At 45.8% G+C, this 111,175-nt stretch overlaps 4 protein-coding genes and 1 long non-coding RNA gene across 17 annotated transcripts; 3 read left to right on the forward strand and 2 right to left on the reverse strand.

The window, feature by feature from the left end:
* Nucleotides 1–6,370: 6,370 nt before the first annotated feature.
* Nucleotides 6,371–38,649, forward strand: ATP1A4 (ATPase Na+/K+ transporting subunit alpha 4). Its single transcript, XM_005903876.2, has 22 exons — nt 6,371–6,520; nt 6,704–6,763; nt 8,625–8,828; nt 9,566–9,679; nt 12,115–12,249; nt 12,510–12,627; nt 14,112–14,380; nt 16,127–16,325; nt 16,579–16,688; nt 16,869–17,003; nt 21,234–21,423; nt 21,564–21,736; nt 27,193–27,329; nt 27,713–27,863; nt 28,147–28,315; nt 29,921–30,075; nt 30,230–30,353; nt 31,579–31,724; nt 35,251–35,381; nt 35,475–35,576; nt 38,142–38,233; nt 38,517–38,649. The coding sequence occupies exons 1-22, from the start codon at nt 6,371–6,373 to the stop codon at nt 38,543–38,545; spliced, it is 3,093 nt and encodes a 1,030-aa protein (XP_005903938.2). The 3' UTR covers nt 38,546–38,649.
* Nucleotides 15,008–55,008, reverse strand: LOC138986385 (uncharacterized). 9 transcript variants are annotated; one of them, XR_011463225.1, is made up of 8 exons: nt 54,856–55,004; nt 54,168–54,323; nt 53,889–53,992; nt 21,327–21,447; nt 17,076–17,148; nt 16,810–16,932; nt 16,274–16,486; nt 15,008–15,804 (listed from the first exon to the last, which is right to left on the reverse strand). It is a non-coding gene; the product is annotated as an uncharacterized lncRNA (long non-coding RNA). The 9 variants fall into 9 exon arrangements; XR_011463223.1 differs by lacking the exon at nt 16,274–16,486; XR_011463226.1 differs by lacking the exons at nt 16,274–16,486; nt 54,168–54,323.
* Nucleotides 42,302–51,895, forward strand: CASQ1 (calsequestrin 1). The gene is made up of 11 exons (XM_005903877.3): nt 42,302–42,752; nt 44,991–45,075; nt 45,824–45,924; nt 46,131–46,242; nt 46,584–46,657; nt 47,008–47,138; nt 48,468–48,513; nt 48,883–48,937; nt 49,158–49,258; nt 50,060–50,134; nt 51,321–51,895. The coding sequence occupies exons 1-11, from the start codon at nt 42,474–42,476 to the stop codon at nt 51,447–51,449; spliced, it is 1,188 nt and encodes a 395-aa protein (XP_005903939.1). The 5' UTR covers nt 42,302–42,473; the 3' UTR covers nt 51,450–51,895.
* A 124-nt stretch (nt 55,009–55,132) lies between the features above and the next one.
* Nucleotides 55,133–65,674, forward strand: PEA15 (proliferation and apoptosis adaptor protein 15). Its single transcript, XM_070365973.1, has 4 exons — nt 55,133–55,286; nt 61,793–61,966; nt 63,318–63,473; nt 63,620–65,674. Exons 2-4 carry the CDS (start codon nt 61,795–61,797, stop codon nt 63,682–63,684), a joined length of 393 nt encoding a protein of 130 aa, XP_070222074.1. The 5' UTR covers nt 55,133–55,286; nt 61,793–61,794; the 3' UTR covers nt 63,685–65,674.
* A 348-nt stretch (nt 65,675–66,022) lies between these two features.
* DCAF8 (DDB1 and CUL4 associated factor 8) lies at nt 66,023–105,377 on the reverse strand. Of its 5 annotated transcripts, none has more exons than XM_014480851.2 (15): nt 105,073–105,242; nt 104,660–104,816; nt 104,093–104,165; nt 91,625–91,699; nt 88,557–89,212; nt 87,452–87,592; nt 86,312–86,406; nt 82,560–82,670; nt 75,447–75,519; nt 74,899–74,956; nt 74,280–74,387; nt 72,783–72,913; nt 69,162–69,281; nt 68,639–68,755; nt 66,023–68,006 (listed from the first exon to the last, which is right to left on the reverse strand). In XM_014480851.2, the coding sequence occupies exons 4-15, from the start codon at nt 91,671–91,673 to the stop codon at nt 67,890–67,892; spliced, it is 1,776 nt and encodes a 591-aa protein (XP_014336337.1). In that variant the 5' UTR covers nt 91,674–91,699; nt 104,093–104,165; nt 104,660–104,816; nt 105,073–105,242; the 3' UTR covers nt 66,023–67,889. The 5 variants fall into 5 exon arrangements, with proteins under 5 accessions (XP_014336337.1, XP_070222045.1, XP_070222039.1 ...); XM_070365944.1 differs by having other exon boundaries at nt 104,651–104,816; XM_070365938.1 differs by lacking the exons at nt 104,660–104,816; nt 105,073–105,242 and adding an exon at nt 105,249–105,377.
* Between the last annotated feature and the right edge of the window lie 5,798 nt (nt 105,378–111,175).

Genomic DNA, 111,175 nt, shown 5'->3' on the forward strand with positions numbered 1-111,175 from the left:
TGACATGTATTGGGCAATTAATAAATATTGGTTGGATGATGAAAAAAATCCTCTTAATCCAGTGAAATGGAAACTATTGTTTAATTTTCAGATGAGAAAATTAGGGCTTGGAAAGGCAAAATTATGTACTCTGTCTCAAAAATGGTAAGCATCTGAATCAGGATTCAAACCCGAGACCAGTCCCTTAACCAGCATGCCATACTCATTGGCAACAGTGTGAACAGAAAACCCATGGGCATGGAGGCAGCCTGATGAGCGCAATGGTTTAATGAACTGGGGAAGCTGCAAAGGGAGCCAGGAATGCGTGGACAGTGAACATTTGACCAGTAGAGGCTGGGCAGATCCAAGTGATTAGAACCCAAGAAGGGGAGAGGGCATGACCTTAATGATGGGTAGGGGGTTAAGAGTCAACCATCTTAGAGGCTGTTACTGAGAAGATGAGAGACTCTTACTATGGGATGTAGTGTAAAAATTAAGGTCAACCTCTGACCCAGGCAGACAGATTTTCCATGCCTTTTCCTTTTTCCCTACAGAAGAGTAAATATCAAGATTCGTCAGAGACAGACAACAAGCTAAATACTCATAACGCTAAGAATGCAACACGACATAGGGCAAATGATTAGATCATTTGGTGCTGGTTTCGTGGAATATCCTTTCTAGATTTTGAACGCGGCCCCTCCCCCACACCTCTGGGGCACTTCATTAGGTGAAGCCATGGGTCAGCTGTGTCTCTGATCCCTGATCCCACATTTATTTTAGGGATTAAAGAATGGAGGAAGTAGGAAATAAGGGGCACTCAAAACATTTTCCTGGATCTTTGGCCCCGGGTAACATTAAAAACAACTGAATGCTGTACCGTCCATGGGGCCTGTGTCTGTAAGCTTTCAGCCATCAGCCTGCTCAGAGCACTGAGGAGCAGATAAAATTGCCAACAATTAGAACTCAAAGAACACTCTTATATTATTTCAACTGTACTGCTGCTGCTGCTGCTAAGTCGCTTCAGTCACGTCCGACTCTGTGCGACCCCATAGACGGCAGCCCACCAGGCTTCCCTGTCCCTGGGATTCTCCAGGCAAGACCACTGGAGTGGGTTGCCATTTCCTTCTCCAATGCATGAAAGTGAAAAGTGAAAGTGAAGTCGCTCAGTCGTGTCCGACTCTTTGCGACCACATGGACTGCAGCCCACCAGGCTCCTCGGTCCATGGGATTTTTCAGGCAAGAGTACTGGAGTAGGGTGCCATTGCCTTAAGACAGAAAAACTTTTATATTGCTCAGCCTATTTTATGAAACAAATACAGTTTTGATAGAATTTAATAAAATAAACAAATATATATATTTGTTAATGTATCATCAAATAGTAGACCATTTGACTATCATCAAATAGTAGAATTCAAGGACAGTATATTGTACAGAAACTAACCACTAACATTCACTAGAAAAATGATTAAATAATTATTTCAAAAGATGTTAGAAGGTTATCAGTGAAATTTAATGTTTATTCCTGATTAAGATGTTTGAGGAAAAAGCATTAAGGAAAATATAATTATGTTCAGAGAAGCAGGGAAGGATGTATGAGTCTAGAAAACTATAATAATAACAATTATAACAAAAGCAATAGCAGCAACATTTGAAATCTTGGATAAGAAGTTTGTATTTATATGGTCTAAATAAAGGGACAAGCTGGAAGAAATAAAAACATAGTTTTTTGATAATGAATATGGTTAAATACCTAAAAGTATCCAAGGAAGTCAACCAAAAGAAAGCTATAGCAACAACAAAAAAGTCCTATAAGCAATGACTTCAAAATTATAGGTACAAGACATTGGTTTTTTAAAAATAAAATTTATCTCTGTGTATTAGAAAATACAGTAAAAGAGCTCTCTATTTACAACAGAACCAAAACAAATTACATTCAAGACTTAGCGTTTGTGACATAAGGTACTTATTAAAGAAAATTTAAAAACACAATGAGAATAATTTTTAAAAAACCATAAATGCATGGAAGGCTAAACTTGACTGTTGTTTGGGAAGACGGAATATAGTAAAGGTAAAAATAAGTTGCTATAAAGAGCCAATATCATACCAATTAAAAGCCTCACTGTCTTTTTATAAAACATGACATGTGGGTTGTGACATTCAGCTGCAAGAGTCATCAGGTAAGAATATCAGAGGGTTTTTTTAATAAGTAATTTTTAATAAGTAATTATGAAGCAAATGTTCAAGCTGGTTTTAGAAAAGGCAGAGGAACCAGAGATCAAATTGCCAACATCCGCTGGATCATGGAAAAAGCAAGAGAGTTCCAGAAAAACATCTATTTCTGCTGTATTGACTATGCCAAAGCCTTTGACTGCGTGGATCACAATAAACTGTGGGAAATTCTTCAAGAGATGTGAATACCAGACCACCTGACCTGCCTCTTGAGAAACCTATACGCAGGTCAGGAAGCAACAGTTAGAACTGGACATGGAACAACAGACTGGTTCCAAAGGAAAAGGAGTTCGTCAAGGCTGGATATTGTCACCCTGCTTATTTAACTTATACGCAGAGTACATCATGAGAAACGCTGGACTGGAGGAAGCACAAGCTGGAACCAAGATTTCTGGGAGAAATATTAATAACCTCAGATATGCAGATGACACCACCCTTATGACAGAAAGTGAAGAGGAACTAAAAAGCCTCTTGATGAAAGTGAAAGAGGAGAGCGAAAAAGTTGGCTTAAAGCTCAACATTCAGAAAATGAAGATCATGGCATCTGGTCCCATCACTTCATGGGAAATATATGGGGAAACAGTGGAAACAGTGTCAGACTTTATTTTGGGGGGCTCCAAAATCACTGCAGATGGTGATTGCAGCCATGAATTAAAAGACACTTACTCCTTGGAAGGAAAGTTATGACCAACCTAGATAGCATATTGAAAAGCAGAGACATTATTTTGCCAACAAAGGTCCATCTAGTCAAGGCTATGGTTTTTCCTGTGGTCATGTATGGATGTGAGAGTTGGACTGTGAAGAAACCTGAGCACCAAAGGTGCGTTTGAACTGTGGTGTTGGGGAAGACTCTTGAGAGTCCCTTGGACTGCAAGGAGATCCAACCAGTCCATTCTAAAGGAGATCAGCCCTGGGTGTTCTTTGGAAGGAATGATGCTAAAGCTGAAACTCCAGTACTCTGGCCACCTCATGAGAAGAGTTGACTAATTGGAAGACTCTGATGCTGGGAGGGATTGGGGGAAGGAGGAGAAGGGGATGACAGAGGATGAGATGGCTGGATGGCATCACCGACTCCATGGACATGAGTTTGAGTGGACTCCCGGAGATGGTGATGGACAGGGAGGCGTGGCGTGCTGCAATTCATGGGGTCGCAAAGAATCAGACACGACTGAGCGATTGAACTGAACTGAACTGATGAAGCAAATGAGTAGATAACTGTAATGCTCCATATCAACTCTAACAGGTTTTAAAACATAACAGACAAAAATGATGGGTATCGAACCTTATAATATTCAGATAAAACCTGAAAATTCATTGTCATCAACTTATTTTTAGGAACTGTCTGGGGATGAACCACTCTGTGCTATTCTAGGGGCTTGGTACAGAGCCTAAATAAGCCCAGAAAGTCCTCACTGTCATGGAGAAACAGAAAACTTAACAAGTCAATGGATACGCGGCAGGATAATTTCAGGGGTTAAGAAGTGCCGTGAAGCCCACAAGTGATGGATTGAGGACTGCTTGTGAGAGCTGCTATTTTGGATTTGGCAATTAGAAAAGGCCTCTCAGAAGAGGTAGACTTTTGAGCTAAGATCTGTGGGACAGAATGGGGTTTTCAAAAATAAATTCACTTGATTTTATTGTCAATAAAGTTGCCTTGAGGGACCTCCTATGTGCAAAGCTGGGCTAAGTGCTATTGTTACATGGATGATGCCTAGATTAACTTAGCGGTTTTAACTTTAATTCTAACCTTGCTCTTTGGGATTTTATGATCTACATTAAACACAGAGACTGGGAGAAAATATTTGTAATGTATATGATAAGAGGTTGGAATCCCTTGGACCACATCAATAAGGAAAAGAACAATGGAATATTGGGCAAATAATGACAATTTAGAAAAAGGAAAATGAAGTCCAGAAAGCCAATAAATATAAGAAAAAGCACTACCTAGAAAATAAAGAAATGGAAATTAAAACTGTAAGATATCAAAGTCTGCCAGTTATGATAGAAAAAATGAAAATGGTCAGGGTCATCCAGTGTAATCAAAGTGTGGGAAGTGGACATTTCTGTATCTTGTTGGTGGAATATGGGTAAGACAAGCCCTTTTGAAGAGCAATCTGGAAGAAATTTTTTAAGATTTTAAACGAGAGTATCTTATGATTCAGAACAGGAATCAGTTCTATGTAAACTGAAGCTCAAAGGCCTAAATGTACTATACATAAGGATGCTGCTGCAGCAATGTTTTTAATAGTTAAAAAATTAAAAGGGAAATATCCTATAAATCAATTAGTAGTGGGAGTGAGTGAATAGACCACCATCAATACAGAATATGGTATGCCTTGTGGCCATTAAATAAAATCTTTACATAAATGAAAGGGGAGTTGAATGAGCCTGTAAAAAGTGAGAATCCACCTCCTTATAGATACTATTGGTATAAATGTAGAAAAAAGACTGGAAGGACGCACCGCACACTGCCAACAGCGGTGACATCAGCGGTGGGGAGTCTAAGTTTAGGGAGAGGGAAGGGGGACTCTCAGTTCCTATTTTGTATGCTTTTAGAAGAGAAGGAAAATTTCAGCCAATCTATTAAAGAAACAAACTATTACTTGTCCCAGCTGGGAAGGGAAATTTTCTATTTCTGAAAACTAAAGGAATGTTACATCAGCCCCTAGGTGGATGTTTTCTGATCCAGTCATATTTTTGAAAAGCATGCCAAAACAAAACACAGTTAAATAAATATCCCACCTTAGAAAGGAAAAATGTATATGACATGCATAACTGAAAAATGTATAAATAATATAAACATATTAGCCACTTCAGATGGTTTTTTGGAAGGAGGCACAACATAATTTTCCATGTAAAATATATATAAAGTTAATACAACCAAACAGCATACCAAGATGTCAATGAAGGTGAATAAAAGAGATAAATATGTCATGAGGAAATACAGGGTATTCACATGGAAAGGGTATTTTCGGTCTCACTGAGAAGAGCTGTACATTAAGCGACAGATAAGACTCATAACATTTAATTCAAGCTATATGTTGATCACAGGGCTTCCCTGGTGGCTCAGCAGGTAAAGAATCTGCCTGCAATGCAGAAGACCAGGGTTTGATCCCTGGGTTGGGACAATCCCCTGGAGAAGGAAATGGCAACCCACTCCAGTATTCTTGCCTGGAGAATCTCTTGGACAGAGGAGCCTGGTAGGCTACAGTCCATGGGGTCGCAAAGAGTCAGACACGAGTAGGTGACTTTCACTTCATTTGTTGAGCACATACTATGTATATCAGATATGCTTTACATGAAGCATGCCACTTTAATCCTTACTCTTGCCAGCTTACAATGTAGATGGCATCCCCCTCTAATGATGAGGAAAGAGAGGCACAAAGGGGTTAGGTGACTTAACCAAAGCCATACTCCTCTGGTAAGCAGAGGAGACAGGATTCAAAGCCAGAACTGATTCAAAAGTCCAAAGTCTGACCTAACCTGCTACCTGATCTCCTAGAACCAAAAGCTCAAAGTCAATGTCGGTGGGAAGTGCGCTTCTGCAAAAGCACACTCACATACGGATTGCCTACTTTATTTTTTGAGTCAGCTATCTGGGGTACCCCTGGGTCCTGGAAGCTGGCAGGACCAGGCTGGGACCTTGCTCTAGTCTTGCCTTCAGGCTACAATTGTCTCTGTGGCAGATCCTGCTCCAATTGTTGCCAAACCCAGAGACTAAGACTTGTGTATTCTGGGTTAGAACTTTGCAGAGGCCTTTGTGACCACAGGCCTGGGCGTTGCCTTGGAGCCACCGGGGCTATGACTGGGGGGCTTCCAGCATACCCTGAAGCCCACTGCACTTCCTACCTGCTCAGGGTCCTGTAGCATCTTCAGCACTGAGGCACATAACACCCTCCACGCTTCATTCCCTTGGCTCCCTCGCCTTACCCCTTCTCCTTCCTGTGACTTAGGCCCAGGCTCCTCTCACCCCGCCACGCCTCCCCCTTCCCCATCCAGGGCTTCCTCACCGCTGCCCTCCCTGCCGGCCTCCCTTGGCCCCCTTCCATGAGCCGGTCTTCCACTCTCCCCAGTCTCCTCCTTCCTCTGACCCCTCACACTCCTCACTCTCTTTGCTTTCTTCCCACCAGTTGATCTGGGGCAGCCATATCCAGGGAAAACCATGGGGCTTGGAGGGAAAAAAGGGGCCGTGACACCTCATGAGCGGAATCCAAACCCAGGACCTACAAACAGTCCTAAGATGAGTAAAAAAAAAATGAAGAGGAAAAAAAAGAAGAAAGATATAGAGGAGCTGAAGAAGGAAGTAGTCATGGTGAGAAGAGCTGAAGAGGGTGCTGGCAAACTGCCCTCCAAAGTCTCTCTCAACCCTCAGCCTTCTAATATCTCACCCTGAGAATTCATCACGCAGGCCAGAGCCTCCCCTCTTCCCCATAAACGTTTCCCCTGGAAATGATGTGTCACTGCCTGACCCTCAGTGGCTCTACTGTCTCCTCAGGATGATCACAAATTAACCTTGGATGAGCTGAGCGCCAAGTACTCTGTGGACCTGACCAGGGTGAGTGGAGGAGTTCCCCGAGGGAGGCAGAGGCTCTCCATCCCCGACCCTGAGGCTCCCAGGACAAAGGCAGAGCTGGAAATCTAGCCGCTGACTTGAAGGTCAATGTTCTGACCCTTAACCTGCACCTAGCCAAGGACACACATTCCGAAAAAGACGATAATGGTAACTACTCCAAAGAGAGCTCAGGATTAGAGCAAAGAATAGGATGGACTAGGGCAGCACGTCTCAACCTTTGTCCCGGGGACCCATTCACACTCTTACAGATTATCAAGGACTCCAAGGAGCTTTGGCTTATGTGGGTTACATCTAGCAGGCTTCCCCAGTGGCTCAGCCGTAAAGAATACACCTGCAGTGCAGGTATCGCAGGAGACATGGGTTGGATCCCTGGGTCAAGAAGATCCCCTGAAGGGAGGGCATAGCAACCCAGTATTCTTTCCAGGAGAATCCCATGAACAGAGGAGCCTGGTAGGCTGCGGTCCATGGGGTGGCAAAGAGCTGGACACGACTGAGCAACCAAGCACAGCACACATCTATCATCTATATTTATCATATTAGAAATTAAAATTAAGATGATTAAAAAGTATTTCTTAATTCATTTGTAAGAGTAAAGCTATTACCTATTAGTACAAATGTTTTTATGTCAACTGCTTTTCAAAGCAAAAACATTAGTGGTATTTTACATTTTTGCAAATCTAACATCTAGCTTTTTAGGAGAAGACTGCTGGATTCTCACATAGTTTCAGCATTAACTCTGTTGTAGTATCATGTGCCCTGTAGCCTTGGGAAAATGCTACTATATACTCAAGAGAATGAGAGTGAAAAGACAAAAAACAATTTAGTGTTATGAAAATTGCTTGAGAATTCCTTCATGGTCCAGTGGTTAGGACTCTACTTGTGGCCAAAAGAAAAAAAAATTGTTTGGCTTTGTGGATCCCCTCTGCCCAGAAAGCATCTCAGGACCCTGTAGGTCCCCAGGCCACACTTTGAGAACTGCTGGTTTAACAGCAAAACTGTATATTACCGCTGTTGTCGCTTCACTGCTGCTGCTTCTACTCTAACCACTAATACAATGATCACAAATAAACAAAAGCCCTGGAAATGTACGTTCCTCTGAGCTCTAGAATCTCTTCATTGGAGGGTCTTAGGGTGACCATCTGGTAACCAGAGATGAGCGTGGGAGACGGGTCCTGTTTTTATTTAAATTGTATTTTTCCAGGGCAGGTTGGGGAGTGGCTGATGGATATTTAAGAGAAGCTACTTTCTTCTTCTTCTTTTTATTACAATCCTCTAGCAGGTTTTTCTCTCACTGTCACTCAGAGGGAAAAGCACCCAAGCTTATGCACCAGGCTAGAGTGAGGATCTACTTTCATGTATCTAGCTGCTTGTTTGTTTTTTTCTATTTCCAAGTTAAAGAATCAAAGTGTGGATGTCTGTACGTTATAAGCATATGCTTTGTATCTCATCATTCCATTAGCCTGGCACACTGTATGATAAATCGTTTATAGGCATCTCCTCACTGGAGGTGGAGTTCCGTTAGGCCCAGCATCAGTCTTACTCACTTCAGTACTCTACCGTTGTACCCGTCCCAAGACAGGTGTTCAAAAGATTTGTGAATCAACCCATAAACTAAAAATCCTTCCTATGTAGGGAGGCTAAACAATATCCTTCTGTAATGCAAGGTTTAGAACCCCACTTAGGTAGGAAGAACTTCCAGGCTGACCTTCGGAGAACTTCACTGGTCTCTCGACTTATCCTGGGGCTATAAACGGCAGATCTGTGCTCTGAAGCCAGGTTCTCCTTTGTGACGGCTACTTTCTTCTCATGGTTCTCCCTTCCTCCCTATTTCTTCTCCACACAGGGCCATAGCCCTGAAAAGGCGCAGGAAATCCTGACTCGAGATGGACCCAATGCACTGACCCCTCCCTCTACCACTCCAGAATGGGTCAAATTCTGCAAGCAGCTATTCGGCGGCTTCTCCCTCCTGCTGTGGACTGGTGCCATTCTTTGCTTTGTGGCCTTCGGCATCCAGTTGTATTTCAATGAGGACACCACCAAAGACAACGTGAGTCTGTTCAACCACGGCTGCCCAGTCTCTGCTCAGCCCCTGCTGCTCTTCTGCTCGGCAGCCTAGCACTCCTGAAGTCTTCAGGTCCAAATCAATGTACTCCCAGGGGTTGCTAAGAGAGCTTTGGTCCTTCCTGGTTTCCCTTTTATCTAGAAAGCCTCTTTAAAAAAAAAAAAAAATCTTGAAAATGCCCTGGCAGTCCAGTGGTTAGGACTCCGCTGCACTGCAGTGCTTCCACCACAGGGGGCATGAGTTTGATCCCTGGTCAAGAAACTAAGATCCTGCCAGCCATGTGGTGTGGCCGAAAAAAGAAAAAGAAAGCATCTGACTCAGCTACCTGAGATATAGAGTTCTCTCTAGAAACTTGTTCTCCTTTGATTATCCTCCCGACTGATCATCAAAGCATGTTGCTGTCCATTCTCTTTCGCAGACTTTTAATCTCTCCCCTTCCTGTCCATCTCCCTCACGAGCCCCCTCCCGCTGTGAGTAGCCTTTCTGGAGAGGAAAAGATGGCGCTTCTCGGATCTGGAGTTTTGCTGGCTCCAAACTGTAGCTCGGGGTTGAAGCTGAAAGATCCAGGCTGTCTCAGACTCTGCTCAACCCCTGCGCTCTCCCGCTGAGTCCCATGGTTTCCTCCACCCAGAAAAATGGCTATTACTCTTGCAAACTGACTTTCTGAGGATGAAGAGGGAGGAAAGAACCTATTGACGAGCCCTTGGTTTCCCTACCCGCAGCTGTACCTGGGCATTGTACTAACTGTCGTGGTCATCATCACTGGCTGCTTCTCCTATTATCAGGAAGCCAAGAGCTCCAAGATCATGGAATCTTTTAAGAACATGGTACCTCAGGTAGGATTCATATGGAAGGATCTAGTAAGAGAATGTGTTAGAATGTAACCGAATATATGACTTTATGTCCCTTGAAGAATTGTACTCTACCATGAGTGGACTGTGTGAGGCTGATAATGAGGGTGAATTCATTTAAGTTTTGTCCTGTCTGGCCTTAAAAGTACCCTGAGAAAAACATCACCTTTGAAGTTGTCTGGTCTGAAATGCATAATCTGAATCTAATGAGCGTAATGAGAGTGTTAGTCGTTCAGTGGTTTCTGACTCTGTGAACCCACGGGCTGCAGCCGGCCAGCTCCTCTGTCCATGGAATTCCCCAGGCCAGAATACTGGAGTGGGCTGCCATTCCCTTCTCCAGGAAATCTTCCCCACACGGGGATTTAATCCAGGTCTCCTGCATTGCAGGTGGATTCTTTACTGTCTGAGCCACCAGGGAAGTCCAATGAGCATAATATGAAACCTCAAATCTATTGGGTTCTACCCCCAAAAAAGTAAGGTGGAGGCACAGGGGGTTGGGGAAGGCAGATTCTTCAAATGTCAGTGTTTTTAAAGACAGAGAACAGCTATGGAAGTGATACAGATTGCTGCTGCTGCTAAGTCGCTTCAGTCGTGTCCGACTCTATGTGACTCCATAGACGGCAGCCCACCAGGCTCCCTTGTCCCTGGGATTCTCCAGGCAAGAACACTGGAGTGGGTTGCCATTTCCTTCTCCAATGCATGAAAGTGAAAAGTGAAAGTGAAGTCGCTCAGTCGTGTCCGACTCCCAGCGACCCCATGGACTGCAGCCCACCAGGCTCCTCCATCCATGGGATTTTTCAGGCAAGAGTACTGGAGTGGGGTGCCATTGCCTTCTCCAGTGATGCAGATTAAAGGAGGCTAAATGTACATGACAGCTAAATGCAGTATCTGACCCTAGACCAAATCCTATGCTCGAGCAGAAAATAATGCCTTTAAGGATATGTTGGGTCAATAAAACTGGAATGCAGACAGCAGATGAAAGTATTGTGTCTATGTGAAATTTACTGAGTTTGGTGACCATTTTATGGTTATTTAATACCCTAATTCTTATGCTTGCATGCTTAGTCACTAAGTCATGTCTGGCTCTTTGCAACCCCATGGACTACTGTAGCCCACCAGGCTCCTCTATCCACGGAATTTTCCAGGCAAGAATACTGGAGTGGGTTTCCATTTCCTTCACCTAATTCCTGGGAAATGCACCTTGAAGTATGTATGATAAAAGATCATGACTTATGTGGGGACTTCCCTGGCAGTCAGTGGTTAAAACCTCAGCTTCCAGTGTAGGGGATGTGGTTCGATCCCTGGTCAGCGAACTAAGATCCCACATGCGTTACAGTCAAAAAACAAAATGTAAAACAGAAGCAATATTGTAACAAATTCAATAAAGACTTTAAAAATGGTCCACATCAAAAAAGATAATTTTTTTAAAAAAGATCATGATGTATGTAACTTGCCCTCAAATAGTTTGGGGGAAAAAAGAATTCACATACACACATGTAGAGACAGAGAACAAATCACAAAGCAGATAGGGTAAAATGTTAACAGATGAGTCTGGGTAAAGGTTATATAGGTGTTCTTGGTACAATTTTTATTCTTGCAACTCTTCTGAAAGTTTAGATTATTTTCAAATAAAACCTTTCTAGAGAACCTGGAAAACAGGACGGCAGAAGGACATTCCTAGGCACAGGGCTGGAAACTTGAAGAGGGACAGGCTCCAGATTATCCCAATGACATGGTCGTGTTCTAGCCTTTTAGCCCAGGATCTTCTCCCTTTGATGTCAACAGAACTTAATTCCTTCCTTGGGTAAGAGTTCAGGGGAAAATGTTTCGGTAGAATGAAGCGGGAGTTTGGAGCCTATCAGTGTCTGCTGCCTAGCAAGCCACCCTAAAAACACTGTGGCTCAAAACGACAAATATCGTACTTCTCACTGTGGCTAGGCTGTTCTTCAGATCTGGGCTGAGCTTAGCTGGTGCTGGATGGTCTTAGATGACCTCATTCACGTGTCTGGGGCCTCAGATGAGATGTCATGGACATCTGGGCCTTTCTCCTTATAAACTCTCTTCCTCCAGGAGGCTAGCTTGAGCCTGTTCAATATGGTGACAGAGGGCAAGCCCCAGTGTGCAAGCATTTTTTAAGCATCTGCTTGCATTACATTTGCTAATGTCCTATGGGCCAAAGCAAGCCATACGGTCCAACCTAAGTGTAGAAATGAAGAGATAAACCCCATTCCTACATGGGGTGTAAGTGAGAGGAGCATCAAAGGGCCCTGCAGACAGTGATGGTAAGAATCTGCAATCTACCAAAGTGATCTGTACAAAGGATGTGGTGAGTAACCGTGGGAATCAGAGCACAGGAGACCAGGAACTGGATGGGAAAGAGAAAAGAGCTTTGGAAATGACCCTACACTATCTTCCCACAGCAAGCTCTGGTCATTCGAGGTGGAGAGAAGTTTCAGATCCCTGTATATGAAGTGGTGGTAGGCGACCTGGTAGAAGTGAAGGGTGGGGATCGGATTCCCGCTGACATCCGGCTTATCTCTTCACAAGGATGTAAGGTGAGGGGGTGTGAAACGCTGCGGAAGGAGGCCGAGTGTGGTCTTCAGCACCGCGGTGACCTGGGCTCAGTTAATGAAATTATCATCTTATTCGGAACCGTGAGAAGTCACAAGAGCTAATTTGAGGTTATAGTGGTGTGCAAGTTTATGTTTCTGTCTGCGTGTCGATAATGATGATGCTGGTGGCAGAAAAAGATGTGTCATCTGTGTAAATCTTTTTTTCCATTCTCGCTTTATGACCCTCCTCTCTCCCATCCCAGGTGGACAACTCATCCTTGACAGGAGAGTCAGAGCCCCAGTCCCGCTCCACTGAGTTCACCAATGAGAACCCTCTGGAGACCCAAAATATCTGCTTCTTCTCCACCAACTGTGTGGAAGGTGAATGTCGAATCATAAGTAGCCTAGATTCAAAAGTAAAGGTTGATGGTGGTCACCTAGGGTGGTCCGGTGGTTAGGACTCCGACAGTCTGCTGCAGGGGGCACAGTTTCGATCTCTAGTTGGGGAGTTAAGATCTTGCGTGCCAAAAAAAAAAGAAGCAAAGGTTGAAACAAAGATTTCTAGAACTCTTTATCATCTAAAGGTAGTAGGGAATGTAATAGCTAGTAAATAGGCTACCTTCTTTGTCACTTGTGAGCTGTACGATCTTAAATTAAAGGTCAAAGCCATCATTTCCACATTTGAACAATGACGATACTGAAAGTCGCTGGTCCATAAATTTTTATGTGGGTTAAAGAAGATAATACATATAAAATGCTTAGCACAAGGCCTAATACATTTTAAGTGCCCTGTAATTGTAGCTATTTTTATTCTATGTAGTGAATGGACTGTGCTCTATGAGCTGAAAATAGCATAGAAGAGAAGAAAATTATTCAGCCTTGCTAATTCATTCTTCTCCTGAAGTAAGCCCTAACTTCTCCTCAGCATCCCAAGAGAGGGTACTGACTTTAGAAATCTGAACTTGCCCCAGAGCAAACAGCTAGTACGTTGAAAAGTTGAACTTTCAGGCATGAGTCTTTCTGATTAAAAAATAAGAGCTATCTCTATAATATGTTGCTTTTCTGGGTGATTCTGACTGTAACTTTAATGGTAGGAATTTCAGTCATTGTGGTAAGGTAAGAAGAATTATTGTAAGCAAAGAACTTTGTGGGGTCCTTCATTTCAAGCCGCATGCCTGAGTGTTCTACATCCTGTGTGTGAAGTTTGCCTCCTGACTTAGGGCCCAGAAGCCCCACTGTTATGGCCTGTGCCAGCCAGCAGGGGTCAGACTGGCTCCAGCCAGCAAAGCAGGGAGGGGGCTCCAGGCAGAGCGCTACTGACACCTGGGCAGCGTTCTTGCTGGTAGGGGAAGGAGGGCTGTCCTCTGAGTGCCAGGATGTCTGGCAGCACTCTGCTCTCTGGCCATTAGGTGCCAGTAGCAACCCCTCCCATCTCGGTCTTAACTCAGATGCTGCCAGATGAGTCCTGGGGAGCAAATTGAGAAGCCCTGGGTTAGAGGATGGGGGGTTTGGGAACGCTGGATTCCAGCAGAAGGGTAACCACTATTCCTGGGGCTCAGGAAACTCTTCAGCTGCCGAGGACAAAATGAGAAACATGCAGGCAACAGGAGATATTTAGATTAAGTGCAACAAAGACGAAGACCTTGACGGTGAAGGCGATTAGGCAATAAAATTGGCTATCTCTGGAGAACTGTGGAATCTGAGATTTTTCAGAGTAGGAGCCCCTCACTTGTACAAACGAAACGTAAAGAGAGCAGAATGTAATAACCGCTCAGAGACCCTTGTTTTTGACCAGTGACAGTTTTCTCTATGTAGGAACCAAATCCAACAGCCTTCCGGATTCAGACTTCCCCCTTCATCCACAGGCTCAGCCCAAGGTATCGTGATTGCCACCGGAGACTCCACCGTGATGGGCCGTATAGCCTCACTGACCTCCGGTCTGGCAGTGGGCAAGACCCCCATTGCTATTGAGCTTGAACACTTCATCCATCTGATCACAGGGGTGGCCGTCTTCCTGGGTGTCACTTTCTTTGGGCTCTCGCTTATCTTGGGCTACACCTGGCTGGAGGCTGTCATTTTCCTTATCGGCATCATTGTGGCCAACGTGCCTGAGGGACTGCTGGCCACCGTCACAGTGAGTAACCAGGGTGTTGGGTGGCTCCAAGGCAGACAAACTGCCCCCAAGGAAGTGAAGTCACTCGTATGTTCTTTTGTGGCTGAGCCTCTCAAGTGCAGAGTACTCCAATGCATACACAGATGTCAAATCATTTAGTTCCCAGGTTACGCTGACTTCCTCCACCCGTATTTTCTGGTGCCTTCTCTCTTTAATGAGAAAAGAAGTCAGTTATGATGCAGAAAGCATTAGATTATAAATCACCCAGAGTGAGTTCCAGTCCTGGGTGTACTGGCTGGTGAACCCGGCCAACTCTCTGCACCCCAGGGCCTCAATTTATTAGGATTATAGCATCTTACTGGTAAGGACTTCAGAGTTCACAGAAATTCAACCTTTCAACCAATGCCGAATATCCTGTATAAAACCTGCAGGAGATGATGATTTCTAGTAATGGGAAGCCCACCCCACTTTTATCTGACTTCATTTCATTGCTGAGTTGCTCTGCTGCTGCTGCTAAGTCGCTTCAGTCGTGTCCGACTCTGCGACCCCAGAGATGGCAGCCCGCCAGGCTCTCCCGGCCCTGAGATTCTCCAGGCAAGAACACTGGAGTGGGTTGCCATTTCCTTCTCCAGTGCATGAAGGTGAAAAGTGAAAGTGAAGTCGCTCAGTTGTGTCTGACTCCCAGCGACCCCATGGACTGCAGCCCACCAGGCTCCTCCGTCCATGGCATTTTCCAGGCAAGAGTACTGGAGTAGGGTGCCATTGCCTTCTCTGTGAGTTGCTCTAGTTAGATTTCATTATGTTGAATAGACATATGATTCTCTGTTTGATCCTAGTTTTCTTATCTGAAGGAACACAAAATAAGTCAATTCTCTCTCTTCTACAAATCTACCCTTTAAATTTTTTTGCAGTAGCCATTATGTCCCCTAAAACTCTCCAAGTGGGGGAGGTCAAAGAATCCCTTTTCCCTTAGCCCTTCTTTCTGTGACATGATCTTCAGACACCTGTTTGGAGCATGTGCTTCTTTATCAATATCCTTCTTAAAATGGAAATGAGAACAATATCCAGGGAGTGGCTGGACTAGCACAAAAACATCAGGACTCATGATGTTATGTAAATAAAAATTCCACAGTTCAAATTCTGTACATAACCACAGCCTAAGAATTTATTTGCTTTCAAAATAACCTTGCCGCATGCCTGGTTTTCACTTGAATTATGGTTAACAAACATCTTCTGTTTTAAGTGATTTCTCAAGTCCTTTTCAGCGCTGCAACAGTCCTTCTTAGTTTCATCATTCTCTCCTCTTCATTCTTTCTTTAAACTATTGGTGCAACCCTCCTCTGCCCCCAGCATCTTATCCACAGTCAAAGGTTAGTCATCAACGTGGTCCTTGCAAAGACTGGGCTTGAGAAAGAGGTGTGGCCTGAACTTGAATGGAGAAGAGGCTGTGGAAGAAAAAAGATGAAAGGATCAAGGGGGAGAGGAATATTCCAGAAGGAATAGGAGATCATTCTCTACAATACCCTGGTAAAGGAATGCACTCTTTTTTTGAAACTCTGCCATAAAGTACAAACCAAAATCATTTTCCTAATTTCCTTTACTGTGGCCACAGATGGGATTTCTAAAGACTAGGTGACAACAAAAGGGAAATAAGTACCAAAAATTAAAAGAGCAGTAAAAATGATCAGGTTTCCGAAACCACAGAGAGCTGTGAATAGCAGAGGTCTCCTCTTCATTTAAGCCCCTCTCCCCTCCTCCTGGCCTTAGGTATGCCTGACCCTGACAGCCAAGCGCATGGCTCGGAAGAACTGCCTGGTGAAGAACCTGGAGGCGGTGGAGACTCTGGGCTCCACCTCCACCATCTGCTCCGACAAGACGGGCACCCTCACCCAGAACCGCATGACCGTCGCCCACCTGTGGTTCGACAAGACCATCTACGAGGCGGACACCACTGAAGAACAGACTGGTGACTGGTGGCATTGGTGGTCAGAGAGTGGAAGGATGTGGGAGATGTGATGGGTAGCTGAGAGGGCGTGCTAAGTCCAGACACTGAGGAGAGAGCTGGAGAGTAAGAGGAGAGCCAGGAGGCCTGGAGAAGAGGCGGCGTCTCTGAGGAGTGTCTGGATGCTGAATGGGAGGCGAATAACCCCCTGCTTCAAACTCTCCTATCTCCCCCCCCCGCCCCCCCCCCACCGCTCACAATTCTGTTCTCTCCTCAGGGAATCCATTTGCCAAGGGCTCTGACACCTGGTTTATCCTGGCCCGAATCGCTGGCCTCTGCAACCGGGCTGATTTTAAGGCGAATGAGGAGAGCCTTCCCATAGCTAAGGTGTCAGGCCCAAGCGGGTAGAGGGGATTTCAGTGCCCAGCATATAAGCCTAAATCTCTCTTTCCTGGCCCCGGGTGATGCCCCCCAGCAGCCCTCCCCATTCTGCCCCTCTCCTTGTTACCGTCGGCAAACCCAGGTGCCATGCCTCCCAGGCTTATTACACCAACCCCATCCTGGCAGTGGGCAACAACAGGAGATGCTTCGGAGTCAGCGCTCCTCAAGTTCATCGAGCAATCCTACAGCTCTGTGAAGGAGATGAGAGAGAAAAGCCCCAAGGTGGCAGAGATTCCCTTTAATTCTACCAACAAGTACCAGGTACAGAACCAACCAAGGTAGGAGATAGCAGTGGGGGACGGGCTCGTCCTCTGGAGGAAGGGGGAGCTTTACCTTTGCCTTTATGTCCGAGCTGCAGAACAAGATACAGCGTGTAACCGGCACCCCAGTTAGGAGGCAGGCTCACCTGAAGGGAAAGTGCGTGCATGTTAGCGTGCAAGTTGCTTCAGTCCTGTCCGACTCTGCGCCCCTGTGGACTGTAGCCCACCAGGCTCCTCTGTGCATGGGATTCTCCAGGCAAGAATACTGGAGTGTGTTGCCAGGCCCTCCTCCAAGAGATCTTCTCAACCCTGGGATTGAACCCGAGTCTCCTGCGGCTCCTGCATTGCAGGCAGATTCTTTACCACTGAGCCACCAGGGAAGCCCAAGGGAAAGTGGTAAACAGAAAAAGGCAGACATAGATGATAAAGGAAGAGGCGTTCAGCCCTAAGCAGTCTTGAGGCTGCATCACTATGCAGAGAGCTAGTCACGAAGTACTCTCTGAAATGTCCACAGGCAGCAAGCGCTGGCTGGGTGTCTCTGTGGCAACTGTGAGATTTGCTGCTGCAGAATATGTTAGATTTGTCAGTCACTTCCTCGAGTACCTTATCTCACAAGTCATCAAATATTTCTTTTCATTCCATGCCTGCAGTTCTAGCAGCTGCCATCAGGTAGGCGGTCAGGGCTCTCCTGACTGTTTGTGAAGCTGCTTTTCCAGGGTCATTTTGTGTGTGATCCAGGGAGATGTGACCAGAGAAGGAGAAATGCTGGGGGAGGGACAGTGGTGGCCCTCACAGTAAAATTCATGAGAGGGACAGGAAACCCAGTACTTCCCTCCTATGTGGGAAACACTGGCACACTTTTAGGAGGGGTTCTGGGGAAAGGAGGGAACAACGGCATCACTGTTGGGGTGGGAGCTCTAGCAGTTAAGGGTTGATTTGCTTAGAATAGTGAAATTCTCTAAATTCATGCAATACCATAAAGGTCATTCAGGTGTGGATAACAGAAAAGAAATGAGACTCCCAAAAGTCAGTTTGGGTTTTGAGTCTTAAAAACACATAACAGGGCTCACTTCGCAACACATGTACTAAAACTAGAATAATACAGAGATTACTATAGCCCCCAGATGACAGGCAAATTCGTGAAGCAGTCCATACTTTTATACTTGAAAGTTGCTTAAAAGAATAGATCTTAAAAGTTTTCGTCACAAGAAAAACATTTTTGTAACTAAAAATAACAACAACATAATAAAAGCTGTATAGATCTTTTTAAAACAAATTACCTACACTTTCACATTGAATGTTGAACAAGTGAAAGCTTAAGAAACAGACCTGAAGTTTTTTTGTCTCAACTGGCTTTTCGTCAGTGAAATAAGATAGGTCCCCTAGGCCCAGACTGCAAACCTATTTCCATTTTTTCCTGATGCTTAGTGGCCTCACTAACCAGACAGGAATTTTGTGCTTGGCAAGGCCCAATTAAAGCCTTCAACTGGAAAGAATTAGGTACCTCTCCTTCCACAAGATTCAAAATAAAAGCAAAACATAGTTATGATATTTGTTGGGATGTCCAAAAAAATAGCAATCTTTCCCCTAGATGACTGTTAGACGCCTTTTCTGAGCTATTGAATATCAAGTTCAAACAGCAAAATCCTCCTCTACGCCAAGTGTGCTCGGCCAGTCTGCAAGCCGCCAGCTCTGGTGGGGCTTGCCTGGGGCCCCAAGAAAACCCCTCTGACTCCTTTCTTTCCCTACCCATAAACAAGCTGCTTTATCAGCTTGCTCTCTGCTCTCAGGGCAGTCAGAGGCCCTGATATGCAAGGGACATACATCTTAGCCTGTTGATCGTTCGCAAGGCCTGGTCTCTCTCCCCTCTCTGAGACTGAAATGAAAGGAAGAAGCTTCTCAGTTCTGACATTTCCAGTTTCTCCCATCTTTTGCATCTGTAATTTTCTATCAAGGTGTGATTTGTGTGTGTGTGACTAAATTACCAGCTTAAGCAGTTCTTGCTGTCATCTCCAATAATCTCCTATTGGAGATAGTCAGCAAAGGGGTTTTTTTATGCTCAGAAAATTAAGCTTTTAAATTGTTTTTTACAGCTTTCTGCTTACGTGAGTTAAGGTTTTCCCTTTTAACTGCTTAAGCATATTTTGAATAAAATAGTTTTTGGAAAGTCTCCTGAGGAGCTGTTGTAACTACATTTTACACCCAGGTTTTGCATCTGGCTTCTCCCTGGGCCAGTGCGGTCTGGCTCCCTCAGCACCGCAGGCTCAGTTCCTCCCAATGTGCTGATTTTGTTACCCGACAGGTTACGTAGCAGGAATTTCCTGTCGATCATTAGAGGAACATCAGAAATAGCTCCTTTGCTCAGATCAGATCACAGGAAAATGAAAACTGAAACTGATCTTCTCTGTCCTTCAGGCTCCCTTCATGACTATGCCCTCTGCTCCACGACTGAGCCACAGGGACCCCCAGTCCCCTCTCAGGGGACTCGACATGGTTCCAGGAGATTGGCCAGGGGGCTAGAATGGCTAACCATTGTACTTCACAGTTTTCAATATATTCTTTTTTTTGGTTTGGAGATGTGTTCTGTTTATTGGTTAAAAAAAATTTCATAAACACAAAATAATAGTACATTCAACATACAAATAAAATTTCCAAAGACGCGATTATAGAAATTTTACCAGCAACATGTGGAAATTAGTTTATTTATCATTCCCAAAAATGAACATAAGAATAGTTGAAGCTACCACCCCTCACGAGATCTGACTCAGATTCATTCCTTCTTATGGCTGAGTAATATGCCATTGTACGTATGTACACAGCTTCTTTATCCATTCATCTGTCGAGGGACATCTAGGTTGCTTCCACGTCCTGACTGTTGTGATTGTGCTGCAGTGAACACTGTGGCACATGTGCCTTTTAGAATGGTTTTCTCAGGATACATGCCCAGTAGTGGGGTTGTTGGGTCCCATGGTAGGTTTATTCCTAGTTTTTAAAGAAATCTCCATATTGTTTTGGAGAAGGCGATGGCACCCCACTCCAGTACTCTTGCCTGGAAAATCCCATGGACAGAGGAGCCTGGTAGGCTGCAGTCCATGGGGTCGCTGAGGGTCGGACACGACTGAGCGACTTCACTTTCACTTTCCACTTTCATCCATTGGAGAAGGAAATGGCAACCCACTCCAGTGTTCTTGCCTGGAGAATCCCAGGGACCGGGGAGCCTGGTGGGCTGCCGTCTATGGGGTCGCACAGAGTCGGACACGACTGAAGTGACTTAGCAAAAAAAATCAGAATGCTTGAAGAGTTTGGTAACTCAAAGTGAATAGATACCCTTATTCTTTTAGGAAAAAAATATAGTATTAATAAAAATGAAGCCACAATCATAAATATTAAAGACTATCACCAAATATGCGATGACAGAGTTAACAAAGAATTTAGAACATGGACTGGTTAAGAGAGCATGTTCTAAAGTCAGTCTACTTGGATTCTTCCCTTGATTGCTTCTACCTTCTAGCTATGTGAGTCTGGACACAGCTTAAGCTTAGTTTTGTCATCTATAAAACAAAGAACTTTATAGTGCCTACCTCACAGGGAAGTAGCTGGAGGATTAAAATGACGATTCACGTAAAGCACTTGGAACAATGCCTGGCACATAGTAACTGCTCAATAAATGCTACTATTATTACTCACCCTAATCCCATCCTTCAGGCTCAACCACTCGTGGTAAAGAACTGTCAATGCTTTTCAATATATTCTTCATTAATACTCTCTCTCTATAAAAGCCAAATGAAGTGGGCATCGCAGATCTTTGACATTTTCTCAAAGGAGCTAAGGTTTGCCGAGGTTAAGTGGACAGACCCGAGGTCATAAAGCTAAGAAAGCCTTCCTGTTGGTCCTGGAACACTGGTGTTCGACTCTAAGCTTTCTTTCCTGTTCACTCTGCTGTCTCTGCTCACTAGCTACTCAGGCAGAGAGGAAGCCAGGGGGACAAAGTGCCTGGGCTGCCCTTAGCTCCAAGTATGGCTAAGAAGATAACAGAGATTCGTGTGCAACAGGCTGTGGGGTCCTACAAAGGAGGAAGGGGCTCGACCAAAGAGCAGATATGACTGCAGGGAGAAGGGCTGTGTTGGGTCAGGGAACAAAGGAAATGGAGGTAGACACAGCTTAACTTTGCTTCTCTGACCCAACCCTCGTGCTCTCCTCCTTCCATCGAAGCTTCCTCTCCTCTCCCTAGGTGTCCATCCACCTGAGGGAAGACAGCTCCCAGGCCCACGTCCTGATGATGAAGGGGGCGCCCGAGAGGATCTTAGAATTTTGCTCTACTTACCTTCTGAAAGGGCAGGAGTACCCAATAGACGATGAAATGAAGGACGCCTTCCAAAACGCCTACTTGGATCTGGGAGGTCTGGGGGAGCGTGTGCTAGGTGAGGCAGCTGTGGGAGAAGCCTCTGCAGAGTGACGTCAAAACTGTCGTTATTTATGGGGTGAAGGATCTAGGAGGTTGGGGCAAGTGAGTAGAGACATAGTGGAATGACTACTGGTCCCCTCTTCTGTCCCTCTCCAGGGTTCTGCTTCTTGAATCTGCCTAACACTTACCCCAAGGGATTCAAGTTTAACACCGATGAAATCAACTTTCCCATAAATAACCTCTGTTTCGTGGGGCTCATCTCCATGATTGACCCTCCCCGAGCTGCCGTGCCCGATGCTGTGGGCAAGTGCCGGAGTGCTGGGATTAAGGTAAGTGCCAGAGCAATCCAGACACCCCTCACCTATCCTAACCTGGATCAACCGTAGGAAACCTTGGACAGAGTAGGTTCTTCATTTAATTGAGCTGATTTCTGCTTCCTTGAGCGTATAAGTTTTAGTCTTAAGAGAGAACTTTATACTGTGCCCTCTGTAGTTAGAATCCTGTCTTGAATTAGAATCACCAGGGGATGAACACAACAGTGTAAATCAACTATACTTCAATACAATTAAAAAATAAAATAAAACGGGATCCCCAGGGGAGCTTTAAAACTCTGATGCCTTGGCCACACTCCAGACCCCTTCAAGTTTCTGATTGGGAGCCAGGTATCTGTATTTTTCAAAAGTCTCCTAGAGATTCCAGTGTGCAAACAGGTTTGAGAACCTAAGCCCTAGGAGAGTGCTTCTCAAACTGATGTGCACTGAATAGCCTGGGGCTTTTATTGGAATGCAAATCCATTTTCAGTAAGTCCAGAAGACTCCAAGATTCTGTATTTCTGACAAGCTCCCAGGTGATGCCATTGCTGCTGGTGGCAGGCCACACTGGAAATAGTGAAGTGCTAGAAGATGTCATAAAAATGTACTGCTGAGTGGGTTGTCAAAAGGGTGAAGCCAAGTGGGCTGGGGTCCTGGGGCAGCACTTGTGAGAATGAGAGACTGAGAGCTGGGGCCCTCGATGGATCTGACTCAGGGTGAGCAGCTGCCATAACAGGTATATGTCCAGGGTAAAAGCTAGAAGCTTAAAATGAAGTGGTCCGAGAGCAAACCCAGAGATGGGAACTTCCCTCCGGTTGGAAGAGGACTTTGGACTTGATGGAATAGCAGCAGTAAAATTCCTCTAATTCTGAGATGTTCTGTATTCCACTTTCCCAGGCCAAATTCTACCACTTGTTGCTGCTTGCTTGTTTGTTTTTGTATTTTGGCTGGCATGCGGGATGGTTCCCCGACCAGGGATCCAACCCAGGGCTCTGCAGTGCAAGTACCAAATCGTAACCACTAGGCCACCAGGGAACTCCCTCCAAGGTCAAATTCTAAGACTCCTACACATCTTCATAGATTAGGTATTGTCACCTCTCTGCTCACACTTGATATTCTGGAATATTTAGGAGAGCAGGTTGCAGTTGGGGTGGGGCTGGAAGTATTTAAGGAGAACTGGATGCTCTGTGTCAGAGCTGACTTCATCTTGACCTTTAACCATTGGCAGTTTGTCCCTGAGCAGTCTGGGTCATGCTAAGTACAATGATTGGTCACTATAGTGGGAACCGAGGAATGGATAGAGGAAACTATTTTGAGTGAATTCCCTGATTACTACAGGATGTTTTGGGGTGCAACAGTTCATTATTATAACGCATCTGCACAGGGTAACCATACATCTTGATAGTCCTCCACAGATCTACAACATCATGCTATGGTAGCTAAATGGAGAAGGGGTTCATTTGCATTTTCTCAGCTTCCAGGTGGGCTGCTGGGATGAGAAGTATAGGTATTATGGAGGTAGTCTAAAGTTTACTTCATCGGGGAGTTTATGGATCTCTTTAGCAAGAAGGAGAGCTATAATTGTGTCCACAGGTGGGGAGGCCCACCCAGGAGACAAAGAAGTGACCTGAGTCAGGGTGCCTGCCGGCGCAGGACACGCTCATGGCCTGAGAGGCAGAGTGAGCTGTGATAAGTAACGGTCTGCAGGGGACTCGGGTGGGTCTGGAGCTGGCACCTGAAGCACAAAGGCTGGTGCTTCCTGGGCCCATTCTTGTTCTGGGCACAGGTTTACACTTTAATTGCTTACCTCTTCTGGACCTGAAGCTGACAGAAACTTGGCTGGCTTGGTGAGGAATTCTGCATCACTCCCTTTTTTCCCTACAGGGGAGTTTAAGATGTACACAGGAGGCCATCCTTCAAGGAGGATGAAGTGTGGTGGCTAAACAGGGGGTTGGGTTTCCCAGGTGACTCAGTGGTAAAGGAACTGCCTGCCAGGGCAGGAGACACAGGAGACTCAGGTTTGACCCCTGGGTCGAGAAGATCCTCTAGAGGAGGAAAGTGCAACCCAATCCAGTATTGTTGCCTGGAAAATCCCATGGACAGAGGAGCCCGACGGGCTACAGTCCATGGGGTTACAGGGGGCAGGACATGACTGAGCAAACACATACAGAGTGTTGTCCCAGCGGTGAGAACCTTCCAAGGTTAACTCCAAAGTGGTGTTGATGCAGAGCTGACGGATGTGATGAAGCTGTTGAAAGAGGCTGGATAACAGCTGCGTGGCAGCAAAATTTTTTTTTACAATTGACGGTGGAACTGGTGTTTCTCAGATAGTCATGCGTCCAGGCCTTAGGAATGAATGATTTTAAAAAACTAAAATAAGGGACTTCCTTGATGGTCCAATAGTTAAGACTCCACACTTCCAATGCACGGGGTGTGGGTTCTATCCCTTGGAGGAATAAGATCCCACATGCTGTGTGTGGCATGGCCAAAAAAAAAGAAAACTGAAATAAGATTATCCCATTATGGAAGGGGAGTCGGCGGGGAATGGATACATGTGTATATATGGCTGAGTCTCTTTGCTGTCCACCTGAAACTGTCACAACATTATTAACTGGCTATGTTGTTATTTAGCCGCTCAGTCCTGTCCAACTCTTTTGCAAGCCCATGGCCTGTGGCCTGCCAGGATCCTTTGTCCATGGGATTCTCCAGGCAAGAATACCGGAGTGGGTTACCATGCCCTTCTCCAGGAGATTTTCCTGACACAGGGATCAAACCCACGTCTCTTATGCATTGGCAGGCAGGTTCTTTACCACTGAGCTACCTGGGAAGCCAACTGGCTCTATTCCAATATAAAATGGAAAGTTTTTTTTTTTAAATAAAGAATACCAAATCATTAAAAATAAAATTATCCCATGGTATTTGCCACTACCTGAGGCCCTTAGCAGTATGAGGCTACTTGGCCCTGGCTATGAATCCAGCCTCCTCTAAGAACTGCAGCTGAGCAGCAAGCACCTGAAGTTAAGGTCACCAGCGCTGGAAGCTCTCTCTCAATGGGTCTGATCTGGGGGAAGAGGGCCCAAGGGAACAAGGAAGTCAGCTTGCAAGAGTACGTGGGAACACCAGAGGTACAGTCAGCATCAAGAAGTGAGACATGAAATTCCTTTAGTACTTGGCGAATTCCAGAAACTACCAAATGCCTTTTATTTTGAAGGGAGCCATTCTCTTCTGTTATGTGAATGCATCTCAGTGTTCTGTGAAATTGTGTCCTAGGAACTCACTCTTGGGGTGACTGACTTTGTTTTTATTTCTCCCGGCTGGCATGGAGGTGGTACTTCCAGAAACTGCTGTAGAACAGTAGTTCTGGTCAGGCAGGCCTAGGTACGACAACTGTCCTACATGTCATTATTAATGAGCTACTGGGAAATGTGCAGGGCACGGTAAGCCTAAAAAGCATCGCTGAGGGCTCAGTCTGAACCACACCTGGAATCTTTGGTGCAGTTCCCTCCTAGATCCACAGGCCCAGCTTTGTGAGGCCCCAGCGCCCCATAACCGAGCCAGGGCGTTGGAGACCAATGAGGGGGGAACTGCTCATAGCACACCTTGCCTGAGTCCCTGGTAATCCCGGCTCAGTTAGCACTTCATCCAGCAAGCCAGCAGTGCCAGTATGGAATGAGGAGGGCTCATGGGAAAACCCCTTCAAGGCTTATTTCCACGCTCTGGGAGTGAACAGACTGACCTTTCCAGGACCTCTGTTCTTAGTTCAGCCACAGTCAGATAGTTCCCTTCTCCCTCCCACCAAAGCCTGAGATTTATGTGCTTAGAGGGCACTTGGGAACCATGGGCAGCGGTTCCCAGGAAGCGATCCTTCCCTCATTCTGTAATTGCTTGTTGATGATTACTCTGCGCTAGGAATTATGCTAAGCTGGAAACTTAACATGAATCACAGGCATGGCCCCATGCTCTCAGAGTTCTCAGTCCAGCAGAGGAGAGAGACAGACAAGCCATCACACACAGACAACGTGAGGAGGGTTAGGAGAACAGAAGGCTAGAAGACCACACACACGGGCACCTGATCTTTGGGGAGGAAAGGGATAGATCTAGGGCTGGGCCCAGGTGCCCGGAAAAGGGCCAGAACCCAGGGGCACAAGGAGGCGGTGGGAAGAAGAGGGGTAGAGTGAGGATCAGAATGCACTTGGATCTGGATGAAATTTTGCTGGGCAGATGGATTCATCCAGACGTTCCTTTACTGCTGTTGTTCTAATGGTAGGTGCTTCTGTCTTTGAGCTTAAAAAGGCAGTATAGCACTATGGAGAATAGTACGAAGATTCCTTTAAAAACTAGGAGTAAAACCACCATATGACCCAGCAATCCTACTACTGGGCATATACCCTGAGAAAGCCATAATTCAAAAAGACACAGGTACGCCAATGTTCGTGGCGGCACCATTTACAACAGGCGGGGCATAGAAGCAACCGAGATGTCCATCAGCAAATGAATGGATAAAGAAGTTGTGGTCCATACATACAATGGAATATTACTCAGTTATTAAAAGGAGCAAATTTAAGTCAGTGCTAGTGAGGTGGATGAATCTAGAGCCTGTGATACTGAGTGAAGTAAGTCAGAAAGAGAAAAACAAATACTGCATATTAACACATACATTTGGAACCTAGAAACATGATACTGAGGAACCTGTTTGCAGAACAAGAATAGAGATGCAGACACAGAGAACAGACTTAGAGACACAACAGGGGAAGGGAAGGGTGGGACGAATTGAGAGAGTAGCTTTGAAGCAGCTACATCACCATACATAAGACTAGTGCGCAGCTGCTGTATAACACAGGAAGCTCAACCTGGCGCTGGGTGACAACCCAGAGGAGGGGGATGGGGTGGGAGGTGGGATGGAGGTTCAAGAGGGAGGGAGTATACGTACACTTATGGCTGATTTGGGTTGTTGTAAGGCAAAAACCAAGACAACATTGTAAAGCAATTATCCTCCAATTAAAAAGATTAAATAATTTTTTAAAAAAAGAGGCAGAATAGCTTCTGGAGCGATACATGAAATTCTGAATATACTGTGCTTGTTCGTGCTGAGTCACGTCAGACTCTCTACAACCCCGTGGACTGTAGCCTGCCAGGCTCCTCTGTCCATTGGCTTTTTCAGGCAGGAATACAAGAGTGGGTTGCCATTTCCTTCTCCATCTGAATATAGTAAATACACTCAAATCCCTGATTTATTCATGGGTAACCAGAGTCCAATTTGTCCTATGTTTTATGGTCTGATGGCCTTGACCCCCTCCCAAGGGTTGAAGCTAGCATAGCAAGATTTTTGACTGACAGCCCAAGTTCTTGGAAATGAGCTACTTAAACCCCTGTGGAATGACAGCAGTGATCTCTTAGCTCTTGGAGAGAGAAATGAAGGACTGGGGACCTCTCTGAAGATGACTCTGCTCTCTTTCCCTCCCCTCCCAACTCAGGTGATTATGGTAACAGGGGATCATCCCATCACAGCCAAGGCCATTGCCAAGGGTGTGGGCATCATCTCAGAGGGCTCTGAGACAGCAGAGGACATTGCTGCCCGGCTCAAGATCCCTGTCAGCAAGGTCAATCCTAGGTGAGACCCCCTAAAGAATTCAGATATACCATTTTTTCCCCTCCATCCTTAGCTTGCTCCACCAACTAAAGTTTTCGGAGGTTCTTTCTGTAGGTAGGACACGCATGGTTTACTTACTGAAAAGTAAAACATAATAGGAAAATGACCAAGCGACTATGTCAGTAGAAGGTGGGCAGAAGAAGAAGGCAGAGAAGAGGGAGGAAGAGGTGGGGGGTGGGGATACAGTGTGCCAATCTGGGGAGAGTGCATGGCTGGGGACAAGTTGAGGAGATGGGGTGAAAGGAGAGACAAGCAGGTTATAGCAAAGATGAGTTTGAGGGTACCAGGATGCCTGGTGAATTCTCAATACCTGGAACTAACCTTTAGAAATTCCTCTTCCTCAGGGACGCCCAAGCCATTGTGGTGCATGGCTCAGAACTAAAGAATATGAACTCTGAGCAGCTTGATGAGATCCTCCAAAACCACACTGAGATCGTGTTCGCTCGGACCTCACCCCAGCAGAAGCTCATCATTGTAGAGGGATGTCAGAGGCTGGTAAGGGAGACCAAGGAGGCTTGGGAAGTCACCCAGCCCCAAACCAAGCAGAGGAACATGTGGGCTGGGCTGGAGGAGGAGCCAGAGAGCATCCGATTGTGAACCCCTGAGACAGGCATCTGTTTGGGGGCTCCCTGATAGTTTCGCTATCTCAGAAGGTGCAGGAGAAGGAAGGGCCAAGAAGCTATATCAAGAAACAAGGGATGATGAAATCAAGCTGACCTTTGGGACGGGTCCTGAACCTGACACAGTAATTATTTCACTCCCTCTGTGTTTCCTCCAGGGAGCCATTGTGGCAGTGACAGGGGATGGGGTGAACGACTCCCCGGCACTGAAGAAGGCGGACATCGGCATCGCCATGGGCATCGCCGGCTCTGACGTGTCTAAGCAGGCCGCTGACATGATCCTACTGGATGACAACTTTGCTTCCATTGTCACGGGTGTGGAGGAGGGTAAGGAAGCTGGGTGCCCAGGGCAGGGACTTACTTGGCCCTCAGACTCAGGTGAGAGTTGATGCACATTATTCTCATTTCCTTTGCCCATCTTCCAACCTCCTGTACACACTGGGAAAAATCAGTGTAAGTCACAATTTTGCAAATTGGATTCAGCTGGTCCTTAGACCATCACTACGTGGAACCCTTATGTGATTGGAGGAAAGTCCAGATTGTCTAGGCAGCTCTAGTGCAGCATAGTTTGTTTGCTTCTCTCATGGAGATTCGGGAGATCCTACTTGAATCTGCTATAGGTTTCTACTGTAGGATTCTACTGTAGGTTTCAGGGTGTAGCCATACTCATAAGACTACTCTGTACTTCACAATCTCAGGAGGACTTTCAGGCAACCTGTTGTCTGAATGATGTTGACATATCAAGGTCATTTGGAGCCTGACTGAATGAGCCAAATCAGGTCCCCTCTTTCACGGAGACAATTCCCATTGGTGAAGCCCAGATTTCTGCTTCCTGGGCTCCCTGATTTCTGTCTGGAGCTATGAATTAAAACCTATTACAATCCACGTAATAATAATGGTTAACATTATACTGAAACCATGAATGATCCTCAGTATTGAGACCTTGTATAATCCTCAGTATTGTATGTCCACTCAATTCAATAAACTTTTGAGCATCAACTGTGTATCAGACACCATTCTAGATGCTGGGGATTCAACAACAGGGAGTAAAAAGACACCTCCTTGCTCTCAGGTAACTTAATTTCTAGTGAATTAAGATAGACAGAAAATCAACTGAACAGTGTAATAAAAGAAGACAAGTGCAATGGAAAAAAATAAGTAAAGCAGGGAGTGGAAGGAGGGGTGACACGTTTTTAAAAGGTTGTCAGGGAAGGATTCAAGCCATCTTGCAAGGCAGGAGGAATGAAGGTCAGAGAGGTGAGGGGTGCCCAAGATGACAAGTTAGTTATGGCAGAAAATGCAACTGGAACCCACGCCCAGGCTCTTTCCATTTCAGCCTTAATTTTTTTTTAATTGAAGTATAATTGATTTACCACATTGTGTTAGTCTCTGGTGTATAGTGAAGTGATTCATTTTTATATATAAGTAATTTTCCCCTTTGATAATCATTAGTTTTCCATGTCTGTGAGTCTGTCTGTTCTGTAAATAAGTTCATTTGTGTCATATTTTAGATTTTACATATAGGTGATGTCATATGATATTTGTCTTTGTCTGACTTACTTCACTTAGTATGATAATCTCTAGTTCCATCCATGTTGCTGCAAATCCAGCCTTAATCTTCTTAGGGCTTTTATACTGGCATTCTCAGACATCTCAAAGTATTAACCAGGCCCCAGCCTGCTTAATTTTCAGACATCAGATGATAGTAGCCATGTTGAATCCAAGAACACAGAGTATACAAATTTGACATGCTTAAATCATGGCTTTAACTAACAGTCACACAATTTAGAAACAAAACTGGGGCTGCCACGGCCCAAGACCCTTTCACGGACTGTGTGACAGTGCTTTGTAGCGGCCTCTCTGCCCAGGAGCTGGTTTGTGGGAGGTGTGACGTCTCTGTGCTGCTCACAGAAGGTTGACCATCCTTCCCAGGCCGCCTGATCTTTGACAACCTGAAGAAATCCATCGCCTACACCCTGACCAGCAACATCCCTGAGATCACCCCCTTCCTGATGTTCATCATCCTCGGCATCCCCCTGCCTCTGGGCACCATAACCATCCTCTGCATTGACCTGGGCACTGACATGGTGAGGACCCAGATGGGACCCGGCTCGTGGAACTCCTGTGAAATGGACTGAGTTGGGACGATCCAGGTCAGGCAGAGGGGCAGAGCTTGAGGGACTTCTCTGAGTCTCCTTCTGAGCTGTGTGTCCCCTGTTGCTTCCACCCTCCATCCTCCAGGTCCCTGCTATCTCCCTGGCTTATGAGTCAGCTGAGAGTGACATCATGAAGAGGGCTCCACGGAACTCAAAGACTGATAAGCTAGTGAATCACCGTCTCATTGGCATGGCCTACGGACAGATAGGTGCGGCTGCAGGAATGAGGGGTGGAAGGGAGTGGGGAGAGGCTGCCCCAGAAGGGTCATGAGGCCAGTCCTGGTTTAGAAGTTCAGGGAGCTATCTTAATTATGAACTGTGCTAGGCTCTAGCACAAAAAAAACCACTGATCTCTGATCTGCTCTTAAGGATCCAGTCGAAAGGCGCAAACACGCATGAAAGGATGGCAGGCTGTTTTCCAAGTGCCACGTATTGAGGACAGATAGGACACACTACAGGAGTACAAGGCAGGACTCGCCAGTCTTGCGGACAGAGAGGCCTTGGGGAGGAAACATGGCTTAGACTTGGGGCTGGAAGATAGGGCTCAGCTAATGAGTGGATGGTCAGACGGGGACCAGACGATACCTGGCTGTTGAAGAGTGAATACATCAAGTTGGTGGAGTGCTTATTCCTGATAAAGAAGTAGTGGGGAATGAGGCTGTGGACACAGGTAGTATTTATAGTGGGTCCAAGTCTTGAAAGACACTTCTTTGTTCTTGAGTAGCCAGGTACAACGGGTACAGGCAAGAGATATGGACAGAGGAGACAATACCAGTATTTAGAGATGGAAACACATAGAAAAGGCACAGATTTAGGAGCCATATCTATGTTTGAATCTCAGTATCACAACTGACTGCCTGTACAACCCTGGATAATGACTGAATATTTTTCGTGCTTCAGTTTTCCCACTTCTGAAACGTAAATGACAATTCAGAATTGCTGTGAGAATCACTGTGTGCAGGTACCGACAAACGGTGCCAGCTCTGTGGTCAGTAGGCACACATTAGCATCAGCCACGCTATGGTTCCCAGGCATGGGGGATGGAGGTTTTGACCAAGGGAGAGGCATGGAGCAGATGGGAGAAATGTGAGGGTAAGAGAGGACTTGATGAGTGTCCTGGTGTCAGAGGAAATGGAGAGGAGGAGTCCAGCATTCACTTGGTGGAGAGAGAGAGAATAAACCCCCTCTCAGATCCTTTCCAGTTTTATGGTTATATGACCCTGGGTTACAGCTTAGAAACCAGTGTCAGACTTTGGAGGCAAGTCCAACAGAGATGGCAGGGTCAGATCACTGATGGCATGAATCTTCAACATTACAGCTCAGACATACATCAACCCTGCTAGAAGCAAGTCCCAGGCGCCACCTCTTCCGTGGTCTGCCTTTTGAGATCCTCCTCTGAGTGAGGTTCCCCTGACCTCTAACTATCACTGACAGGGATGATCCAGGCTCTGGCAGGATTCTTCACCTACTTTGTGATCTTGGCTGAGAATGGTTTTAAGCCTCCTGATCTGCTGGGCATCCGCGTCAACTGGGAAAATCGATACATCAATGACCTGGAGGACAGCTATGGACAGCAGTGGGTGAGTGAAAGGCAAGATAGTAAATGGTGGCCATACAAGAGTGAAGAAGTAACCAGGAGAAATGGGTTTAGCAAGTTTTTGAAGACACTAGGCAGACAGAGACGATCCTCATCTCCAGTCCTACAGGAGCCTTGTAACACTTGACCTCAACCTCTGATCACATCAGCAAACATTCTTCTCTTTGTTTACAAAGACTTCATTTCTGTTAATTACTACTGTCTGTTGCCTGTTCATATCTTTCTGGGTCTTTCTGGCTTCCTTCGACCTGGAAATCTTCTCTGTCTGTTAACTTTTGGGAGGCTGATTTCCAGGTTCTATTCATCATTGCCCCAGAAATGAGTGCTGGATCCTCTTTCTCCTGTTATTTTCCTTTTCTGTGGGAGTTCAAAGAATAGGATTTTAAATCTGAAAACTTATTTTCTTTGTATATTTTCTTCCTTGTCATTCTAAACTGTTTAAACTTAGAGGATGCCTCTCTGTATTAGTCATTCCTAACACCCAAGATAAATGAGGTCTAAACTGAAGCCCTCTATCCAAAAATATGTATTTAAGAATTTTAGTAAGTATGTATTTGTGAACACTTCCATCCCAATTTCTGAGACAGTGGGAGATGTGACACCAATTTTTGCTAGAATCATAGGACCAGAGACTTCACATACAGTCTGTGGAGGACAAGATGGCCTATTCTTTAGCCTACAAATGAGGAATCTGAATCTGGCTGGAAAGGCTTAGTGACTTGTTCAAAGCCCCACAGTGAACCCGTACAAGAGCTGGACTAGAATTCTGGATTGATTCCCGCCCAGCACTTTGCCATGTCACCATGATGCCTCCAAACCAAGCTAACTGCAGGGTTCTCAAAAGTATGTTAAAATCAAGATCATTGTTGGAACGCTGGCCCGCACACACAGTTCAGTTCAGTTTAGTCACTCAGTCGTGTCCGACTCTTTGCGACCCCATGGACTGCAGCATGCCAGGCCTCCCTGTCCATCACCAACTCCGGGAGTTGCTCAAATTCATGTCCATAGAGTTGGTGATGCCATCCAACCATCTCATCCTCTGTCGTCCCCTTCTCCTCCTGCCTTCAATCTTTCCCAGCACCAATGAATCAGTTCTTCGCATCAGGTGGCCAAAGTACAGGAGTTTCAGCTTCAGCATCAGTCCTTCCAATGAATATTCAGGCCTGATCTCCTTTAGGATGGACTGGTTTGATCTCCTTACAGTCCAAGGGACTCTCAAGAGTCTTCTCCAACAGATTTCCACTACCTGAGCCTCTCGAGGCCGACAGATGTCAATGTTCCCAGCTAGCAAAGTCCAAAGATCCCAGAGTCCTCACTGCTGTGTACCTTGTCAACATCCCAATCCTCGGATCAAGCCTTGTTTGTTTTATATCTTGAAACCATCTCCCTGCTACCAAGATTAAGCTTGTCATATGTTTATTTACAATCAACTAATGATAGTTAAAATTAATTTGAATTAACATCAAATTATATCAGCAACATCTTAAGATATTGCAGAACAGATTGAGAACAACTGCCCTGCCAAATAAATGCCATAAAGGCAAGGTCTGTGCCTCTCCCACTGCTGTAATCTTCAGATTATCAAGTATAGAGCTTCTTCCCTAGGAGGTACCCTACATACTGCTAATACCACTGGCAGTAATTCATTTGGTCACCGTTCATTCATTTAGTGAATACTTGTTGAGCATCTTCTATGCACTGGAGACTGTTATGTCCCTGGGATATGGTAGTGAACAAAAATAGCCAAGAGACTGCCCTTGTGGAGGTCATATTCTAGTTAGGGGCACAGGGTGGGAAGGGAGAAAGATAATAGCTGAATAGATAACATACTGGGTCCATAGATTGTAAGCCCAAGAGGAGTTCAAAGAAGTGTTGGAATTGGGATACTAAAGTAGGGGATATTGAAAGATGAAGACGGTGAACAGAGAGAATAGAGGTGCTTGAAAACTGAAATGACAGAAAAAATGTGGCTATTGAAAAAGACATCTGGAGTTTAATCACGGGAGCAAGCAATCAGGTGGGGAAGGGAGTATACCATTGGAGTAGATGAAGATACTGTGAGACCACGGTATGGGAAGGATCATCAACATGGATATTTAAATCTCCAAAAAATGAGGACAGGCGCCGTTAGAATGACAGTGAGTCAGAAACTAAAATTTTCAAGGGATGATGGGAGTGGTTTGGTTTCGGTAGCTGGCTGCAGAGGACAGGGGTGGCATGATCTGACGCACAGAAATGTGCTGACTGGTCTCATTCTAAGTTCAGTGCTTGGCTCATCAATTTCTAGCTTTTGTTTTCTACTGTTTTGGGCTCTATGGTGGTGGTGGTAGTTTAGTTTCTAAGTCAAGTCCAACATTTGCAACCCCATGCACTATAGCCCTCTAGGTTCCTCTGTCCATAGGATTTCCAGGCAAGAATATTGGAGCAGGGTGCCATTTCCTTCTCCAGGGGATCTTCCCAACCCAGGGATTGACCCTGCATCTCTTGCACTGTAGGCAGATTCTTTATCACTGAACCACTAGGGAAGCCCTTAGGGTTCTATATTTCCCTCCAAGTACAACTTTGACCACATCCCATGAGGTTCTATCTGTAGTATCTCATTATTGTTTGGTCCTATACATTTTCAAATTTTTTATTCGAGCTACAAGTTATTTATAAGCATGCTTTTTTTAAAAAAGATTTTGTTTGATGTTGACCACTTTTTAAAGTCTTTATTGAGTTTGTTACAATATTGCTTCCCTTGTTTTTTGTTTTGGTTTTTTGGCTGTGAGGCACGTGGAATCTTAGCTCCCCAACCAGAAATTGAACCCATACCCCCATGCATTTGAAGGTGAAGTCTTAACCACTGGATAGTCAAGGAAGTCCCCCAAACATGCTGTTGTTTTTTAATGGGCTTTTCCTCCAATCTAATTTAAATGCACCTCTCCTGTGCTTGCACAGCCCTCTGTGATGTCCCTCTTATAACCAACCTACAGTGCCGACATCGCGTATTTATCTTCCCCACTGGACTCTAACTTCCTTCTGTGCAAAATGTGAATGAAAGAATGAATGAACGGATGAGTGAATGCCTCCCATCTGGGACCACTCTTCGGGTATCGCTTCCCCTCTGCATGCAGATTCCCTACAGTCCCGTCTTCCTTACCTGCTTCCTTAGACCCTGCTTTCCTCTTGAGTCCACCTTCTTTTACACCACTCTTCTTATTAACTTAGTAAATATTTATGAGCCATCCTCCCTGCCACTCACTGAACAAAGCATGGGGAGGGAGGACACAGATAAATACAACGAGGTGCTTGCCCTTGAGGGGCTCTCAGTCCAATAAGGAAAACATAAACGCAAAACACAAAGTGAAAAGCGCTATGACAGAGATATGTGAGAAGGGCTGTGGCAATCTAAAGAGGTCCCCTAATTCAGCCTTGGGGTCTGGGAAGGCAGGAGAAAGAAGCAGCCTTTGAGGCATAGCTGAATCCCTCCTGACGCTGATGGCTCCCCTCTGCCTGTCCTTCCCTAGACCTTTGAGCAGCGGAAGGTGCTGGAGTTCACGTGCCAAACGGCCTTCTTCGTCAGCATCGTGATCGTGCAGTGGGCTGACCTCATCATCTGTAAGACCCGTCGCAACTCAATCTTCCAGCAGGGCATGAAGTGAGCGCTGCCCCCCAAACCCAGCCCCGCCCCAAACTGCACCCCCTGCCTCTCCCTGATCACCTCCTTCACCCCATAAATATCTCCTCTCAGAAACAAGATCCTCATATTTGGGATCCTGGAGGAGACAATCCTGGCCGCTTTTCTGTCCTACACGCCAGGCATGGATGTAGCTCTGCGAATGTACCCACTCAAGTGAGTAAGGGGAGGGGGGGCAAGGCAAGGCTTCTCTGGGCACAGGGGAAGCATATGGGAGGAAGTGCGGTCGCGTGGGAAGTCGAGCGAGCAGGGCGGCACTCAGTGATGTAGAGAGGACCGCCTGTGCTCCCATAAACACATCTTATTTGAGGAGGGATTAGGGATGAGTGATTGCACTCACCAGACATGCAAATTTCGTGGATTCACCAGTGCTTAACAGAGTGGTTTCTTTTCTATAATAACGCATGGTATAGCTGTCCCAGGCTACATATTGCTCGGAACTGATGCAATCATAAAATAGCCTACTCTATGCAAGGCTAATTTTGCTGTACTTCTGCAAATATGTTTTCATATGTATGTATGTGAGTGGGCACACTGAAATTCTTACTATCTGGTACCTTGTTTGGTTCAAGTCCTATGTTTTCATTTTTTATATTAGTATATGCTTATGAAATTTTTTCATTTAACAGTTTTATAGAGAAAAAACCAAAACTCCCATTTCACTCCCCCTTCTCCCAACTCTGTATTGGTAGCCTCTATTAATGATTTAGTGTGTATCCTCCCAGCTGATTTTCTACGTGTTTATACATTTTGCTCACCTTTCTGTCCCTTGCAGTGTTTTACACAATGTTTTACATTCTGTAGCTGCTAAATTAATGTTTACTAAGACATTGGCACCGCCCTTAGATGCTGGCAATTCCAGATTTGAATTTCAACGGTACTATATATTATTCTATGATCTTGGACAAGTTGGTAACCTCTCTGAGCCTCAGTTTCATGGCAAAGTCTCGATAACACACATCTGGCAGACTGAGAATTACATGTAGAGATGTATATAACACATGGAGCATGGCACTTGGCCCTGGGGGGCACTTTGCTAATAGTAGCGCAGCTGATGTTGCTATTAATGTCAACATACAAATGCTAGTAAGTGTGGTTGGGCATTAACCATGCTCCCAAACACTGTGTATAAACCTTGACCATAAAACTCATCACCTAATACTGTGATTATTTTGTGTGTTTCTCTGTTTTCTCCAATCACTTGAGCTTCTTGAGATCAAAGACCATCATGTCTTCAGTTTTATTTCCCCAGGACCTAGCACACAGAGTAGACATATGATAACCGTTGTTGAATGGCTGCATGACTGTGTGTATGTAACTGTTCATATTGGTTGAAGGGTATGTGTGTGCACACATATTGAACCATGGCCTAGGCCTGCTCTGTCCAACATGGTAGCCACCATCCTTATGCAACCATTGAACTCTTGAAACATGGCTAGTGAGATTGAGAAACTGAATTTATAATTTTAGTTTACTGAAAGTTAAAAACTAAAGCACTGTCAAATATTTTTCTATTAAATACTACTTTATTGTTTTGGTTGGACTACACTTTCCACCAAATATTTAGTGTCTTACTTGAGTAAAATACTCACTGGATTTCAAGGACTGGGGATAAAAAAAGGAGGTAAAGTAACTAATTATGTTTATATTGATTATGTGTTGAAACAATAATCTTTTGGCTATTTGGGACTAAGTAAAATATTAAAATAACTTCACTTGTTTCTTTTTCATGTGGCTACTAGAAAATATAAATTTCACATGTGGCTTACAGTGTATTTCTATCAGACGGTGCTGGTCTAGGCCATCTCTCTATCATCCAAGGGACAAATGTGGTCCTGACCCAACCCCTCTCCAGAGTCAGCTCCTTGGTCTATTGAAGAGGTTCAGGAAGAAAAAGATTTCCCCACCTGTGCAATATGGAGGAGTATTTATATTCCCTGGCAAGATATCCCCTACATCTAGTCTCAGACGGACCACCCTGCTTTTGGTTGCAAGAGCTAGAGGACCCGGAAAGCAAAGGGGGGTTCTCCCACAGTGACTCCATGAAAGCCAGTATATAATCTCCATGAACAATATATGTACCTCTTACATGGCATTTATCCCACTCTGTCCTCATTGGCTTCTTAATGTTCCTGTCCTGGGCCCTCCACCCTCACTCTCCAGGCTCTGGCCTCCTCAAAAGGTAGGAATCAACCTTCCACACTGAAGCAAAGGTACACCGCTCAGAATAGCCTGGAGTTAAAACTCCCCTCGGGTCCTCCCCACCATTCTATGCAAAACAAATGCAAAACAAAGAACTCTCTCACCCGAAGAAAAAAATGGACATTAAGGTTGATTACCCCAGCTCCCAGCCGGTCCAGCCTCTGGCCGATCTCCAGAATTCCTTGCCCCAGCCATTTAAGAGATAACTACTCCAAACAACCTTGGAGAAGAACAGGCCCCCTTAAGACAGTAGATTTCCACATATATGCCTATATATACTTACTCTTCTCTTGGGTTAGTGCAGTAGCTCACTAATCTGACTGCTGCCCCTTCTCGCCTCATTAAAGGTGATCTGTTCCTGTAAAGTGCCGGTCTCATTCTTTTTCCAAACCTTGCCTTCTCTAACTCCCTTACCCTACACACACAATAAACAAAACAATTCCCAGCCATGCTCTCTGCGCCTGCCTCTCTCAGGCGCCTCTATCTCCTCCTCTGCTGACCAGCTTTTGCTCTCTTCAGGATAACCTGGTGGTTCTGTGCCACCCCCTACAGCCTCCTCATCTTTGTGTATGATGAAATAAGAAGACTCATCATTCGTCGTTATCCCGGCGGTGAGGCTCCCCCACACCTTGGCCTGAGAGGTCACTAGGCTCCTGACTGGCTGTCCCATTGCAGATGGTTCCTGCAGCCCCATGGCCCCTCTCCCCAGGTCACTGCCTGGCCTGTGCAGTGCCTGGACCCTGCCCTCTAGTCCTTGACCCCACCACGCTGCTCCTTCCAATCCTTGGGGCCCTGCCTTCCCTGCTCAGGCCTCCCACCCTGTCCTGGCTCATCTTTCTGTTTTTCTCCCCTTGATGCCTTCCCCGGTTCACTCTGGTCTCTTCTCTTCCACAGGCTGGGTGGAGAAGGAGACCTACTACTAACCTCAAGAGAGGAGGAGCTCACATGACATTGGGCTGTTCTGAGGGCCAGATGGGGGAGGTTTAGAGGCAATGAGCTTGGGAAAACATCTGAGAGAGCGTATTAGTTGGGGCAGAGAGGTGCCAAGAGGAAGAACCTTGGATAAGAGAGACAGGCGATCCTAGGGCTGGGTTGATGGCACCATGGGTAGGAGATGAGGTGGGGGTGAGGGGAAGTCCAGCCTGTGTCTTCCTGGAGCCCAGCGAGGGGCTCAGTAACCAGTCAAGAGAGTAAACATTTGCAACAGCCCTCAGCTCCAGGATGTGTCGCATCTGGTTTTCAGAGATGCTCTCTCCCTAGATCTTCATTCATGGTAGCCAGGCAGAGGGCATCTTTCAGGGGCCCAGCTGGGAAATCAGAATCAAGCATCCTTGCCCGCTGAGGGTATCCCCTCAAAGTTACTCTCCAACTCAACTGATAGCAAGGACAGGACAAGTCAAGCTGGGATCAGAGAAATGGAGGGGATGAGAGAGGAGCAGGAAGCCACACCTTACAGCGGGGCCACAGCACCCACTCAGGTCCTCAGATGACATACAGACTCGTAGAATCTTCATGCTAGAAGACACCTCATTTCATCATGAAGGACAGGAGGTCCAGAGAGGTTAAAAGATTTGGAAGGGGCCACGTGGTGAGAGGTGGAGGCTGCCACCCCACCTCCGAGGATGATCTGGTGTCCCTGACCTCAGCCCTAGTCATCAGGGCATCTCGACCCCATCCCATCCCTTGGCCGTTTTCCCTGGCCGTAGCCTTGCAGCAGAGACTGAAACAATGCTGTCTGGATGCCTGTAGCCTTTGCTTCAGGCATAGCACCCGCCCCCTCATGCTCCAGCTCAACACAGGTGATGGCCGTTCCCCAAAGCCTGGCCTCTGAGCCTGGCACTTGCTGCATCTCAGGTCACTGTGGAGTCCCCAGGAGCTTTCTCTCCTGCCCACCCTCGGCGGCAGCTCTTCCTTCCTCTTCACCCACTAGCTGGCTTTTGCTTTGTGAGCTGGTCTACTCTGCCCTGTGGATCAGTTCACTCTCAGGCTTTTTTTAGAGGAGAGTTGGCTATGCCAAAAAGCATAGAAAGAGAGAGAGAGAAATGCTGAGAAAAGCTGGGGGAAATCGTAGACTGTCACCAAAAACAAAGCACATGTGTTAAGTGACTGCACATTATGTCTGGCAGTGGACAAAGGCCTTAGTCACATCATCCATTAATCCGTACAACAAACACATTCTTACCACCCGACCGGGTTTTTTAGATGATTCTGATTCCAGAACTTGTGCCCTTAACCACGTTTCAGGCTAGTCTTACAATGAAGGCTGGGCCAAAAATCTACAAATGCGTAATGAAAAAGGAGTCTGGCGGATAAAAGGCTGTGGGCTAGCAAAGAGAAGGCCCGTCTGTAAGGGACACCAGCCGCTTTCCCCCTACACCGGGCACACCCTCCTCGGAGGTCTCTCTCCCACCTGCTCCCCTCCTCCTCCAACACAAGGTCTCCTGGGGACAGGGTTGTACCAGTCTGGGGTCCTTCCCCGCTGCTGACAGGGCTGAACCAGACCCTGGGAGACAGAGGGGCCAGGTTGTGTGCGTGTGCGTGTGCGTGTGCGTGTGCGTGTGTGTGAGCTAGGGAGAGGGGAGTGTGAAACCAGCTACTCAGGTTTCAGCAGCAGGAGCTTCGGGTGTCTGGTGGGTTAAAAATACAGAGGCCCCAACTTAGGGTCATTTGATACCAGTGGCTGAGCCTGAAGGCAGGGGCCTAGAGGGAAAGGACCGAGTAGAAAGTAGAGAGGAAAGCATCAGAAAGGAGGACAGGGAGGACAGGAGGGCTGCAGCTGCTGGAAAGGCTCTGGTGTCTCTGGAGAGCCAGGGGCGAGGAGAGGGAGCAGGACAGGATGAAGCAGCCTGGTAACTGCAGGAGAGGAGGGGAGAATGGAGCGGGCCTGGGGCACCTTTTCCTCCCATCTCACACCCGGGGGTACGAAAGGTCAGATTCAGGATGAACTGAGTCTAATGTCCCCGTGTCTCTGTCTCGATGTCCCCCACCCCCCACCCCCAGAGTGCGCACGGCAGGAGGAGTCCGGGCTGGACATCATCTGGTCGTGGACGTGTGGGTGGGTCTGCCCTTCTCTCCCGCAGTCTTTGTGCCGATGATAGAGCACATCGTTTGGCCTCTCTGACTCCAAGAGATGGGTTCTGGGGTGTCTCCAGCTCCAACATGCCCTGCTTAGCTACATCTGGCCTCTCCTGCTCCGACAGCTGCCTCTCTTGGACGCACTCCTGCCACGTTCCTGAGATATTTTCCTGGCCTTCCTTGCTTAGCTGTGTAAGGTCTGCCCCACGGGAGAGGGGAAAAATTCCTCCTCTAACATAATTTCATGGTGCAAAACACATGCTTGCTCGCCAACATCAGAGATACCTCGGGGCAGGGATGGGGGCTTCTGACTTCCATCTGGCTAGCCTCTCTTTCGCCTCCCTTGTGCCTCAGCTTAGCTGTGCATGAGTCCTGGGTGGTGGTGGGGCCATGAAAAGGGTCCCTCCTTCAAGGTACCCAGAGTTGAACTCATCCACTCTGCCCTCACCCCCAAGCTGGGATCCAGGAAGCGAGAGGCCCATCCTCCCAGCTCTGCTTTGACGCTTAGTGCACAGGATTAATCAACATCCTTGGTTCAGGGCCCCACCTCCTCATGTTTCCCCAGTGTTAATTTTTTCCCCTTATTCTTTATACCTGGTCCTTTTTGTCTTGTCAAAGATGTAGGAATGAGTAGTCGCAACTTGCTTTCCTCGGAATCATTCATCCTGGGGAAGCCTCCTTTCCACCGTGCCCTAGAAAACTAGTCCCATAGGATCAGAGTAGAGAGTACCAGCAGGAGGCCGCAGCCGAATGACTCTCTCCTTCTCATCTCAGGGCTGTGGGCAGAGAAGCCCCAGATCCGCATCTCCCAGGGTGGCTGTGGGCCAGCACTTCACGCCCCACGCCCCGTCCTTCCCCTGCATTCTCCAGTTAGGAGTGTTGAGTGAAGCAAAGGAAACTGGCTGGAGCTGAGCCAGGGCTCCGGTCCTGGACACGGCTCCATCTTTTATTAGGGGAATGATCTCATCCTTGGTCTTGGTTCTTTAAAGGGAAGTGCAGGGGGTCTCTTTCCTGCAGCCTGGATTGCATTTGTACTCCCTGCCTTCCTCCACAGGATCAAACAAACAGGCTTGACCCAGAGGAGAGCCCCAGGTTTTAGGACTTAGAGGCAATACCGCACTTGTCCCTCCTTTACGAATGTATCACCAGTCCAACCTCTGACCCGGAATACAGCCCAGTTTCCCTCTCTGAGTACCCTCGCCCTCCCTCAACTCTCCCTAATTACCCCAAGCCTTCCCTCCCCCAGCCCCAGCTTCATTTACCTCCGACTCATCTCATCTTATTTTTAGCTCCAGCTTTTTCCTTTCTTAATATGGTGATGAGCTCTTAGGCCAGTGTGGGGACAGGGGCTGAGGAGCCCTGGACATGGGGTGCGGGGGAGGGGAAGGAGGCTCTGGGAGCCTGGGTGAGAGGTGGTGGAGGTAGGAGGATCCCGGCCCTTGTGGAGTGCCCTGGCCTCAGAAGGTTATCCGTCTCCCCTGCCAATCCTGGAGACATATTTAGACGGGACCAGGTGGGGGCCGAGGGGTGCCAACCTCAGGGGCAGCTCCGGTTCCCTCCCCGCCCCCTGCTCCTATCCCTCCTCTGGCCCTTTTTCTCTTGGCTCTGTCGGCAGTTTCTCCAGGGCCGGCAGGGTCCTCTGTCCACTGCTCTGGGCCATTCCCCACCCCACCCCCACTGTGAGCCCCCAACTCAGGATTTGGGACCCAGGGGCCCCTCCCTACTCCAGCTAACCTCTTCTAGACGAGACGCTCCGACTCAGACCCCACTACCTCCATGAGCGCTGCAGACAGGATGGGGGCCAGAGCTGTGCCCGGCCTGCGGCTGGCACTGCTGCTCCTGATGGTGCTAGGGACACCCAAGTCAGGGGTGCAGGGGGAGGAAGGGCTCGACTTCCCTGAGTACGATGGTGTGGACCGTGTGGTCAATGTCAACGCAAAGAACTACAAAAATGTGTTCAAGAAGTATGAGGTGCTGGCGCTGCTCTACCACGAACCACCCGAGGATGACAAGGCCTCACAAAGACAGTTTGAGATGGATGAGCTGATCCTGGAGGTGAGTGATGGGGTCTGCAGGCTGGCAGAGCAGGCCCAGCCCCTCTCTGGACCCCTCTCTCCTACAACGCCACGTGGATCTTTGAGGGTGGGACTGGGGGGACCGGCAGTGCAGCGGGATCCTGCTTCCACTAACAGGACACAAGTGGCATATGACCTTGGCCAAAAGAGAGAGAAATTCAGGAACCCCAAAGTACCCCTGTAGCCAGGCAATGTTAGCAAAGAGGGGAGCTGCAGGGAGAATCTCTCCTCCGTGCTAGAGGAGGCTGGCAGTACTAGGTTTGGCTAGGACTGGGGTGACCTTGGGGGCACCCCAAGGCGGGTGCAAAAAAGGAAAAGAGAGTTTCTTCATGGGAAGGAGAGGAATTGCCGTGCACCCCCAAATCTACCGTCCTAGCCAGAACGTGCCTGTTCTCTATACACTTTAGGGGCTGCACTCCAGAGAGTTCCAAACGGTATAAATATAAATGTCATTGACATTTTATTTGCATGTTTTTGTTTAGTCGCTAAGTTGTGCCTGACTCTTTTGTGACCCCATGGACTGTAGCCCAGCAGCCTCCTCTGTCCATAGGATTTCCCAGGCAAGATACTGGAGTAGGTTGTCATTTCCTTCTCCAGAGGACCTTCCCGACCCAGGGATGGAACCCACATCTCCTGCTTGGCAGGCAGATTCTTTACCACTGAGCCATCTGGGAAGCCTGCATGTCACTGATTTCATAGCTAAAGGTGTAATGGAGCCCACCATGCCTCCCACTGGCCTCTCAGGCCCCTCTCTCCTCCCCCATCCCATCTGCCCCTACTGGATCAAGCTGGGCACGCCGACTGGAAAATTTTTGTGTTTGGAGGCGGCTTCACCATGCCTTCCCCAAATTGTCTTTGTGGGAAGACTCTCCTCACCCGCTAGCTGACCTCAGGCATAAAGGAGAGAGGGCCTATTGTTACAAGGAAAAAAGCCCGTGTTCATAAATGATTGGAGACTTGGTCACACAGCCCTCCAGGAGCCGGGATGTGTTGGAGGCTCCTTGTCCAAGCTGCTGCAGCCCCTCTTCTAGCTTGGCAGCACAGAGAGGCCCCAGCTTGCCCAGAGCTTGGAGTATTTCAGGGCAAGACACCAGGATTGCAGGCTCTCATTTCTGTGTGCCCCTGCCGCATGCTGGAACCTGCCATCTGATTAATGAGCTGAGTATTTTTATCCTGAGTGCTCAGCATCCCTGGCCATCCACCTGCCAACCGTCTCCCTGCCCTGTCCTCCTGAGAATCTGAGCACAGACTCAGGCACTCAGATGGGTAAAGGTGGGGGGTAAAGCTGCAAACTGTGCCCAGTGCAGAGCGCATCAGGGTCAAGAGCCTGGCAGGTCGGGGTGGGGTGGGCGGGGCACAGGGACAGGGGCCTAGGGCTGACACTCCATAGCGTAAGGACAGGCTGAAGTAGATAGTGAAAAGCCAAGTCCCACTCCATTGAGGAAAGCCGGGCCTACTTCACCTCTAGTCTCTCTCTCTGTTGGTCTCTTTGCCTCTGCGGGTAACCTCTCCCCGCTCCTCAGCAACATGAACAGACCCATTACCACCCTCTCTCTCTCCAAAATTCTCCCCACTGGGAGTCACTCAGAAGAATCCAAGGGACGCAGAACATCACCCCCACACTGAGTATGGCCTTCGTATGGAGGACAGGGCTCAGCTCTGAAGGAGGGAAGGGCCTCAGGCATTCTGAAGATCCCTCAGTATCCCTAAGGAACCCATAAGCACATGTGCAGTGCCTTCAAGTTCAACGTAATAAGCACATTGCAAATGAGCAATGGGCTTCCCAGGTAACTCAACGGTAAAGAATCCACCTGCCAAGCAGGAGACGCAGATTTGATCCCTGGGTGGGGAAGATCCTCTGGAGAAAGAAATGGCAATCCACTCCAGTATTCTTGCCTGGGAAATCCCATGGACAGAGGAGCCTGGTGGGCTACAGTTCATGGGGTCCTAGAGTCAGACATGACTTAGTGCCTAAACAACAATAAATGAGCAGTAAGTGTTCAAGGATTAAATTTGAACCAAAGAAAAAAAAAAAAAAAATGGCCAGCGGGGGGGCGGGTGGCGGGTAGAAGGGAAAGTAGAGATATCTTGGATCCCGGAACAGTGTCAAGGTCTCATAGTTCCAGAATCCCAAATGACCCAACTCAAAAGAACGAGATGGGAACTAGTGGTTATTAAGACTTTCAGGGGCTGATTTTAACCCTAACTCTCCCTTCAGTTGGCAGCCCAAGTGCTAGAAGACAAGGGTGTTGGCTTCGGGATGGTGGACTCTGAGAAGGACGCGGCTGTAGCCAAGAAGCTAGGTAAGGGTAGGAGGAGCAGGAAGCGGTAAGTGGCAAGTGAGGAAAGACTCAAATTTGCAGGGGTATGGCTGGGGGTTCCAGGCTCTCCGTTATTCCTTACAGAGAACCATGCTCAAATCTCAGAGAGAGGTGGAACTGGCCTTCTTTGTACGTACCCAAAAAACAGGGCTACGTGCTGGAGGAAGGGGGTAATCAGGGAACACGAGTGCGGCTGGAGAAGCCTCCGCAAGCTCCTCTTCCAACCCCTCCCCGACCCGCAGAGCTGCGGGCCGGATGTTACAGCACCAGACGCCAGGGGGCAGCACAGGCCGAGACCGGACTCCGGATGTGGATGGGGGAGGGGTGGTCAGTAATGAAGTCATCCGGTCAGTAATAGCAGAAGGTTAAAGGGCCCGGGCTGGGAACTAGCAACCTGAGTTCTCAGAGGCGGTAAAAGGAATATCTGTCCTTGGTTATGGCAGATAGAGAAAGGGAGACATCTTGCTAGAGTCTATGTCCCTTTGTCCTCCCCTAGCACCCTCTGGAGAGCCCCTGGGGCCAGACTAGCCACCTAGGCTAAATCCAGGGGGCTGGACCTCAGGGATGTAGGGGCTAAGAGGCAGTGGAGGTGAGCAGGGCCGGGGGCAGGGGAGGTGAAGGATGGGAGAGAGGGTCCAGTGGGATTATGGAATGGGCTGTGATCCTGGATTTGGACCCTCGGATCTGTGGGAAGGCTGGAATCATGGCCTACCTCTGGCTCCCTGCCTAGGACTGACTGAAGAGGACAGCGTTTATGTTTTCAAGGGGGATGAAGTCATTGAGTACGATGGCGAGTTTTCTGCTGACACCCTGGTGGAGTTTCTGCTTGATGTGAGGACCCCTTGGACCTAATGGCCTTGCTTAAAGACCTCATGCCCATCCGACCAACTCCAGCCTCACACACAAACACACACACAGAGGCTACAGAGAGCCCTTCCTCCCCAACAGAGAGCCCCTTTCTCCCTGATCCCTCTCCCTGTCTCTGCCACTGAGTTCAGAGATTCACTCTCATTCCTTCAATGTCCTTGCTCTTCCAGGTCCTAGAGGACCCTGTGGAATTGATTGAGGGTGAACGAGAGCTGCAGGCATTTGAGAATATTGAAGATGATAACAAACTTATTGGCTACTTCAAGAACAAAGACTCAGAGCGTGGGTAACCCTCAGACTCCACTGCCCCCCCACGCCCCACTTCATCTGCCCTCCTCCCTCTCCACCTCACCCACTGGCTCAGACCCCTGCCCCATCACCCCTCGTGCCAGGATGGGTCCAGCGACTGCTCTGATCTCCCTGCACTCTGTGTTTCCCATACAGGCACCAAGGCATTTCCCTTCCCTGCCCCCTCACCACTCTATCTACTCTCAGAAAGCTAGAGGGAGTGGGTCTCAGAATGAATCCATTTGCCAAAGAACTGGGGAGACAGAGCGGAGGCAGAGGTGGCTCCCTGGCAGCCCCTGGTGGCCCCAGAGACTGACTCTGCATTCCCTCCTCAGATTACAAAGCCTATGAGGACGCCGCGGAGGAGTTCCACCCCTACATCCCCTTCTTCGCCACCTTCGACAGCAAGGTTCTCCTCCCTGTGGCCACCCTGAGTCTCCCTCACTCCTGTCAGCTGCCCTCCAGACCCCCTCCCAGAATCGATGGGGGACCTCCTCCATCCTTACACACTGGTATTCCCCACCCCACCCCACGCCGGCTTCCTCCACTCCACAGATTTCAGAGGATCTAACCCCTCTCAGGTTCAACCGAAGCCCAGAGAAGTTAACACGTGTCCAGTGTCACAATGGCAGTGACAAGGGCCCAGGTTGTCTGACTCCCTGTTTGATACTGGCTCCCCCCCTAACACTCTCCATTAATACTGCTTCTCCCCCTGACTGCGTGTCCCCTGCTCCAATCCCCCATCCCCTTCCCCAAAAGGTGGCAAAGAAGCTGACCCTAAAGCTGAATGAAATTGATTTCTACGAGGCCTTCATGGAGGAGCCTGTGACCATCCCAGACAAGCCCAACAGCGAAGAGGAGATCGTCAACTTCGTGGAGGCACACAAGAGGTAGGGATGGGGGGAAGCCCCCGAGCAGGGCGGGCTCCTCCTCAGGAGCATGTCTGAGAGATGGGCTGGGGGAAAGGCAGCTGAGCAGGAGCCTGGTCTCCCCTGGAGACGAATACATCTGCGGGGACTAGTGCTCCCTGATGCACTGATGGTTTTGCACAGTATTTTGCACCCCAACACTTAGCCAGAGCCTTACACACAGAACGCGAACGTGAACGTGAAGTCGCTCAGTTGTGTCTGACTCTTTGCGACCCCATGGACTGTAGCCTACCAGGCTCCTCTGTCCACGGGATTTACCAGGCAATAGTACTGGAGTGGATTGCCATTTCCTTCTCCAAGGGATCTTCCCAACCCAGGGATTGAACCGGGTCTCCCGCATCGTAGGCAGATGCTTTACTGTCTGAGCCATTACACACAGAAGGTGCCCCATAAACCTGTACAGTTCACTGTGATGTAGCCTGAGACCAGTGTTGAGTGCCTGTGGTCTGCTAGGAACGCTGAAGTGCTCTCTTTCTTATTCTTTTTAATCCTTTAACAACCTCAGTTAAAGAGAGTCCACAAGGAGTGTCAGAACAGGGATCCTAAGCCAGGTCTGACCCGTGTTCTTTCCCACACATGGCCTACACCAGTGGTTCTCAACAGGGCTGGAGGGCGTGGGGAGGTAGGGGGACGATTCCGTCCTCCAGGGGATGTTTTGCAATGTCTAGAGACACTTTCGGTTGGAGAGAGTACTACTGGTGTTTAGTGAGTGGAGACCAGGGATGCTGCTTAATATCCTGCAGTGCACAGGGCAGCCCTTCCACAACAAAGAATTATCCGGCCCCAAATGTCAAATGCTGAGGCTGAGAAACCCTGCCCTACACTCACACAGAATTCTCTTCCTTCACAGTCCTCCACCACTGCGAACACCCATTCATCACTGAGAACACTACTTACCGTCACCCTCCCCCTCTAGATTACGGTTCTCTCCCTCAGGGCAGAAATATGCTGGCCTCACTCAATTCTGTCTGCACAGCACCTAGCACAGCGTTTAGAACATCTCCAGCACTCAATTTGTGAAAGAATGAATGAACATCCAGATGTCCAGTTCTTTCTCCCAAAAGTCTCTTTTCCAGTCCCCTTGCCCACCCTCTGCTCTCCCACCTGCTTTAACCATGCAATGATCTGGGCCTGGTGCCCGGAGCTTGGTCTTTTCCAGATGGCTTGGTTCTGGGCTACAAGCTGTCTGTGCCCTAGGCGTGACCCTGTGGCAGCCTCTGCTTACAGGGATCTGCTGGAGCCAAGGGTGTCCTTCTTGCCCGCTGAGTAGTGCCTTTTTCTCTCTTCTAGATCAACCCTGAGGAAGCTGAAGCCTGAGAGTATGTATGAGACTTGGGTGAGTGCCCCTGGATGGGGCCAGGCCCGGGGCGAGCATGGGAAAATTCAAGGCCTGGGAACATCTAGTCTTGCTGCTCCTCATGTCTTGCTTGTGGGAAAGACAGTGCACCAGCCAAGGTTGAGGGTTTCTGTTCTGAAGAATGTGTCAGGAGCTGGGGGACACACTTAACTTGATGACGATGACAAAAGAGGAGCCCTAAGCTCTGGGGCTGAAGGGTTTGCTAGAGGAGTATGGGTGACAAGAACATACCTGCTTCAGAAGCTAGACTGCCGCAAGACTCAGGTCCAGGGAAGATCTAGGGTCTGTTCTGGGCTCTCTAACTTCAGGGAGTATAGCTAAGGTCTTCCTCCCCACACCCCTCAACAGGAGGACGATCTGGATGGAATCCATATTGTGGCCTTTGCAGAGGAAACTGATCCTGGTGAGGAAGGAATACTGGGTTGGATTTGGGATGCGGGGGCACTGGTGAGACGGGGAGATGGGGTATTAATTAGAGAGTAGGCTTTTAACACGCAAGATGTGTTTTCTCAGAGCATAGTTTACAAGCTAGACATGTGGAGCTATGGGATGCGGGCACAGAGAGCTGGACTCCAGATTCCTCTGTGCCCCGTCACATCCTTATCACCTGTGTTCCCTCCAAGATGGCTATGAGTTCTTAGAGACACTCAAGGCCGTGGCCCAAGACAACACGGACAATCCTGATCTGAGCATCATCTGGATTGACCCTGATGACTTCCCCCTGGTAAGAATCGTCACTGGGCACTGCTGTCCTTGGCAGGGCCTTAGCCTGGAGCATGTCCTGAGGGGGTCTGTTTCAGAGTTCCTATTCCCATCTCCTAGTGGAGGACCCTAGTGCATGCTCAGGGGCACTAAGGGCATCCTCAGAAAGAGGACACAGATTGGGACGTGTGGGAACAACAGGATTCCCAGAGCAGAGGCTGAGCAGGTAGCTCAGGTGCCCAGGGGCACCTTTCTCTTTCTAGAGAAATCCAGAGTTTGGGGGAGCAGGGGCACATTAACCCTGCGTGTGGGTGTACATAATCACAGAATCAAAGCACAGAGATTCCATGTCTCAGGGCATGGCTCTGTTACCAGCAGAATCCCCAACACCTAACCTTCTTTATTGAAAAGAGAACTAGATAAACAAACACAAGTGTGAGGACCAATGGCAGTCACTGATTATAACTACCTTAGAGATGTGGGAACTGAGGGCCAGGGAGAAGTGACTTGCCCTGAGTCACAAAGTCAATCAGTAGCAGATCCAGGATCAGAGCAGGCTTCCTATCTACCAGTAGTTTTCTTCAGAAGGAAGTGGCCAGTGTCCCCAGCTGATGCTCCTGATACTCTCCTTTTGGTATATCTACTCTTTCTTCAACTGCTTAGTTCTGCCCATTCCCTTCAGGGACTGTAGCTGGACCCATCGCCCACCCACCACGGGCTCACAGTGTCCTCTGTCTCCTCCTCGTTGGCCCTCACACGCACCCTCCTGGACTCAGGTATTCCTAGCCTCCATTAAGTTTTACCATATGTGGTCTCTCCACAGCTGGTTCCATACTGGGAGAAGACATTTAACATCGACTTGTCAGCCCCGCAAATAGGAGTCGTCAATGTTACTGACGTGAGTTTCCTTCCATCATCCCTGGCTGACCTCCACCTCTGCATCCCAGCATAGCTAGTTCTCTGCTTTGCTAACTAGGAATTGAGGGCCCTTCCCAGAGGAATCAGACCTGCCCAGTCTAATGGCTGGAAAGAGGGAAAGATTCCTGCCCTGAACACACTCCTGCTTCTATCTGTTGGACTTTGGCTGCTCGTCCTTCAAAGCCCAGTTCAAATCCTCTCTTCTCCATGAAGTCTTTCCAGATCTGCCATTTGGAATCATTTTCTTCCTCCCAGAGCCCATTTGGCATTGAGAACATGACTTTAATACGGCTATTATGTATCATGTGTGTCTCTTTCAGTAGTCTTTGAGCTTTTAGAAGGCAGAAATATCCTCTTTCACATACATCAGATGCTTTAACATTTGTTGAGTTGAATAGCTCATGGTCTGCTTTCATGTAATTCTCAGTCTAAGTGGTGAAGTAGGTATTCCATTAACCACCAGGCCAGATCTGATCAACTCTATAACAGAGACACAAATAAAATGCCAGGAAAGCACAGAAATCAGTGACCTCTACCTGTGAGTCAGAGTGGGTTTACAAGGAGTAGAGTTTAAAGTGGAGTGTAAATCAATCATACCTCACTTTTTAAAAATAAAGAATAAATTATTTAAATCTAAAAAATTTAAATACACTTAAGTTCTGTGAGTGAAAATTATGAGACATTATTTCCAAACTGATGGAAAAGTTACTGCAAAAGGTCAAAAAGAAGGAAAATGAGTATCACGCCTGGGAAAAGGCAAGTCGGATTTTATGGCTTGAGAGTCCGGAGATCTCTGAGGATGATGCCAGAGAAGCAGGTTTTGGAAAGTCTGGAATGCTAGAGATTTTCTGACTTTATTCTCCAGGCCATGAAGAGTCACCAGTGGTTTTGCATCAAGGGCATGATACAGAGGTCTGTTTTGTGAAGCTCAGCACAGCAAGAGCTAGTAAGAAAGACCAAAGGGAGAAGGTCTACTTGCTGACCCAGCTGTTCTTTCTATTCCCACTGTCACTGTTCCAACCTAGACCTTCATCTGGACACTTTTCCTGCCCAGGGACAGATGCAGAGAAGGGGACAGAGGATGTACAGAGTCCAGAGAGTGGGAGGACAGGTCTAGAGACCTGAGTCAGGCTTAGTTCTGATCCCTGGTCTGTGCCATGTCCTAGGCGGACAGCGTATGGATGGAAATGGATGATGAGGAGGACCTGCCCTCTGCCGAGGAGCTGGAGGACTGGCTGGAGGACGTGCTGGAGGGTGAGATCAACACAGAGGACGACGACGAAGAAGACGACTAGTTGCCGTGGCAGCCGTCTCCTGGCCCCACCCGCTCCCCTCCTGCTCCCCTCTCCTTCCCTGAGCTCCTCCAGGGACACTAGGTCGCGTCCTCCGCCATGGGGCTTGTTGGGGTCTGTATGCTAGGTGCTGAGATTTCCCAACACACCAGCTCAGCTGTCTTCTCTCTGGCTCCTGTTCCCTGTCCCACTGCATCCCAGTATCAATTGTTTCTTCCGTCACTCCCTTAATGCTTTCTTGTGACTCCCCCCTTGCCATATCCATGGGTCCCCATCTCTTCTGTTCCCCCCACCTGAGCAACTCTTCCTTACTCTCTCAAGTCCTCTGTCCTTCTGATTGTCCTGTCCCTGGCCAGGGAGAGTACTGTGTTTGGGGCTGAACTTTAGCAATCTCTTGTTGATGTATTTGGGTCAAATGAGACCTCAATAAAGGATCTGGGGCAACATTAGCAAGTGTCTGCTGATGAGGTCTCACCCCTACGGCAGGAGGAAGGCAGCTAGAGGGTGGGGGATTTAGGTGTGGGTACCTTCTTAGGGGACTGTGATCACAAGGGGGTGGGGCTCTTCCCTGCAGACAGTCATCCCAGAGAAGGTTGGGTTATTTATCTGCTGCAAGTCAACAATGCTTTTCTGAATACGTGGTTTTCCTCCAGCACCACTGTCAGGCTCTGGGAGAACAGAGAGTGCTGGGCCTGTCCCTGCTCTCCAGCTGATTAGTCTCACTGGGAAGTCAAGACAAGCACACTAAACAATTGAAGAAAAATACAAAGCAATATATAATTAAGTGATTATGTGCCACTTGATAGCATCCTCCCTTGCAGCTCTTATTTGAACAGCAAGATTGAGCCCAAATAACACTTCCTCGGTGAGGCCTTCCCAGAGGTGGCCCTTCCTGCAGCTCCCTCCTCTGGGTTCCCACCACACTCTCTCCATCCACCTCCTTCCACCTGTATTCTAATGTCTGTCCTTCCCACCAGACTGTGAGCCCTTGAAGGAAGGAAGGACCCCAGGCTTTTTCTCTGTGTCTACAGGATTTGGTACACAAAAAGTCCTTAGTAAATGTTTGTTGAAAGAAGGAACAAATGAATAGAAAAGACTCAAAAAAGAGAGATGAGAATGGGTTTTGATGGCTTCATAAAGGAAATGAGTATTTTCTAGGTCTTAAATGAAGAGTGGAATTTACTGGGGCAAAGGAGTTGGGGAGGAGACATTTCAAGTGGTGAAAACATCAAAAGCACTGGCAGAATGTGTGTGCCATGCTAGGGGTAGAGAGGAGACCACACAGACAAGAAGAGTTCAAATGGTGGCTGTGAGGTTGGTGTGCATCCAGGGCTAGGTCGCAGAGGTGTCCTGTGAGCTAGGGAGGAAGAGCAACATGTAATCTGGCAGTGATGAGCAGGATGGATAGGGGGAAGGAAGCTGATGGAGATACCAGAGGCAGGGAGTCCAGCTCTTACCAGACTGTTACAGTAATCAAGTAGAGTTGGAAGAACGTGGGCTGGAGCAGTGGTCAAGGGAATACAGAGGAGACCTTTTATTTTGTACAACGGGGATTACCCCAGACCTGGGGGCCCACTGGCAATCCTGGCAGGAAGGACCCACATTCTCTCCAGCACAGGCCCAGGCTGGGGTAAGTGTCATGGAGTCAGGATTTGGTGTGCAGGACAAGCAACTGAACAAGCCCATAACTAACGGATGTTACAGTTTTCATAGTCTGAGTATAAAGGCATTGCTGGACAACTTAAGAGGATGTCTGAGTATGGATGAAGGAGACCTAAGGTGAGAGAAGTTTTCACCCTCCACAGACAAATCCAGGAAGTCTTCCTGGAGATGGCGGCAGAAGCATAAAGTAGAAACCACCTATTCATCCAACTTGTACCCATCTGCTACTGCTACCGCTAAGTCACTTCAGTTGTGTCCAACTCTGTGCGACTCCATAGATGGCAGCCCACCAGGCTCCCCCGTCCCTGGGATTCTCCAGGCAAGAACACTGGAGTGGGTTGCCATTTCCTTCTCCAATGCGTGAAAGTGAAAAGTGAAAGTGAAGTCGCTCAGTCGTGTCTGATCCTCAGCGACCCCATGGACTGCAGCCTACCAGGCTCCTCCATCCATGGGATTTTCCAGGCAAAGTGGGGTGCCATTGCCTTCTCCATGTACCCAGCTAATAAATGTTTAATACATGGTGCGGGCACTAGGCCGATACAAAAACACTGCAGAACCTACTCTCTAGCATAGGTCAGTGGAAAGCCCCAGACTGAATGATAGCTCCCATGTTTTAAGCATCTATCTGTGCCAGTCACTAGGGACTTACAATTTCTAAATCTCACAAGAACCCTGTGAGACAGACATCAGTGTTCCCATCTTACGCACAAGGACACTGAGGCTCTGAGGCAACCTGCCCAAGAGAGGAGCAGAGCCAGCATGAAGCCCGAGTCCCCTTACCTGGCTGCCTCTGAAAGACCTGGATCTTTCACTGACTGTAGACAAGTCATTCAGTTTTTCTGAGTCTCAGAGGTGGGTCAACAAAACAGGTTTTGGCCCTACAACTTAGAACAAAGGAGACATATGCAAAAGCAAATTAGAATATGTTACTATCACAGGGGCAGTGACAGGGCACCCTGGGGAGAGGATGCCATAGCAGAGAGAAGGGCTGTGAGGCCCGAAGCAGCCAGCCTGAGCCTCTTCTAGGGGAAGTGTAGTCTCAAGAAAGGAGGGGCTCACCTGAGGCTTCCTGAGGGGTCCCCTGCTGGAAGCCAGGTGAAGGAACCGAGGCTGGTACTGAGGTGAAGCCGGGGCATTCCCGGAGGTGACACAGACACTGATGGGGCTCAGACCTCATCAGCAGGCTCTGCCAGAGTTGAGGAGAAACCCTTCAGGCTGGAGAGGAAAACAGGCTTTTCTAACTTCTTCCTTCCCTCTTGCAGTCTGCCTGAGAATCTGAGGGAGGAAAGTCCCTAGGGTCGAGGGAAGTGAGAGCTGCCATGCTGGGCCTGGGCAGAGGGGTAAGGCAAAGAGACAGAGGGAAGCACGGCTCTGCAAGTTGTCTATATTTGCATGCTGAGCTCATTGCTGCTCTTTTTCTCCCCAGAAAATAAAATTACATCACGATGCAGGGGGGAGGGGGAAGGCTGGAGGGTGGTATATTTGGGAAAGGTGAGAGGAACACAAGGGGGAGGCCGGCATCATCCTGGAGAGAGAAGATCTGTAACTCCAGGACAGGCGAAGAAAGCCCCCACTTTGCTTCTGGACTCCACTCCTCCCCCCTCTCCCACCTTCAAGGTGGATAAATCTGAGTGGTCATTTACTACGGCTCCCCTGACCCATAAAGGGAAGAAAAAGGTTTTTTCAAACACAGAGTCAAGCAGCTAAAAGGATCCAGAGGCCAAAGGCCTTCCAAACTCTAACTTACTCTTTGCCGTCCAGGGTCCCAGCCACTGTGGTCACCGAAAGGTCTAAGGGGAGGTGTGTGTTCCTTTGGGAATAATTAAATCTGAGAATGGGGGTTCGCTGCTTAGGGGAAAAGGCAACGTCACTAGTCCAGTCCTCCCTTACTTCTGCCCCCATCCCGAGTCTTCCAGAACCCCAGCCCCCTCCTGCCTCCCCTCCCCCTCTCCCGCCCCTCCCCGCCCCCCGCCCCTCCCCGGCTCTGACATCACGGGCCGGCCGGGTGGGGTGAGGCGGCGCCGGGCTCGGGCTCAGGCTCCGCGGGCGGAAGAGGCGGCGGCGGCGGCGGCAGAAGCGGCGGCGGCGGCGGCGGGAGCCGAGGAGGAGGCTCCAGACGCTGCTCAGGAACCGGGGACGCCAGAGTGCCCGCTCCCCGAGCGCTCAGCCCCGGAGGCGGTGAGAGGGCCGCGCGGGGACGTGTCGCGGGGAGGGGAGGATCTGGGGTCTGGGCTTGGAGGGGCGTCGATCCGGGACGCCTGGGGGCAGATGCGGAGCGTGGGGGCCCCGGACGGGTTCGCTCCATGTCAGGCCCCACGGGCTCCGTCTGTTGGTGTGCTCGAGCGCTGAGTGCGTACTGGAGGCGGCGTGGCTCCGGCCGCCCGTTCCACGATGAACGGCAGTTTGGGAGTCGGACCGGGGCCTGGGGATTGGGATGCAGCCTGCTTCCCGCCCAGCCGACTCTACTGGGCCGCCAGCTCCCGCCCCTCCCTCCCCTTCTCTGGCTTCGGACTCGCCTCGGCTGGCGGTCTCCCTGCCCAGCCCTGCCTCAGTTCCGCCAGCAGCCGCCCCTACTCCGAGGGCTTAAACCCGGCAGCTGGCACCACGTGCCTTCATCCAGTCTCTGCACCTGGGAAGAGGTGGGGTTGTCGAAAGCTAGTCCAGAGGGAAGGAATCGGGAGCTGGAGGGTGTAGAGGAGTGGAGTAGCTAACGTAAAACCTATTAATTTCATATAATCCGTGTCAAAACTGTCAGGGACACACACACACCTACAAGGGACACGCCAACACACACGGTGACACACACGCATGTGACTCTTACACACATCAACTGCACACAGCAAATCACAAACAGCCAGCCCTGCACTTGGGCATCCAAGCCCCCACCTCATCCCCACTGCCTCCCATGTGCGAGTCTCCTGGAAGAATATCAGTTTAACAGGACAGCTGAAGTCCACCCTGATTTTCTGGGTATTTTCTCCCAGCCCTAGGTTTCGGATTGCCCCTCTTTAACAGTGAAAAAAAAAATGGTAGAAAATCCTGGTCGCATTCCAGGACAGGGAGACAGGATCTTGAGGGTGAGTGAGGCTGCTACTTTGAAACTGGGTGAGTAGTGAGGGTAGGGGCTGCTGGTGGCCTCTCTTGCTGGGTCCATTTGGAGCTTAGGGTGCTGGGAGTGGCTGGCTTCTGGGCTTCTGAGTGGCCAAGGGATGGAGGAGGGTGGAAGAAAGGGAGAGGGAGAAAAAGAAGAAATGAGTATGAGTCAGCCAAGGATGGAGCCCAAGTCAGAGAGAGAGAATGAGGGGAATGTGTGTGACAGGCAGACAACATCAAGAGAGGGACACAGGGACAGAGATACAGTCAGGGAACTGGGAGAGGAAGGAAGTGAGAGTCAGAGATGGTCAGAAGAGCGGGGAGAGTGCTGGGGAATGGATTACGGAGGCCCAGAAATTAGGGAGGATGAAAGCAGGGTGGTGGTGGGACCACTGGGAGTTAGGGGAAACATGCTGAATCTGTATGTTTGTTTCCCTGTGTGTCTGGCCTCCAGGCTGTCAGAGCGATTAGCTTTAATTGCTCTTCCTTTGTGGTTAAACACTCCATTGGGGAAATTGCCAGAGATGCCCTAGGCTGCTGGCTGCCCTGGTTGCCTACTTCCTCACTTCCCTGACACCTGTGCCCATCATGTGTGCATGTATTGTCATGCACGTATAGGACCAGTTACACCCTGTCGTGCCATCCCCTCACTCTCTTAACAGTGTCACCCACTGTGCAGTGGCAGACATCACTAACCTGTGTGCAAACTTATTTTCTTTATAGCAGGGACACTCACTCCTTCCTAGTATAGCTATAATAGTACAGTAGCTCTGTGTATTAAAATGAGGACACCAAGTCACAGAACCCAGGAATACTAAGGTATTCTTGGCTACCACCAGGTAGGATAGGATGAAAGCCCATTTAAAGACCAGGGACAGAGGTAATAGATGAGGAAGAGATAGAGATGGGAGAGAAATACAAGTAGAAAGAGATAGAACCAGATGATTAGAGAATAGCACAGCCCCACTCCCTCTCTCCTGCCCTGCCTGATCCAATGCCTGGTATCTCCTCTTGCTCTCATCTTGGGTCCAGGCTTTCTTCTCTTAGACTAAGGGCTAGAAGCTTCACCCCTTGTCTCTGTACTCAGGCGTAACCCATTTTGCTTCTTGCACTGAACATTGGGAGGTTGAGGTGTCCTACCTCACCCCCTCATTCCGAGGCTGGCTCTGGAGTCTTAGAATCCTCTTCTTCCTACTTTATAGATATAAATGCATCCCCTGCGCCCCACAAAAAGTTGAATAGAAGCTAAAGGGAGAAGTCAGTTGTGTATGACTGTAAAGGGATAATTAGGGATGGACTGCAGGACTGCTTGAATTTGGGGCCCAGATCAGACTTCACCTGGCACTTTCCCACCCCAGCCCTCTGCTTTGCGGTGATTACCACCCTTTCAAGCCCAGGCAGTAGGACTGACAGACACGAGTGCCTACAAGCCCCCTTCTGCCTGCTGCAGGGATCTCCAGGTCCTTGCAGCTCCCCTCAGCTTAGGCAGCTGCAGCAGATGTGAGGGAGGGAGGGGGAGCAGACCCTAATCCCAAGGCTTCTTAAATTTACTGAGGATTTGGAACCAAATGCTAGGGAGTGGGGATGATCATGAATTAACGTCCAAATGCATAGAAATTCTTGGGGTGCTGCCACCTCCTCCAAAGGACGTTTTACCCCAATTTGCCAGACTTCTCCAAGTGCCCCCAGGGCCTGCCTCTCCCTCCCCAGTGCCCATGGAGCACCCACCTGTCATGTTCCCAACCACTACCATCCTAGAAGGTCAGAATCTAACCCTTACCTCTTGCTCCTCTCCCTCAGCATCCTCAGTTGGTTTGACTTTTGTCAGGGCCCCACCTGCAGCCAGCTGAGGAGGAGAGGGAGGCAGGAAGGAAGGTGTGAGGAAGCGGTGAGCAGAGCACAGAATGATCTGGGAGGGAAGGGGACTGACTTCCTGGCAGCCTCAGCTCCGGTTCCCGGTTCCTGCCTGAGTATCCTGTCCCAAGAATGGCCTCCACCCAGGCCGCCTGGTGTTCCCTGGGCAGCCTCTGCCCTGTTCCAGAGATCAGGAGGACTTTCTGAGCTATGGGGACAGGAGAATTCTCTATAGGCCCTTTGGAATTCTGAATCTTGGGTGAGAAAAGCAACATGGAGAGTGGAGCCAAGCTTCTGCCAAGGCGCACCCATCATGGCCAGACTACCACTGAATAATGGTTGACCAGGGAGACTTGAGAACCAAGTAAGGAAACTCCCCCCACACTTCCCTACTGTTGCACCTGCTGCCACACCCAGGCCTGGGCAGATGGCTGTCTGCAGGGAGGCAGGCAACCAGGCTGCCTTGCCCAGCTCCCTCACGGGGCCTTTCCCCTATCCTTTCTGTCTCTTCTTACTCACCATTCCTCACATCCCTCCCATCCAGTGGTGTCATTGTCCTGACAACTCGGGGGGGGGACCAGAACTGAGGTTGCCATGGTAACCGCTGAGCTCAGGGCTGCAGCCTTCTCATTGTGGACTCTGTGCTCCCTGTCCCCTTCGCCGCCGCCGCAGGATTCCTCATTTGCAGCCTCAGTCTCTCCCTCTCCCAACCCCAGTTTGCTTCCTCCGTACTGTAGGCCCCCTCTTACCCTTCCTCTTTTCTCTGGATGTAAGCTTGTGATTATCTGCCTGCTTTCACATACTCTCAGCTGGTCAGACACACACACACACACACACTAGACCACATACACTCAGAACCACTCATCCAATGTTGGCACATACATACCGTTACCAGAACATCCACACACACCCACAGATAGCAGCACCACCTCCTCCCTGCGCCTGTGCCCACACTCAGAGCAGCACCCACACAGGGTTCTGGTGCACATACCTTCCCACCCCATTTCTCTTAGGGGCCTCCTCACATCCATTCCACTCTCACAGAAAGGTCCTAACCTGCCGCCCCCAGGCTTAATACACATTAATCCCTTCCCACCTACCTCCCCTGTAAATCTGCACACACACACACTCCCTCCTCCCTTCCAGGAGCTACACACACACCACACACACACACACCCCTCCCTCCCAGGAGCTACACACACACAAACTCCCTCCCCCACTATACACACTCCCTCCTCCCTCCCAGGAACTACACACACACACACAGACATACCTCTCTCCCAGGAGCTACACACACACACACACACACCCCCACCCCTCCCTCCCAGAAACCCCACCCCCCCCACACACACACCTCCCTCCCAGGAGCTACACACACACACACCCACACCCACCTACACCTCCCTCCCAGGAGCTACACACACAGACACACACACACACACCCTCCCTCCCAGGAGCTACACACCCACACCCACACCCACCTACACCTCCCAGGAGCTACACACACACACACCCCCCTCTCCCCGCACCCAGGAGCTACACACACACACACACACACACACACCTCCCTCCCAGGAGCTACACACACACAAACGCCCTCCCCCTCCCAGGAACTATACACACTCCCTCCTCCCTCCCAGGAGCTACGCACACACCCCTCCCTCCCAGGAACCGCCCCCCCCACACACACACCCCCCTCTCCCTCCCAGGAGCTATACACACACACACACACACACCTCCCTCCCAGGAGCTACACACACGCACACACTCCCTCCTCCCAGTGTATCTCTCATTTACAAACTCTTCTTCCATGTGAAAGCAGGGCACCATGATCCTAAAGTCTGTCCCATTTTTGAGCTGAGGGCTTGGTCTCAGAGTCTCCTCAGTGGGGGCAGTCTTCTTGAGGGCCTCCCGCCCACGCTGCCCTTTTCCTTTCTGCTCTTTTCATGCCCCCTTCATTCTTATCCCCGTCTCTGAACCCTGTCCCCGTCATTCCCTTGTCTCTGTACCCCTCCTCCTGTCCTTGGATTATCAGTGCCTGGGGCGGGGGCTGAGCTCCAGAGCCTGCTGCTGTGACCTAGATTTCAGGGCGGAGACGGTCCTGGTGCTGACAGTCGGAGAGCGCTGCTCCTGGCCCAGCCTGGCAGGGCCACCGCTGGGCCCTTCTGTCTGGTTGCACCTGGGTGTGCAAGTGAGCATGCATGCAAGTGCCTGCTTCTCTGGGGGTCATGCTGGCCCTGCCGCCTGGCTTATTGTGTGTTTGTGTCACGGTGCCTGCCACCAAGGGAGGCTTGTTTGTTCTGGTCCAAGCAGGGGGCTGGGAATGGGGCCTGCTGGGTCCACACCCCTTACGATATGGTGGCCATGCTTCTCCACCTCAGCTTTCCTTCACATAAACAGAAAGAAGGAAATGGGCTGTGTCAGCCAGCCCCTTTCTGCAGTATTTCTAGCCCATTCTTGGAGAGATTTGTGGGCAGTTTCGTACAAGGTCATCTCCCTCCTTGCTCCACCCCTTGGTCTAGCTACAGACTGTTTATGGCATAACTTATTTTTGTAAATGCTTTACTTTTCTAATTACAAAAGAAATACAGTTCTAGGGGGGAAAAATCCCCTTTTTAAAAACCTACCACTAGAGTTGTGTATTTTATCAAATCCAGAAAGTTCATTCTAAGGTCTGGCCTTTCTTCTGTCTGTCTTAGTCATAGTCCCTGTCTTAGTGGAAGGAGGGTCTTTGATATCCTCTCCCTTTTCACCCAAGAATCATGAAAGGGGCATGGGGTGAAGGCCTAAATGAGATCCAGCCTTCCCAGCTTTGGGGAGGTCATGTTGAAGGTAGTGCCAGCCGGATGTTGATGGAAGCATAAGTGGCAGCCCCCTTCCTGCCAGACTTTCCCAAAGCAGCATCTGAACCCCTTCCCCCTGCCACCCAGCCAGCCTGAGAACTGGGCAGGGGGCCAGAGCCAGCCGCTTGGTATTCTTGGGCGCGGGGGCTGTAGGCATAGCACAAAGGCTAGGAGAGAGGGTTGTGTGGAGGTCTGGCAGCCATCAAGGGAGAAAATGGGCTCTACAAAGGTGGGGCTGTGGCCCATTGCTTTACCCTCCCCACCCCCACCCCGATGACTGAATACAGGGCTGAGCACAGAGGGGCCAGGGGACCATTAGACCAGGCAGCTAGGCATCTATCCAAAGATGAGTCACTAGTGGGGTAGTGGGGAGTTGAACTGAGGGACCCCATTTGCTTCTGGAAAAGAATAGGAGCTAGAACATGAGCCCCCCCAAACAACCCCAGCCCCTTTTTTTTAGCTTCTTACTGCCACAGCAAGCCTTTCCCTGGTGGTAGTTTTGGAGTGTTTTGTTTTTTGACAGGGGGAGGGGTTGCAGGTGGGTGGGGCAATCTGGGTGAGAAAGTCAGGAGCAGGTTGCTATGGTAACCGCCTCCTCAGTCAGGGAGCCGTTGCCAGGGTTACTGTTACAGGGAGGAAAAGGAAGAAAAAAGATGGTGGGAGAAGGAGGTGTGATTTTTCACTCTAGACTTGAGCCTGGTCCCTAGCTTTCCAGTTACTTCCTGTCTGCTCCTATCTCCTTGGGGTCTTCCTTTTCTCCCTCCAGCCCTGGCCTCCCCAGCCTGAGTTCTGGGCACATGCCTGGCAGGGCTGAGGAAGTGGGCAGTGCCAGTGAGTGAACCAGATCCTGAAGCTCAAGTTCAGCGTCCTGTCTCCTTGTTCCCCCAACTCCAGTCATGGCCGAGTACGGGACCCTCCTCCAGGACCTGACCAACAACATTACCCTTGAAGATCTGGAGCAGCTCAAGTCAGCCTGCAAGGAGGACATCCCCAGTGAGAAGAGTGAGGAGATCACTACTGGCAGTGCCTGGTTTAGCTTCCTGGAGAGCCACAACAAGCTGGACAAAGGTGGGGGAGGGGGCCACAGGCATCTGGCCATCAGCCTCTCAGGCTCAGCTCATGCAGCAAGTAGAAATCAGACCTGCTGTACAAAGACCTCCTCTCTGACAAGGCAGGATGACAGGAATGCTCGAGGAGAGGAGACTGGCTCTAGGGCAGTGGTCTTTACATTCTTCATGGTTCCCTTGTCAGTAAAAATATTAATTCAGTAGATGTTACTCAGATCCTACTGTGCTGTGCTACTATCACATATATAATAGAACATTAAAGTAGAAGTTAAAAGCGATAAAAGTTTAAAACCACAAGTTCTGTCATTTTCTTGTCTACTTTTAGAGACCACTGCCCTGGAAAGGGCTTTGGGGAGGAACTGGTGTTTAAGATGGCCCTGAAGGGCAAGAGGGATTTCAAAGGTAGGGTCCAAAGGAAGCCCTGCTAGGCAGAGGGACACAGTATGTTTAGAAGTGGCTGGAAAGGTGAGTTGAGACTGTGCTGTGGAGGGCCTTGAGTGATGCAGCATTTGATAGGTGAGGTCAGTGACCTGAGGGCCCTTTCAGAGATGAACCTGTAGCGTGGAGTATAGGGAGGCTGAAGGAGGACATGCTGCACTCAGGAGACTACTGCAGTGGAGGCGAGGAGCCAGGCAAGAAGGCCTCGGCAGTCTCCCAGAACTGGCCAATTCACACCATCCCTCTGGTCCTGCCCGTACCTTCTTGTTCACAATTACCCTTCTCACTAGGCCCAGAAATCTCTCCCAGGTTGTCTCAGATGCCCACCCTTTCAGTCCCACTTGGGCTGCGAGGAAATTCTGAGGCATGTTGTGGTTTTGTCGCTAAGTCATGTCCTCTGTCCCTGGGATTTCCCAGGCAAGAATACTGCAAGGAGTTTGCCATTTCCTTCTCTGGGATCTTCCAAGTCCAGGGATCGAACCCGAGTCTCCTGCATTGGCAGGCGGATTCTTTACCACTGAGCCACCAACCAGCAAAGCCCCCATTCTGATGCTTACTTGGAGGAAAAGTGGAACAGGGACAGGGTGGATGATGGGTATTTGGAAGGCCAGTTCATTTTCTCTGCTCCCCTCCCCTCCCGTGTGGAACCTGGTATTTCACCTAAATCTCACATTCTAAATCTGTAATCTTGAAACTTAACTGATTAATGATCTGTCCTTCCCGGGAATAGTCAGTCCTCTGTACTGTTTTTCGCCCTGGCTTTCTGTTCCTGGCTTAGTTACCCCTCATCTTCCAGGGAGGCCTCACTCTTCTGGTGGAAGCGCTCAGTCTCCGTTCTTGAAGCCCAGTCCAGTAGTGTAGGGGAAGCTGACAGCTACAGTCTAGCTCTGACCCTGTCTCCTGCCTTCCTCTAGACAACCTCTCTTATATCGAGCACATCTTTGAGATCTCCCGCCGTCCTGACCTCCTCACTATGGTGGTTGACTACAGAACCCGTGTTCTGAAGATCTCTGAGGAAGATGAGCTGGACACCAAGCTAACCCGTATCCCCAGTGCCAAGAAGTACAAAGGTAAGAGGCCATGCCTTGAATGTGCACCTCTGCCCCCCCACGGACTACCTGTGCAATACCTGAATTTGGGGAGGACAGAGGCTCTGTTAGCCTGTCTGCTGTCTCCCATGACTTCTGTCCCTGGACATGTGCCTTTTTGCCCTCAGACATTATCCGGCAGCCCTCTGAGGAAGAGATCATCAAATTGGCTCCTCCACCGAAGAAAGCCTGAGCAAGGGGGAGGAAGAGGAGGAAGGTTGGACCTTCATCAGACTACTCTTTCCCCATCCTGCAGGGGAGGGGCAAGGGCAGCCCTCCCCCATCTACCCACTTACTAACCTGGTCCTAACCCCTTACTGTGCGCGTGTGTGTGCGTGTGCGCACGCTCTGGCTGTCTGTCTACATGTCTAGCTCATCTAGTTCCTCCTCCTTGTGAGGGGATGGGGGTCAGGGGCTGGGGGTGGTGGTGGGGCTCAGTTTCCCCACTCCAGGGGGAGTTGGGGGCTATTTCTATGCAAATAGAAATAGACACATTCTCTTACTTCCCTTTCCTCCACTCTTCCCCCACCTCCAAGTGTGGGAGCAGAAAGGACCTGTGTTTTCCTACATTGAGGAGGCAAGGCAAGAGTGAGGCATGGGAGAGTTGGGTGAATCTAATGAAAAGCAGTGAGAGGAAAGATGAAGAAGCCACCCAACCCCCACCTGGCAGGGGCAAAGAGAAGCCAGAGTTTGTGTTTGTACCCCAATGCTGGACTGGCTGAGGAGTCCTGTTTCCGACTGTTCCTCAGGTTAGAGGGCCTGGGCACCAGCAGGTCCCCTTTTGCTCCCCTTTCATAGGCCTAGGGTGGGTGTGAGCCAGGGACCTGAAGAGAGAGATCACTGGATCCTTTCCCGGCCCCCAAGTTCAAACCCCATGAGAACCCAGCACTAGATTCCAGCCCCATCCCCCACCTCTGGAGAGACAATGCTGGGAGCAGACCGACCCCCACCACTGAGCCTGAGGGGATGAAGGCAGAGAGGAGTCCTCTTTTCTACTCCTTTATTCCTACTCAGACTGTTGCACATACGAGCCTTGGGAGTTCCTAGAATAGAAATCCTTAGGTTTTAATTCCAGTCCTGTTTCCACCTACAGAGTCCCAACGTGGTTATTGCAGGCAACGTTCCCTCTCTCCGTGGTCTAGAAGCCCCTCCCCCAAGGTAGAAAGAAGGGAAGAAGCTAACTCCAGTGTTTCCGTTGCACTGATCCCCAATTCAGTCCAGGAGGGGGCTTGGTAACCCCTCTCCCTCAATATCCTGGCACCTTGGGCTTGTGAACGCCTCCTAGCCAAATCACTAGAGTACAGTGACCCCAGCCTCCTGCCTGTCCCGAGTGAGCCCTCCCCACCCTGACCGTGCTAACTGTGTGTACATATATATTCTACATATATGTATATTAAACCCGCACTGCCATGTGTACCCTTTTTCTGTGGTGTCTAGCATTAACTTATTGTCAAGGCCCGGGCGGGGGTGGAAGGAGAATGCCACAGTGAAGGGAGTGGCAGAGTCAAATTGCTATATAGTCGAAAAAGAAAACTTTTTTAAACTTTAATTTCACATGCAATCTCAAGAGACTATTTAGAGAGTTTAAGTGAGGTGGGGAGCTTTTGGGATGTTGGGAACAAAACTTCAGTGGGAGGGAAGGGCTGGCTGTTGGAGAGGGAAGAAGCCAGACTGGCTGGAGAGCACCCTCTACCAGCCCAGCCCAGCCCAGCCTGTCCCCTCTGGCCACTGCTGCGGACACCTGCCTTAAAACATACACCTCGAGTACTCCACAGTTTTGCCTTAAAGGACCTTCCCAAGTTTCCCCAGCCCTGTCTGGCTTTCTCCCTCAAGGAGAGAGAGATACTTGTAGAATTGGGAGGTGGAAAATGAGCATGAATTGTCCTTCCAAGCCAGGATACGTTATGTGAGATGGAGTCAGAGAGAGAGAGAAGGGGGGAATAAAGAGGCTCTTCAAAGCGAGGCTTCCTTTGAAGAGAGGAGAGGATGAGATGAGAGAAAGGAGACAGGGTTCATTTTCAGCGGAGTGTAGTAAATTTCTCTGTAAGGCAAAATAATCTAAAAAGACTAACCTGCCCTCCTACCCCCATACTGCTGTGAGACTGCCCCATTCTCTGCTCCTCTGTCTGCAGTGTGCACGGCCTTGTTCTAACCCTGGAATAAAGGTGATTGATTGTACTGTACCTAACTGATTTTAGAATTTCTGTGAGTGACCAAGATTTTGGAGACTTTGGATGACTGGGAAGGGAGGGAGAGCAAAATTTACCCCCAAATCCTTAACTGCAGCCTGGAACAGAGGTCAGGAAAATATCCCTAAGTAGTATCTCTCCCTTCCCTCATCTTCGAAGTATCACTGAACTGTGAGGCCTGTTCCACTTACACAGTCTCCAGCTGGAGCCCAACTGTTGGAAACATGGATATACCAAGCTGGACTTCCTAAAATTGTAAAACTAAGGTCAGGCACCATACTGAAAGGAGCAAAAATAGACCATCACAAGTGAATGGCTCACATATCACACACAGAGCAGCAGTCAGGAAAAACAAAAAAAAGCTTTACTGAGAGAAAATACACAACAAATTCCAGAGTGCATGGTTTCAGCCCACTCCATCACCCTACCAGCAATAAGAACACAGACCACTCACAGCCACCACACATTCCCTACCTCTGGAAGGAAGTGCAGCAGCTAACATCTGGTCTGAGAGCTGCTAGGAAAAGGGACAGGAGGAAGGAGTGTCTGGGAATTCCATCCTTTCACTCTTCCCTTCCTTCCTGGCCTGTTCTAGTGGAATCTGACTGTCCCAGGATGCAGAATTCCTAGCTGGGAACAAACAAATAGCAGCAAAAGCATTTAAGGGCAAGAATTCAACTGGGACTTTCCTATTTATTGACCACTGACACAACAGATGTCTGAGCCCCAGCCACCTTAATCACCCCTTAGATTAATGCCTTGTCCTTCAATCCCAAGATCCGGGAAGGTGGACAAGGTAGAAAGTCGAACCCAAGAGGTCTTTCCCTGTGCTCTTCCGTTAGGAGGGAGCTGGTGTGAAGCTGGGTAGCTTAAAGACTCAAGCAGATCAAGGTCAGAGTGAGTGTGTCTTCTGTCACACACGGTACTAGGAGAAATGGTCTGCAGTGGCAGGACCCTTCCTGAAGTCATAGTTCAGTCAAGTTTTAAAGATAAGCCAGTCTCTGGCTAGAAGAGCCATCCTAAGAACCCTTACAAGACTTAAGGAGAGGTAGGATATCTGGGGCAAAAAGCTGAAAGGAGTTTTCCTCAACCCTGAAACCATGGTGGGAAAGCATGGAAGGGCAGAATTCAGGATCCTTCCATTCCTGAGCCTCCAGGAAACCTAAAGAGTTAAGCCCCAATCTCCAATGGCCATGCACAGAGGGTAGGCTGACCCCAGGTGACACCTCCATACCATTACTTTCACTCACTCTCTCCTGGAAGTCCCTTTATTGCAGTCATAGAGAATATATAGGTATTTAAACTTTGACAATAATGTTAACGGGATACATCCAATTTTGAGTTGCTTTTTAATATATTTATAGATATAAAATTAGGCCTCTAACAGTGATAGGGACAGGGAGATTGCTGCCACCAAACAACTTTTTTTTTTAAAGTAAGAGAAGAGGTAACATCCTTCCTATGCTTCCACTTCTGCCCCTCCTCCCACCTCCCCCCAACCTCCCTCACCAGACCTACTGAGGGGATGATGGGATAAAGAAGAAAGTGAAGGATACATAATCAAGTGCAAAACACTGTGATAAGTTCAGAGAATGAATGGGGTGGAAAGGAAAGTGAAGAGTGTAGGATGGTTAGGGACTCTTATTAAAAAGACTTCCCAGAAAGACAGGATCCTGGGATGGGGTTGCTCGGGGGTGGGGGGCAGGCGGGCGGAGAAAAACAACGCAACTGTCATAGACTTTTAAAAAATAAAAGAAAATAAAGTCAAAAACCTAAACCAAAGAGAGTGTGGCATTTCTACCACCCCCAGTCTGGCCCCTCGGTACTGAACAGCCAGTTATCCCCCCACCCGCCACCCAAGAAACAAGGGAGACCAAAGAAAAGGAAACCCCATTCCCTACCCCAAACCAGTTAATAAAATAGGCTCTCCCTTCCCCCCCAAAAAGGGTTTGGGGAGAAGCCATTTCTGCTGAGTCCTATGCACCTCTCCATGGAGCCCCATTCCAGGGCTCAACTCCCACTCCTAGACACTCTCTGTAGGTTCACTCCCCTCTGGCTTGTCCTCCTGGGATGTCTTTTTTTTTTTTTAAATCTAAAGCAAAAAAGTCCAAAGTGCGTTTCTGCTGAATGTTAGGGCCTGGCACAGGAAAGGGCTGCCCAGGCAGGATTGGGTTGGCAGCCCCAGCCCACCCCTCCTGGGTATGAGGCCTCAGGATGGCATGCACTGCACCCGGTCAGGACCCTCCTCCTCGTCCGATGTGTCTGAGGAGCTGGGAGACTCATCAGAGTCGGCGTCTGTGGCCCCAACCCCAGGTTCTCGCCAGCGCTGTAGGATGGGAAAGGCTTATTAGTAATTTCCTTGGAACAAGGTCAAGCCTGTTAGGCCTTAGCTACAATTTATATGCTCTAGCCCAGGGGTCAGCAGAATTTTTCTTAAAGGGCCAGATGGTAAATATTTTAGACTCATGGGCCATATCTCTGTCACAACTATTCAACTCTGCTTTCCTGTTGTAGCATGAAAGCAGCCAGACAATACATAAATGAATGGGGGTGGCTATATTCTAACGATACTTTATTTACAAAAAGCAGGCATTTGCCCAAACTGCCAGTTTGCTAAACCCTACCCTAGGGTCTCTTCTGGCATGAGAGAAAAAAAACAGAAGACAGCTTGAGCTTTATTATTTCTTCTCAACCCCTTCCCCACCCTCATGTGTTTGCCTTTTTGAAGACACCCTGGCGCATGCATGGTGATGGAGAACACAAAGCAGACACCATCTATTTCCACTAGTGGCTTGTCCAAGGCTACATGAAGGCTCTGATGGGGGTGGGGAATAATGGATAGGAAACCCAACCAGCTTCACCTGATTCCTCCTGAAGCAATGAGGAAGTATTCACTGGAATGTTTCACCCTGTTGAGAGGGTCACTGCCCTTGGGACCCACTTCCCACTCCCGCTTACCCGGTGATGGCGCCTCTGTCTCAGGTGGTGCATGAGGAACCAGAGCATGTGGCTATCAAACAGGTCAGTGTGGTGCAAGCTATCTTCATCCCGTTCCCGCTTGTTCTTCTTAATCACCTGGAACCAAAGAGGGTGAGGGGATTGGGCGATGAATATAAACCCTAGACTTGATCAGAATAGGCTGCTGTTCCAGCCCAGTAAAATCTTCCCTTAGAAACTTATTAAGCTAGAGTGAGCTAGATAAGACTAAGAAAGGATGCTCCAGGTCCATCCATTGAGGTGGATAATTTTTCCTAAAGATGTCCCCACCCCCACTCTACCATTAACTAGAGGCACTTCAAAGCTGTGCCATGGACCCCTGGACTGGGACTATTCCTAGAGAGGCAATGACAGGAATGTGGGGAATGGTGTTAGAGCAGCGCCTTTAAAAAACTGTACAGCAAGTTATTCCCTTCTATAACAATGAAAACTCCTAACAGTATTTTGATAAGCAGAAAGAAGAAATCCTTAGTCAGTTACTTACATCCTTTAACCCTGTAAGTTCAGTGGAAGTTTCAGCTGTGGGCGCCCAGATTTTGACATCATGGTCTAGGCCACTGGTTGCCAGCACAGGCAGGTGAGGGTGGGGCTCAAGACAGTTTACCTGGTCAGGAAAAGAGGAAAACATAGGCATAGGGGTACGTGGGAATAGTCTAAAAATCACTTCTCATTTTTCACCAATAACTGTCCTTGATAAAAGTTAAGGTAGCTGCTGGGAGGACATGCCCACCCATCATGAGCCTAGGCCAAAGGTCCTGGACACAGACTGGGTATAAGATCAGGCCGATCTCTCATTTCCCATGTTTAGGTAGGGGTGGCCTCATCCCCAGACATAGCTCTAGGGGTGGGCGGGTGACTGGCCAAGCGTATGCTGCCTTCACAAAAAAGCAATGAAGTCCAGATGACCTCATTCTCTCCAGATTCCAAAGCTCCAACTCGCCCAAGCCTGGAAAAAAACATCTCAGTGGCTTTTACCAAGTGGCAAATAAATTTTTTAAAATGAAGAAAACAGCAGCAGCTGCTGAGCCCCTAGAGAAGGCTCAGAGAACAATTACATTCACTTGGCACTGTTTCCTAGAACTGGAAGAAGGCATGGGCTGGGAAGAGGCTGAGCCTGAAAACTGGTTGGGTAGAGGAGACCCACATCTGCTTGAGACCCCTGCACACCCCAGGAGACGGCACCCTGCTGCCTGCCGTGAAAGCATAACAGGCTCAGCTGCAGGACAGTAGAGTACAGCAAGGCAGTTTCCTGGGGCACCGACTGCCTCAAGCTCAGCCACCCTCCGGATATTATTCACTGAGCAGGAGGAAGGAGTTTCAGTAGCTGAGACGAAGGCCTTCTGGCTTAGGCAGCCTCCTATCCAAAGGCACCCATGCCCCCTGCTGTCTGACTTGGAAACATCAGCCTTCCTCAGCAGAGCAGGGCAGCTACCATCCCCACCAGAAGACCTGGTCCTAGTCTAGCTGCTAAAGAATTTTTGGGCTTTTAGTCAGACGAGGAATAGACAGCAAAAGTATCCAGAAGGAAGACGGTGTGGCCCCGTCCACTCCTCACCTCACCCCATCCCACCCTGTCTTGCAGCTGCCATACAGTCCAAGAAAACAACCCTCGGCAAACAGCCTCTCAGTTCACTATGGACCAACCTCTGCCTCGCCTGCACATGCAGAGTGGCTGACGGGAGGCCAAGGTCAGCATGGAAAACTGACATACAGATTTCTAGTATTTGTCTTCCATTTTATAAGTAAACAAATTCTGAGAATAGACTGACGCTAAGTCTGAGTGTAAAAGTAAAACAGAAACCACATTTCCCTGTCTCCTTTTATTCCACATATCAGCTCATTGCAAAGTTTATATCTGAGCTCCTTTAGGAAGTGTGGAAGAAGCTCCACCACCTGGAGCAGAGAAGGCACTAAATAGAAAAACTCCAATGCCAGAAATATTATCAAGATATGTGATAACTTAACACATACAAACCTGAACTCATTCATCCATCTCCAGATAAGCCCTTGCTACTCTTCTGACCTAGCTTTGCTAGACAAGTCAGTAAAATAAAAAAGCACAGGAGAGAAACTCCTTGGAACTTGAGACTTATGGACAAAGTCAGTGACAAGAGAACAAGACAGTAAGTTACATATAGTACCTGAGTTGGAGCTTGCAGAGGGAGCCGACAGAGAGCTTCTGGGCCAGAAGACCTGGTCGTTTCACCTGACCTACCTGAAGGTCAGGGCTTATCCTGTCAATAATGCCTGAGCAGAAAAAAGAGCTCTGGCCTTAGATGACTGAGTTAGGGGATGCAGAGGATGGGATAAAGGAGCAAAGTGCTTTTGGGAAACTAAGGATTGTCCTGTGACAACCCTTGGCCCTGAGTGAAAACAGTAAAAGGCCTAGATTTTGAGCCAAATACAAAATCAAGAGACTTGGGCAAGGTGGATGAGAATTTCAAAGATCCCTATCTACTTTATGATATATTCTGCATTCAGGCTGGTGCTGTGACCTCACTGCTGGGAAGTTAGCACAAGTAGTCACAAGGAGCCACGTGAGGACCGCACGGATCATTCAGCTTACACAGAGGCAAGAAAAAAGCAGGAATCTCACTGCAGGGTGCAGTCTTCATACCTCCTGTTCTAGTGCTTCACTCTTATGACCACTAAAACTCAGGCGGGGGCCCACCCATCCAAAGCAAATGCCCTCCCCATCTGAGCACCTGGATTAATCACCAAACCCTGACACTGGCTGAGCTGACAAGAGATTGGCCTGTGGAGTGATCTGGGCAAAAGACAAGTACTGGCCTGTGGGGAGGGCATTTAGCCCTGTATTTCTCTAGAACAGTATGCAAGACAATAGTTTATGAAGAAAAGATTCACTGGCTTCCTTTGACTTCCTTATGGCTACACGCCCACTACAGAATTCTCATTAAGACCACAGTGTTCTGGGTCTGCTCACTACACATGGAAGAGGGCCTATGGAAGAGCAGGAAATGAGGCAGGCAACAGTGACACATCCCTTTAAGTTCTAGACTCTTCCCTGCTTATATTCAAGCCATAAAAGCCCTGGATCTATACTGGTTCCAGGTCCCCCACATTTAGTGGAAACCAGAAAAGTCTGAAATAGCCTCGCACCACGATCAGAGACACACAAGAAGAAATGGGAACCCAACTGCAATGAACCATTCTAAATTTTAATACCGCTCTCAATAAAGCTCATCAAGGGATGGCTGGGTTCTCTTACAGCTCCTCAGCCATCCCTGACATACTGTTAACCAGACTATCCTGGGTGGTCAGGACAATGCAGCTGCCCCACCTGCCTCTTTCTTACTGTCTGCAGTCTTGAAAACCTTATAATAGAAAGCTACTGAATCCTTCCTGACTCTAAGTCTCAAAGGAGGAAAACAAAATTATCGTTAGCTAGATGTATCTTAGGAGGTGACCACCTTTCACTCCCCAACTCAAGATCCTCAGCCTTCCTTTTTTGTCTTATCTCTATGGAGGTTGTCTGTAGAACTCAAAGGACAGGCAGCTATGATATGATAATGGGTTGTATAGCAGTCCCCCACCCCAAAAGAAAGGTGGTTGGGCAGGAGGCGCATATTTTCTCTCTTCTATATATATCATGTGTGTTTGTATCAGTGTACAGACTATATCCTGATTTTCTCAACTGTCAGAAAAAAAAATTCTCCTCCTAGCTTGTATCTGCTAATCCAGGATGTCATCAAGATTACTACTAAGCTACTTACTACACTGTGTAGGATGGTGTGCCTTAACTCTACTGCTTTTGTTCTGGGAAAAGTCTACACCTAAAGATATCTCAGTCAGGCCAGAGATTCTTCCCTAAAATCCCTCTCTCTTCTTAATAAACCATGCTGTAGAGTTACAGAAGACAGGAAAAGGAAAATAATTTCATTAAAACCTCAGCATCCCCATTTCATTAAAACCTCAGCATCCCCATCCCATAGTATAAAAAGACTGTACTGTCTTTTTATTTAGCTGGCTAGACCTCTAAGACATGGTATTATGTTGTCAAAGTAAGAATTCAGCGGCCCTGCTAAAACCTACCTTAATGACTGGAGAGAGTGGGGAGTCAGCCAGCCCAGCAAACCATACTCACCACGCCTCCCTTGTCCCCCTCCATGAACTGAATGATCTGGCAGGATGATTTCTCCCAGAGGAAGATGTGCCCACAGTCACTACCGCTCACCACAAACTCACTCTTGGGGCCATAGAAATTGACGCCTTTTACTGTAATGATAAATGAGGGAATAAACCGCATGAGAGCTGGCATCAAGCCTAAATATTTACCTCACAGGAAATTTATTCACAAATCTAAATCAGCTAAGAGCCAAGAATTTCTTTCACTTTCACAAAACAAATCGAGGGATTATGCATGTAAAATAGATAGAATAAGAATCATCATACCAAGTCCCAGAGACGATTTATAGTCTCCCAAAGAGGTCCATGGAGCTGAGCAGTGTACAGTCCTCAGCAACAGCCGCTATGGAGCAGCCACCAGCCTTACTGATGCCTCACCTGTCCCAGCCTGAATGGCCCCAGACTGCCCACTCTAAAGCAGCACTGTCCTATGCCCTACAATTATCCTTGGTATCTGTGATTCACTGGTACCCTGTCTGTGCTTCCTGGGTCATTAGATGACCTAAGGCAGGTGGAAGTTTATGCTACAAAACGGCCTAAAGCACCTGAGGTGGGCTTGCTACCAAGACTGAACAATAGGACTCCACCCTCTGAAATTAATAAGAGAATCCAGGAGTCCCAACTGCTATGTCTAGTACCATATCCATCATAAAACTGGAACACTTCCTTCTGTATGCCCATGGACCGAGGTTAAATATAGCATTTCCCCTCTCTTCTCACAGTTCAAGAGAAAAAGGAAAACTAACTGCTCTCTCCCAGTCAACACTGTAACAGACATCTGTTATGAGCACTAATAACAACCAAGAGCAGTGATTTCAACTTGTCTATACAAGAATCAAACAGGTAGCTTTTTAAAACTCCTCATCAAGTTGTACCCTATACCAATTAAGTCAGAATGGATGGGTATGCGAGCCGGCTTCAGGTGACTTCATCGTATAGCAAAGTTTGGGAACCACAGACAGAACAAAAAAGGCCAATCATCACTGCAAACCTGGGTGAGGTGCTATCGCCATTCCTGCTCTTCTATCTCATTCAAAAGAATTATTTCTTCCTCTTCCTTAAAAGTACAAGCTCACCCCCCTATTTTAGGCAATTAGTCTTAGTACCACTAACTAAGGAGGGCTCTCCCAAACTCCCTAGTAAGTCTTTTAATCCTGAAGTTACCTGAAATCATAAGTTTTCATATATATATACATATATATATATTTTATATAGTCAGTCTAGTTTCCTTACACCCAGACCAAGTCTAACATCACTGTCATGGTGAGAAATGCTCCCGACCCCTCTCTCCTCTAGCACAGGAGGGCTGATGAAAACTCCAGCCCACTTAGGCCTGTCCCTTGGTGATGGGTAGCCTTCTCCTTTAGGTAATTCTTATTTGCACAACCTAAATGAGATACTGTGGTTCTTCAAATCAACAGGCTTGGGGTACAGAAACCTAGAAAGACAGCCTCACCTGTGGCATTATTTCTGTGGCCCTTATATCTCTTAATATACTGGGCCCCATCACTGTGAGAGGAGTTGAAGAGGTAAATGTCTTCATCATTGTAACTGGCCAGGAGCTCTGCCAAGAACAAGCACACAGCAGTGAAGGCAAAGGCTGAAAAAAGCTAGGACTAGGAGTTGGGGGTTGGGGTGGGGCTTCTTGCCAGTAGTGCCCCCTCCTAACACCCAGGTATAGCGCCCATCTTACTCAGTTGGAACAGCAAGCAATTCAGGTGTCTAGGGTAGACTAGGAACACGCTGCCAACTCAGGGGTAGCAGAATGCTCAGGAAGACCATACCCATTAATTCAGGAATGAGTCAAAGGCGTAAGAACCTGCTCAAGCAAGTAGCCTGGCCTTCAGGACAGGCCCTGCCAAGTATCAGCTGTGGCATTCTGCGAGTGCCTGGCATCTCCAAGGGTCATCTGCTGCATCCTCCCACTGTGTGCTCACCGTCAGCGACTACTCCCCACGGCTCCACTTGGAGCTACAGCACAGTGGTGAGCACGGGAGGGCACATGCCTCGCTGGCTCAGCAGCTCCCTAGACAGAGGGGGCATGCCAGCCTAGGAGCTGGGCCCTGCTCACGTACCTGTGCCGTCGTGGCTGTACACAAGACAGGTGATGTTTGCTTTGGACTCACTGTTCACCTGCAATAAGGAGCAGATACTGACTGATGCCCCACCCCCCCATTTATTACACCACCTTCAGGAAATAGGTTTTCCTTCAAACTCCCCTATATCTTCTCCCAGAGTCTGAGAGAGAGAGAGACAGAGAGAGGCAGAGAGACAGATAGATAGGAGTACAACTGATGAAACTTGACCAAATTAGGGGGAGAGGGCTTTCTACTGGTTGTCTTCTGTGTGCTAGCCATTTCATATGCACATTATCTTGTTAGGCTTTACCACTGTGGTACAAGGCAGTTATCTGTATCTCTTTTTGTTGGTAGGAATATTGACGCTAAAGGAGGTAGGGTGACTGCCCAAAATCACAAAACTGCTAAATGGTAGAGCCAGGATTCAAATCCAGGTGTCTTTTGACTCCAAAGTCCAAGCTCTTCCCACTATGTCAACAAGTCTGGTGGCAGGCTTGGGGTTGAGTCAGGGAAGCCTGGAGCCACTGGCCCTTCATGAATCTTACCAGGTGATGAGGGCAGAATTTCTTGAGTACTCCATTGTTTTCATTCTCATCAATCTTCCTCTGGTCATAAATCCTACAGAAGCAGCAATGAAAATGTCAAAACTTACAAACAACCCTTGAAGAACCGAAGTTAAATGCAATGACTAGAACAGCAGTCAGATGGATGTCAGAACAGATAAAAGACATTCCCCAATTCAGCTTCTGGCTTAGGCTTTTCCTCAAAAATCTTCTCCTACCCCTCTTTCAAACAAAACTCTTTTATCCAGGTACTTCTCATTTCAAGTAGTAATCCTAAATTACATTATTTTGAAGTGGCTTATCTCTTCTCTCAGCGTTTATATCACTTACGATTTATCTGCCCTGAAATAACATTATAGATCCTTTTCTATGTATGCTGCTTCCCCAATACGGTTTATTACTCATGGGCAGAGACCATGCTTTTTGTAAGTCAGGGAGTCCTCAATCCCAATCCCTCCCTGAAATTTTATTTGGCTACTTTCCCCCTAGTTCTCCCCACAACTATTACAAGCTACCACCTATATCTCAAGACTCCCTCTATTCTTCCATCTTTCCCATCAAGCACCAAACTACCTTCACCTTCCCTCATCTTTCCAATCCAAACTTTAATCATCTGTGCAACCATTTATGACACATAGATTAGGTGCCAAGTATTATACCAAGTGCTAGAAATACAGTGAGGAGCAGGCCAGATCTAGTCACTGTCCTTGCACATCAGTGTCCCCCAATCTCCAGCGTCTCATCCCTCCAAGGGCCCTGTTTAAATCCTTCCACTGACCTTTCCTACTCTTGCTTTTTCTGTCCCCCCACCTCCCCACCACGCCATCAGTTAAATTATGGAAAAGAGCAATCTGCTTTTAACATTTTCATTCCCTCACCCCCTATTCATTTCTCAATCCATTCTAATCTAGCTTTGGCTTTCAATTCACTACTGAAACTTCTCTGGCTAAAGTCATCAGTAACCTAAGCACCAATGCCAACAAGATACTTTTTTATGTCTTTCTCTCTTCTTGACGTTATTCATTATTCCTTCCCTGAAATACTTTCCTTCCTTGATATCCAACCACAAGCACATGGGCTTGTGCTTCTTTGTTTATCCCTTAAATGCTAATGTTGTTCAAAGGTCCAGTCTTAAGTTCTCCTCTGACTCTAAATAAGGAAATTTTAAAATCTAGAGTTCAAGTATATGTGAATGCCCAGAAACTGTGCTTACATGTATTTTTCCAAGGAGACGGGATCATAGTTCTCGTACTCTCAGAGGCCAGAGACTCAAAAGGGAGGAAGAATTCTGCACTATACTTTCTTCTGGTGATCAAATTCCATTACCAACATTTTAACTACCACCTATATGTAGATACATGTCTCTTAGATCTGTGTCTCCAGCCCACACTTGTTCTGAGTGATCTCTACATTTATAGCCACATGCCAAATGAATGTTGTAATGGAATGCCCAAAACAAAATCATTCTCCTTAAGATCATTCAAGATCTACCCTTTCCCCCAAATCTTTGTTAATGGCACCATCCTAAATTCAGGTGGCCAAACCAAAAATCAGGTCCTTTCTTCTCCTATATTTCTTTCCTGTCAACAATTTGACTTCCTGGGTATATTTCTTCACTATATCTGCTTTCTCCACTCTTATTCATTCTTTGCCTACATTATTTGTAGTAACCTTCTGATTTCCTTGCTCATACTGTCACCAGAATTACATCTAACATGAAAAATTTAATGTAAATTCCATAATTAAATCTCTTCAGTGATTTTGTACTTTCTAGTAAATAAGGTTCAGACTACTCAATATGGCTGTCTACCACTCCCAAAGATCCTATACATTACACACACACAGCTATGCTTTCTTAAATATACCATGTCTCATCTTGTTATCCTAATACAATTGTTTCCTTTACCTGAAATATTTCCCATTTGTCTTTAATTTTCTTTTGTGAGAAAGAACAGCATAGTTAATGGTTTCCACCATATTGAAGGAATCTGAACTGAGTTCAGATACTATGCTACTTACTAGATGAGTAATATTGGGTAAGTTACTTAATATTTTTAATCCTTATATATCTGTTTCTTCAGAATTCTCCTTGAAGGCAGAAACTATACCTAGTCCACTGTGTATCTAGCACACAGCAAATGCTCAGTAAATGCTAGGTGAACAAACAAATTAATCAATGTATGTTTGTATTCTCCACAGTTCATTAACAAATATCCTGCATACACAGACTATCTGGGAAATGTTTTTTAAATGAACCAATAAAAAAAGAAAACAAATAGGAGACTGCTATACTATCAATTACTACTCTTCAGCAAATATAGCTGCTAACAATCAGATCTGTTTCCCTCTAAGTCTAAATCAACAGCTTTCAAGTATCACTAGGTCATCATTATGTTCCCAAGTCATCAAATTAGTAAAAAAAAATTTTAATTAAGTATTTAATATTCTGGTGTATGGAACATTCTGTGTTCCTCAATATCTAAAGCTCTTTGCCCTTCTTTTATCTTTCTCTTTCTTCTGTAAGTATTTATTTAGAACCTACTATATTCTAGATATGATGCTTGAGACTGCTGCTGCTGCTGCTGCTGCTTAGTCGCTTCAGTTGTGTCTGACTCTGTGTGACCCCATGGACGGCAGCCCACCAGGCTCCCCCATCCCTGGGATTCTCCAGGCAAGAACACTGGAGTGCACTGCCATTTCCTTCTCCAATGCATGAAAGTGAAGTGAAAGTGAAGTTGCTCAGTCATGTCGGACTCTCAGCGACCCCATGGACTGCAGCCTACCAGGCTCCTCCATCCATAGGACTTTCCTTGCTTGAGACTAGGGGTTGGCAAATTTTTTTCTTAAACGGCAAGGCAGTAATTATTTTAAGCTGGCAGGGCCATCCAGTCTCTGTCACAGTAACAAATGACTATGGCTATGTTCTAATACAACTTTATTTACAAAAACAGTGTAGACTGCTAACCCCTGTGCAAGAAAGTGGTGATACAAAAATACAAAAAATTCTCTTATTATCTGAGCATAGGACAGAAGCTTGTCATTCAAAAAAAATTTTTTTGATTTATAATACTTTACTTTATTAAGCAGTTTTAGGTATACAACAAAACAGAGAGCTGTATAGATGTTTTCCACACACTCCCTGCCCTCACACAGGTACAGCCTCTCCCATTATCTAAATCACTCACCAAAATGGTAGTTTTTTAAAAACCTACACTGACATACCACAATCACTCAAAATCTACAGAGTTTACTCTGCATTCTACAGGTTTGGATAAATGTATAATGACATATATCCATCATTAACATCACAGAGTATTTCCACTGCCATAAAGAATCCACTGCCTATTCCTCTCTCTTGCCCCACCCCACCCCTGGCTATCACTGATCCTATTTCCACACTTTTGCCTTTTCCAGAATGTCATACTGTTGGAACATATAGTATGAAGTCCTTACATACTGGATTTTTTTCCCACTCAGTAATATGCATTAAGATTCCTCCATGGCTTTTCATGACATGATAGCTCATTTCTTTCTAGTGGTGAATAATGTTCCATTGTCTAGATATACCACCATTTCACATACTGAAGAACATGTTGGTTGCTTCCAAAGTTTGGCAATTATGAACAAGGCTATAGACATCCACGTATAGGTTTCTGTATAGACATATGTTTTCAACTTGTTTAAGTAAATACCAAGGAGCTTAACTGCTGGATCACAGGGTGCCAGTTCTGGAGACACTGTCAAACTGTCTTCCAAAGCAGCTGTTATTATTTTGCACTGTATGCATTTTCCTGATGGTCATCTTTCCATTCAGTTATCTGAATATCTTAAGTGAGGTGTCTGTTAAGGTCTTTAGCTCGTTTTTGACTGGGTTTTTTTTTTTTTTTTGCTATTGAGATTTAAGAGTTATTTGTGTATTTTGAATAACAGTCCTTCATCAGATGTGCCTTTTGCAAGTATCTTCTTAGTCTGTGGCTTATCTTCTAATTCTCTTGAAAGATACTGTCACAGAGCAGAAGTTTTTAATTTTAATGAAATCTAACCTATCAATTTTTTCTTTCATGGATGTCTTTATAATGCAAGGTCTTCTAGGTTTTCTCCTATGTTATCTTCTAGGAGTTTCATAGCTTTGGGTTTTACTTTCAGACTATGTCTAGATTCAGTTTTTACATGTCGATGTCCAGTTATTTCAGCACCATATACTGCAGAGACTATCGTTTCTCCATTTTTTGCCTTTGCATCTTTGTCAAAGATAGCTCAACTATATTTACGGGGGTCTACTTCTGGGCTCTCTATTCTGTCCCTTTGATCTATTTGTCTCTTTCACCAATATAATGCTGTCTGAATTACTGTAGCTTTATAGTAAATCTTGAAGTTGGGTAGTATCAGGCCTCCAACTTTGTCCTTCTCCCTCAATATGGTGTTGATCTTTAGTCTCACCTCACAAACTTTAGGATCAGTTTGTTGATATACATAAAGTATCTTGCTGGAATTTTGCCTGGAACTGCACTGAATCAACAACTCAAGTTGAGAAGAACTGACATCTTCACATTATTGAGTCTTCCTGTGCCCCTGACATTTTAAATCAAATGAAGAATAGCGCCGGCACTGTCTCAACACTCTCACTGCATGTCTCTGCACAGGCCTCCAGGCCCTCACTGACTTTAAGCGCCTCTCTTCCCTCCTCACCTCCTCTTCCTGCCATGCGCCTTTAACCTAGTGTTCTCTCAGTGTCACTGATAACAACCAACAGGGAAGCAAAGGACTATTTACTGACTCTGTTTTATAAATCTGGGCCTATTCCAAATCCTTTAGCAATAAATTTACATGTCAACCAATCACACTGCCAAATCTATCACCACACGATTCATTTATCTGATATAGTCTCCTTTCCTTCACTCCTGTAAATTCTTACACCAACCCAAGCAGGATTTAGTAGCAGAGACTCAAATTGCTATCACGCTTCACCTGCCTACCTTTTTTCTTTCTCCCTTCCTATCCCCGCTTTTTGATCATATTCCAAAAAGCATGGCTCTCTAAGGTTTCCCTTAAATGCTCCTTCACAATCCTAAACTAAAATTCAGTATTTACGATGCAAAAGCCTTGAGGATAAATAAGCAATTCCTCTGTACTCCCTTAGAGGTTTTCCTTCAGGCTAGTGAAAGTTAATAGTGCTATGATATAAAATATTCAGCAAAAATATTTTCAGATTCATACTGTAAGGTGAGCCTAAAGTTTCGTCAAAGAAAGAATCAGAAAGGAGGAATTCCAATATACTCAATGAATGAAGAGGTGCCAGAGAAATTGAGGATGATGAGAGACGAGCTAGGGTGTTGGAAGGGCCGTCTGCTCATAGGCAATCAGTTGAGTTCAGTCACTCAGTCGTGTCTGACTCTTTGCAACCCCATGGACAGCAGCTCGCCAGGCTTCCCTGTCCACCACCAACTGTGCCTCAAAATCGACATGTGCTTCTGTCACATAAACAGCCTATGACATGCTGAGAATTTGGCACGCAAAAAGGGATAAAGAACACTGAGGCTGATAAGAGTCAGAAGATCTGAGTATTTCTCCTTGTATCGAAACACTGAAACAAATTTCCAGCCCCATTCTAACCCTCAGAAAGTATCAGCTTTGGATAAAGGCATTATCAATTGCAGTTATCAATACAGACAATGCCTCCATTTTCCTCCAAACATCAAGGTCCTTGTGGTTGAATTATCTGAATTCACAGACTTTTCAATGAATCCAGAGCTCAAGCAGGAAATACAAATTAGAAATTTCAGTAAATGCTTTTTTTGGAGGAAGCAGCACTTGAAAGTTTCAACAACTAAACCCTTTTTTGGATCAACAGCTTCTTACCTTAAAAAAAAAAAAAACTACTGCTACACATTTGCTATTGGTCAATAGAGGAAAGGAACTTAGAAGGCAATGAAAACAGGGGAAGAAGAGAGTAACAAAGTTTCCCACTTCTCTTGTAGGGCTCTCAGGGATTTCTAAAAATTTAGTTCATCCCTGTGATTCTTAATAAAATTAATTATAGAATACACTTATAAAAATGGAGAAGGCAATGGTACCCCACTCCAGTACTCTTGCCTGGAAAATCCCATGGACAGAGGAGCCTGGTGGGCTGCAGTCCATGGGGTCGCAAAGAGTAGGACACAACTGAGCAACTTCACTTTCAGTTTTCACTTTCATGCATTGGAGAAGGAAATGGCAACCCACTCCAGTGTTCTTGCCTGGAGAATCCCAGGGACGGCGGAGCTTGGTGGGCTGCCGTCTATGGGGTCGCACAGAGTCGGACATGACTGAAGTGACTTAGCAGCAGCAGCAGTTATAAAAAATACCCTCTCATTTAAAAAGGAAGATCATGTATTTCACCACTATCAGAAAAACATAAAGTCATTCATTTTTCTATAAATCTCTTTCCTCCCTTTCAAACTGACGATCCCTCGGCAACTAAAAAAATATACTTGAGACAGACCAACTGGGTAGGGATGGGATATAACTGTGACAAAGGGTCAAGGAAACTAACTGCAGTCACATGTAGTCATGGACTGAATCCATAAGTTCTGTTTCCCCTAGGATATGCCTCAATAGACAATGTTACAAGAAATGTTCAAAACAAAAATATCACTAAGGATAAAGAAAAGTGGTTCAGGATACTAGGAGCCAAAACCTCTAAGTTCACAATGAGAATTTCCAAGTCAAATAAATCATTTCTGAATCTGAAACCAGTATTCAAGATTTCTAGTGCATGTTAACTTACATATGAAAAATGGTGGAAAGTATTTACTAACTAGAGCACTTGCTAGTAAACCTGGGTTTACGCTAACTACTAGATGGAGACCTCAGTCAATTCATCAAACTTCCTTAAACCTGATAATATCCTCAACATGTCAAGCCATCCCTCAGGGAATGTTAATTACGGAACAGAATACATCACAGAAGTTTAAACTCTTTGGAAGATGGCAAAAAATGAAAGATGGTGGTTTATGGATTTCTAGGCAATTCATACCTTTCCAAAAGGGACAGCTGGTAGGACACAATGCATCACAATCTCAAACTCTCAAAGAAGCAAAACAGCCACAGACTCACCTTACAAACTGGTCTCGTCCACCCACTGCAAACTGGTGGGTGTTGGCAGGATTCACATAGATTGTATACAGCCCCACCTTCTTCTCCTTTTCTTTTGTCACCACCAGTTTCCTTCAAGAGTAGAAAAGTACAAACGTTATATTCTCCCAAAGAGTCAGACAGTCATGGCAAGGGAAAACAGAGTAATGCAGACACAGCTAATAAGAAACCAAACATTTTCATTTGGAAAGAAAGAAAAAAGTGGTTTTGTTTGTACATTGCAACAAGAAAAGAAAAATATAACCCACTGCCATATATATTTACTAAGTGCTGCTTTGGAAACGGAATAAAACATGTAGTGCTTCTATGGTGTTCCTCAAGAAGTATAAAATTAAAGGTATATGAAAGTATCACTTCCCAGAGTCTCAGCCTGAGTCCAATATGATGATAACCAACCATTAAAGAGACAATACCCACATTTTCCCACCTTTTACTTACAAATATATCTTTCCAATCATCTGGGAGCAGGGAGTGAGAGGAGGATGAATCATAGGAACAGTGGACAGAAAAGACTTTAAGGTCAAAATCTACCTCCCAGATTTCAGAAAAGCATCACTTAAAACACAGTTTTAAAATGCACAAAGAAAAACGGCAATCAACAGTTAATCCAAAGGGAAACAATATTAGTGTTCCCTTATTTGAAGAAAACTAGGAGAGGAGATTCTTATGAGGACAGCTATTTACAAGGCTGAAAATAATTTCTGAATTATTCTTCTGGTTGTACTACAAAAACAGGTGATTCTGAAGAGGGCATGGGACCCCAAGGAAACCTTATAAAATTTCCATAATTTGTCCCACCTTAAGGGTGGCCCTATGACTACTCTTTCTAGATTGAAGTGTCCAACCTATGAAATATGACATCATAAGGATTAGTAAATTTATAGAAGACAGGAAAGGAAGGGTTGGACTTGGTTTTTTTTTTAGTGCCAAATAATATCTATTATCTGGGTCTACCATGGTTTATCCATTCACCTACTGAAGTACATCTTGGCTGCTTCCAAGTTTTGGCAATTATGAAGAAGAGTTTTCATTTTTAATTCTAAGCTTTTGTTCATTTCTGGTGCTTAGAGAAAGAACTATAATTATGACAAGTTTCTTTGTAAATGTTAGCATCCTCTCTACATGGTCAAAGTCACTCCAACCTAAACTGTTCTAGGCAAAGAGGAGAAATTTTATTAATATTTAATTTTAAAATCTCTGTAGTTTTCCATTCAAAGAATAGTGTATAGAGGTCATTAAAAATAAATGTTATTAGGGAAAATATAAATACACATGTACCCAACCCTCAAAAACACAAGGCAGAAAACAAATCAAAAAAGAGTTTCAGGAACAAAATTAGCAATGGAGAAGAGGCAGCTCCGAGTTTTAGATAAGGAAGAGGAAGAGGAGTAGATGCTGCTCTTTTCCAGAGTACTGTCTCATTTCCTAAGCAATCTGGATTTTTTCAGAGGGAGAGGGTTTCAGACAAACATAAAGTTTACCATGCAGAAGCCAAATGAGGAAATCGAGGTGAAAGATTATGAAGTTATTATGACAGCTCCACTGTCATCTAATCCTGACAAAGAACTCAATCTTTCCATGCCTCCATATATTCACCTAAAACAAACAATTCTCTCTCCCAATATGTAAAAACATGGAGTACCTTGAGCTCTCCATGGAAAATGCAGAGGTATAAATATGATTAATAATGGTAGCAGGGGAAAAAAAGGTTTGACACCAGAGCAAGGCAGCAGACAAAATCATATGAAACAAATTTACCAAATTTTGCCTTAAAACTTGCAGTTTTAATGAGCAGGTATGCTCTAAGAAAAAGGGAAATTATGGATCAAACCACAGGATTCTTTTGAAGAATATCTCAAACCAGCTTTCACTGGCTAAAGGAATATCCCCCCTACAGCTCTAAATCTCTTTTCCTATGACATTAGCCAATTCCACCAGCTTCCAGAGAGTCAGCTATTATGGATACAAAAAGGAAATATTCCCCTATGTCAATCTCATACAAAAATGCCTAGCATATAAGCGGATGTTAAGGCACCAGCTTAAGATATTCTAGCCATGACCTTCACATTCAGTCCTCCAACCTCATTCCAGCCTTTCACTAATTCAACCCCTAAAGCAAAAACTTCTTGAAGACCCACTGTATCTTATTTTCCCAGCTCAGAATCTGGGAAAAAATAATACAGTAAATAATCTAGATAATCTATCAACTAGGTCATCATTAAACAAACTGTGGTACACCAATGTTATGATATATATGTCATGGTTAAAAATGAGGTAGGCCTTTTTGGTCTGACGTAGAAATATCTCCAAAATGCATTATAATGTGAAAAAGGCAAATTGCAAGAACTTAACATACACGCAAGTTTATATACACATACAATTATCCCACACTGGAGGGAAAAGCATATATGTATATAGTAAAGATACGTAAATGTACATAAAAAGGACTGAAAAGGCACTCAAAATTTTTAACAATAGTTATCAACAGCTAGAAAAGTGGGAGGCAGGGGAGGTATACATGAGGCAGCATTTACATTTTGTCCATGTGCTTCATTACTGCATCCACACATGTTTTCTTACAAGCGCAATAAAAATGAAAAAAGTAAACTAATTAGCAGCTACAATTTAACCAGGTATAACCACGGTGCCAGGCTTCCCTGGTGGCTCAGTGGTAAAGAATTCACCGGACAGTGCGGAGACACAGGTTTGACCCCTGAGCCAGGAAGAGCCCACATGCCACAGAGCAACTAAGCCCGCGCGCCACAACTATTGAGCCTGTGCTCTAGGGCCCAGGAACCTAACTACCGGGCCCTCGGACACAACTACCGAAGCCACGTGCCGCAGAGCCCGCGGTCCACAGCAAGAAAAGCTACCACAAACAGAAGCCTGCACGCGCAACTAGAGGGTAGCCCCCGCTCACTGCACCTAGAGAAAAACCAGCGCAGCAACGACGACACAGTGCAGTCAAAAAAGAAAAAAAGCCACCACACTGCCACACACTACGCTGAGGTATCAAACACATTTATCAGTAATCCTCACAGAAACCAGAGAGAGAGAGAATGAGACTGACTGACTATATCCACAGCGAGGCTGAAGAACCTGAAGTTCAGAAAGGTTACATGGGTCACTACTAGTAATGCCCAAATTAATATCTCACCTAGGTCTGCCTGGATACAAACAAGACGCTATGCTCTTTCTATGGTATCACACAGCTAAAAGCAGATATAATTTACCCATTAGTCTCAGATTCATGTAAAAATGAGCTATGATATGATGAGTTCTACTACAACTACCAATATTTTTAAGAATCACCATTTAATTTTTATGTTTCTATACATAACTGAAGTGAAAATTACACATGAGCATACCTCTAAGCTGCCAGTAATGTGCTTCTTGTGGGGAAACTCAGCGGCACCCAAATGAACTAGAAGATCATCCAGTTATTACAGCCCACAATATAATAAGATAACTGAACTCTGCTTTAGAAATGAAGCTAAGCTGAATAGTACTTTATTGCTGAGAAACAGATAAACAACAAAGTAAGGAATTTCCCTAAACTAATCCATTTCTTATTATAAACACAAAGGAACTATTCTTTGTGTTTAGTTGAGAATTATCCAGGACATGTGTAATATCTTTAAAACCTAGGACATCTGCAATACTTTCAAGGTCAAGAAATTCAAATTCTATAAAAATACTACTGCTATACTTACGAAGCTGGTCGGTCTTGTCTGAGGTCAATGGTGAAGACAACTGCATCTTCACCGGCAGACAGGAACGTACAGGGAGAATCTGGTTCCAGGGCTAGCTGAAGGAGAAAAAAGAGAAAGGATAAGGTTTCTAAAAGATTAAAACTAAAGGTTGTCTAGTTCATTCCTTTATATTTATGAAGGGCTGCATTTACCATATCTCAGCAAGACAAATACCTAGCTTTTTTTGTTGTAAAATCTCAGGAAAGAAGGTAATTTAATAAGCCCACTGTCTCTTGTGTGTGAATTACTTACAGCTTGTTTATTCTATACAAGTCAAAAGCACAGGTGATTTGCTACTTTAAGTCTCCAGGGGATTTGAACAGTGACACCAAAGGAAAACACTGCCATTAGGGCTCATTCTCAAATCAATTCCACACCCTTAGGTGGGGAGAGAAATGGCACCCAAGTTTCATTCTCTAGAGCTTAGTCCTAAAAGTTAGTTGTCTAACTAGTAGTCTTAAGAATCAAAGAAATAGGTAATTTTCACATTTCTTGAGTCATCTGGGCAAGAAAAGCTATATATTTTATATATATTCAGGTCCACCTATATATTTGTGCAGGGTTTATAAAAAGAGAGGATGATCTTTTCATGGCATGGAAGAAAACAGTGCCTACTCTGAGACTAGGCAGTTCTTGGCTCCTCACTGCCTGCCACCATGACTATTTGGCCTATATTCCCAGCTCTAAATAGGGCTTCCAGAAATAGTGCTGTTTATGCACTGAGTGTTGTGGACAGGAAAGTTGGAGCTCTCACATATGAGAAGCCAACAGCTAGCACCTTTGAACTGTTAAAATGTTCCAAATACAGTAAGGGCAAATTTTAAATGCTTGGGAGGCAAAGGGGGGGCCTCGAGGATCTCCAAACCAACCATGGCTCAGCTTAGGAGTTAAGGATAATCAGGTGAATGCTGCATGTGCAAGATTCTGAGAAGTTCTGGGAGACTGCTTTTTCTCCAATCTTATTTACAAGTCTTAGGACTGAAAGAAGTGACGCAGGTATCCATAACAAAGGGGACACAGTGGACAGAAATACTGGAGGCCCTTGGCTGAGATCCACGGAAGAGCTAAAATGTACAACCTTTGGGACAAGGGCTTACTTACCTTGTGGGATGCTCCCTTGTGCTGGGCCACACGCTTTGTGTTCTTGCAGCACTGTGTAGCAGACAGCTCTGCTACCCGAACCTGTCCATCACGGGCACACATGGCCAGGGTGGAATCACCACTGTTAGGAAGGAACTTGGCCTGGATGTTAATTAAAAAAAAACAGGACAAGAGAAATTGAAGGAGTGAATCCGAGAGGTAAAAACATGATGACAATCCCAAATCATCCCCTTTTGCTATACAACAGCTGGAAACTTAGACCTCCTGCTCTCGTACAGCTGGCTCAAGTTCAATTTCTTCCGAGGGTTAAAGGAGAAGAGAAAGAATTTCTAATATGAGAGCATTTCTGTTGATTCTGGAAGGTTGAACTGGTTTAGGTTAAGTACTCAGGTGAACTAGGACTAACCCAGTAAGAAAGAAAGGTAAGGGAAAAACAGAGAAGAATCTTCCTTGATTCAAGAAGTCAACAAAAATTTGCTACAAAGATAAAGGAAACCAGAGGGGATACTGGGAAAGGAAAGAGAACATGCTTAGGGATAAAGGTCTAGTACTATATGATGGATGTGCTGCTAAGTAAAACTTCCAGAGAATAAAAATGCTAACTTTATCTATCAATGATTTATTAAGTACCAGGCACGGTTCTAACTGCTTAGCTTCTATTGTTATTTAATCTTCATAACCCTGTACGTTATCAGTCCTAAATTAAAGGCAAATAAACTGAAAGACAGAAGTTAAATAAACTTGCCCATAATCACACAGCTAGTTAAGGGTTTGGGCCAAGATTTAAACTCAGTAGTCTGGTTCAAGAGCCTCTTTCTGTTCTTATATTATATGCCTCAGAGCACGGCATTAGTGCCTTCCTGATGATTTCCAAACACCCTTCCTATATAACGAGGCTTCTAACAGTTTCTGTGCTCAAGGAAACAACAGATCACCATGAGTCTTTCAGTGTATTTAACTCTTCTAAGTCATTATGGGAGCCAAGGTATGACCAACTCCTGATATCTAATTCCTACCACCACTCACTATCACTCTTACTTCAGCAGCAGCTCAGGTCTAACTCATGCCTGATTTTCTCAATTGCCAATCTGTTCCCTTGCCTCACCTGGAAGACATTGCTCTTGTGGCCGCTCTCAAAGTCCAATACTGGCTGCCGCCGCACCCAGTCCCAAACCACCACTTTCAGGTCATCGCTGCCACTGGCCAGCCAGGTGCCGCGTTGGTTAAAGTGCAGAGTATTGACACAGCCAGTATGGCCTTCAAGCCCATGCTGCAGGCGGAAACGCTGCACAAAGACTCTTGCCCCACAAGCCTCATACACAAAGCGGGCACTTGAGCCCAGCTCCCGCTCCCGAAGGGCAGGAAGGGCTTGCCAGCGAGGTCGGGGCAGGGCTGATGTCTCTGAGGACACCCAGTCTTCCAGGGCCCGCTCATCGTCTGATGAGTCCTGGTCACGATTGGCCCGCTTGCGCTGCACACGACGACGAGGATGCTCCTCCTCCTCCTCCTCCTCCGAGCGGTCATGGACTTGGCTCTCGTCATTGACCGAGTAATGGCCGGTGTCCTCCATGCTGTCAGAGTCCTTGTCTTCACCTGAGCTCTCTGTATCTGTGCCTCGACTCTCTGTGCTGGTGCGGTTGGGGCCACCATCGTCCCCGGTCAAGCTCAAGCTCAGGTCTGAAGCCTCCACTTCAATGCCTGAGGATGTCTCCCTCCCCTCCTCAGCACCAGACATCTCCTCTGGACTGCTAGACAGGCTTCCTGCATGTTAGTAAGGAATGGGTAGGTGAGGGGGCAAAATAAGGAAATAAGATAGTGACCAGAAGGATTTCCTCTCCATAGTCTAAAAAAATCATCACATCATGAGACCCATAAACCAACACTGGTCAAAAATGTTTTCATTACAAATGCTTATAAAGAGTACCTTCTAAGAGGGAATCCCGAAAAGATTAAAGCCAGAGATACCCACAAAGAACTGCAAGACACACAAATGAGAACCGCAGGACAACCAAAGATTATATAAATTCTCAAGAAGCAAAGCACTGGCAGATGTTATTAAAGTATGCCTGAGCCTAACTACCTTAGGCTCTGTTTTGCTAGATGGACATCCATTAGTTATAGCAATTAAACTGAATATAAGGAAAAAGAACAGCCATCCCCAGCATGAATTGGCTTGAAAAGAAAAGTTTATCACATTCTAGATCTGCCATACTGGTAGTTATACAGTAACTGGGTCACTTTGAGCAATATAATTCCCAACAGTCAGATACTGAATTCTCCTATCTAACAGCCAAATTATATACCAGTGAACACTCAGGCAATGTTCTGGAGCCCACAGGGCTACAACTTTCAAACTAAGGTCAAGGTGTAAAGAAAGGAGGGGGCAAATGAGAATTTTAAACACTGCTTATGGCCTCCTTTCCTCAGATGACTACAAATTTTATCCTGCCAGAAGCACAGGCTATGAGGAAAGGCTGACCAGCTATGTGTGACCCTGGGATAGCTATTCAACCCCAGTACCACACTGATGGTCTAAGGGTTCAAAACGGGAGTGTCTTCTTGCTTAGTCATCTGGGTAAGAGCAGTGATTTCTGAAGCTCTTTGAAGCAATGACATATCTTCTCAATGAACTCTTAGACAAAGTCTATTACGGAAAACAGATAAACACATATGGTTTTGGTTCAAGTAGTGACGAAAGGTTGGAAGACTCATAAACATCTGTTTTCAAAAAGCACTTCAACTAGAGTACAGTGTGAAAACGGCTAGGAACTGGAAGGAGGAAAAGTGCAGCAATTCGCTTCTAGGAACTACATTTGCTGAGGCTCCTGTGTGCAGTGAGAAAGATAAATACATGTGGTTTTTGAAATGAAACTGCGTTTGAGATTGGGAGTAGTGACAAGGCATAAAATTTCACACCCATCACTTCTGGGGAGAAGAAAAAAAATAATACATCAAACTTCCTAGCACATATTGTTAAAATTATGATTAACAAACAAAGATGACTTTGGGGGCCTCACCACTTTAAGATAAGGGCCAGAGCATATCACAAGCTCAGTTAGAGGCTAATAGTCAATGACCAGATACAGCTAAGAGTTGGCAATTTTTTTCTATAAAAGGCCCAATAATAAAAATTTTAGGCTTCACAGGCACAAGTACTCAACTCCATGTTGTAGCACAAAAGCAACCATAAATACTATGTAAATAAATGGGGCATGACTGAATTCCAATAAACTACAAAAATAGAAGTCTGCAGGCCATAATTTGCAATCCCTGATCTAGCTAATGGCCAAACTCCAATTCTGTATCTCAAACCCCTCTAGAATCCTGTGTCTTTCAACTAAGCCCAGTGAAAAATCTTAATCACTCTCCTTTACAGAAAATAAGTGAGCAGCAGTGTTAAGAAAAGAACAAAAGGGGTAGAAAAACAGCATGTTGAAAATCTCCCCTTCCCTTACTCAACACTTCACTGCTCTACCAATTACATCAACTAGAATTTAGCCTATAATCCTAACCCACAAGGTGCTAAGGAATACTGGACTCTGTACTGCCCAACTGTAACTATTCTGAAGGACTTTCTCTAGCTTCAAAGTTGGCTCCGAGTTGATGCACTGGTCAAATGACCCAGTGGTAGCTATATTCTATTAGAATATTGATATTCTGCCTTCAAATATGCCCTAGACCCAGTGATTTAATAGTTTTTCCTAAGAAAAGAAAAAGAAATGAAGAAAAAGGAAGAAAGAAAAAAAGCCCTAATCCCAGTTATTTATAACCATCTCTTATCTAATCTATTGAACTATGATCTACCATGGAAAGAAACCTCTCCTTATAACCGGGGAGGTCTTGCCTTCCCAACAACTACCTTGGTTCCACCACCAATTAGATCTTCTTTTCCTCCTTTATTAACAGCATCTCCTAGGTTTTGTCCACCCTTACAAACTTTCAGAATTCCAAACCACTTGACCTCTTAGAGGCACAACTCCATTACTGATCTTCTGAAAACAATCAAGATAAAAGTTGAAGGAACAAAAGTACCAGAAACAAAAAGGTGTTTCCTATGTACTTTCAACACTCAAAACAGCACAGGAAGAGTTCACTCCCTCCCTTAAAATCCAGGTCTCCATTCTCTTTTCAGTCGACAGCAAAAATAGCTTCACCTTCGTTCTGGTCCCTTACCATTAGCTAAGTCTGTTCTGCCATCTGTGCTGCTCCCTTTGCTGGACATCTTGAATGATATTTACTGTAGCCAGCCTGGATTGAGGAGAGGAAGAAAATGAAAAAATTAGGAAACAATCTGGGAAAGATGATAAAAGGCACCAGGAGATTTAGCGATGTACAGCCTTTGTCATTTCTATAAAAATGATTTTTTGGTGTGTGCTCAACAGGGCTTCTCAGTTGCTGAAAATTATGTCAGATAGTATCCCCCCATGTCTAAATTCCATAAAGGGACGTATCTTTGGCAGGCCAACTGCCATCTTTTTACCTTAACAAGTAACTGGCAGTGATTTTTCAGATGGGGAAGAGGAACTGAAATAAATCTTGGAACAGCAGGTCTATATCAAGTGACAGGTATTGCAAGCAAGCAGTCTTAATACAAAGAAAGTTAGCTTCAGCACTACCCTCTTAGGCAAAAATCTTGTTGTAAATATTCACCGTATGTATCCACAAAGTTTATAAAACATTTGTCTTCATAACATGAAGAGGAGGGCCAGAATGAGTATCCTTTTACATACAAAACAGCCGAGATAGAAGAGACTGAGCTTTTGGTATAACACCTTGAGCTTTATGGCTATTCAGATGCCTAGTTTCAAACTTACAGGCACAGATACAAACTAAGGATTATAAAAAACAGAGTCAAATTAGAACCCAGAAGCACCCTACCCCTAAAAAAGAACCTAAAAGTTTTTTCTTTCTCTTACGACTAGTCAGTCATCAAATGCAAAGCTGGAGAAGAAAAGAGCAACATTTCCATTAAAACCATCTCAGTCCATTTCATAAAATGGAAAACACTATTTCACCTAGTTCCACCAACTTTCACCAAATTTGTCTGTTTAGCAAGGCCCTAACTAGGAACTGGGGTACCTAACTTTATTCCTTTTATATTCCTTTAATACAGTCATTATTTTTTCAGGGCCTCACTCCCACCTCAAGCAAATTCCAAAGAGCAAAGAATATTATTCAGACCAGAATTCTGTAAAGCCCTTTCAGTGCCCTGGACAAAAGGCACTGGTAAAAGACAAAGTATGATTATGATTCCAGTCCTTGTACCCAGGCACACTGGCCTCTAATCTTTCAACAGCCCTTTCATTCCCATAACAATTATCCCAGAAGCAGCCCCATCCTTATCCTTACCCCCTACTCTCTCTACAGAAATCTAAGTTGCTTCAAAGGAAAAAAAAAGTATCCTCTGCCAGGAGACAGCTGCCCAAAACTTGCTCTCATTAGGCCAGGACGAGGCAGTAGAAATAATCCAAGAGCAGGACTGAGGCTGAATTTGAAGGAGGGACACCTGGAATGGTGATGATGAAAGACAATGTCAACAAAAAACAGATCTGTGAAGCCACATAAAGAAAAACAGAAGAGCTATTTGCAGAACAGGCTGTTTTATTCCTCCTACTTCAATGATGTATTTTTGTACAGTGTTCTCCTCACACAACACTTGTTTTTTCCTCTCTGTTGTCCCTGTGTATATTCTTTGGTAACTCAGCAGTATCTTCTTCCCCACCTAGGGCTTAAATTAATTACATTAATTGCAAAAGTCTATGGAGCATGGAAAAATAGTTGTACTACTTTAAGATTAAAACCTAAGGTCATCGACGTACCTTATGGTCAACTGCTAACAGAACTGTTTTTTCATTTCAAGAATCAAAACTGTCAACCACACCTTACTTCCCACCTCACTAATATCCACTCCTAGGAAAGTAGTAAAGCAGCTCTAGAGACCCTTATCTCAAAACTCAATCTCATCAACTTCTACAGAAGCCCAGACTGCTTGAACTTCAGTCTCATAATGGCTCTAGAAAACATTTGCTGGGCCGGAGGAGCCAAATGCCTGATGCTTACCTAGCTCTGAGAACCACTTCTCAGAAAAGGAGAGCCATGGGGTTCAACCTATACCCAGAAGTTGCAGAGAACATCTGCCTTTTGGGAAATCGGTTTAAGGTTCTTGCAAGGAGGGATCTTTTCTTTGAAGAAAAAAGCTGACAGAATTTACTCCTAAATTCAGAACAGAACATAGTCTGTGTCAACTCTGTTTAATCACTGAGCTGATAGCTTCTAAAGGTCACATTTTAGGGGCCACAGAGTCTAGTGAAACTAGTTCATAGGCAGAAAATCAGAAGTGCAGGGTTCTAGTACTAGCTAAGTTTATTAACAAACTTTGTGACATGACTTTGGATGTGCTGGTTAATCTTCTCTGGGCTTCCTTTTCTTCTTTTGTAAAACAGTAATTACAGAGATGGTACAATTAAGCAGAATTATATGTCAAAACTTCTGCAGAGGATGTTCTTACAGCAGTGATCTCAAAACTGATTATGAACGTCTATCAGTGAAAACTCTGCACATGAACCCACATTTAATCAATTCACATTAATTATTGAGCTTGATTTTTCTAGGAAAAAAAACAAAAATTTCAATGTTCTTTCCCTATACACCACTGGATCATCTTCCATACCCCATGTGAAGTGAAGTGAAAGTTAGTCGTATCCGACTCTTTGTGGCCCCATGAATTATACAGTCCATCGAATTCTCCAGGCCAGAATCCTGGAGTGAGTAGCCTTTCCTTTCTCCAGGGGATCTTCCCAACCCAGGGATGGAACCCAGGTCTCCCACATTGCAGGCGGATTCTTTACCAGCTGAGCCACAAGGGAAGCCCTCCATACCCCATGGGGTACATACATTCCCATTCTGGGGGACTGCTTCTCTAAAAAGCCAAGAAATGAGGACAGTGATAAAACTACAATTACTTTTGGGATGAGTTGTTATTATATAACTGTCTGTCAAAATGAAACTTAAAACCATCTCAACACTATGGCATAAATTAGAGTAAGTGCCCAAATTAAAGCAGGCTAAAGTGCTATGACTGTTCCTTAGGTCTTAGGTATACGAGTCACGCTAGAATTTCTACCATCACCAAAAAATGCAATCTTATTTTATGATCTGAGTTTGGGAACCATATCTGACCCAAACGTAAATTACTTTTATTCTTTAATGCACTCCATTCCCAACAAATCCACTGTTTTTACCTTGATCATTTTCCATGTAAAATCCAGTCCAGAGCAAACCAATCTGAGTTTGGAAGAGCTCACTGGCCCAGGTAGCTGGGAGAGTTAATCAGACTAGCTCTACTGCCTGTGCTCTAAAAATAACCATAACCCCTGCCGAAGGGAAGGTTAAAGAGGAAACTATGGGGGATGGTGAAAAAGACCCAGGTGTCATTTTAATTTCTACCCAAGAAATTCTAACGACTGAGATTTTTCCTGTCTTAAAAAGGCCTTAAATTTTTGACCAAATACATGATAAAATATTAGCTAAAAATCAAGAAGAGGGGGAGTTAATCCAGGATGTAAGAGGAATCTGTGCAAGAAGCACCAAACAGCTCTTGTTTAAAACCACTGGGGCTGCTTTCTTATTCTAACACTGAAGCAAGAGCTATACAAGAGACCAGGTATACTAGAACAACAGGACATCCAAATGTAAAAAAAGAAACTCAATTTGTACACTGAACGATATACAAAAACTAACTCAAAATGAATCACAGACCTAAATGTAAAAGCTAAAACAATACAACTTCCAGAAGAAAACAAAGTAGATAACCTTTGTGACACTGGGGTAGGCAAATATTTCTTAAGACAGGGCAAAAAAGCACAAGCCATGAAAAAAAAAGTTAATTAACTGCATATATCAAAATTAAAAAGCTACTCTTCAAGAGACACTGTTAAAAAATGAAAAGATGAGCTATGGACTGGAAGAAAATATCTGCAAAAGACATGTTTGACAGCAACAGGAACATATTTACAGTCTCACACCTAAATAACAATCACTTGAAAAAGATGATCAACATTATGAGTCATTAGGAAAATTCAAATTAAAACCACAATGAGAATCCTCTACACACCTATTAAAATAGCTGAAATTTTAAAAATAATAATAATGAAAGTCTTCTTTATCAAGTGCTAACAAAGGGTAGAGTAACTCAACTCTCACACACCGCACAGAGAAATGTAAAACGGTAGTTAGTTGCTTTGGAAAATGGTTGGTCTGGCAGTTTTTAAAAATAAAGTTAAACATACACTTACCATACAACCCAGGAATCCTACCCAGGTACGTACTAAAGAAAAATGAAACTAAGAATGAAAAGATCCATCTAAAAATCTAAATGTAAATGTTTTAAGTGACTTTACTTAGATCCATCAAAAACTAAAAAGTGTTTTTGAGCTAGGTCATGGATAAACAAACTATGGTCCATCACACAATAGGCTACATCTGAGCAATAAAAAGAATGAACTACTGATACACAACATGAATGGATCCCAAATGCGTTATGCTACGTGAAAGAAGCAAGACTCAGTTAACATAGTATTTCTTCATTTATAGGACAGTCTGGAAAAGATAAACCACAGGGACAGAGAGTCATTGCTGGGATTTGGGGAAAAGGAACTAACAACAAACAGGCGTGAGAAAACCTCTTGGAAAGATGAAAATGTTCTGTGCCTTCATCGCAGTGGTGTCACGTGACTATGCATTTGTTACAATTCACAGAATAGGTCAATGAAACAAAGGACAAATTTTACTGTATGTAAATTATCAATCAATCTGGCCAGAAAAGAGAAAGGGGGTGAGGGGGAGGAGATTCATGCAAAGTGTTAAATGACAAGATACAACCCAACAATTAAAAATACTAGACTCTAGAGCTTGTGATTATTAATAGAAGCTACCTAATAGTGGTCAGTAGGTCACAATAAATGAGAGCAAAATGTCAGGTCTTCTTGCCTGAAAATTAAAACATGGAAGAATTTTTGTTGCAAACAAAGCTGCCTTATCAGAACCCATTAAATGTAAGACAAATCCTGAACTCATAAAAGTCTTCAACCCTAGTCTAGGTGACAGCTAAGAATATCAGAAGCTTAAAGTAGTCCAAAGTAGTTATAGTAGTTGTACTATTAATTTGTATACATATGCCTTCTACCTTGAGAGAAATTTCAAAAATTTCTCTTTCAAGTTCACTTTAATCCATTTGGAGTCTAGGGTCTATGGAAAACGGTCTGATAACTCTACTCTACCTCAGTTTCCATTTCTAAATAATATTACTGTTCCTGATACCTTTACTAAGACTTGAACTTAGGTTCAGTGAGTTCTCTTGAGTTACATAATCCCAGCATTCTCTTGGGTCCATCCAGCTGTCTCATGTGGCATGTCTCATTCTGCAACTTAAGTTCCCAAGTTTCTTACATAGACACCCATGTTTAAATGAGACAAGGTCTCAGAACTTCCTCTGAAAGTGAAAGGTGATGGTAGAAACTACTTCAATTATTAGTAAGACAGATATCTGAGAGCCACACAATCCCTAGTTCCTCTTGGGAGGACAGATGTCCCATACCACTCATGACTGAACAGCTGTTCAGGGTTGATCTCCATTCAAAGTACAAATTTGCTTTTCAGTCTTGGGTCCCCACAGTCCATCTGGAATCAACCAGTACTACTCATTCTCCATACCCAGTTTTTGCTTTCAAACTGAAATGACTCATTTAAATTCATTCTCCTTACCTTACTACTCTTCTACTTTACAGTAAACACTTCTCCAAGCCAACCTTCCCAACCCCAGCTGCCAGCCCGACTCTAATAGTACAGTGTTTATTAATCAGACAGAGAACCTTAGGGTCTGAAATTCAAAGAATGACTCCAAGGAAGCTGAAACTCATACTATATAAAATATGTTTATAGCGAGGCAAGCCTTTAGTTCTGGGCTACTCTCTATTAAAGTAGTTGGAGGTGTTATTAATAAATACACTATACTGTCTCCTCTGGTAAGCTGGAATGAGGAGCAGAAACTATAAATGTTTCTGGGATCAGGGAAATTAATCTCTATTCCTATCCTGCAGAATAAGCAACAGCACCGGCTAACCATACAGCAGCTCGAGCCTCCCTTTTTTATCTAAATTATAAGCCTTTGGCACCACCCAGTGGCCCATTTGTACTGAGACATGCTAGTAATGCAACAATGTACAAGGCAAGATAGGAGCTACAAATACAAACAAGGCAGTCATAATACCTTTTGTAGCCAATAATCAATTAGGAAAAACAGGTATACAACTATGATATAAGAGACACAAGTGTTAGTACCATTAAAAAAAAAAAAAGATAGGAAATTCCATGGTGGTCCAGTGGTTAGGACTTTGCTCTTTCACTACCATAGCCCAGGTTCAATTTCTGGTTGGGTAACTAAAATCCCACAAGCCACGTGGTGCAGCCAAAAAATGGGAAAAAAAGAAAAAAATGAAAAAAAAGAAAGAAAAAGAAAAGATAAATAGAATATTGTTATAGTTCAACAGAATAAGGATTATATTGTTTCAGGGGGAAACAGTTCATCAGTTAAGAAGTGTGTGTGTTAGGCATCAGGAAGATTTGGTCAGAATAATAAGATGGACAGAAAAAGGAGAAACAAGTTTAAAAGACTTCCCTGGTAGCACAGTGGAAGAATGAGTGAGTGAGTGTGTGTGTGTGTGTTAGGCACCAGGAAGATTTGGTTAAGAATGACAAGATAGACAGAAAGGGAGAAACCAGTTTAAAAGCTATCAAAGGACTTCCCTGGTAACACAGTGGATAAGAATCAGCCTGCCAATGCAGGCGACATGGGTTTGATCCCCAATCAAGGAAGACTCCACATGCTGATGCACAATTAAGTCTGTGTGCCACCATCTCAGCCTGTGCGCCTAGAACCTGTGCTCTGCCAAAGGAAGCCCTCACAGGGCAGCAAAGAGTAACCCCTACAGAAATGCTCACATGCGGCAACATGCGGCAACCAAGACCCCGTGTAATTAAACATTGTAACAAATAATTCTTAAAAAGACACACATGAAATATTTTTTAAAAAAGCTATCACAAAGTTGCCAAAGTTAGAAGCAATGAGACCCTGTATCCGGAGGATGGCAGAAGACATGAACAGAAGGGGACCAACGTGAGCAGCACTGTACAGGGGCGGGACTGACAGTCTGGCTCAATGAGCAGCCGCTTCTCTGTGGGATCACCTCAGGAACTGAGGGAAAATGCTGGTTTTCTCCCTATTCAAGTATCATAAAAGATTCAGCTATCTCTTCCATTAAGCCCATTAACATTATTCCCATAAAAAACTTATTAGATTACCAATTAATGATAATCTGAGATCTATGTGTCAACAATTAAAAAATGTTTTCATTCATATTATCATTTGGACCGACCTTTTATACTTTAAATACACTTTTGTAAGCAGCACTGAATTCTACCTTTCAGCTCAAGTTGCTTCATCACTTGGCATTGAAGAGCCCTGGTTCTTAAAGACAGCATATGGTATAATGAAAAGAAAAGGGCTTTGGTGTTACTCAGACTTGGGTTTGAATTTTACTTCTACCACCTACCTGTGAGTTTGTTTCTCTTTTTATAAAATGGGACAATACCATTATCCTGAAGAAATGGTTTAGAGGATTAAACATGGTATTTGCAATTGGCTGTCTATACGTGTCAGGCATTTATATTAATTTTCTAGCTTCTCATCTCTGGTTCCAGACTGCGTTTTCTAGAGAAGCCTAGGCATCTTCACCACTCAACAATGATCCTCCAAACACTGTACACAAATTAAGACATAGTTCCAAGTCTATGAAATCTGCTTACCTGCTATATCACTGGTCTTTTAAAGTATTCAGAGAATACTGTTCTCTGAATTCTATTCAGAGAGGGACTTCCCTGGTGGTTCAGTGGTTAAGACTCTGGGCTCCCAATGCAGGGGGCACAAGTTCGATCTCTGGTAAGGGAACTAGATCCTACATACCACAACTAAGAATTTGCACGCCATGACTAAGACTGGCACACCCAAACTAAAAAAAAAAAAAGAATTCAGAGAGCTCTGTTAATACCTTCCTTTGAGCACATTCATGTTCTACGAACTAGGGTAAAGCAATACACCCAAGAGCCCACCACATTAAGTCTCTTTAAGTTCTCCTGCCTTTTGAAGTGTCAGAAGATAGCCAAGGTGAAAACTTCAAAGCAATCATCACAAATGATGAGGGGGAACATAAGTCCTACATCAACTATACTAAAAACAAGGAACTCTGTTCCTCCACTGGAATGAATGCCTTCTCTCCCTGTTGGTAACACCAAGTGCCCTGTGTTTATAGTTTATTGACTTTAATTCTACTAACAGTATTTCAGGGTATGTTAGGAATGTGCTAAGTGCTATCTCCAGCAGCAGCAGAGCTAAGGAACTTTTTATAACAACATTCACCTCAATTTAAATAATTTTAAGGAAAATCACTTAGGAAATTTCATTGTGTTTCTATGAAATGTTTTATACTTAAACATTTGTTACTAACACTATTAAACATAGTGTTACTATGAAATGATTTGTATTTATATCAGAATCCAGTCCCCATTACCTGTTTTTGCCTTTCACATTTCAAATTTTTTCTTAAAATTGTTCAAAAGTATACCAGAGAGATAAAAGGGTACAACTTAAAACAATAAGGAGAGGCTAAAAACATCAAGACATCCCCTCCAATCTGAATGAAACTAGAGGCGAGAGTATAATGTGGGTCCTGAGTAAGGTTACAAATATACCTGAAAATGTGGCAATGCTCAAACACCAGAGGAATATAGCCTCTTGGCTACCACTAGAGGTAAATCCTATAATAGCTTTCCAGATGGCTAACTTAAAAAAAAAAAAGACACGTGAGGCAACATGGATGCTTCACATTAGAACTTGCCCAGACCTCCTTAAATAGTATCCTCAGAGGATAAGAGCAAATATTTAACCTCTTAGATACGATGAAACTTTTTACAATAACCCAATCTATTAGACATACTACATTCCATTAATAAGATGTCATCTTTGTCAATTTAATCACTTATCATGCCCTATTTGCAAATTCAGGACAGCTTTAGTTCACTGGCTTATCTTGGGCATATACCTTCCTTGGATAAAGGTAATACTTGAGAAACTGAACTTCTGGCCCAGAAACTATGTTCTGTAGAGGCAGAAATTTTTTTTAAATGTTATATAAAGAAGTGACAAATTCATAAAATGCATCACACTCTAATCTTTAAAGACCTTTCAAGACTTTCTTCTCACTCTAAGAATAACTGAATCAGTAAACAAGAACAGGTAACCCCTTTTTCTGACCAATTTTAAGAGTGATGAAGTTTACTCATGAAAATGAGAGATGAAAAGTTTTCAGCATTACTATAAAGCTAATCTAAAATCACTGCCTTTGGGCTCTGAGACTAAAATATGCACAGTCATTACTTCCATGACTGCCACTGATTCAATTCCTTCAGTTGCCTGGGTTCCAAATGGGTGAGGGTAAATAACAGATTATCTTGGCTCACCAATAATCTGCTTTAAAAAAAAAATTAATTCAATCTTAAAAACTAACTCTAACACCACTGGGATGCAATAAAAAGCTGTTTGGATAACTCTTTTATAGAAACTCTGAACATTTACTAGACATGTTTAGAGTAACTTTTCCACAGTAGAAATAATCCAGAAATAAACCTATCTACTGAAAACAAAGGTCAACCAGTCACTTCATTATTTAAAAGCCTTTAACTCATCTGATAGAACACAGGACCTAGAGCATGAAACTTTGAAGACCTCAGTCTCCCACAACAGGGCACACTTCTATAGAATGTCTTCTACTAGAGCATGTCTGCTTTTGAAATGCCAGTACGCTTTTTAAAAGGTAATAAAAAGACATTTCTTTTTTCTCTGAAGACACGATTCTGTCTTAGGTTGATCCTGATCAAAACTAAAGGTCACGGAGACTGATTCTTACACATTTAATAAGTTGCTGTATAAAATGCCCTGTCAGGTTGGTGGTGGGAACTAAGATCATAAGCATAACTAGCCTCTTACTGCAGCCACAGAAGGAAATACTTCCTAGCAAGATGCAACAATTCTTATGCAACATCCTGAAATATAAAATATCCTCAGAAATACACGAATTTTAGAATTGTGGTCCAGAGACTACAAATACTGCTTCACTGTACACACAGGTGTCACCTGGAGCATAAAATGTGAAGCCCTTCCTGGTGGTGGTGATGGTGGGCGGAGGCCCTTACCCAGCACATAGAGTAATAAGGAACAAAGTTGGGCTCTTTCAACATAGTTCCTTTTCTCCTCCCACACCTGCTCCTGCCCTACTCAACACAGAACTCTAGATCTCAAAAAAACCCAAAACACAAATAATAAAGTGCACGTTACTATCCTTCACCCCAAGAGTTTTTACCTTTCAAGAGAGAGTATTTAGACCCTAGATGGTAGTAATGAAAGTTGGTTAACTTTAAGTTGATCATTGGCTTGAATGAATACAGTTGCTTTCATCGCAATGTTATCAACATTTTCTTAATTTTCATGTGCCCTTACCTCCCTCAAAGATATATGTCATGTCAATGTATGGCAAAACCAATACAATATTGTAAAGTAATTAGCCTCCAATTAAAATAAATAAATAAATAAAATAAAAATTCTGACAAAATTTCAAAAAAAAAAAAAATGTGAAATGAAAGCCAACAAGAGAAGGTTAAAAACTTTTCATCTCTGCTGTTATATTAAGATGGCCAAGTTGGGGAGATGAAATAAACACTGCATTCCTGACTTCCTAGCCCAGATTCACTTCAATAAGAAAGGAGACTTTTTCACGGTCCAGGGTTGTTGTTTTGGCCATGGGGATCCTAGTTCCCTGACCAGGGATCAAACCCATACTCCCTGAAAAGGAAGCGCAGTCTTAACCACTAGACCACCAGGAAGTCCCTCATGGTCTAGTCCTTTGATAAGCTATTGATGAGGATCACTGCAAAGCCCAACGGCTTGGAAAAAAATGTGTTCTTTCTGTGGCAAAAACAAAAAGGCATAAGCGGTAGCTGGAGCTGAGGTGGTGAGCAACATTGAATCAGGAAGGGAAGGAATTATATAAACTCTGATTAGGTGTGCTAAAAGGGAGACCAAGAGGTAGGAGCAAAGAATAAAGGAAAGTTACTGATCATTAGTTTGAGAATGAATTTAGAAAGACACATACATCAACATCTAATATTCCTGCTGTTCTCTGGTCTTGAACTCCCACCAGAATGACCTGAACCACGATCAAAAGGCAACCTAGGTGGGCACCTACAAAGAACACATCTAAGCTGGCCAATTAAAAATGAATCTGAAAAAATTACCAGGAAAACACGTTCAAAAGTAAAATGCAAAGAAGAGGACACTAACATACAACTTATTTAAAGCTGTATCAATGATGTGTAAAGAAAATTTTTTTAGTGTCTATCTTGTGCTAGGCATAATGTAAGACCTTTATATGAGTTTCCTCACACAATACTGACAATGACTCTAGGACATAAGCTGTATTATTCCACTTATAGAGAGGCGGAAATTAAGAAAGGACTCAGAAAAGTTTAAGTGACTTGCCCAAGGTTACATGGCTAATAAATCTTAGTACAGTATTTAAACCCAGACCTATCAAGTTCTAAAGACTGTATTTTTCTTTTATTTTATTGATACACACACATACTGCCAATGACCTTATTTCAGCTCCTAATAAGCAATTTCTACACAGAACACCATGTGGAATAAAACTCACCAGTGTCACACTCAACCTCTTCCTACTACAAACCATAAACATATTAAGAATCAGCCAGGTCTACCTTCCAGAGCCACTCAACTCTTCCATCACATTCCATGAAACTCAACCATAGTACTATTCTCTGCTACCAGGAATCCAAAATCTTTACAAAAATTACATTTACCACTAGTATGTCCTAACTCCCTCTGTGGCACTGGCCCATGCTGCTGAATGCATAGGATGATTCCTCTGCTAAATAAGAATTCTTCAGATCAGATATAAAAGAGCACCACTGTTTTGTAGGGTCTTTTTTCCACTCAAAACTTATCTCTAAGTCCTGAAACCAGAATTCTGAGGTGGATGAACTTAGACACCAACTAAAGGCAGTATCACTCAGGATTCACTAGCTTTTAGTTAAAAGCAGCTAAATGTTCCCCTAAATAGCAAGAAATGACAATCCAAAGCCTTAAGAGGCAAAGAGAATCGATTTGACAAAGGGCTAAAGAGAACTCTGGCAAACTAATTCCCAGCTTTTAACAGCGTAAGAAACACAAAGGCAAAACGCAAGGCAAATGAATAAAGAGGAAGATACATTCACTTCTAGGCTTAACAGGAGTCATGTGAAGATAAGCAGCAACCATTTAGGACAGAAAGTCAAGAAGCCTAGAGTCAATTAAACTTGCAAAAGTAATTTTACCAGACCTGGAACAAAGCCAAGAACAATACCCCAACTCTTTGGAAACAGTGGAAGGAATTTTATGACTTTAGTGGTCAGCACTTGAGCACCAGAGTAGGGTATGTCTTGAACTCAGGAATTTAAATGCCTTCAACTCCTACTCACCTTTCCTCCTTTATCACTGAAGTAGGGTCAGGCTGAGCTCCTGAGAAAATAGGTCTGCAGATTCACTGAAGGACTGAGAAAAGTTAAAGTTTAAATGGCAAAGGTGTCTCTTCTACTAAACATAATAAAAAATTGTAATATAATAAAAAAGTATTAATACATGTTAGTATTTTTCAGACCTCGTCGAACTATTTAGAACCACAGAAATTTATCTGACTACTAAAGAAGTAACTTTCAAACATTGTTACAGAAATGAAACGAACCAGGCAAGTAATCTCCTAGTTCTGCTAAAATGTAAAACTCATTGGAAAGTAAAACCTGAATCTTTTCAAAGCTAACCCATAAGCAAACCTCTCAACAAGCAGCCACAGAGCAGGGGGGAAATCCCGCAGAGAGCGTGATCGCGCTGGTGCCGGTTTGTTTACAGACTCCAGCAGCAATCGCATGAGTCAGAAATTCAAACCACCAGATGCTTTCCAACTAACAGGGACCAAACGGCACCGTTCTAGGGTGTCCTCAAAGATTTAGGGGTGAAGGGAGGCAGACTACGAGAATTACATTACAAACCGGACAGGAAAAGACGGCAACAACTGACTCCCGGGTTCTTGAACCTCGGCCTTCCGTACAAGGTGCTGGGCCCGAGAACTCGAGATGGGGGAGGGGGACACACTGCGCGGTGGCCCCGAGGTTACGGGGAAACACGAGGGGAGCCGCGTCCCTCAATCTAAAGGTGGGGTGGGGTGGGGAGCGCACACAAATGAGTCACCCGACGAAGCGAGAGGTCCTGCAGACTGTGGGGCAGGCTCCTAGGGGCAACCCTGGGGCTGACCTGAGGGAAGGGCAGCCAGTCCTCCCAGCGGTGACTCGGGTCATGGGGAAAAGACCTGAGCCCTGGGAGCTTGGGAAAGGAGTCAAACCCATCCTGAAGGGGTTTGGGCCAGGGGAGAAGGGGTCAGGCCAAGCCGGAACGAGACACGGACCGGGTAGGTCAAGGGGGAGGGGGGGATGTCCTGCTGGGGCAGTTACAAGCACGGGAGCCGGCGAGGCTCAGCAGCCCGCTTCCCGTCTTGGGTCATCCTTCTGCCAGCGGCTGCTCCAACTGTTCCGGGCCCAGCCGCCCCGTCCACTGCCGCCACCAACGCCGCCGCCATCTTACACTGGCCAGCGGCCGCCACCACCACCGCCTCCGCTCTCTGCGCTTGCGCCTGCGCCGCCACGCTTTCCGGCCCCTTTGCGACGCTGTGCTGGAGAAGGTTGGGGGAAAGTGGTCGCGCAAGCTCTGGGCTCCCAACCCTCCTCGAAGGACGCATAGGGGGCGGGGCTTAAAGTCAACGGAAAACGGAGCGAGGGGCGCGTGCGCATTACTGAGGAGGGAAAGTTGGCTTTTGGTAGTTTTGCTGGGGGTTCACTTTGCTCGTGATACTCAAAAGGTAGACGGCCTCCCAGAATTGTGGTGGAAATCAACTTCATTTCTAACAGGCTGGCAGGCAACCTTCTGAACGACTTCCATTTTCCCCCGTTTTTAAATACTTGGAACAAGCAGCTGTCTCTAGATTTCTTCTGAAAGCCCATTTCCTTTGAGGACCTTGTTAAGTGGTTTCTATACCTCTGAGAGCTATTTACCCCTGGGAGCCTCCATTTTTTAAGAAGCCTGAGATGCAGCTAAGCTATTCAAGAGGCTCTCTGAAGCAGGGTAGTGCGTTGAAGACTCCCACGGATGGGACTGGAGGTATTCACTCTGCCTACTTCTGACACCTGAAGGAAGCGTGCAGAAGACCCGTGAAAAGGTTACACCTAGCTGCCAGGCCGGGGATGGAGGGTTGGGGTCGGGGGTGACCGGAAGGCCAGGGTGCAAGGCTCCTTGTCACCTCTTCTACCGCTACATTCCTATTATAAGTCATTATTATAATACCTGGAGTATTGCAACAGATGCCAAGCTGGTTTGTCTACTTCCATTATTGCCCAACTAGTTAAATAAGGGCAGTCAGATTGACCTTTTAAAATGTAAGCCAGATGACTCGCTCAAAAGCTTCCCATCACACAATAAAAATCAAAATGCTCAAAAGGGCCTCCAAGGAAAGCCCTACATGATACTGCTCCTATTTCTCTGATACTACTTAGCTTTAACCCTGCTCTAGCCCTTTGGCCTTCTTGTTGTCACTCTTGACCAAAGTATGAAGAGCCCGAGGGCTTTTGCACTTGTTCCGTCTTCTTGGAATGTTCACCTACCAGATCTTTACTAGACTTGTTCTGTCCACTTAATCAGATCTCTACTCAAATACTCCTTCCTCAGAGAGACAACTCTTAACCATGCCAGCTATAATAGTATCCTGCAACAAAGGTCCGTCTAGTCAAGGCTATGGTTTTTCCTGTGGTCATGTGTGGATGTGAGTTGGACTGTGAAGAAGGCTGAGAGCCGAAGAATTGATGCTTTTGAACTGTGGTGTTGGAGAAGACTCTTCAGAGTCCCTTGGACTGCAAGGAGATCCAACCAGTCCATTCTGAAGGAGATCAGCCCTGGGATTTCTTTGGAAGGAATGATGCTAAAGCTGAAACTCCAGTACTTTGGCCTCCTCATGCGAAGAGTTGACTCACTGGAAAAGACTCTGATGCTGGGAGGGATTGGGGGCGAGGAGAAGGGGACGACAGAGGATGAGATGGCTGGATGGCATCACTGACTCGATGGACGTGAGTCTGAGTGAACTCCAGGAGTTGGTGATGGACAGGGAGGCCTGGCGTGCTGCGATTCATGGGGTTGCAAAGAGTCGGACATGACTGAGCGACTGAACTGAACTGAACACTATCATCATTCTTTGTCCTTTCACTGTGCATTTTATACCATTTTTTTACATATAATATTTAACCTCTAATTATATATTTGTAATCTATACTACTAGAATATAAACTCTATAAGGGCAATGGCTATGTCTTTTTCATCTTTATAACCCTATCACCTAAGAGGACTTTAGAACACAGTTAACTATCTAATGCCTTAACATTCTATTCATTCTTTCATTCATTCCATCAACGACTATTGAATTCCTGCTACATGTAAGGCCTCTTCTAGGTACTGGGGCTGCAGTAGTGAATAAAACAAACCAAGATTCCAACATTCATGGAACTTATTAATGCAGGGGTTGGGAGTGTAGGGGGAGAAGAGGGCCATGCAGACAATATTAAATGTAAAGAAAAATAAAGCGGGGTAAAAGTGGGTTACCTACGTAGATGAGTTCTTTTACATATGTGGTTATGGAAGGCACCTCTGCTGAGGGCTTCCCTTATAGCTCAGTTGGTATAGAATCCGCTTGCAATGCAGGAGACCCCAGATCGATTCCTGAGTCAGGAAGATTTGCTGAAGGGATAGGCTACCCACTGCAGTGTTGTTGGGTTTCCCTTGTGGCTGAGCTGGTAAAGAATCTGCCTACAATGCAGGAGACCTGGTTTCGATCTCTGGGTTGGGAAGATCCCCTGGAGAAGGGAAAGGCTACCCACTACAGGATTCTGGCCTGGAGAATTCCATGAACTGTATAGTCCATGGGGTTGCAAACAACTGGACATGACTGAGCAACTTTTACTTCACTTCACTTCAAACTACTATCCACATAATGATGACTCCCATGTATTTATTTCCAAACCAGGCTTCTCCTTCAAGCTTTAGACTGACACACCTGAGAGCCAATGCACTTTTTAAAAAACAGCTTTATTGAGATGAAATTCACATACCATACAATTCACTCATTTAAAGCGTTCAGTTGAATGGCTTTGGGTACATTCACAGATATGTGCAACCATAACCACAGTCAATTTTCAATAATCTTCATCCCCTAAAAAAACCCCACAAAAACCCAGGTTCCTTTAGGTGTCACCTCCCACCCCCATCTCCCACCCCTCTCCAAGAAACCACTAATCTATTTTATCCCTATAGATTTCTCTATTCTGGACTTTCATATGAATGGAATCATATAGTATGTGGCCTTTTGTGACTGGCTTATTTCACTTAGCATGCTTCCAAAATTCACCCATTGTATAGAATGAACTGTGGTGTTGGAGAAGACTCTTGAGAGTCCCTTGGACTGCAAGGAGATCCAACCAGTCCATTCTGAAGGAGATCAGCCCTGGGATTTCTTTGGAAGGAATGATGCTAAAGCTGAAACTCCGGTACTTTGGCCACCTCATGCGAAGAGTTGACTCATTGGAAAAGACTCTGTTGCTGGGAGGAACTGGGGGCAGGAGGAGAAGGGGACAACAGAGGATGAGATGGCTGGATGGCATCACTGACTCGATGGACGTGAGTCTCAGTGAACACCGGGAGTTGGTGATGGACAGGGAGGCCTGGCGTGCTGCAATTCATGGGGTCGCAAAGAGTCGGACACGACTGAGCGACTGAACTGAACTGAACTGACTGATAGAATGTAACAGTACTTCTTTTAAAACAAATATTCCATTGTATACGTTCAACCATTCATCTGTTGATGGATGTTAGTGTTGTTTCTACCTTTCAGCTATTGCAAAAAATGCTGCTATAAAAATGTATATACAAGTTTTTGTTTGGACATATGTTTCATTTCTTTGGAGCATATACTTAGGAATTAAATTGCTGGGTCATATGGTTAACTCTATGTTTAATCATTTGAGGAACTGACAGAGTGCTTTTTGAAGCTGTTGTACCATTTTACTTTCACACCAGCAATGTATAAAGGTTCCAGTTTTTTCCCATCTTTACCAATGTTTAATAACTTTCTGATTCCAGACATCCTAATGGGTTTGATTTTTGATTTGCACTTCCCTGATGACAAACAACGTCAAGTATCTTTTCATGTGTTTATTGCTCATTTTTGTTTCTTTTGGAGAAATGTCTATTTAAGTCCTCTGCTCACTTTTTAAAATAATAGGTTGTTTTTCTTTTAAAAACCCACTCCAGTATTCTTGGGCTTCCCTGGTAGCTCAGCTGGTAAAGAATCCACCTGCAATGTGGGAGACCTGGGTTTGATCTCTGGGTTGGGAAGATCCCTTGGAGAAGGGAAAGGCTACCCACTCCAGTATTCTAGCCTGGAGAACTGTAGTCCATGGGGCGCAAAGAGTCGGACACAACCAAGGGACTTTCACTTTTCTTTTAAAAGTTTTTATTTATGGCTGTGCTGAGTCTTCGTTGCCATGCGGGCTTTTCTCTAGTTGCGGCGAGTAGGGCCTAGTCACTAGTTGTGATGTGCAGGCTTCTCATTGCAGTGATGCAATGGCTTCTCTTGTTGCACTGCACAGGCTCTACGGCTCTTGGGATTCAGTAGTTGCGGCACATGGGCTCAGTAGTTGCAGCTTCCAGGCTCCGGAGCACAGGCTCAATAGTTGTGGTGCACAGGCTTAATTGCTCTGCAGCATGTGGGATCTTCCTCGATCAGCAATTGAACCCGTGTCTCCAGTACTGGCAGGTGGATTTTTAACCACTGTGCCACCAGGGAAGCCCTCCTTTGCTCATTTTTAAATTGGGTTACTTGTCTTTTTATTATGGAGTTGTAACAGTACATAGTTTTTCTAGATAGAAATCCTTCATCAGTTATGTGATTTAAATATTTTCTCCCATTCGGTGAGCTGTCTTTGCCCTTTTTTGATGGTGTCCTTTGAAGCACAAACTTTAATTTTGATGAGGTCCAATTTATCTTTTTCTTTCATTGCTCATGCTTTTGGGGTCCTATATAATTCTTGGGTTTCCCTGGTAGCTCAGACAGTAAAGAATCTGCCTACTATGCATGAGACTTGGGTTGGATCCCTGGGTTGGGAAGATCCCCTGGAGAAGGGAATGGCTACCACTCCAGTACTTTTGCCTGGAGAATCCCATGGACACAGTTATTACTTTTAGCTGTTTATTTTAAGTTTTTTATATGGGGTGAGGTAAGGATTGAACGTATTATTTTGCATGTGGCTATCTAGTTGTCCCGGGGCAACTGTTGAAAAGACTGTTCTTTCTCATTGGATGGTTTTGGCCCCTTTGTAAAACAAATCAGTTAACCACAGATATATAGATTTACTTTGGAGTCTTAATTCTACTCCACTTGTATCTATGTCTTTTCTATGTGCCATCACCACATTTTTAAGATTTGTTTTTTTGTTGCACTGGGTTTTTGTCGCTGCCTGCAGGCTTTCTCTCATTGTAGAGAGCACAGGTTCTAGGTGCTCAGGCTCAGTAGTTGTGGCACACAGGCCTAGGTGCCCCATGGCATGTAGGATCTTCCTGGACCAGGGACTGAACCTGTGTCCCCTGCCCTGGCGGTGGATTCCTAACCACTGAACACCATGGAAGCCCTCATCACACTGTTTTGATTATCATTGCTTTGTGGTAAGTTTTTAAAGATTATTTTCTTCCTTTGAGTCCACTGTGATGCCATATGAATTTTAGGATTAGTTAGTCAATTTCCACAAAGCAAGCTGGGATTCTGATAGAGATTGCATTGAATATGGAGATTAGGGAGTAGAACAGTTCCCAACTGACAATGGTTCAGCTTACTATTTTTTTACTTTATGGTGGTGTGTAAGAGATAAACATTCTGTAAAAACTGTACTTTGACTTTTGATCTTTTCCTGGGCTAGGGATATGTGGTAGGATATTCTTTCAGGACGTTGGGCAGCAACAGTGAGCCACAGCTCCCAGTCAGCCAATCATGAGGGTAAACAACCAATACACTTAAAATCATTCTTTTTCACTTTCAGTACAGTATCAATAAATTACATGAGATATTCAACACTTTATTATAAAACAGGCTTTGTATTAGATGGTTTTGCCCAACTGCAGGCTAATATTAAGTGTTCTGAGCATGTTTAAAGTAGACTAGGCTAACCTATGAGTTTGGTAGGTTAGTGTATTAAATGTATTGGCTTAGGATGTTTTCAGCTTACAATGGGTTTATCAGGACATAACCCCATGGTAAATCGAGTAAGATCTGTAGTGACATTTTAACAATGTGCTCCGTGAACATTATTTAGATCTTTCTTAACAATATTTTGTAGTTTTAACAGTACTTCTTTTGTTAAATTTATTCTTAAGTATTCTTCTCCCTTAATCCCAAGTATTCTTTTTGATGCTTTTGTGAA

This window comes from Bos mutus, chromosome 3 (genome assembly GCF_027580195.1).
Source record: "Bos mutus isolate GX-2022 chromosome 3, NWIPB_WYAK_1.1, whole genome shotgun sequence".
NCBI classification, from domain to species: domain Eukaryota; kingdom Metazoa; phylum Chordata; class Mammalia; order Artiodactyla; family Bovidae; genus Bos; species Bos mutus.

Bases quoted from the DNA above. Each gene is read 5' to 3' on its own strand.
- DCAF8 (XM_070365938.1), bottom strand. From the start codon at position 91,673: ATGTCCAGCAAAGGGAGCAGCACAGATGGCAGAACAGACTTAGCTAAT. The intron at 87,593-88,556 runs GTGAGGCAAGGG...ATTAACATCCAG, and splicing joins ACAAGAGCAATGTCTTCCAG to GCCAAGTTCCTTCCTAACAG. The intron at 72,914-74,279 runs GTGAGGCTGTCT...TTATCATTACAG, and splicing joins CCACAGAAATAATGCCACAG to TAAAAGGCGTCAATTTCTAT.
- CASQ1 (XM_005903877.3), top strand. From the start codon at position 42,474: ATGAGCGCTGCAGACAGGATGGGGGCCAGAGCTGTGCCCGGCCTGCGG. The intron at 42,753-44,990 runs GTGAGTGATGGG...CTCTCCCTTCAG, and splicing joins TGGATGAGCTGATCCTGGAG to TTGGCAGCCCAAGTGCTAGA. The intron at 47,139-48,467 runs GTAGGGATGGGG...TCTCTCTTCTAG, and splicing joins TTCGTGGAGGCACACAAGAG to ATCAACCCTGAGGAAGCTGA.
- PEA15 (XM_070365973.1), top strand. From the start codon at position 61,795: ATGGCCGAGTACGGGACCCTCCTCCAGGACCTGACCAACAACATTACC. The intron at 61,967-63,317 runs GTGGGGGAGGGG...GCCTTCCTCTAG, and splicing joins CCACAACAAGCTGGACAAAG to ACAACCTCTCTTATATCGAG. The intron at 63,474-63,619 runs GTAAGAGGCCAT...TTTTGCCCTCAG, and splicing joins CAGTGCCAAGAAGTACAAAG to ACATTATCCGGCAGCCCTCT.
- ATP1A4 (XM_005903876.2), top strand. From the start codon at position 6,371: ATGGGGCTTGGAGGGAAAAAAGGGGCCGTGACACCTCATGAGCGGAAT. The intron at 12,628-14,111 runs GTGAATGTCGAA...CTTCATCCACAG, and splicing joins CTCCACCAACTGTGTGGAAG to GCTCAGCCCAAGGTATCGTG. The intron at 27,864-28,146 runs GTAAGGGAGACC...TGTTTCCTCCAG, and splicing joins TAGAGGGATGTCAGAGGCTG to GGAGCCATTGTGGCAGTGAC.